The sequence below is a fragment of the Bos indicus genome, chromosome 14 (genome assembly GCF_029378745.1).
Source record: "Bos indicus isolate NIAB-ARS_2022 breed Sahiwal x Tharparkar chromosome 14, NIAB-ARS_B.indTharparkar_mat_pri_1.0, whole genome shotgun sequence".
In the NCBI taxonomy this organism is placed as follows: Eukaryota; Metazoa; Chordata; class Mammalia; order Artiodactyla; family Bovidae; genus Bos; species Bos indicus.
In genome coordinates this window covers 24888840-25033018 of record NC_091773.1, presented here as the reverse complement: position 1 = coordinate 25033018, position 144179 = coordinate 24888840, and the positions used below count along the sequence as shown (strand labels likewise).

The 144179-nt window shown below is 41.5% G+C and overlaps 2 protein-coding genes, 1 long non-coding RNA gene and 1 other non-coding gene across 4 annotated transcripts; 3 read left to right on the top strand and 1 right to left on the bottom strand.

Moving 5' to 3' along the window:
- The first annotated feature begins 21227 nt into the window (after nucleotides 1-21227).
- CYP7A1 (cytochrome P450 family 7 subfamily A member 1) lies at nucleotides 21228-32378 on the top strand. Its single transcript, XM_019974116.2, has 6 exons — nucleotides 21228-21409; nucleotides 23563-23803; nucleotides 24996-25573; nucleotides 27667-27797; nucleotides 29202-29377; nucleotides 30192-32378. The coding sequence occupies exons 1-6, from the start codon at nucleotides 21333-21335 to the stop codon at nucleotides 30489-30491; spliced, it is 1503 nt and encodes a 500-aa protein (XP_019829675.1). The 5' UTR covers nucleotides 21228-21332; the 3' UTR covers nucleotides 30492-32378.
- On the top strand, nucleotides 24398-24470 carry TRNAG-CCC (transfer RNA glycine (anticodon CCC)). The gene has a single exon. It is a non-coding gene; the product is annotated as a tRNA-Gly (tRNA).
- A 39677-nt stretch (nucleotides 32379-72055) lies between the features above and the next one.
- On the bottom strand, nucleotides 72056-102807 carry UBXN2B (UBX domain protein 2B). Its single transcript, XM_070802562.1, has 8 exons — nucleotides 102692-102807; nucleotides 94632-94735; nucleotides 87133-87283; nucleotides 86271-86354; nucleotides 84816-84925; nucleotides 82358-82495; nucleotides 77377-77538; nucleotides 72056-76255 (listed from the first exon to the last, which is right to left on the bottom strand). The coding sequence occupies exons 1-8, from the start codon at nucleotides 102773-102775 to the stop codon at nucleotides 76093-76095; spliced, it is 996 nt and encodes a 331-aa protein (XP_070658663.1). The 5' UTR covers nucleotides 102776-102807; the 3' UTR covers nucleotides 72056-76092.
- Nucleotides 102808-102937: 130 nt separating this feature from the next.
- Nucleotides 102938-143108, top strand: LOC139186895 (uncharacterized). Its single transcript, XR_011570575.1, has 3 exons — nucleotides 102938-103763; nucleotides 112767-112914; nucleotides 137741-143108. It is a non-coding gene; the product is annotated as an uncharacterized lncRNA (long non-coding RNA).
- Nucleotides 143109-144179: the final 1071 nt, after the last annotated feature.

The window sequence follows — 144179 nt, the reverse complement described above, 5'->3', positions numbered from 1 at the left end:
AAGTAGACTAAGATAAGGAATAGTTAGAAACCACTTCACGAGCTAAGGTTTTCTGGTGATCTGCCAAGTCACAGTACTGCCTTCATTTGGGAAAAAGGTAGAATACATGAAGTGTCACTGAGGAGAGCAGTGCGTGTGTTAGTTGCTGCTCAGCCGTGTCTGACTCTTTGTGACCCCGTAGACTGTAGCCCACCAGGCTCCTCCGTCCATAGAATTCTCCAGGCAAGAATACTGGAGCCGGTAGTCATTCCCTTCTCCAGGGGATCTTCCTGACCCAGGAATCGAACCCAGGTCTACCACATCGCAGGCAGATTATTTACCATCTGAATTCCACACAATCTGAGACTATTTCCTTATGAGTTGTGTTGCTGAGTCATTATAGCATGTTCTAAGTCATGAAAATTCACACTTGCTTGATGATTCGGACCACATCTGTTAGAAACTTGAAGAAATCTGTCTTCTAGTAGGGCTTCCCAGGTGGCACCAGTGATAAAGAACCTGCCTGCCAGGGCAGAAGACTAAAGAGACATGGGTTCGATTCCTGGGTCGGGAAGATCCCCTGGAGGACGGCATGGCAACCCTCTCCAGTATTGTTGCCTGGAGAATCCCATGGGCAGAGAAGCCTGGCAGACTATAGTCCATGGGGTCGCAAAGAGTCGAACATGACTTCTAGTACTCCTGTAGAAAAAGTGAAAAGTTATGCAGTTAAACATTATCACTGTCAATTATCTCTGGATGCAATGACCAGATTGTTACACAAATTCAGTCTGTGATGATCTCTCTCCTGTCTGTGTCTCTCCTAATTTAGGAAGAAACAGAACAGGCTCTATCTTGAAAGCAGGGCTCCATTTTGGGCTGGACTGTGGACTTTGAGCTATATGCCCAGTATCTATGGAAACGACACACCAGCTGGAAAACCAGGCCCCCGGAAGGAAGAGTCCCAGGGCTCGTACCTAGACTCTCTGTTGCGTAAAATAATACCCTAATTATCTGTATAACTGCATAGAATCATACATTCTATTATGCTTATTGGGGTATGACCACAGGCCTAATGATAATTCTCCACTGTTAACTAATTAGGCTTAAGGCATGTGAATCACAGGTTAACTTTGATTGTATCTTTCTTTTTCCTTTGTTCAGACCAGTTTCACAGAATTTGGGGAAGCGGGTTTGTGCACGTACACTTAGGGTATATAATGTTTTCACAAAAACTGGTCAGGGTTCTTGGCTAAGAGGAGACTCTGCCTTGGGCCCTCTGGTGTAATAAACTGCAGTCCACTCTCTGCATCGTCCTTCTGAGTGAGTTTGTTTCCCGGAATGTGTGGCTACAACACTAAGACATAAAAAGGGAAGTTCCTTCATTGTACACAGCTCTGAAGTAATGTTGGAGAAGTCTAAATAAAAGATGGTTGAGAAATCACGGCAGAGAACATTCAATTACGTAATGATCCTAAGTAAAAAATAAATGGGACTGTCTTGAAAAACATTCATCTGAGGCCTCCCTCTTGGCATTCTGATTCTCATTACTTTATGGGAAAAAAAGTAACTTGAGTACTATTAAAGAAAAAGGATGCTTCTGCAATCTTGGGTTAGCAACTTAAATATAGCTTTAAAATGGTATGCAAGTGAAAATATAGCCTTAAAAACAGATATTAGAAAGATTGAAAATAAACTAGGCATACAATTCAGGAAGATAGGCAAAGTATATCAAATAGCCACCACCCCCAAAGAGAAGGAATCAATAAATACAAAAGCTGAAATGAAATCAGAAACAAAAAACTGATTTTGTTAGGGGAAGCACACTGAAACCTCCCACCCTAGCCAGGCACCATAGTAACCATTCACATGAGTTGTTTTATGACAGGAGATCCTGATAAGGAATACGGAACTAATAAGCCACCACCAACCGGAAGAGTTTGGGAAAGGTTGAAAGGAGACACCACGTGTCCATCCACTTCCCAGAATCCCTCTTGCTAGCATTCATTTTGGCTGAGCGATGCATGTGCCACCAGGAAAGACTCTGAATTAGAATGATTGGCCAAAGACCACCCGGAAACTAATCCTATCACCATAAAACCCGAGACTGCGAGCCGTGCAGCAGAGCAGTTCTCCTGGGTTCCCTTACCCTGCTGCTCTCCAGCCGGGTGCCCTTTCCCAATAAAATCTCTTGCTTTGTCAGCGGATGTGTCTCCTCGGACAATTCATTTCCGAGTGTTAGACAAGAGCCCAGTTTCGGGCCCTGGAAGGGGTCCCCCTTCCTGCAACAATTTGACCAATTATCATCAAAAGTTTGTTAGTTGAATAAAATAGATAAATCTGATCTAGAATTAAGATACATTTAAACAACAGTAGAAACAGGAAAGATATATAAGTACTGGGCACAGAGACTTTTAAAGTTATAAAAAAAATTACCCAGAGAAATGTATTTAACTGGCTTATTGATAAACTCTAAATTTATTAGGACTGATGGACTTGCCTGGTGGCTCAGACAGTAAAGAATCTGCCTGCAATGTGGGAGACCTGGGTTTGATCCCTGGGTTGGGAAGATCCCCTGGAGGAGGGCATGGCAACCCACTCCAGTATTCTTGCCTAGAGAATCCCCTTGGACAGAGGAGCCTGGTGGGGTTCAGTCCATGGGTTTGCAAAGCACTGAGCGACTAAGCACACATATTAGGAATGATAGTTTAAAATAGCTGATTTTTTGTTCCTGAATAGCGGACATCTGCCAGCAGATCCACAGTTCCTCTCTTAGTTGTAGATTTCACTTTGACGTTTTTGTGTGCAATTTAAGCCTCTCCCCTTCCACCTGAAAATGTCTGACCTAAGAGTTGACTCATTGGAAAAGACTCTGATGCAGGGAGGGATTGGGGCAGGAGGAGAAGGGGACGACAGAGGATGAGATGGCTGGATGGCATCACTGACTCGATGGACGTGAGTCTGAGTGAACTCCGGGAGTTGGTGATGGACAGGGAGGCCTGGTGTCCTGCAATTCATGGGGTCGCAAAGAGTCGGACACGACTGAGCGACTGAACTGAACTGAAGCTTGGAAAATTGCAGTGGAAAAGAGGGGTGGGGTGGCAGTCTTCTCTCTCCTCCCTGACCCCACCCCCCTCACTGGATGTCTGTTGCTAGTTCAGCCCCCACCCAACCCCTGACCAGGCAGGGTGAGTTGGGTGGACTTTATAGACTGGAATGGTGGTTATCTGGCCTCCTGACTTCCTGAAGTCCATTTCCATGCCTCCACACCCCACAGGCCCCCCAGAGCACGAAATGGCAACCAACTCTAGTATTCTTGCCTGGAGAATCCCAAGGACAGAGGAGGCTGGCGGGCTACAGTACAGGGGGTTGCAAAGAGTTGGACACAACTGAGTGACTTTCACTTTACTTCTGATGATGTGCTTTGTCTAATCTTGGAGCCCCTGTTCCTAGGGGATCTCCTACCAGGAAGCCCCTATTTGTAACCCACCTTCAGCTCCTGTTTCTGAAGTCTCAACCCACTTGTACCCTTCCTCTGGAGTTTCTCTCCTCCAGGTCATCCTTCTGGGCGTGTCCTTGTCAAGGTGACTTAGCCGGAGACTTTCTTTGCCCAATGCTGGAGGTGTAGGCTGCTTCCTGTGAGGCTCTCTTCTCTGTCAGCCCCCTGGCTCCAGCAAGTCTCTTAGCTGTGTCCACCAAATGCCAGGGGGCACATGAAGGCTCCTGGAGCAGTTCTTTGAAACCCTCTTGTTTAGTTTGAGGTGAGGGGAAAAAACCCCTCATTCTTCCATTATCTGGGGAGCAAAAATAAATATCAGAGAAACTGTACTGCTGATTTCTTAAAGAATTTCTTCATTTTCACTAAAACCCCTAAAATACTAGACAAAATAAAAAATTTTTTAAATGTCCAACTACGCAATTTTTTGTTAGTCCTTTCTCCTGGGATGCAGCTTTCTGAGGGTCAATTACTAACATACATGTAATTGGATGCCCAGAAAAAGACAGTAAAAAAATGGTCCTGGGTATATATGCCTTGGTTGCATGCTCCAGTTTGCAGAGAGAAATTCTGGTTCCTCCTCACCATTCTAATTTTCCATTTTCTGCCTCAGTCACAAATTCAAGCAGAGTCAGCTCTTAACCAGAAATGTCCAAACCTTCCTACTGAAGCCCAATCCGCAGTACAGATGTTCTCTTCTCTCACGGTGAGTTTTTAGTTCCTGCTATCTAACATGGATGAATTTAAATCTCATCATAAATATATTCTACAAAAAGGAAAAAAAAAATCAACCATCTTCAAGAAATAAAGCGTTCAAAAGATCCAGACTCAGAGATGACCAAGATGTTGGCGCTGATAGGGAATTTAAAATAACCATGAAAGAAATGTCAACCGATCTAGAGGCATTAAAAGGACAGCGCATTAACAGATGGGGAATTTCACTAGAAAAAGGGAACTTTCATAGGAAAGACGGAAACCATAAAACAGTCAAGTGGAGATGCCAGAAACAAACATGAGATCAGAGATGAAGAATTTCTTCAATAAGCTTATGGGCAGCCTGAAAACTAGAGAAGAAGGAAAGCAATGGACTTGAAAATAAGTCAGTAGGGATCATACAAACATAAAGACAAAAAAAAAAAATAAGGAACAACTATGGGTTAACAATAAAATGTTCTTGTTATTGTAAAGTTATTGTCAACTATGGGTTAACAACAAAAAGTCCCTTGAATTGCAAGGAAATCAAACCAGTCAATCCTAAAGGAAATCAACCCTGAATATTTATTGGAAGGACTGATGCTGAAGCTCCAGTACTTTGGCCTCCTGGTGCGAGGAGCCAACTCATTAGAAAAGAATCTGATGCTGGGAAAGATTGAAGGCAGGAGGAGAAGGGGACAACAGAAGACAAGATGGTTGGATGCCATCACCGACTCGATGGACATGAATTTGAGCAAGCTCCGGGAGATAGTGAAGCATGGGGAAGCCTGGTGTGCTGCAGTCCATGGAGTCAAAAAGAGTTGGATAGGACTGAAGTGACTTAGCATGCACGCATAGAAGAGTAGTGACTATCTTCAGTGGAATCTTTCCACAGCCCTACAAATACATATAGGCCAACAGTGACGTCACCCACAACACAACCAGGGCAGCACGGAGCCTCCCTCTCCTCTCAGGAGAGAAAGCTCTCCCTCCTCGTCTCTTCTCCCTTTTCCACCTTCCAGGGCTGCATCACTGACTCAATGGACATGAGTTTGAGCAAGCTCTGGGAGACGGTGAAGGACAGGGAAGCCTGGTGTGCTGCAGTCCATGGGGTTGGAAAGAGTCAGACTGAGCAACTGAACAACAGATGGGTTAACAAGCTAACATACATGTAATTGGAATCCCAGAGAAAGAGTGAGAGAGGGCAGAAGACTACTTGAAGATATAACAGCCAAGAATTTTCCAAAAATCAGTGAAATAACACAAGCCATAAAGTCAAGGAAGGAAAAAACCCCTAAAAACATCAAACTGCTGAGAACCAAAGTTTCAAAGCAAAAACTTGAAGATAGAGGGGAAAGTACATTACACAGAGATCCAGGACCACAGGCTGATCATCGTGAGTGACTGGCAGGCTGACCCACTGCTGGATTTTGCATCTCTGTCCACAGGCTACAGAGACAGAGAAGCTCATGAGGACTAGTCCTGGCGTCTCTGGGTTTGGAGCTTCTCCAGAGTCCTGCACCTTCGTGGTCTTACCACCTTGTTTTTGAGAATACCAGTGCCTTGGCTTACAACAACAGAATAGAGGATCTCCAAGCCTAGGTTTTGCAGGCTCCAAAATGTGGGGTGTGAGACTGGGCTCTCTTTCTGTAAGTTGGGTTTATGTGGTGCTTTCTATAATTCTAGTTCAGTTCAGTTCAGTTCAGTCACTCAGTTGTGTCCAACTCTTTGCGACCCCATGAATCGCAGCATGCCAGGCCTCCCTATCCATCACCAACTCCCGGAGTTCACTCAGACTCACGTCCATCGAGTCAGTGATGCCATCCAGCCATCTCATCCTCTGTCGTCCCCTTCTCCTCCTGCCCCCAATCCCTCCCAGCATCAGAGTCTTTTCCAGTGAGTCAACTCTTCGCATGAGGTGGCCAAAGTACTGGAGTTTCAGCTTCAGCATCATTCCTTCTAAAGAAATCCCAGGGCTGATCTCCTTCAGAATGGACTGGTTGGATCTCCTTGCAGTCCAAGGGACTCTCAAGAGTCTTCTCCAACACCACAGTTCAAAAGCATCAATTCTTTGGTGCTCAGCCTTCTTCACAGTCCAACTCTCACATCCATACATGACCACAGGAAAAACCATAGCCTTGACTAGATGGACCTTTGTTGGCAAAGTGATGTCTCTGCTTTTCAATATGCTATCTAGGTTGGTCATAACATTCCTTCCAAGGAGTAAGCGTCTTTCAATTTCATGGCTGCAGTCACCATCTGCAGTGATTTTGGAGCCCAGAAAAATAAAGTCTGACACTGTTTCCACTGTTTCCCCATCTATTTCCCATGAAGTGATGGGACCGGATGCCATGATCTTCGTTTTCTGAATGTTGAGCTTTAAGCCAACTTTTTCACTCTCCTCTTTCACTTTCAAGAGGCTTTTGAGTTCCTCTTCACTTTCTGACTCAAGGGTGGTATCATCTGCATATCTGAGGTTATTGATATTTCTCCCAGCAATCTTGATTCCAGCTTGTGCTTCTTCCAGCCCAGCGTTTTTCATGATGTACTCTGCATATAAGTTAAATAAGCAGGGTGACAATATACAGCCTTGACGAACTCCTTTTCCTATTTGGAACCAGTCTGTTGTTCCGTGTCTAGTTCTAACTGTTGCTTCCTGACCTGAATACAGATTTCTCAAGAGGCAGGTCAGGTGGTCTGGTATTCCCATCTCTTTCAGTATTTTCCACAGTTTATTGTGATCCACACAGTCAAAGGCTTTGGCATAGTCAATAAAGCAGAAATAGATGTTTTTCTGGAACTCTCTTGCTTTTTCCATGATCCAGCAGATGTTGGCAATTTGATCTCTGGTTCCTCTGCCTTTTCTAAAACCAGCTTGAACATCAGGAAGTTCACGGTTCATGTATTGCTGAAGCCTGGCTTGGAGAATTTGGAGCATTACTTTACTAGCGTGTGAGATGAGTGCAATTGTGCGGTAGTTTGAGCATTCTTTGGCATTGCCTTTCTTTGGGATTGGAATGAAAACTGACCTTTTCCAGTCCTGTGGCCACTGCTGAGTTTTCCAAATTTGCTGGCATATTGAGTGCAGCACTTTCACAGCATCATCTTTCAGGATTTGAAATAGCTCAACTGGAATTCCATCACCTCCACTAGCTTTGTTTGTAGTGACGCTTCCTAAGGCCCACTTGACTTCACATTCCAGGATGTCTGGCTCTAGGTCAGTGATCACAGCATCGTGATTATCTGGGTCATGAAGATCTTTTTTGTACAGTTCTGTGTATTCTTGCCATCTCTTCTTAATATCTTCTGCTTCTGTTAGGTCCATACCATTTCTGTCCTTTATTAAGCCCATCTTTGCATGAAATGTTCCTTTGGTATCTCTGATTTTCTTGAAGAGATCCATAGTCTTTCCCATTCTGTTGTTTCCCTCTATTTCCTTGCATTGATCGCTGAGGAAGGCTTTCTTATCTCTTCTTGCTATTCTAGTTCAGAGTTGTCTCAGGTGAGTGTTGCTTCTGGTTTCCTTAACTACAGAGGAAGTGTCAGTGCACACAGCTCTCCACTAGAGGGCAATATAAGCATTAGGTTTTTAAAACATGAGGCCACAGATTTCCAGCACAAGCATACATTACTGAAAAAATAAATGAACTCCTAAATAACACAAATTTAATTTTTCATATTACCTTTTGGTTTGTGCTATGGTTGTAACATGTCTAACATTTCTTAAAAATACACATTAATAGAGGAAAAATCAAGCACATGTAAGGTAAATGGTATTGCTAGGATGATAAAAGGGTTAATCCATCTAGCAAAAACAGTTGTAAGTATAAATCCACCTACAAGTTACAAAATACATGAATCAAAACTGGCAGAATCTGAGAGAGAAACAGGCGATTCAACAATTATAGAGCCTTTGATACCTAATTTTCAGTAATAGAACAGTGAGATAGGAGGCCAACAAGAATAGAAGACTTGAACAGCAGTGTACGCAAACTAGACTTGATAGATGTACAGAGGGCAGGCCACACAGCAGCAACAGAATACACAGTGCCCTCAAGTACGTGTGCAACATTCTCTAGGACAGATATACGTTAGGCCAGAAAATAAGTCTTAATAAGTTAGAAGTAGATTCCCCCCACTCCTCCCAGGGAAAGCAATTGGAGTTCTTCCCCTGTGGACTGCAACTCCAAAATATCTGTGGAGCCCAGGAGGCTGTGCCCTGGCCAGCTAAAAGATGAGACCACACATTTCTCATTCTGAAAATCAAGGAAAACTTCCTGACTAGAAAACTCCTTGGAGGTCAGAAGTGGAGTGGTGCTAAGTCTACCCACAGGCCTCTTCATAGGAATATATCTTCGCTGAGAGACTGCACGCATACAAGGCAGGATCCTGAGATGTTTGAAATAAGGACTCAGAACCAGGCAAATAAAAATGGTTGGCCCAAGGAAACCCAGACAGATGCCCCGTAAAACTGACTGACACCACCACGAGGGCAGACTCTCTCTCTGAGCCCACCCGTGTGTCTACCCACATGTCCTCTTTCTCCTTCTAATGAACACTTCTTTTGTTTCACTGCTTTCTGTCTTTGTGGGAATTCTTTTCTTCAAAGCCAAAAGGTCAGGGCCTTGTCACTGATCACTGGTCTAGTGGTGAGGATTTGGTGCTCTCACCTCCTCTACTCAACTTTAATCTCTGGCTGGGAACTGAAACCTTCAGCTTCAGGCAGCAGTGGGCTGAATTCACCTGAGATCGTAACCGCTCAACATCCAACTGGAAGCTACATACAGAGCAGCTGGGCAAGAAAAAGAAAGGAAAGACATACACATTTGAACAGAAAACTCTCTCTTTTCAAAAGACATAATCTTGTATATATTTCCCTGGAGACTCAGTGGTAAAAAACTTGCCTGTAATGTAGAAGAAGCAGGTTTGATCCCTGGGTCAGGAAGATCAACTGGAGAAGTAAATGGCAACCCATTCCAGTATTCTTGCCTAGGAAATCCCATGGACAGAGGAGTCTGGCAGTCTATAACCCATGGGGTTGCAAAAGAGTTGGACATGACTTATCAACTAAAATAACAATACTCTTGTATACACTGAAAAGCCTAAAGAATCCATGAAAAAATCTCTGAGTGCTAATAAACAAGTTCAGAAAATGTGAAACCAACACTGCTAAATCAGCTTATTTCTATATATTAACAATGAACAATTTATAAATGAAATTGAGAAAAAAATTCCTTGTAAATTACATCAATAAGAATAAAATAACTTCAGTTCAGTCACTCAGTTGTGTCTGACTCTTTGGACCCCATGGACTGCAGCACGCCAGGCCTCCCTGTCCGTCACCAACTCCTGGAGTTTACTCAAACTCATGTTTATTGACTCGGTGATGCCATCCAACCATCTCATCCTCTGTCGTCCCCTTCTCCTCCTCCCTTCAATCTTTCCCAGCATCAGGGTCTTTTCCAATGAGTTAGTTCTTTGCATCAGGTGGCCACATCAGCTTGGAGTTTCAGCTTCAACATCAGTCCTTCCAATGAATATTCGGGACTGATTTCCTTTAGGATTGACTGGTTGGATCTCCTTGCAGTCCAAGGGACTCTCCAGAATCTCCTCCAACACCACAGTTCAAAAGCATCAATTCTTTGGCACTCAACTTTCTTTATGGTGCAACTCTCACATCCATACATGACTACTGGAAAAACCGTAGCTTTGACTAGATGGACATTTGTCGGCAAAGTAATGTCTCTACTTTTTAATATGCTATCTAGGCTGGTCATAGCTTTTCTTCCAAGGAGCAAGTGTCTTTTAATTTCATGGCTGCAGTCACTATATCCAGTGATTTTGGAGCCCCCCAAATAAAGTCTGCCACTGTTTCCATTGTTTCCCCATCTATTTGCCAGGAAGTGATGGGACCGGATGCCATGATCTTCGTTATTTGAATATTGAGTTTTAAGCCAGCTTTTTCACTCTCCTCTTTCACTTTCAACAAGAGGCTCTTTAGTTCCTCTGCACTTTCTGCCATAAGGGTGGTGTCATTTGCGTATCTGAGGTTATTGATATTTCTCCCAGAAATCTTGATTCCAGCTTGTGCTTCATCCAGCCTGGCATTTCGCATGATGTACTCTTAGGAATAAATTTAACAAAAGAGGACAAGAATTGTAAACTGAAAGCTGCAAAACATCATTGAAAGAAATTCAAAGATGGAAATAAATGGGAAGATAACCCATTTAATGGGTCAGAAGACTTAATTTTGGTAAGATAACAATACTTTCCAACTTGACAGAGTGAATGCATTCCCTATCAAAATCCCAGCTTTTTTTTTTTTTTAAAGAAATTTACAACTTCATTCTAAAATTCATATACAAATTTAAAAGACACAGAATATCCAAAACATCTTTAAAAAGAACAAAGTGGAAGGACTCAACACTTCCTGATTTCAAAACTGAGTACAAGCCTACAGTAATAAAAATTGTGCTTGGGACTTCCCCAGTGGTCCAATGACCGAGACTCAGTGCTCCCAATGCAGGAGTATGATCCCTGGTCAGGGAACTAGATCCCGCATGCTGCAACTAAAGATCCCGCATGCTACATGAAGACCCAGCATAGTTAACTAACCACCTAAAAGACTTCGATCCTGGCATAGGGATAGACCTACGTATAGGCTCATGCTCAGTCATGTCCGACTCTTTTCAGCCCCATGGGCTGTAACCCACCAGGCTCCTCTGTCCATGGGATTGCCTAGGCAAGAATACTGGAGTGGGTAGCTGTTCCCTTCTCCAAGGGAGCTTCCCAACCCAGGGATAGAACCCTTGTCTTTTGTGCTCCTGCATTGGCAGGTGGATTCTTTACCATTTGCTCCACCGAGGAAGCCCAGGGATAGACCTACTGATGAAGGAAAAAAGGAGTTCAGAAATAAACACTTAACTGTATGGTCAATTGGATTTCAAAAAGGAAGCCAAGAGATTCACTTCCCCAAATGGTGGAGGACAACTGAATATCAACATACAAAAGAGTGAAGTTGGATCCCCAGTTCAGTTGCTCAGTCGTGCCCAACTCTTTGCGACCCCATGGACTGCAGCATGCCACACTTCCTCAACCTCATAGTAAGTGTTAAGTAAGTGTTAGTCGCTCAGTCGTGCCCAACTCTTTGTGACCCCATGGACTGCAGCCCACCAGGTTCCTCTGTCCATGAGATTTTCCCCAACCTCATACCGTATTGAAAAAATAACACAGAATGGATCAAATACTGTCTTGCTGTATCTTACTGGTTCGCTCAACTCAGGGTAGGCAAGGCATGAGCTAGAAAGTGGATAAAAAGAAGCTGAAAGATGATGGGAGGAGCCGTATGAACTTCAGACTTGTTTATTCTCTAATGGCTGGTACGGCGGCCACAGCAGCAGACATGCTGTGTATTCTCATGGTTGATCCAGTGGATACAGCCATAACGCAGCCTCAAGGGCTTTTCAGGTGGAGCTTATATATGCTGACAGAACAAAAGTGGCCCACGGCCAAGCGGGTACATTGTGACCAGCATGTGCAGTGCTCTCAGTGATCTCAGCTGTTGCACAATCATATATTTACAAACTGCGGGGTGAGAGGCTGCAGCACGAGAGAGAGTGACCACTGCCAACTTGGCTGATTTGCTCTTTCCCTACAAGTGCCTATGTATAAGAGCTAAAACCGTATAACTCTTAGGAGAAAACAGAGCCTTAAGTCTTCACGACCTTGGATTTGGCAATGCTTCTTAGATATGACACCCAAAGTGACCAATAAAAAGACAGGTACAACTTCCCTGGTGGTCCAGTCGCTAAGATTCCGCACTCCCAGCGCAGGTGTCTGGGTTCAAACCCTGGTCAGGAAACTAGATCCCACGTGCTGCACCTAAGACCCAGAAGAGCCAAATAAATATTTTTTTAAAAGATAGGTAAATGGGACTTCAACAAAATTAAACACCTTTGTTCACCCAAAGATATTATCAAGAAAGTGAAAAGACAACCAGCAGAATGGGAGGAAATATTTGAAAATCATGTCTGATAAGGGTATGGCATCCAGAATATGAAAAGAACTCTCAAAAGTAAACAAGAAAAAGATGAATACTGAGTTAAAAAAATGAGCAAACGGTTTGAGTAAACATGTTCCAAAGATTTACAAAGGGCCAATAATCACATAAAAACATTTTTACTCATTAGGGAAATGCAAATCGAACCCAGAATGAGGTATTATTTCACACCAACCAGGAGGGCTGTACTTAAAAACATGGAGACAAAAGTAACAGTTGACAAGGACACAAAGAAATCGGAACCCTCTTACCTTGCTGGTGGGAATGTACAGTGGTGCAGCCACTTCGGAAAATAGTTTGTCGGAAAAAGTTAAAAACACACTATTACCGAACCAGGTTTGTTTGCCTGGCTCGCAGCAAGCCAAATGCTGAGACGCTGAGGTTTGCCCTCAGAGAAAGCACTTACTCACAAGACAGCCATGCAGGAAACCTCAGTCCCACCTGCCCAGAGGGGAGGGGCTTGGGCTAATTATGGAATAAGCCTTGGGGTGGGGGGTCTGGAGCGTGGGGAAAGGTGACTGAGGATAAGAAAAAGGTGAAGTCATTCTGGTTGTGCAGGTACAACTGAGCTGCTTGCTTCTCTGTGGGATGCTCTGATGTTTTGGGCCATCTCAGGTCACAAAGTCATGATCAGACATTTGAGCCTGTGCAGTTGGAGGGTCTGTGGTCCCAACCAGGGTTTTACAGGCTTCAGCTCAAATTGGATACACGTTCCTGAAAAACAACTCCCACAAGCCTCTTGTTTAGGCTACCGTGAACCTTCGGTTCAGTTCAGTTGCTCAGTCGTGTCTGACTCTTTATGACCCCATGGACTGCAGCACACCAAGCCTCCCTGTCTATCACCAACTTCTGGAGTTTACTCAAAGTCATGTCCATCGAGTTGGTGATGCCATCCCACCATCTCATCCTCTGTTGTCCCCTTCTCCTCCCGTCTTCAATCTTTCCCAGCATCAGGGTCTTTTCCAAGGAGTCAGTTCTTCACATCAGGTGGCCAAAGTATTGGAGTTTCAGCTTTAGAATCAGTCCTTCCAATGAATATTCAGGACTAATTTCTTTTAGGATGGACTGGTTGGATCTCCTTGCAGTCCAAGGGACTCTCAAGAGTCTCCTCCAACACCACAGTTCAAAAGCATCAATTCTTTGGCGCTCAGCTTTGTTTATAGTCCAACTCACACATCCACACATGACCACTGGAAAAACCATAGCTTTGACTAGACGGACCTTTGTTTGCAAAGTAATGTCTCTGCTTTTTAATATGCTGTCTAGGTTGGTCATAACTTTTCTCCCAAGGAGCAATCGTCTTTTAATTTCATGGCTGCAGTCACCATATCCAGTGATTTTGGAGCCCCCCCCAAATAAAGTCTGCCACTGTTTCCATTGTTTCCCCATCTATTTGCCATGACGTGATGGGACCGGATGCCATGATCTTCGTTATTTGAATGTTGAGTTTTAAGCCAACTTTTTCACTCTCCTCTTTTACTTTCATCAAGAGGCTCTTTAGTTCCTTCTCGCTTTCTGCCATAAGGGTGGTGTCATCTGTATATCTGAGGTTATTGATATTTCTCCCAGCAATCTTGATTCCAGCTTGTGCTTCATCCAGCCCAGAATTTCTCATGATGTACTTTGCATATAAGTTAAATAAGCAGGGTAACAATATTCAGCCTTGGTATACTCCTTTCCCAATTTGGAACCAGTCTGTTGTTCCATGTCCAGTTCTAACTGTTACTTCCTGACCTGCATACAGATTTCTCAGGAGGCAGGTCAGGTGGTCTGGTATTCCCATCTCTTGAAGAATTTTCCACAGTTGGTTGTGATCTACACAGTCAAAGGCTTTGGCATAATCAATAAAGCAGATGTTTTTCTGGAATTCTCTTGCCTTTTCAATGATCCAACAAATGTTGGCAATTTGATCTCTGGTTCATCTGCCTTTTCTAAATCCAGCTTGAACATCAGGAAGTTCACGGTTCATGTACTGCTGAAGACTGGCTTGAAGAATTTTGAGCATTACTTTGCTAGCGTGTGAGATAAGTGCAATTGTGAGATAGTTTGAACATTCTTTGGCATTGCCTTTCTTTGGGATTGGAATGAAAAGTGACCTTTTCCAGTCCTGTGGCCACTGCTGAATTTTCAGTTTGCTGGCATATTGAGTGCAGCACTTTCACAGCATCTTTAAGGGCTTGAAATAGCTCAACTGGAATTCCATTACCTCTACTAGCTTTGTTAGTAGTGATGCTTCCTAAGGCCCACTTGACTTCGCATTCCAGGATGTCTGGCTCTAGGTGAGTGATCACACCATTGTGATTGTCTGGGTCATGGAGATAGTTCTGTGTATTCTTGCCACCTCTTCTTAATATCTTCTGCTTATGTTAGGTCCATCCCATTTCTGTCCTTTATTGAGCCCATCTTTGCATGAAATGTTCCCTTGGTATCTCTAATTTTCTTGAAGAAATCTGTAGTCTTTCCCATTCTATTGTTTTCTCCATTTCTTTGCACTGATCACTGAGGGAGGCTTTCTTATCTCTTCTTGCTATTCTTTGGAACTCTGCATTCAAATGGGTATATCTTTCTTTCTCTTTTGCCTTTCATTTCTCTTCTTTTCACAGCTATTTGTAAGGCCTCCTAAGACAACCATTTTGCCTTTTTGCACTTCTTCTTGGGGATGGTCTTGATCCCTGCCTCCTGTACAATGTCATGAACCTCTGTCCATAGTTCTTCAGGCACTCTATCAGATCTAATCCCTTGAATCTATTTCTCACTTCCATTGTATAATTGTAAGGGTTTTGATTTAGGTCATACCTGAGTGTTCTAGTTTTTTTCCCTACTTTCTTCAATTTAAGTTGAATTTGGCAATAAGGAATTGGCAATCTGAGCCACAGTCAGCTCCTGGTCTTGGTTTTGCTGACTGTATAGAGCTTGTCCATCTTTGGCTGCAAAGAGTATAATCAATTTTATTTCAGTATTGACCATCTGGTGATGTCCATGTGTAGTCTTCTCTTGTGTTGTTGGAAGAGGGTGTTTGTTATGACCAGTGTGTTCTCTTGGCAACCTTGAACCTTGAACCATGAACCACGAACCTTGGTAGACAAATCAAGCTTGATCAGTGAAGGCAGGTGTCAGGACAATTAAATCAAACTTGATGTGAAGTTTATTATTTCTTTAGCAAGTTACAGTTTAACTGATCTAACTGATGAGTACCCTCACGTTCAATAGAGTCACCATATGATCCAGCGAATCCACTCTTAGCTCCGTGTTGTTGTTCAGTCGCTAAGTCATCTCTGACTCTTTGTGACCCCAAGTGCTGCCAGGCTTTCCTGTTCTTCACCATCTCCCAGAGTTTGCTCAAACTCACATCCACTGAGTCGGTGATACCATCCAACCATCTCATCCTCTGTCATCCCCTGCTCCTCCTGCCCTCCATCTTCCCCAGGGTCTTTTCCAGTGAGTCAGCTCTTCCCATCAGGTGGCCAAAGAACTGGAGCCTCAGCTTCAGCATCAGTCCTTCCAATGAATATTCAGGGTTGATTTCCCTTAGGATTGACTTATCTCCTTGCAGCCCAAGGGACTCTCAAGAATCTTCTCCAACACCACAGTTTGAAAGCATCAATTCTTCAGTGCTCAGCCTCATATAGGACCTTTAAAACCTATGTTCACACAAAAAGTTGGATATGAATGTTTGTAGCAGCACAGTTCATAACAAGTAGGAAAAGGCTCTGCCCTCCTTACCTTCCTCCCTTTCTCTCTCTCTCTGTCTCATCCCCCTGCCTGCTTTCTCCTTTCTCTCTCTACCCAAGTTCCCTTACTCTCTGGGGAGCTTGGTTGGGCCCAGCGGGTCCAAGGGACCATGGTTCTCACTTCTTACCTCTGTCCAGTTGAGCTTCATGGATAAGCTTCAGAGGCTCAGCTTAAGGTGAAACTGAAAAGCAAAGCCAGCAACTTCTCTAATTCTAGCCCTTGGGCCTGTCTTTCCCTTGGGCAACAGGAGTTCCCCTGTTACATGGCCTGGCAGGGGCTGCGCTGGGACTGGAACCAGGACATTACAGCATGAAGCCACCCATAAATGAGGCAACTGTGTCTGATTCCATGTACTAGTGTTGATTACATGAGCAAGCATGCGAGGATCTTGGCACAACATGTTGATGCATTGCCTGACCTTTTCTGATCATACACACGATGCTTTCTTTATCAGAAACCAAATAGTGGGTTTGTTCTTCTGTCAATTGCCTGTGTCCCCTTGAGCCTGCCTGTCTTACCTATCTCTGTATCTCCATCACCTAAAAAGTGCTTTACATCTGTGGCGGATTCATTTCGATATTTGGCAAAACTAATACAATATTGTAAAGTTTAAAAATAAAATAAAATTTAAAAAAAATAAATAAAATAAAATTCTTTACATTGATTACATGTTCAAGAAATAATGTTTTATATTTATCAATTTAAATAAAATAAATAGCAAAATTAAAAAAAAAAAGAAAGTGCTTTACAGCAAGTGGGTGCTAAGTTAACGTGAATGAATGAAATGTTTGTTAAATCATCTATCTAGCTTAACAGGGCCTTCTATACACTTGGTGCTCAGAACATGTTTGATGAATCAACTTTACATTTGAATGTGCAGGTGGAGTGCTTATTCTTCCTTAATCTGGAGTCAGGCACCCATAGGTTCTGAGCTATAAACGAGGAATGTGTGTGCTCAGTCACTCAGTTGTGTCTGACTCTTTGTGACCCTATGAACTGTAGCCCACCAGGCTCCTTTACCCATGGAATTTTCCAGGCTTCTTGCCAGTATTCTTTACTGGAGTGAGTTGTCATTTCCTACTCCACAGGATCTTCCCAACCCAGGATCAAACCCTAGTCTCTTGCACCCCCTACAGTGGCAGGTGAATTCTTTACCACTAGCGCCACCTGGGAAGCCCGTAAAAGAGGAAGGCTTAAATTCAATTCAGAAAATCTGAGGTTGCATCCTGGATTTGCCACTTCCCTGGTGGCTCATATTGTAAAGAATCTGCCTACAATGCAGGAGACCCAGGTTCTATCCCTGGGTTGGGAAGATTTCCTGGAGGTGGAAATGGGTACTCACTCTAGTATTCTTGCCTGAAGAATTCCATGGACAGAGAAGCCTGTCAGGCTACAGTCCATGGGGTCACAAAGAGTTTGACATGACTGAGCATGCAAGCTCACACACATACACACATGTTCCACCACTGAATTAGTTTTGGTTGTGAATTCAGGAAAACAACTGGTTTGACTCAATTGTTTAACCATATTGACAGCTTATTTTATTTTGAACAATCACACATATGTAAAGTATGTTTACAGCGTTTCTCAATAGAAGGAACCAGTTATGCCATCAGGTTACATAAGCAGATAGCTTGAGCAGTTCTCTCTACTTTCTCTTCCTCTAGTTTGAGTTCCCAAGTTTTGTATGTCCCTGTTCATGGGATGGGGTGTTGGATTCGGGCTCTGTGTTCTCTGAGGCTCAGAACAAGCTCTTCCTCTGAACATCAGCGTGGACCCTTCACTACCCTATAAATACAGAGGAAATTGATAGACTACAGAGGGATTAAAGTGTTTATATAAGCTCGGTTCATGCCAGGCCTTCTGGCAGCTCAAACATCCTCCTTTCTGCATCAGAGCACTTACTTTTTGTCTTGTTGCTGTGGAAACCCCATAGGTCAGAGCCCATGCCAGACACACATGCTCAGCATGTATGTATGTGTTTGTAATAAAAATTCACAGTTTGAAACATAGTAGAGAATAAAAAAGCAAGTAAATGACTTTCCAGTTCAGCTGGCATTTGCCTATTTCCTGATACTCTGATCACTGCACTAGCCACACTGAGATGCCATGGCATCCAAGCCTGAAACGGTGTGCTTGACTCCTCAGGAGACCTTGCAGGTATTTACCTGCAACCCATGAAGAGTTGTGATGACATAAGGAGCATCTCAGTCCCCACTCGGCAGATTAGAGGCAGCATGTTAGGGGTGTGATGGGTCCTTGTGCGGACAGGACGGTAGAGAGAAGTGACATCCTAGAAGGAAGATGTAAACCACAAAGAAAAGTATGAACATGGACATCTGTGTCTCTGCTTTTCCTCAGCCCACTGAAGAAAAGGGTGTGTGTGTGTCCTGGGCTTTTTTTTTCTAGAAGAGGGACAGTGAGAGAAGAAGTAGGAAGAATAGATGAGGCTAAAGGGAATCCAGGTTATATCTGAAAGGAGTTTCGTGGTGTGCTGAGAGGGGATGGGGAAGACAAGGCTTAAGAACATTTTCTTGGAGTTGTGAATGTACTTCTCCTTTAGCATTTTGAAAACATTCTAATTTTGACAAAATTAAAAATGCACCGGAAACTTCAGATAATTTCTAGAGGCCCCAAGTACCATTTTTTCCACATTTGTCATTTGTTTGCTTGAGAGGTTAAACTGGTTAACCCAAGGGTTAAACTGGTTGGCTCTTAGGTTGTGTTTACTCTGATTGTGACATTCTGTTGTGACAGCCCAGTTAATGTAAAGGTTTCACCTTTGATGAGTCATATAGAAAACAGACACAGGAATTCAAAAAGGCACACCAGTCTAAATGTATTTAATGGGTGCAATGCCCTAGAAATATCTAAATGGACTGAAAAGTCTATGTACTGCTACGGAATGGTGGATATTCATGACTATGATCACAAATCCCCCATGAGAAAATATTTGTAGTTTCTGTTTAAGGAGGCAAAAAAGCATGAAATGAATCTATGGATTCTGTAGCCAAGAACTGGAGACCAAGTACCCACCAGTAGAGAATCAGTTAACTAAATAATAGTACATTTAGTCAATGGAAGACTATACACACAGAAAAAAAATGAAGAGATCTTACAGATACAAATGTAATACATACAGATGTGTGTTGTCATGGGAAACATTCACGATATTCATTTTTTTGTGCTATATAGTCTTTAATGGAATCCCACCTTTGCATGTGTGTCTATGTGTGACTCACCAACTATCTCCTCCTTGTCGAGTCCAGCGGTCCTTTCTCTGTCCTCTTCCTTGACCTTAGAGTAGCGTGTGATGCACTCATCTTTCTTCAAGGGCATCTTCCTCTTCCTGTGACACTGTATTCTCTCAGTTTTATTCCTGCTGTTTCTTCCCCATCTCCTCTTTGTCACTCTCTGACTGATCTCAAGAAATGGGCTGCTCTGGGGTCTGGTGTTGGATTCTATTCTTTTCTTGGGCTTAATTGTCTCCCTGGACTTCCTGTGGCTCAGATGATAAAGAATCTGCCTGCAATGCAGGGGACCTGGGTTTGATCCCTGGGTCAGGAAGATCCCCTGGAGGAGGGAATGGCAGCCCACTCCAGTATTGTTACCTGGAAAATTCCACGGACGGGGGAACCTGGCAGGCTACAGTCCATGGGGTTGCAAAGAGTCTGACATGACTGAGCGACTCACAACTTTCAATTTCACATTGTCTCCCAAGGTGATATGATATAGTTTCTGGGCTCTAAACATCATTCAAACACTGATGACTTGTGATTCCTATTTCCACCTTTGACTCTTCTCCCTTGTTTCAAACTCAAGTTCAATTGTTAACCTGACAACACAGCAGTCTGTGTAGCTGAAGACACTGTTCTGATCTGCCGCCCTCCAAAATCTCTTTCCCTTCTCTCAAGTGTCCTGTATGTGACTGAGCTCTTGCCTGTCTTTTGTCTTACATGTTAACCAAGCTTCCCCTCATTCACTCTGCTCCAATGTATCCTACATCCTTTCTGGTTCTTAGATAGACCAACCTCATCCTTAACTCAGGACTTCTGCATTTGCTCTTTCTTCTTGAATTTCTCGTCCTTGTAGTTTTGTCTTGGCTAATCCCTTGATCTCAGAGGAGCAAGTCACCACGCCTACAGTTGCTCTCATGCCCTGATAGCTCTCTGCACTTTGCCTTATTTTATGACTTATATTTTATTATCTGTCTCTCGACGAAAATAGTGCCTTCATTAAAGCAGGGAATCAGGTCTTATTAATACCTGTAGTCAGAATACCTTTAAAGAGTTCTTGGTACAGAATAGACGTTCAATCACTACGTAAGTGTGCAAAGAAATAAAGTTTGGGAGGATATACACACCAAACAGCTAACAGTTCTGAGTGGGGAGATGTGGCAGAGGTAGATTATGAGTTGACTTTCCCTTTCTACTAAGATATGTTTCAGTTAGTCTTGAATTATTTGAAATTAAGCTATACTCCTTTAACAATCAGAAAAATTAATAAACTTATTTTCAATTAGAAAAAAGTGGTTGATAAAGTTTTGATGCTTTAAGATAAACTGTGTTGTGGGGAACTTGCCTGGCGGTCTAGTGGTTAAGACTTCACCTTCCAGTACAGGGGGTGTGGGTTCAATCCCTGGTCAGGGAGATAAGATCCTACATGCCAAAAAGCTAGAACATAAAACAGAAGGAATATTGTCATAAATTTAATAAAGACTTAAAACACTAGACTGTGTTTAGCTGGAGGATAAATTTTTGTGGGAAACTTTCTCTCTTGAGGGTGATAGGTAAGTAACATGTTACTATATATAGTAAAATCTCTCTGCTTTTGTAAAAGCACTGAAACGTGAAGCAGCAGAAACATTTCACTCAGTTCTCTTTCCTTTGAACTTTACAGCTCTCTCTCTTGTAAATCATTTAAATTGATTTCTTTTTAAAGGTAACAAGATCAAATCATTAGCTTAATGATAACTTGTACTTACTTTTCTTTGCCTTATTATATTTTACATCTCTATTTGATATGTTCATCTTGAACAGGTTTATTTGTTCTTTTCATAAGAGTCCTAAATTTGTAATACTGGCTGTCATTCCCAGGTCTGAATGTTAAGTCAACATATGTTTGAGTGACCTTCAACTTACCAAGTATGGCAGGCCTCTGATTGTTTTGGAACCTCTTCTGATACTTGTGGACTTAGTTCAAGGCCAGTTATTTTATTTTATTTTTTTACCTAATAGGGATGGTTAATTGTTTGCTTTGATCACTCAAGTGAAGCATCTTACCATGTATAAAAAGTCTAGCTGGAGTCTGTTGTTACATCCTTACCTTTCTCATCACAGACGCTTCTCCTCAGAGGTTTCACATTAGATTTGCAAAATGATGAGCCTCTCTTTGATTTGGGGGATTGTTATAGCAGTGTGTTGTTGTTTATACCTACTTGGAATGAGAAGAAGGTAAGTTTTATCTTTAAATTGCATTTTTGTTCATTCATTTAAAGTTATTTAACTTTCATTGTTATACCATAGAGTTGGTTTTCTGTACTTACAAATGCTGGCATTTTCTTACTTAATATTTTTAAATTAAAAAAAATTTTAAGTATCTTTTTTATTATATCTCACAAGAGATATAATGGCAATGTTTCCTTTTTAGCATTGAAATATATTAGTCTTAATGTAAAAATGGACAAACTTGTTAAACATCACTGACAGAAACTTTGTAAGATCTGTGTGTGTGCGTATGTCTGTGTGTCCACGTGTGCATATAAAGTGTGGGGTAGTAAGGACAGATGTGGTCAGTGGGATCCACAGTTCTATCTCGTAGATTAAATAGATGCTCTGACTAAATAAATGTTCTCTTTTTAGCTAGTTCTTGTGCACTGTATACACTCAGGCTGAGCTGGACAAGAGCATAGAGCCTGCAGTGATCATCCTGTTATTCTTTTTTTTTTTAAGCTTTATTTTATGTATTCATTCAGTTTTAGCTTCACTTGGACTTTGTTGCTGCAAGGGCTTTCCCTAGTTGTGGTGAGCGGGGGCTACTCTTTGCTGTAGTGCTCAGGCTTCTCACTGCAGTGCTTCCTCTTGTCGTGGAGCACGGGCTCTAGGTGCTCAAACTTCGCGGGCTTCAGGAGTTGGGATGTGTGGACTCGGTGGTTGTGACTCGCTGGCGCCAGACCACAGGCTCAGTAGTTGTGGCACATGGACTTAGTTGCTCCTCGGTAGGTCAGATCTTCCCAGACCAGGGATCAAACCCATGTCCCCTTAACATCAGGGTTAAGAATCTATTATTATTACTAATGATAATCAATCATGGTGAATTGGGAAACTGCTAAACACATGAGACATCACTTATTTGTGTGCATCATTTACAATTGGTTGAAGAAATACAATAAAGTCAGATATATCCACCATAATTATTTAACTTCTGATTGGTTCAAAGAGCATTTGGGGGAGGGCATATAAATATTCTCAACTATGTCAGTCTCCAAAACAGAATTACCCACTGCATATCTTCAGCTATGTAGGTTGCTATGGGTTGTCCACCTTTTAACAGGTTTTTTTTTTTTTTTCCTTTTCAGTATTTTAATTCAGGCTTAGTAATTTCTATTTTTAATTAAACTGCTTACCTGCAAACTACAAAAATAAAAATCATTATTTTATGCTATGTTATTCTACAAAGAGGGAGAGTGGTTTCTGTTGGAAAATAAATGTTTATTTTATTAAATGAAAACATTTAAAATAGCATGAACATTAAATTATAATGCTAGATTATAAGAAAGAGCATTAAATTATAATCAATAACCATGTCAATACCTATCTTATTCAATTTCATTCTATAATGTGCTAATTTCTCAGATTCCCCTCTTCAACTATCATTACAGAATAATGTTTAAACTATGAAGATTTTTAAAACTTCAATTCTGCAATCCTTTCTGTCATTCAGTATGCTACCTTTAGAGAAGACAATAAAATAAAACATTTTGAGATACTCAGGCAAACAATGCCTAGAAACAAATATAAACACTACAATGTAATTTCATTTCTACACTGAGAGCAAAAATCTTATTGGCCTTGGTTGATCCTTTTATCCTCATGATTGGGAAGAATGAGCAGCATATATTAGACATTTAGTAAGGGCTTCTCGGGTGGCGCAGGGGTAAAGGATCCCCCTGCCAATGCAGGAGATGCAAGAAATGCGGGTTTGATTCCCTGGGTCAGGAAGATCCCCTGGAGATGGAAACGGCAACCCACTCTAGTATTCTTGCCTGGGAAACTTCATGGACAGAGGAGCCTGGCGGACTACAGTCCATGGAGTTGCAAAACAGTTGGACATGATTGAGCATACTGTACAGAAACACACGTGTGCACACATACATATACGTGTTTGCTGAATGGATGCATGGATGGATGGATTTATCTATCATTTTTACCAACATATCATGTTACTAAGTTAAGATGACTCATTATTTTAGTAAAGGAGCAGGGCCCCATCAACCAAAAAAAATCAATAAACTATAGAGTTTGAAATTTGACATCAGTGGTAGTAAACTTAAAATAAACAAAGAACTATGTACAGTTTTCCATATTTACCATCTTGTTTCTTACAGGCAGATGGGCGAACCCCCTCTGGAGAATGGGCTGATTCCGTATCTGGGTTGTGCTCTGCAATTTGGTGCCAATCCTCTCGAGTTCCTCAGGGCGAATCAAAGGAAACATGGTCACGTTTTCACCTGCAGACTGATGGGAAACTATGTCCACTTCATCACAAATCCCTTGTCATATCATAAAGTACTGTGCCATGGAAAATACTTTGATTGGAAAAAATTTCACTTTACTGCTTCTGCAAAGGTAACCAGATTTGCATTTACATAACATTAGACTTGCTTATTTTCTACCTTGTCTATGTCAATCTATTTAACCATTCTGATGTACTTCAATTGAAAGACAGAGATGTTGAAGAGAGCTACACTTACATGAAGATTCTTAGAAACACAATAAACCAAATTGGACATAATCTCTTGGTACTAACCATTTAAAAAGTTGAAATAGGTATAGATTTGTCATTTTCTAACCAGTTTACGAGGGTGAAATAAAAACTAAATGTTTTACTGGAGTAGACGGTACTGTATAAGACAGATTAAAAACTCACTCATGTCAATAATTTTTACACACCACCCAAAGTGCACGTGGGAACTTAACGTTCAATAGTTGTTTTACCACACTCATGCCACACAATTGTTTAATTTTGTTAAGGAATTGTCCATATATTTTGGCATCACTTTAAAAGGCTCTTCTACAGAGAAAAATGAATCAATATTAACTGAGTTTCTGCAAAGAAATATTAGACCTGGTCTCTGCTCCTAAGTAACTTAAAATCTGGTTAAGATATATCTACAAAGAATATGAAAGAGAACCAGTGATAAAAAAAAAATTCTTCAAACTTCCCTGGTGGTCCAGTGGCTAAGACTCTGCACTCCCAATGCAGAGGGCCTGGGTTTGATCCCTAGTCAGGGAACTAGATCACAGATACCTCAACTAAGAGTTCCCAAGTACCCTAATTAAGACCCAGTGCAGCCAAATAAATAAATAAACATTTTAAAGAAATACTCTTGATTAATGCCAAATTAACATGCAAATAAATGTAGAAGCATAGAAAAATAAGAAAGAGAACAGCAGAGTGGTACAAGGAAGGAAGTTTCACTGATAATCTGGGACTTAAAGTTGGCCTTGAAGGACGTGATTTGGCCATTTATTTGAAGAGTTATTTCAAATATAACTGCTATGAAATTGCAGGTGGGAAGGCTGGTTCCCCCTCCTCCCCTTTTTTAACAAGTAGAGAATCATGAAGAATCACGCTGTTTACTATTCCTGCTGCTAAGTCACTTCAGTTGTGTGACCCAATGGACCACAGCCTGCCAGGCTCCTCCGTCCAGGGGATTCTCCAGACAAGAGTACTGGAGTGGGTTGCCATGCCCTCCTCATTTACTAGTCCCGGGTCAGGCTTAATTTCTTTTTCTCCCCACATTTTATTGCCCATCAGGCATTTGGACACAGAAGCATTGACCCGAGCGATGGAAACACCACTGATACCATAAGCAAAACTATCATCAAGACCCTGCAGGGTGACGCCTTGAGCTCCCTCACGGAAGCCATGATGGGAAACCTCCAGCTTGTCCTGAGACCCCAGGGGCCACCACAGCCCCCCACACCCACCTGGGTGACCGAGGGGATGTACTCCTTCTGCTACCGGGTCATGTTTGAAGCTGGCTACTTGACGCTCTTTGGCCGCGATCTCGCAGGGCAAGATGCCCAAAAGGCGCTCATTCTAAACAGCCTGGACAACTTCAAGCAATTTGACAAAATCTTTCCCGCCCTGGTGGCTGGCTTCCCCATCCACGTGTTCAAGACAGGACACTACGCCCGGGAGAAGCTGACGGAGGGCTTGAGACTCCAGAAGTTCAGAGAAAGAGACCACATCTCAGAGCTGGTCAGATTTTTGAATGACACATTCGCCACTTTGGACGACACAGAGAGAGCCAAGTCACTCCTCGCAGTCCTTTGGGCATCGCAAGCAAACACCATTCCAGCCACTTTCTGGAGCTTGTTTCAGATGATTAGGTAATTAGCAGATTATCCATTAATTTCTTTATTTTAGTTGAAAGCAGAAATTCAACCATTGTAACTCAAAGAAAAACTCATGGTACCTTCTCATGCTGTCAATCATGAATGTGGCATTTACCCTCGTAAATGTTCAACATTTACATCGGCTCATCTGATCCTCTAAAAAGAGCTGTGACCGGTAAATGCATCTTATAGAAGCAGAGACTGATCATCCTGGGGAAAGGAACGTACTGGTACAGGGTCAATGAGGCTGTCTGCACCCAGAGCCCTTCTCCTTAAGGCCAGGTTGTTCTTCATGACGCCTCTTTAAGTGCATGAATTTGGTCTTTATAATCATAAAAATATCCTTATATGATTGCTGATGAACTGTCAGCAAAAAGGACAGTGCGTGCATGCTTGCTAAGTCACTTCAGCCTGCCTACATTAGCTGTTTTTTCACTCAGTGGTTGCTGTAATACTATTTGACCAACTCTAATACCTATGAATCAATCATAATATACTGTTATTGATGGAATTTAGCTAGATTTTGCCTTTTAAATTCAGCTCAGTTCAGTTGCTCAGTCGTGTCCGACTCTGCAACCCCATGAATCGCAGCACGCCAGGCCTCCCTGTCCATCACCAACTCCCGGAGTTCACTCAGACTCATGTCCATCGAGTCAGTGATGCCATCCAGCCGTCTCATCCTCTGTTGTCCCCTTCTCCTCCTGCCCCCAATCCCTCCCAGCATCAGAGTCTTTTCCAATGAATCAACTCTTCGCATGAGGTGGCCAAAGTACTGGAGTTTCAGCTTTAGCATCATTCCTTCTAAAGAAATCCCAGGGCCAATCTCCTTCAGAATGGACTGGTTAGATCTCCTTGCAGTCCAAGGGACTCTCAAGAGCCTTCTCCAACACCACAGTTCAAAAGCATCAATTCTTCGGCGCTCAGCTTTCTTCACAGTCCAACTCTCACATCCGTACATGACCACTGGAAAAGCCATAGCCTTGCCTTTTAAACACTGTATATAAAAAAAAAACTTGGATGCAACATAAACTTTGCATAACGTGATTTCTTTCCCAAAGGTTAGTCTTTTGGGAATTTGACATTCAAACGTTTTATTGAATTATTCCAGTTAAACTGGATGTTGCACAGACACAAAATTACTCTTCAATTGGATTGGGAATGCCAAAGTTCTGTTGAGGGCTTCTAATTTTATGTCTTTAAAATATATATATTTTTTAATTTCAGATAAAAAACTCATCTGTCTCAAAGATTAAATGTCTTCTAAAATGTTTACTTCGGAAAGCTCTGTCTGGAGTAAATTCACATATTAACAGCAAGGTTACAACAGCAGTTTTATATCCTATAAGCAATAGTAGTGATTTCCTGACAGTCATGCAGAAACATCAATCAGATGTTTCTGAGACTGTGATCCTGGTCCATGGACACCTCACCACGTGCTGAGGATCCAGTGAGTGTCAGTGTCCTAACATTCATTTCACAGGTCCAAGTGTCAGAGGAATACATTATCATACAAGTGGAAAAGCTGCTTCATGTGGAATCATAGGGATTTTAAGAGTGAATTTAAATTTCCTTTGGCAGTTTAGCTAGTACTTTAGAATCGTTATCTTGGAGGCAACTTTCTCTCTCACTTGCCATGTAATGACTACTTTGACCACTTAATCCTCACTAGAATCACTTATTTAAAAGTCTAGCCAAAGTTTTACTTTTATGTAGCGAGACCCTTTCATCAGTTCTTGCTGATATCCAAGGACTTAAAAAACTATAGGGATTTCCTTGGTGGTTCAGGGCTAAGACTCCATACTCCCAGTGCAGGGGCCCAGATTCGATCCCTGGTCAGGGACTAAGAGTTCACAAGCCGCAACTAAGAGTTCACACGCTCCAACTAAGGCCTGGAGTAACTAGAAAAATACTTTAAAAGCACAACTATAAAACAGAGTAAAAAATAAATGGGAATGTCCCTGTATCACCTTCTCTGTATCTTGACCTGTATCTGATTAAAAGAAGGGGGAAATGCCTATTTGCAGACTTTTTGGTAGAGAAAAAACTTATGCTCTGTACATCTTTTCTTTTCTCTTAACTTTTCATAGAAACCCGGAGGCAATGAAAGCGGCCACTGAAGAAGTAAATAAAACACTAGAGAATGCTGGTCAAAAAGTTAGCTTTGAAGACAGTCCTATTCATTTGAATCAGACACAGCTGGACAACATGCCCGTGCTAGGTGTGCTTGTGTGTGTGTTCCGTGTTATTTTCTGTGTCCTCCTACCCGCGATCGTCAGCTCACATCACACACTTACTTGTTGCAGGCGTTATGTCCCATCTGACCCTCCAGCAACCCTATGCCTGGAGACTAGTACTGTTTCTATATAACAAGTGAGCAGACGGGCATTTACAGGTTACGTCACAGCCTGGGATGGGATGGAGGAACCAGTGACAGCCTGACATGGAGCTCTTGACCCTATACTCTCAAGCTCTTCTCTGCACTTCCTCCCTTGTTACTGCTTTTACCACTCTTCTTATAGTTAGTACATTATTCGTGTGCATGAAATCAAAGGGGAAAAGGTATCACCATGAAACCACAATTAGCTGCATGGGTTGGGAAATGGGGTGGACGGTTATTTCATTGAAAAATGTTTGATTCTCTGGATTTTATAGAAATACAGAAGTACTATGTTTTTAAGTAAGAAAAAAGTTTTCTCTTGCTTTTGTTACGTTTCTTTAGAGGAAAGAAACCAGTGTATGCTTTCGGGGCAGTGTGTCTTAGCGGAAGGGACAGGGAGGCAAGAAGCACGGGCCCCGTGGGAGGACTCTGACTTGCTGTGGAGACCTCGGACATGTCATTTCACTTTGGGGACCTTATTTTCTCATTTGTGAAATCAAGTGCTAACGTGCTATGATTTTATGCACAATTGTGTGATGAGCACTTAAAGCACGACAATTAAAAGGACAGAAACTGGAAGGTCTCATCATATATTTCAGCTATTCTCAGCATGTTCTTTGTGTCCCTTTATGTCCCTACGAGAATGCAGGGTGTACTCACATAACCCCAGGCAGTGTAATGATAAGTACAGGTTCTTATAAACACCGAATCCCAGGGATGGAAGAGCCTGGTAAGCTGCTGTCTATGGGGTCACACAGTTGGACACGGCTGAAGTGACTTAGCAGCAGAAACAGCAACATAGACACCAAAGTGAAGCTGCATCTTGAACAAATATTTCCATAAAAAAGTGTTAGTATATTAAATATCAAAAGTGATAAACTTTGAATAATTCACATAAAAGTTATTTACTGATTTTTTGTAATTATTAGATGTCTAGTATCATGTAGAAATAAGATTGTTTTTCTCTAAAATTATGAAAGTCTAGTTCTCATTGATGATCAAGATTATATCAAGAGATTATAACTCAGATTATTGGATTAAAAATACATTAGGCACAACTAAACCATTGATCACAGCACATAAAAAAGTTTGAGAAATTTGGATCTGGCCAGCTTCCCCTAGTCTGTTTAGGTTTGTGTTACTGGCTGCTAGGGGTATATCAGACTCTAGATTACATGGCCTTATAAATACTTTGTTCTTTCTTCTTCTTTTTCTCTCCTCCTTTATTCCTCTTAAAATCTTTAGACAGTATCATCAAGGAGTCTCTGAGACTTTCCAGTGCTTCCCTCAACATCCGTACTGCTAAAGAGGACTTCACTTTGCACCTCCAGGACGGTTCCTATAATATCCGCAAAGATGACATCATAGCTCTTTATCCACAGTTAATGCATTTAGATCCAGAAATCTACCCAGACCCGTTGGTAAGTGACTGTTCATCAAAGTTCAGTGTCCGGGTGATGTGTACTCAGACTGAAATAAAGAGGAAATTTACCACTGCAGAATTCATTTGATCATTGAAACCACAGGGATTGTCTCTTTTATTAATGTCAAATATTCATATTATATTTTGGAGAATTTGGATGATGGCTGAAATTTTAATTTTTATTCTTGGTATTTGACATCATATCTCTACTAGAGGCTTCCCTGGTGGCTCAGCAGTAGAGAATCCACCTGCCAATGCAGGAGACACAGGTTCAGTCCCTGGGTCAGGAGGATCCCCTGGAGGAGGAAATGGCAAACCACTCCAGTATTCATGCCTGGGAAATCCCATGGACAGAGGAGCCTTTTGGGCTACTACCCATGGTGTTCCAGAAGAGTGAGACATGACTTAGCGACTAAATATCAACAACAACAATCTCTAATAGATTATATCTGCAGTTGCAATAATAAAGCTGCCTCCTTCCTTCCTTAAAAAGTGCCTCTTCCCAAGTCTAGGAAATTAGAGGCTAATATACTGACTCCTCTAATTTCTGATGTAAATCCTTCTTTCTCGTTCTGCCTAAGGGAGGGAGGAACTAGTCACCCAGGTAGGATGGTAGGTATAAAGCTCTCCCATTCCCCTCAATTCTCTTTAAATTCCTATTTCTTATTACTTTCTGATTCAAGGTAGGGTATGTGCTATGTTACTCATATATTGGATTAAAAAAGAAAATAACCCTTTGGAACTTCCAGGTTTAGAAAAAGATTCTTTTTAAACTAGCTTATGCATTTGTTTCCTTTGTATCTTTATTGCAGACTTTTAAATATGATCGCTATCTTGATGAAAATGGGAAGACAAAGACCACCTTCTACAGTAATGGACTCAAGTTAAAATATTACTACATGCCCTTTGGGTCAGGAGTCACTATATGTCCTGGAAGATTATTCGCTGTCCAGGAAATCAAGCAGTTTTTGATCCTGATGCTTTCCTATTTCGAACTGGAGCTTGTGGAGAGCTGTGTCAAATGTCCACCTTTGGACCAATCCCGGGCAGGCTTGGGCATTTTACCACCATTATATGATACTGAGTTTAGATATAAATTCAAGCATTCGTGAACATATGCTTGGAGGCCCCCTGGTGCTGTTACAAGGCTGCGGGCACCATCACTCACCGGTGCCCTGTGGGCAGACGTGTTTAGTGGCAGTACGACGGTGCAGCAGGTTCCCTTCTGCCCAGCAGTGCTTGCTTGTGAATCTTAACGTTTTGGTGATGGTTTCCAGATGCTGTTTCAGACTCTGCAAGTGAAAAAAAAAAGAAACTAGTTTCTAGAAGCCCAATAATTTGTTTTCATTTGAATAAGTCTGTGAGTGTTCACATTGCCAGGAACTGAACTTTATTATTTTCAGAGGAAAAAGTCTTTTTTTTTTGCTTGTTTTTTCCCAGAGTATTTGGCAAAAGTTCTTCTTTTTTTGTTTTCCTAAGGAAACTGTTTTATTTTTATATAAACCTCCCACGGTTATACAAAAGGTACACATTCACGTTTTAGTGAAAATGCATGACTTTCTGATCAGATATGGGGCTCTTTGGGCATAGATGTATATTACAGAGGATATTTTAAAGGATTATATCATGCCTTTTAATAAAAATTTTTTTCAGCTTTCCTTATATCTAGTATTTATAGCTTTTAAAATGACTGTCTTGATGTCTTGAGAACATTAAAGATGGTCTTACTATATTCTCTTTATATTTAATTTATTTTTGCTGGAAACTCTAATATCTGTGTCAGGTTTCAATCATTTTACCTACACTTTTATTAGATTTCATATTAATTGGAAGATTTTTTTTCCAGAAAAGGCAGGTTTTTTTCTGATGTTATTAACATGCATCCATGAAAACAATGTAGCTCTCATGTGATGTATTTTAAAATTAAAATTGGATGATAATGACCATCTGAATGTTTTGGATATGAAACTGCAAAGAATTCATTAAATTGGCATTGTGTTTTATTTGAAAACTTTTTATCTTTAAACAAGTTGTAATCAAAGGAAATATAGTTTAGGCTATAGGACAGTGTTCAGCTACTGTGTACAACAGTGCTTTAGTGAAATATTTTAAGTACTGGAGTTATGAACTGTAATACTTTACTGATATTTCTCTATGTATATATTGTAAATTATATTTAACTTTTTCCTTGCACTACAAATACTAAGATATATTGTAATATTTGCTAATGTTGAAATGATTCACTTTTCAGAAATAAAAGTGTGAATTTTTGTTTTAAATTTTTAAGTATTCCAAATGTTTAAAGCGATCACCTACTAAGTTACAACAATTTTGCTCATTTTGCATCTCATAGAAAAATCAAAATAATTATTCACTCAAAAATCTCCTCCATACTTTATAAAATTCATTAAAGATTTTAAATCTATTTATTTAATTCATTAGTAATTGAATTTATTAATAATATAACCATGGGATTATCTCCCATGTAAGTTATTTTTCATATCAAGAAAATTAAACTCATTTACATGTGCCCCAAGATTAACAAAATCCCCTTTTACAAAAAATTTGTTTTAGACTAAATTTCTAATATGGTTCCCTAATATATTTCATACAGACACATCCTGGAGATATAATGGGTTTGGCTCCAGTTCAGTTCAGTCGCTCAGTTGTGTCCGACTCTTTGCGACCCCATGAATCTCAGCACGCCAGGCCTCCCTGTCCATCACCAACTCCCGGAGTTCACTCAGACTCACGTCCATCGAGTCAGTGATGCCATCCAGCCATCTCATCCTCTGTCATCCCCTTCTTCTCTTGCCCCCAATCCCTCCCAGCATCAGTCTTTTCCAATGAGTCAACTCTTCGCATGAGGTTGCCAAAGTACTGGAGTTTCAGCTTTAGCATCATTCCTTCCAAAGAACACCCAGGACCGATCTCCTTTAGAATGGACTGGTTGGATCTCCTTTGGTTCCAGACCAACCCAATAAAGCAAGTCACAAGAATTTTTTGGTTTCTGAGTGTATATAAAAGTTATGTTTTTACAGTATATTTTAGTCTATTAAATGTGCAATAGTATTATACCTGAACAAACAATGTACATACCTTAATTTAAAATACTTAATTGCTAAAAAGTGCTAATCATTACCTGATGGTTTGAACTTCTTTCAGAATTGGAGTGAGTCCTCTCAAACCCTGCCACTGCTTTAGCAACTAAGTTTACGTATCCTCAGTTCTTTGTTGTCACTTCAGCTACTTTCATGGCATCTCCCCCAGGAGTAGATTCCATCTCCAGATACCACTTATCAGAAGAACTCATCATATGTTAAAGTTTTATCCTGAGGAAGCAGCAACTCACTCACACCTCCAGACCCCATTTCTAGTTCCCCCCACTATTTCCACCATATCTGCAGTTATTTCCTCCACTGAAGTCTTGAACTTCTCAAAGTTATCTATCAAGGTTTGGAAACAACTTTCTCCAAACTCCTGTTGATATTTTTGACCTCTTCTCATGAAATATGAATGTTCTTAATGGCATCTTGAGTAATGAATCCTTTCCCTAAGATTTTCAAATCACTTTACCTGGCTCTAGCAGAGGAATCACTGTCTATGGCAATATATACTTCTTATGAAATACATATTTCTTAAAGAATAACACTTGAAAGTCAAAATTACTCCTTGATCCATGGGCTGCAAAAAAGATGTGTTAGCAGGCACGGGAAGAGTAATTAACCTAATAGTTCATCTCCAGCAGAGCTCTTGGGTGACCAGGGGCATTGTCAAAGAGCAGTAATATTTTGAAAGAGATCTTTTTGTCAGCATGGTAGGTCTCAACAGTGGGCTTAGGATAGTCAGTAAACCATGTTGTAAACATACGTGCTGTCATCCAGGCTTTTCTGTCCCATCTATGGAGCTCAGTCAGAGTATGTTGAGCATAATTCTTACGTGCCCTGGGATTTTCAAAATGGTAAAGGAGCATTGGCTTCAACTTAAAGTCACCAGCTGCATTAGCCCCTGATGAGACAGTCAGGCTGTCCTTCAAAGTTTTGAAGTCATGCATTGACTTCTCCCCTCTAACCAGGAAACCCTGAGATGGCATCCTCTTCCAACACAAGGCTGTTTCTTCTACACTGAAAACCTGTTGCTTAGTGTAGCCACCTTTATGATTATCATGATTAGCTAGATCTTCTGGGTAACTTGCTGCAGTTTCTACATCAGCACTTGCTGCTTCATTTTGCACTTCGATGCTATGCAGACAACTTCTTTCCTTAAATCTCATGAACCAACCTCTGCTGCCTTCAAACTTTTCTTCTGTAGCTTCCACACCTCTCTCAGCCTTTACAGAACTGAATACAGTTAGGACCTTGCTCTGGATTAGGCTCTGATTAAGGGAATGTTGTGGCTGGTTTGACCTTCTATCCAGGCCGCTAAAACCTTCTCCATATCAGCAATAAGGCTGTTTCACTCTCTTATTGTTCCTGTGTTCACTGGAACAGCACTTTTCGTTCCTTCAGGAACTTCCCCTTTGCATTTACATCTTGACTAACTGGGATAAATCTGTATGCAGGTCAGGAAGCAACAGTTAGAACTGGACATGGAACAACAGACTGGTTTCAAATAGGAAAAGGAGTACATCAGGGCTTTATATTGTCACCCTGCTTATTTAACTTCTATGCAGAGTACATCACGAGAAACGCTGGGCTGGAAGAAGCACAAGCTAGAATCAAGATTGCTGGGAGAAATATCAATAACTTCAGATATGCAGATGATACCACCCTTATGGCAGAAAGTGAAGACGAACTAAAGAGCCTCTTGATGAAAGTGAAAGAGAGTGAAAAAGTTGGCTTAAAGCTCAACATTCAGAAAACTGAGATCATGGCATCTGGTCCCATCACTTCATGGCAAATAGATGGGGAAACAGTGGATATAGTGACAGACTTTATTTTTGGGGGCTCCAAAATCACTGCAGATGGTGACTGCAGCCATTAAATTAAAAGACGTTTATTTCTTGGAAGAAAATTTATGACCAACCTATACAGCATACTAAAAAGCAGAGACATTACTTTGCCAACAAAGGTCCATCTAGTCAAAGCTATGGTTTTTCTAGTAGTCATGTATGAATGTGAGAGTTGGACTATAAAGAAAGTTGAGTGCCAAAGAATTGATGCTTTTGAACTGTGGTGTTGGAGGAGACTCTGGAGAGTCCCTTGGACTGCAAGGAGATCCAACCAGTCAATCCTAAAGGAAATCAGTCCCGAATATTCATTGGAAGGACTGATGTTGAAGGTGAAACTCCAGCTGATGGGGCCACCTGATGCAAAAAACTAACTCATTGGAAAAGACCCTGATGCTGGGAAAGGTTGAAGGCAGGAGGAGATGGGGACGACAGAGGATGAGATGGTTGGATGGCATCACCGACTCAATAAACATGAGTTTGAGTAAACTCCAGGAGTTGGTGATGGACAGGGAGGCCTGGCATGCTGCAGTCCATGGGGTTCAAAGAGTCGTACACGACTGAGTGACTGAACTGAACTGAACTGAACTGGTATGAGTCCTAGCTTTCAGTCTGTCTCAGCTTGGACATGCCTTCCTCACCAAACATCATCATTTCTAGCTTTTGATTTATGAGAGACATGGGACTCTTCCTTTCACTTGAACACTTAGAGGCCATTGTAGGGTTATTAATTGTCCTAATTTCAATTCTGTGGTGTCTCAGGAGATAGGGAGGCCTGGGGAGAGGGAGGGAGACAGGAGAACAGCCAGCAGATGGAGCAATTAGAACGCACACAGCATTGATTAAGTTCATTCTCTTACTTGAACATGGTTCAGATGGTTACAATAGTAACATCCAAGATCACGGATCACACCATAGCAAATATAATAATAATGAAAATATTTAAAATATTTCAAGACTTACCGAAATGTGACACAGAGACCAGAGTAACAAATGCTGTTGGAAAATGGGGCTAACACACTTGCTTGATGCAGGGTTGTCACAAACCTTGTTAAAAAAAAAAAAACAAAAAACAACAGCATCTGTGGAGCAGAATAAAGGGAAGTGCAATAGAATGAGGCATGCCTGTCTCTTGCTGAATGTGTCCACACATCTTTCCACATCTTTATTCTTGTATAATAGGGGTTGCCAGTCCATAGCACTGTGGGCCAAAGGTGTCCTGTTTGTGTACAGATTGAAACCTGAGTGGTTTTTACGTTTTTTATTGGTTGGACAAAATCAAGAGAATAATATTTCATGACATATGGAAATTACACAAAGCTCAGATTTCCATGTCCATAAGTAAACTTTTTTTTAAATTTATTTTTGGCTACGCTGGGTCTTTGTTGCTACACAGGGTTTTTCTCTAGTTGCAGCGAGCAGGGACTACTCTCTAGTTGCAGCGCTCAGGCTTCCCGTGGTGGCTTTTCTTGTTACAGCGCATGTGCTCTAGGGCATGCAGACATCAATAGTTGCAGCTCGCAGGCTCTGTAGCGCGGGCTCAGCAGTTCTGGTGCACGGGCTTAGTTGCTCTGCAGCATGGAATCTTTGAGGACAATGGATCGAACCCATGCTCCCTCCACTGGCAGGCAAATTCTTAACCACTGGACCACCAGGGAAGGCCCCAAAGTGAAGTTTTATTGCCTCTTTATTAGTGCTCTTGTCTAGGTCTGCTCTTATAACGCAATCACAAAGCTGTGTAGTTGCAACAGAGACCACGTGGTTGCAGAACCAACAAGATTTACTATCTGGGCCTTTATGGAAAATGTTTGCCAACTCCTGCTGTAGAGTAATCCCAAAGGTTGTTTTGTTCTATAATTTTTATTAAACTTCTGAAAAGTGTACTAGTATATGAGATTTTTGTTTTTTCATTTAAAAAAAGAAAGTATGTGAGAGGGCTACATTAAAGCAAAAACAAGGTATAATTTTCTTGTAAATGATCTTATTTTAGAACTTTATTAAAGGCTAAATTTTCCCATTTAGTCAAGACATTTTTATTATGACTCTAACCATGACCCCATACAGTATTGCAATGTTAAACTATGTCCCACCCTTCCACACAGGAAGGCCTTCCCTCAACTCACTAGCAGCTTGGACTTGTTAACTGTGGAATCTCACGTTGCTCTCAGGATTAGTTTGAGTCATTTTTGCAGTTAGGATCAAAGCCTTGGTCTCATTAATAGAAGATGAAATGCCAACACCATAGTCACCAGCCCCCTTCTCCATCTGCCTGGGCTGACACCAAGTCCGAGGCTCAAACCTAGAAAGTGACACCAAGACAGGGACACTGATGTTTCAAAGAGAACTGCAGATTCAACGTCACTTGTCTAAGCTCTCGTTTTAGTCAGAAACTGACATCTGGTGAAGGAGAAGTGATTTTGTGAAGAAGCCTGCTCAGCAAGTTATAGGGGCAGGTTTGGGCCTGAAACCTCCTGTTTGCCAGCAAATACCACATCCATGAAATTAACCTGTATACATTTAATATTAAAGATTTCATGCTATGCATGCTAAGTCACTTCAGTCATGTCTGACTCTTTGTGACCCTATGGAACGTAGCCCACTAGGCTCCTCTGTCCATGGGATTCTCCAGGCAAGAATAGTGGAGTGGGTTTCCATTCCTTTCTCCAGGATATCTTCCCCACCCAAGGATCAAACCTGCATCTCTTACATCTCTTACACTGGCAGCACTTCACCCGTGCCACCTGGAAAGCCTAATATTAAGGAACCCACCCTCTAAATCAAACTAAGAGGGACCACGGAGTCAGAGACCCCAGAGTCAGAGACCATGGGGTCAGTGACTTTTATAGGTCAGCTCAGGGGTCAGCCTATCATTTCACACTTAGGTTCTTACTCTGTACTAGGATATCTCCTATCTTTTCCTCCTGAATGGACAGCAGGCCTGTCATGTTCCTGCCCTGACTTCACACAGAACCCAATTCTCCAAACTGACATAGTTGATGTCTGTGTTGACAGTCTAACCATTCTTGTTGATGCTTATTTAACTCAATCTCTCTGTTGTTATTGTTACTGTTCAGTTGCTAAGTTATGTCTGACTCTGTGACTCCATGGACTGCAGCACACCAGGCTTCCCTGTTCTTCCCTATCTCCCAGAATTTGCTCAAACTCATGTCCATGGAGTCAGTGAAACTATCTAACCATCTCATCCTCTGCTGCCCTCTTCTTCTTTTGCCCTCAATCTTTCCCAGGGACTTTTCCAATGAGTTTACTCTGCATCAGGTGGCCAAAGTATTGGAGCTTCAGCTTCAACAACAATCCTTTCAATGAATACTCAGGGTTGATTTTCTTTAGGATGGACTGGTTTGATCTCCTTGCAGTCCAAGGGATTCTCAAGAGTCTTCTCTAACATCACAGTTCAAAAGGATCAATTCTCCAGCACTCATCCTTCTTTATGGTCAAACTCTCACATCTGTACATGACTACTGGAAAAAGCATAGCTTTGACTGTACGGACCTTTGTCAGCAAAGTGATGTCTCTGATTTTTAATGTGATGTCTTGGTTTGTCATAGCTTTCCTTCCAAGGAGCAAGCAGCTTCTAATTTCATGGTTGCAGTCACTGTCTGCAATGATTTCGGAGCCCAGGAAAATAAAACCTGTTGTTTCCACTTTTCCCCATCTATTTGCCATGAAGTGATGGGATTGGATGCCATGATTTTAGTTTTCTGAATGCTGAGTTTTAAGCCAACTTTTTCACTCTCCTTTTTCACCTTCCTCAAGAAGCTCTTTAGTTCCTCCTGTCTTTCTGTCCTTAGAGTGGAGATTATCAATCTCTCCATAGTTAGTAATAAAACCAGGAAAGTGAAAGTGAAAGTCAGTCTGTCGTGTCTGACTCTTTGCGACCCCATGGACTCAGTCGATGGAATTCTCCAGGCCAGAATACTGGAGTGGGTAGCCTTTCCCTTCTCTAGGGGATCTTCCCAACCCAGTGATTGAACCCAGGTCTCCCACATTGCAGGTGGATTCTTTACCAGCTGAGCCACACCATAGCAATATCCTAACTTTCTCCTTTTGCTTTGTAAACCAACAGAGGTTCCTAGAGGTTCTGACACTCCCAAGATCATTGCCACAGTTAAGTGATGGCAGAGCTGTAACTAGATTTGGTCTCTCCTTTCCCCAAATTGGACTTCCCTGGTGGCTCAGATGGTAAAATGTCTGTCTACAATGCGGGAGACCTGGGTTTGATCCCTGGGTTGGGAAGTTCCCTGGAGAAGGAAATGGCAACCCACTCCAGTACTCTTGCCTAGAAAATCCCATGGACGGAGGAGCCTGGTGTCCATGGGGTTGCAAAGAGTCGGACATGACTGAGCGACTTCACTTTTCCCTTTTCCCCAAGTTGGGCAAATTCAAAATGACTGTCAGTAGCTCAAAGTGGTAATCTGGTAAATAAGCTCACATAGCACTCAATTATCATTGTACCATTGTTTTCTAATAAACAGTTTCTATAGTTCAAAATATATATATATATATGGACATCTATACAGGGAACAATTTTTCTCCAGAGATTTTCTTCGCCTGTGGGGAGAATGTGGTTAGGGAGGAGGTGCAGGGAGCTTAGTGATGGTGTCCCCTAGAGTATTCAGTGCTCAGGTAACATGGCCTGTTGTCAAGGGCTGTCCTTGGGGCAAGGGACCAGGGTATGCCCCGAGGAGTGAGTGCAGGTGTCCCTGAGAGCACTCTGGCCACAGAGACTTGACTATCAAGCAGAGTCAGCAGTTTCTCAGAAACCTGGCCATAAGGGCCTTTGCTTCATCACTTTTGGGGAGTGATTCCAGGAATGCCAGCCCCACATGAAGAGCAGTTCTCTATTGTACTCAGGTCTACAGTTCAGGGAAGCATCTAGCTGGCACCTTGTGCTTGGTAGAAGCACCCACATTTGAAAACAGTGACGAAGGGAAGGAATGACTTTTGTGAGGAGGCAGAGTGCACCCTGAGGTCTCTGTTTTTCTGAGCCCAGGCACCAAAAAGTTGCAAACGATTTACTTGGCTGCTTTGTGGGCAGACCTTTCTGCTTCTCTCTATTGATCTTCCATCTACTGAAATATTGGGAAAGAGTTACACACAGATCTGAGAACACAGCTGTCGCATACTCAGGTCCATGCTGCGTGATAAGGCAGGTTTGTTCTCTGCCAAAATCAGGTGGATGGTGTCGGAGGCAGAAGTGGAGCAGAGGCCGGCAGGAATCACACAGAACTTCACGGGCTCCTATTCAGTCATTAGTTTACCGAATACCCCATGTTTATACTCTGTTTTGTTACTCAGTGAAGTTGCAGAAATGTGCGGCCTGCTGAGCAGCTGGGCCTATTTTTGGTTTTAATCAGGCCTTTGCTCATGGCCTGGTGAGGGAACCCACTCATTGTACAGTTTTCTAGACTGGAGGATGAAGCTATAATGCCAGTCACCTCTTAGATGACTGTTCTTATTATAATTAGGTCAAGCTGATTGTTTCATCATGATAAAAGGGTACTGCCAAAAAAAAAAAAAGTCAAGATTTATACTTCTTTCATTCAACTATGTTTAGACAGTCCCAATGTATAAGGAGTGGGCTTCCCTGGTGGCAGACAGTTAAGAATCTGCCTGCAATGCGGGAGACCTGGGTTCGACTCCTGGGCTGGGAAGATCCCCTGGCGCAGTGCATGGCAACCCACTCCAGTATTCTTGCCTGGGGAATCCCCATGGACAGAGGAGCCTGGTGGGCTACATTCCATGGGGTCGTGAAGAGTCAGACACGCCTGAGTGACTAAGCACAATACAGCACAATGTGTAAGGAGTATGTTCCAAAGATTCACTTGTGACTAGAAGGTTTGGAACTCTGAGCCTATTTTATGGAAGAAACTGTGTTAGAAGAGGGACTTAAATTTCCAGAGAAATGCAAAAAACTAATTTAGTCTGTCACATCCTGCCGGTCATTCTGTTCAGAATGATTCTTCAATGCAAGGAAAAAGAGGAGAAAATGCTCAAATCAAGTAAGAAATAGTATTAATTTCCCTGAAAACAGAGGTCTCAAAAAGAGGACTGGAGATGGGACACGATGTCTCTAAAGGGGTTACCTGGGTACTTCTATAGCAGGTGGTCAACATCATGGCGTCTCCAGATTATGGACAATCACTTTGTAGCTGAGGGAAACAAGAAGCAGAAGGTTACTTATCTTACTGTGAAGCTTAACCATTTTCTTTTCTTTCTGCTTAGCTGTGTCAGTAATGGTGGGGAGGTGGGGGACACAGCTAACAGGACATGAGGAAGAATGTGAGAAAATGGGGTGGACCAGGCTGGGTGGCTTCAACAGTTCTGGAGGCTGGACATCCAAGATCCAGGCATAGGCAGGTCTGGCTCCCCTCAGGCCTCTCCTTGGCCTGCAGACCTCACGGTCTTTTCTCTGTGCAGTCACATCCCTGCTATCTCCTCCTCTTCTTACAAGGAACCAGTGGTGTTGGATTAGGTCCCCCTCCACCTCTTACGGCCTCATTTGACCTTAATCACATCTTTAAAGTCTGTCTTTCCAAATACAGTCGCAATCTGAGGTGCTGGGGGTTAGGGCCTCCATGTATGAATTTTGGGAGGACAGGGTTCAGCTCATATGAGCAGAGAAAGGAGAGGAAGCAAGAAGAAAGTCAGGGAGGCAGTAGTGCTGCCCATGGTCAAAGGGATGGGGCAGGGCCCACAGAGCTGTGCTGGGACAGACAGAGCAGGCTCTGTCACAAGGGGTGGGGGAGGGTGGGGGAGTGAACATGAGGGCTGGGCTCCTGGGTCAGCCTCAACCACCGTTTTTTCTGTGTGTGTTTGTGTGTATATGGGTATGTATGGGGCAGTTGACTAAGAAGCCTTGAGTCTCATCACCTTGAATTTTACTTTTGCCTTCGGGGACCTAAATGCCAGTGCCATCACACATGGCCTCCATCAAGGGCACTCTTATCCCATGTTTAAGGTCTTGAATGGGAGGCTGGCTGAGATGACTGTGCAGCTCCTAAGGAGGATCCCCTTCCCATCTCCTGTTTCAGATACGCAGATAGCCAAGAAGCCCCCACCCTGTGCTGGAAGATCTTCACTGTGTCTCACGGGAGTTTCAGGATGTCCTCAGGGCATCTGGGAACCGCTGTCTGCATCCCACTCTTCTCCAAGCTGAATGGGACTGGTTCCTTGCACTTATCTAGCTCTGCCCCAGCCTGGTTCCTAAATTCTCCAGGCAAGAATACTGGAGTGGGTAGCCATTCCCCTCTTCAGGGGATCTTCCAGACCTAGAGATCAAACCCAGGTCTCCTGCATTGCAGGCAGATTCTTTACTGTCTGGGCCACCAGGGAGGCCCCGTTTTAGCTCAAGAAGGGAGCTGCTCTGAACTGATCAGAAAGGTGGATAATTGCAGATAATGACATGGGCTCATCAGTTTCTGTTCATCATCCTCTTAACCATCAACTCCTGCCTCTTGCACAGTTAGGCTGGGGCCACTCGTCTGGTTCTGGCTAACAGGACAAGGCCCCAGCACTGTGGACACTCCCAACCTGGCCTTGAAAAACCCCCTCCAAGATCTGCAGCTGCTCTCACCTCTGCCATGGTGACCTCAGGTGATGGTGAGAGATGAGCACACGATGGGGAGAAGCCACCTGGAAGCTGTGTCAGTGAGAAGGAAATCGGCATCGTGATCAATTACTGGAATGCTAGCACCTCCCAGCCTTTCTGACACCAAGGCTGCCTCACTGTTTCCTTGTTTCTTCCCTTGTTTACTTCCCTTAAGATCTTCTTCGGTATTTACTTTCACAGACATTTTGTGTTTGAAATTCCAGCCCATCGTATGTGCTGTAACTCACTTCTCACAATTCCCCCCACAGCTTGCTTTCCAAAGCCTCGAACAACTTGTGAGGCAGCAGATCCGAGGTTCACTTCCCAGATCTCAGCCCGCTCTCCTGTGTGCATCTAGCATCAGAATCAGTCAGACCGGTGGCGGCTCGGCTGAGCGGCTGACCCCTGAGGGTCACAATGAGCCAAGTATTTGCCAAAACTGCTCTCCGGAAGGCACTGATGAGCCGCTGTGATACGGGTGGGGTGGAACCATTGAGGAGGGGCACATTCCAGAACTGGCTGGCACCTGCTCTGTTGCTTTCCAGGGAAAGGAACTCAGAATCCTGAAACCCGGCTGATCTGTTCAGGATGAAGAAGGAGAGGCTGAGAATCCCTTTCTCCCACTTGGAGCTTAGGGCTTTGATGGGAACATGGATTTGGTCTGATCCTGATCCTTGTTTGGGCTTTCTTGGTGGCTCAGATGGTAAAGAATCTGCCTGCAGTGCAGGAGACCTGGGTTCTCTCCATGGGTTGGGAAGATCCCCTGGAGGAGGGCATGGCAACCCACTCCAACATTCCTGCTTGGAGAATCCCAAGGACAGAGGAGTCTGGTGGGCTAAAGTCCAAGGGGTTACAAAGAGTCAGACACGACTGAGCAACTGATACACACAGATCATTGTTACTGTGTGATCAACTTACCACTCATTCACCTCAACCCAAGGGTCAGAAACAAAGCATAAACATCTATGCATGCGGAAGCCTCTCCCCACTCAGGTTCTACTGGGTAGGCAGGTGATGGCAGGACTACAGGGACCACAGAGCAAGCCTCAGCCTCACCTGTACCTTGTATTACCTGCAGGCAGTGGGTCCCTTAGGAGCTAGCAGATAACACATACTACAACTACCCGGAGCCTACAGCATTCATGTAACTGCAACTGTCGAGTCCTAGACCAGGGTTTCGGTGCAAGACCTTCAACCAAGGCCGCAGATGCAGAGCCCTACACCAAGGTCATCTCAGAAATGACTGAGTCCCATAGCGACTGTTGCCATAAGCCCCCCTGATCTAAATCAAGAAGCAACCTGACCCCATATTAGGTAAAAATACCCACCCTAACCAGTCACCTCATGCCACCCTTCCAGCAGGAATTTTGGTTTGAGGCTATAAAAATTGGCTGATAATCCATTAAAGGGGATCAGCTCTCCCTGTCAGGAGGTTGGCCCACTATGCTTGCAATGCCCTCAATACCTTTGCTTTTTGTTCCTAATAGACTCACTTCTTTCTGAAATACTCTGTGTCTGGAAATTCCTTTCCAAACTGTGCTCAGACCACAGCAAGAATGACCCCCACTGAACTTCTGGACGAACCCAGTGTTATTCGAGTCTCAGGCCTGAAAACAAGGCAAAGAGAAAGTACAGAGTGAGGTGTGTCTTTGGTGGCCCCTTGCTCACCTCATGGCGTCCATCTTTCATGCATGAGAGAATGAAGAGCTGTTGGGGTCAGGAATGGTGATTTATAGGAAGGAAAAGATTCAGTTCCTGCCTGCAAGGAGTTTAGTCCAATCATGTCAGAAGCCCTAGTGGGTCTAATTCCAACACCCACAAACCTAAAGGTGGATTTTTTTAAATGACATGACCCCTTTAAATTTGGAAAACTAAACTATGTAAAGTTTAAAAATGAAATAAAATTTTAAAAAAAATCACCAAAATATAAAATGTTTACTTATAAGTAAAAAAAAAAAAAAAATTTTGGAAAACTCAGCAGTGGCCACAGGACTGAAAAAGGTCAGTTTTCATTCCAATCCCAAAGAAAGGAAATGCCAAAGAATGCACTCATCTCACACGCTAGTAAAGTAATGCTCAAAATTCTCCAAGCCAGGCTTCAGCAATACGTGAAACGTGAAATTCCAGATGTTCAAGCTGGTTTTAGAAAAGGCAGAGGAACCAGAGATCAAATTGCCAACATCTGCTGGATCATGGAAAAAGCAAGAGAGTTCCAGAAAAACATCTCTTTCTGCTTTATTGACTATGCCAAAGCCTTTGACTGTGTGGATCACAATAAACTGTGGAAAATTCTGAAAGAGATGGGAGTACCAGACCACCTGACCTGCCTCTTGAAATATCTGTAGGCAGGTCAGGAAGCAACAGTTAGAACTGGACATGAACAACAGACTGGTTCCAAATAGGAAAAGGAGTACGTCAAGGCTGTATATTATCACCCAGGGTATTTAACTTATATGCAGAGTACATCATGAGAAACGCTGGGCTGGAAGAAGCACAAGCTGGAATCAAGATATGCAGATGACAGCACCCTTATGGCAGAAAGTGAAGAAGAACTAAAGTACCTCTTGATGAAAGTGAAAGAGGACAGTGAAAAAGTTGGCTTAAAGCTCAACATTCAGAAAACTAAGATCATGGCATCTGGTCCCATCACTTCCTGGCAAATAGATGGGGTAACAGTGGAAACAGTGAGAGATTTTATTTTGGGGGGCTCCAAAATCACTGCAGATGGTGATTGCAGCCATGAAGTTAAAAGACGCTTACTCCCTTGGAAGGAAAGTTATGACCAACCTAGACAGCATATTAAAAAAAAGACATTATTTTGCCGACAAAGGTCTGTCTAGTCAAAGCTATGGATTTTCCAGTAGTCATGTATGGACATGAGGGTTGGACTATAAAGAAAGCTGAGCACCGAAGAATTGATGCTTTTGAACTGTGGTATTGGAGAAGACTCTTGAGAGTCCCTTGGACTGCAAGGTGATCCAACCAGTACATCCTAAAGGAGATCAGTCCTGGGTGTTCATTGGAAGGACTGATGTTGAAGCTGAAGCTCCAATACTTTGGCCACCTGGTGCGAAGAGCTGATTCATTTGAAAAGACCCTGATGCTGGGAAAGATTGAGGGCAGGAGGAGAAAGGGATGACAGAGGATGAGATGGTTGGATGGCATCACCGACTCAATGGACATGAGTTTGGGTGGGCTGTGGGTGTTGGTGTTGGACAGGCAAGCTTGGCGTGCTGCAGCTCATGGGGTCACAAAAAGTCAGACATGACTGAGCTACTGAACTGAACTGAACTGAACTGATCCTTTTTTTTCCAGGGTGGGTAGGTATTTAAAGTGTCACCTCTACTTGCAGAACGAACAGACTCCATTCTAGGCGAGAGGACCTGCAGGTACAGATGGGCGAGACTGTTCTAGAAGCATGCTGTCAGGCCTGGAAACAAACCCTCTTTGGCACTGGCCCAGTCTTAGGGACAAGATGGCTGCTTCTTCTGTCTGCTCACTTACAAAACACCAAGGGTTGTTTTCTGGGAAGCTGTTTGCTTTATTCATCATAATTCTTGTGTCCTTAACAATACTTGTATGATGTATAAATCCTGCAAAACAACTCCGGGGCTCAGTGCTCCAAACTGAGAACTCTCCCTGGCTCTCTTCCAGTGCTGTCTCATTGTGTTTGAAATTTTGGCAAGGGACCCGAGGTCAGTAGTTGTTTGCAAAGTACTTGCTTTGGTTACCTCTGGTGAAATGATGTAAACATTGCTGTATCTTTGGTAAATCAGGTATCCTTTAACTCTAAAGTCATTTAAGGGCAGTGGCAGGGCTGATGGGTAAATGTAGAAAACCCTACTCTTGCCCAAATATGGCCTGGTTGAAACGAACATACACACACACTCATACATGTACACACACACTCACACATGTACACAACACATATGCAATTAACTAATGCTTTGCATCCATATAAAATATGGCTAGGAAAAAATATTTTTAAATAATGAAATATCTTGAAATGAGATGGTAAACTGAAAATGATGCAAGGCAAGGAACTCTGAGAAGAAAGACTAACAATAAACAGACTAAGTGCTTCCTTGGCACTCAGAGATATACTTTTAAGACGACTTAAACTTAACAAATTTACAAAACCAGGTTTCCCTGGTATCTCAGACAGTAAAGAATCTGCCTAAAATGCACCAGACTTGTGTTCAATCCCTGGGTTAGGAAGATACCCTGCAGAAGAGAATAGCAACCCACTCCAGTATTCTTGCCTAGGAAATCCCATAGACAGAGGGGCCTGGCAGGTTACAGTTCATGGGGGTCACAAAGAGTTGGACACAAATGAGAAATTAACACTTTCACTAATACTTTCTTTCAAATTTACAAATACCATTGTGACATATAATTCCTCCATAAAACATACCTTCCACAAAGAATTAAGCTAGGACGGTGATGCTGGTTTGATGATCCGGTGTCTACTCGTGAGGTGAGTGCCTCACTCCTGTACATAAATATCAGCTGGCAAAACCGCAAGTTACTAAATGATATAAGGTCTTACCCGATGGCTCAGATGGTAAAGAATCTGCCTTCAGTGCAGGAGACACAGCTTTGATCCCTGGGTCAGGAAGATCCCCTGGAAAAGGGAATGGGGGAAACAATGGAACCAGTGATAGACTTTATTTTCTTGGGCTCCAAAATCACTGAGGATGGTGACTGCAGCCATGAAATTAAAGGATGCTTGCTCCTTGAAAGAAAAGCTATGACAAACCTAGACAGCATATGAAAAAGCAGAGACATTATTTTGCTGACAAAGGTTCATATAGTCAACGCTATGGTTTTTCCAATAGTCATGTATGGTTGGACGATAAAGAAGGTTGAGTGCTGAAGAACTGATGCTTTCGAGCTGTGGTGTTGGAGAAGACTCTTGAGAGTCCCGTGGATTGCAAGGAGATCAAACCAGTCCATCCTAAAGGAAATCAACCCCGAATATTCATTGGAAGGACTGATGTTGAAGGTCCAATTCTTTGGCCACCTGATGCGAAGAACTTATTCATTGGAAAAGACCCTGCTTCTAGGAAAGATTGAGGGCAGGAGGAGAAGGGGGCAACAGAGGACGAGATGGTTGGATGGCATCACTGACTCAATGGACTCAAGTTTGAGCAAACTCCAGGTGATTGTGAAGGACCAGGAAGCCTGGTGTGCTGCAGTTACAAAGAGTTAGACACACCTGAGCAACTGAACAGCAACAACTAAATGATATGGACCTTCCTGAATGTTCCAAACTGTGAAAAGTGAAGATGAAAGTGTTAGTCGCTCTGTTGTGTCTGACACTGCTTCTCCATGGACTGTAGCCCACCAGGCTCCTCTGTCTATGGAATTACTTTAAAAAGGGGACTATAAAGCAGCAGCCCCATAGAGACGTTATGAGGAATACATGAGTGCCTAAAACACTGCCTGGCGCTCAGGAAGCCTTACAGAAGTTCTAGTTATAATTACAGAGGTTTGCTTACTGCCCTTGGTTTCAGAATGTTCTGGGGAGTAAAAATGAGAACTTGCTGTATTAGTTTACATAGTAGGCAATACATTTAAGTGCATGAAATGTATTGGGATGAGGGATGAGATGGGACTGAGGGAAAGATAATATAGTTCAATGTCAAGAATGACAGAGAATAGACCTCCTTGTCGTGGGAAGGGCCTCATATGAAAGGCAGGGCTGGACTGGAGAAGCCAACATCTCATGGTGGAAAGTCCTAGAATACAGAACCCGAAGAGCGGCATCTTTGAGCTGCTTCTGATGGTTCCTTTTAGCTCTATTCTTGGAGAAATGAAGAGATGGGGGAACCTCTTGAGTTTGCCCTGCAGAAAAGATATACTTGAGAACTGTCCATTTGAGCTCAAGATTACAGGATTTCAATTAAACTAAATTCAAAGTAAACATATCTATGCCAGTTGCTTCTGACCTTTGAGCAAGGCTATGCCTCCCCACCAGGCCTGAAAAATGCCACTGCCAGTGTAGAAAATGCAAAGGGCACTCAGGAGGCACCTGCCAGGCTGGAGGGGGCAGGGAGATGGCAGGTCAGAGGCCAGGCTTCAGCCCCTGTGAGGGTCACACATAAGGTGCAGGGGCCATTTCCCAAAACACGTCTTCTTCAGGTCATGGCAGGGTGAGAATTCTAGATTTTTATGATCCTTCTCCATCCCCCAATCCATCAAGAGAAAGGAACCCCGTGGACTGACAGTAGCCTGTCAGGCTCCTCTGTCCATGGGATTTTCAAGGCAAGAATATTGGAGTGAGTTACCATTTCCTGCTCTGGGGATCTTCCTGACCCAGGGATTGAACCCACATCTCCTGCATTGGCAGGCAGATTCTTTACCAGTGGGCCACCTGGGGAGCCCACATTTAACTAAGAGGGATGTAAATGAAAATGGATCATGAGTGGCTTCTAGATACCCTGACCTTGCTCCAGAAGGTCAAGTAAGTTTGTATCAATCTTAAAAACATCTAGAATCATCAATAGATTAAACAAAGTGTGGTAAGTGAACCCAGTGGGATGTTAGTAAGGTTTGTTTTCAATATATATATATTTTTTGATGTGGACCATTTTTAAAGTATTTACTGAATTTGTTACAATATTGCTTCTGTTTTATGTTTTGGTTTTTTGGTCATGAGGCAGGTGTGGTCTTAGCTCCCTGACCAGAGATCACACTTGTTCCCTCTGTGTTGAAAGGTGAAATCTAAACCACTGGAGCAGCAGGAAATCCCCCTATTCAGTCTTGAAAAGGAAGGAACTCTGACATCTGCTACAGCACATGTGCATCCTAAGGACACTGCTAAGTGCATGAGCCTGTCACAAAAAGACAAATACTGTATGATCCCACTTACATGGGGGACTTGGGGTTCCCAGGTGGAGCTAGTGGTAAAGAACCTGTCTGCCAATGCAGGAGACATAAGAGACATGGGTTTGATCCCTGGGTCAGGAAGATCCCCTGAAGAAGGAAATGGAAACCCACTCCAGTATTCTTGCCTGGAGAATCCCATGGACAGAGGAGACAGGTGGGCTATAGTCCATGGGGTCGCAAAGAGTTGGACAGACTGAAGCAACCTAGCACGCACACACATGAGGTACTCAGAGTAGTCAAATCTGTAGGGACAGAAAGGAGACTGGCGGTTGCCAGGGGCTCGGGACAGGAGGTTGGGAAATTGTTGTTTAAGGAGTACAGAATTTCAGTTTTGTCACATGAAGAGTGCTGGAGATTGACGGCACAACAATGCGAATGTCCTTAATACCACTGACCTGTGCACATAAAAATGGGTAGGATGGTCAAGTTTTTATGTATTTGCCACCACCACAACAAAAAAAATCAACTGGTAAAATGAATGCTATGGAACCTTGTTGTTAGAAAACAAATCTAATTATTGATAAGTTAGATGTTACACTAGATGACCTTTCACCCCACTGCTTAAAAATTTGAGGCTAGCTATTATCCTCTATTTTTCTCCCATTCATGGTACACATGGAAAATCATTCTATTTTGACATATGGGGGTGGGCTTCCCAGGTGTCACAGTGGTAAAGAATCCACCTGCCAATGCAAGATACTCCCGTTCAATCCCCTGGTCAGGAAGATCCCCTGGAGAAGGAAATGGCAACCCATTCCAGTATTCCTGCCTCAAAAGTCCCATGGACAGAGGAGCCTGGGGGCGGCTACAGTCAATGGGGCCTCAGGGTCAGACATAACAGGGTGAGTGAGCACAGTACACATGAGGGTAACTGGAAGGGCCTGCTTGGAGCTGAGGGTGGTCTGGGGCTTCCCAGGGTCCCAGAGCCCAAGCAGCTCCCCAGGTGCTGGCCCTCTCTGCCCTCCAGTTGCCCTTTCACACACACATACTGGGCAGCCCATACCCCTGGGTCTGTTCACAGGATTGTTACCTCGGTCAGTGGCTTGATTCCAAAGCTGACAAAGCATGTGGCGTAACCTGCAGTCTGAAAAGATGGAGAAGTTCTGCTTGCGTTGTTGTTTTATAGCTGACTTTTACCTGCAAAGCCTTGAACACCACATGATGTGTACCTCATAGCAGTGACTAGCTGCTATTAGTGGGTCCTCAGATGTTAGTGGAGACTAGACTGAAAATAAGAACAAGTGTTAGTTGTTTACTAAAGTAGATAAAGCACAACTATCAGGCCCTGAGACATTATTTTTAGGGTTCACTATTACTTTTGGATATAAATATAAATATTAGTTGATTTCAGAAAAATTATTTCTTCTCCCTATCCAACCAGCCACAAATTCTATTGAAATAACTTATTCTAACCTGGAGTAGTATTTTCTGAAGCTTTAATAACAAGGAAAATGGGTGCTCCAAGTAGGGCATTGGCATTGTGCTAGACACCATTACATATTACATTACATTTATGTGTGTGCTCAGTCCTTCAGTCGTGTCCGACTCTTTCCTACCCCATGGACTGTAGCCCCCCAGGCTCCTCTGCCTGTGGGATTTTCCAGGCAAGAACACTGGAGTAGGTTGACATTTCCTCCTCCACGGGATCTTCCTGGACCAGGGATCGAACCTGTATCCCCTGTGTGTACAGCATTGCAGGCGGGCTGTTTACCACTTAATTCCAAAACAAACAAAGAAAAAGTCCTCTGTATCTCAGGCCAAATGTTGCCTCTGTCACTCTTAGAATCCATCTTGGCTTTATGAAGTGACACTTTAGGTAAAAATGTTTGAGATGGTTTTTCTGGAAAGTGACATTGTGGCAGACTAATGGTGATAATTGGTCTTTGGGAAGTTGGGTTGATTCTCCCTCCCTTTGGCCTGCGTGGACTCTGGGGTTTGTTTGATTAGAAGTGATACTCATTATAGAAGGCTTGGTTTGAAGAAGCTTTGCTCACATTGAAATCTTGCTTTTTGCATACAGTAAATTAAGTCTATCTGTGAGCTTGGACAATTTTGTCTAATTCAAAACTAAAACCAAAAGAAAAATTAAGATATTTCTGAAAAATCTAGGCAAATAGGGCAATTAGCACAGATGGAGTTAATCTGAGCTAAATATGAAACAGTTCATGCACAGAAAGTTCAAATAATACTTAACTGAGGGCATAAATGATTAATACCTTACATTTATATTTTATTTCTTTCCATTCTGGTCATAGTCCTCAAGAAATCTCCAAAGCATTTGAAAGTTGAAAGAATCTTCAAAGACCTGATCAACACTGATTTCCTGTTTAGGGAGAAATAAGTAGGCTTCTAAGTCCACTTGTGGTTATTATAATCAAATGATAAGAGGAGTTTTGGGGGATGACTATTAGATTATGATAGTAACCAAGAGGGTGACTTTATTTTTCATCAAATTCCAAATCATTTAAAAAGTACAGGCTCCTTAAGATGTAAACAGATTTTAGCAAAATGAAAAGGAATAATCCCTACTTCATAGATAGTAGTGAGCAAAGCAAGGCGACCTTAAGTAAACAGATGGTAGATGCACTATAATTTATTATGTTGTATAACATTTTACAGGATTGGGTAGTTTGTCTAAGGTCTCTTAGTGGCGAATAAAGATGCTAAATGGTGAATAAAGACTAGGATTCAGGTTGTAGTCATAAAACTGTAGACCACACAACTCCTATGGAAACACACAGGAGACATGTACATTTGAGAAATACACCACATCAAACATGTAATCCAGTGAGCTCATTGCCACACATTAACCTACAGAACTTAACTGGGAAGCTGATTGCAACATCTGAAATCATGGGGGATACAGTTTCTGTTGGCTGCTTAGCTGAAGTGCAGAGAAAGCAAGAACTTTCTCCATGTGCCAGCCTCCAGTTCACATCCAGTTCATCTTATATGGGACACATACTAGGTTCCGCTGCTGCTGAGTTGCTTCAGTCGTGTCCAACTCTGTGTGACCCTGTGGACTGCAGCCTACCAGGCTTCTCCGTCCATGGGATTCTCCAGGCAAGAACACTGGAGTGGGTTGCCATTTCCTTCTCCAGGTTCTATAGGTGTTTAAAAAACACCTATCTCAAATAAAACAGGAGGATCCAAAGTTATTTCTATTGGGATTGTGGTCATTGATTTAATATTATTTTATTCTCTTTGTCTTGGTTCACTTTGATATGGCACACTTTTCAAAGCCTACAAACAATAGGCTGACACAAAGAGGTAAACTCCTAACTATACCTATGAAGGACAAAGAAATCTCAGTAGAGGTGAAGTGTGCACTTGTGTGTATGTTAGAAAGTTCAGAGATGGCAAGAACTGGCCCCAAAGAATCATAAAACCTCCAAAATCAACAGGAGCCACAAGAGGTTACAGACAGAACCCACTCAACTCTGAACCCAATAGCCAAGATCAAGGCCATTTACTGATAAGAGGAGACCTTGAACAGTATTTATTAAGTCCCGCCCCCCCGCCCCCCCCCCCCGCCATTTTTTAAAGCACTACAACATTTGGGAACACCAAAACCAAACTGCATTTGCATGTAGCCTTGACCCTGTGTGTGCTCCTCTTCTTATGTTTATGCTGAGGGAGTCCTCTATTCTTAGGTCTATGAACTCTAGGTAAATGCTGTTAAAAATTAACTGAGATACTATGACCACACTTTTATGATCATCCAAATCATTATGTAATGATGGGCAGCATGTTTTTCATGACCTCTAAGGAAGGCAAATCTGACTGAATTAACTGTCCACCAATTTCCAGTGAGGGCTTCCACAGGTCCAGCTGAGGGGTTAAGTTTAGGATTAGAGACAAAAAAGAGGTGATTTGCTCCACTTACTAGAGAGAGAATTTGGAGTTCCAGGGAGCACTGACCTCCAAACAGGGAGCACAGAACTGGCCTGATGGCCTGAACCAGAAAGTGTGACATGGAGCAAGGTGGCCAAAGAAAAACCTCTAGGGATGGACGGGGCAAAGAGCTTTGAAAATAGTTGTTGAACGTTCGACTGAGGTTGTTTGTGTGGCTGTAAGATTTCATTCTTCTTTCCCTGCAGTCTCCTTTTACTGGTGCTGGCTGAGGCAGAAAGAAGACCTTGTGTGGGGAGTTTTGTTTTTGCTGAGCTTTGATTTTCTGGGAGGCTTGGGTGGGTGAGGAAATCACTGTCTAATCTGACATCTGTGTCAATGAAGTATGGAACAGAAACCTCAAGCGTGGGGCAGTGGGGTGTCTGTTCATCAATCCAACCAGTTAAATGAAAGTAAGACTCTTCAGAGTCCCTTGGACTGCAAGTAGATCAAACTAGTCAATACTAAAGGAAATCAACCCTGAATATTCACTGGAAGGACTGATGCTGAAGCTGAAGCTCCAATACTTTGTCCACCTGATGCAAAGAGCTGACTCATGGGAAAAGACCCTGATGCTGGAAAAGATTGCGGGCAGGAGGAGAAGGGGACGACAGAGGATGAGATGGTTGGAAGGCATCACTGACTCAATGAACACGAGTTCGTGCAAACTCTGTTTGTGAAGATAATGAAGAGACAAGGAAGCCTGGTGTGCTGTTCATGGGGGTACCAGAGAGTTGGACACAACTTAGAGACTGAAGAGCAATGACAAATTATCTTGACACAACTTTTAATTTTCTCACCCTTGGGAGACATTATCAGCTTATATTTAAATTTATAGATGAATACACAAGAGCTCAGAGTCACTTTTCTCAGGACACTTAGGGATTAAACTGAGTCATTTTTCCAGGGCCATGTATGCATGCTCAGTGTCAGACTCTTTGTGGCCCCATGGACTGAAGCCTGCCAGGCTCCTCTGTCCATGGAATTTTCCAAGCAAGAATACTAGCCACTTAGGGGTTAAACTGAGATCTGGTTCCACAGTGATGTTTATTCCACCAGGCTCATGCAGCTGACATGGACCCCCAGAACTGCCGTAAAGCATACTTACTCATAGTAGGGGCAGGGAGAACCTCTGCTGACTTACAGTCTAAAAAGCTTGGTTTGCCATGTATTAGTGACTCTATGTGGAGAAGGCAGTGGCACCCCACTCCAGTACTCTTGCCTGGAAAATCCCATGGATGGAGGAGCCTGGTGGGCTGTAGTCCATGGGGTCGCTGGGCGTCGAACACGACTGAGCGACTTCCCTTTCACTTTTAACTTTCATGCATTGGGGAAGGAAATGGCAACCCACTCCAGTGTTCTTGCCTGGAGAGTCCCAGGGACGGGGGAGCCTGGTGGGCTTCTGTCTATGGGGTCGCACAGAGTCGGACACGACTGAAGTGACTTAGCAGTAGCAGCAGTGACTCTATGTATCAGATCCCTAAGGAAATAGGTAGGAGATTTAAAAGGAACAAATGACCTTTGCTCTGTTGTCATTTTCATTTTATCTGTCAACAAGAGTCAGTCTTCTTGGGGGAACTGCCTCCAGAAAATAGAATGCTTCTGGTTCTTGTAGTAGAGATTGTAGGAACTGGAAAGTAAATGTGATGAAAACATGGAAAAGAATTCATTATGTGCAAATAAGGGACAAGCAGGTTGTGATCAAGGGCTTCCCAGGTGGCTCAGTGGTAAAGAATCCACTTGCAATGCAGGAGATGGGGGTTTGATCCCTGGGTCAGGAAGATCCCCTAGAGAAGGAAATGGCAACCCACTCTTAGTGGCCTGGAGAATCCCATGGGCAGAGGAGCCTGATGGGATACAGCCCATGGGGTTGCAGAGTTGGACATGACTGAGTGACTAAACAACAACAACAAGGTTGCGATTGTCACACGAATGTATGTTCCTCGGTTCTTTGTCTCGTCACAACAAAGATTTGGAGCGACGGACATTAAGGCCCTCGGCGTGTCACAGCTCTCGGGTCTTGGACAAACTGTGCTACAGCTCTTAGGCAAATCAGTGTTACAGCTCTATTTTATTTAGAAGATAGCAGGAGAATCCAAGACTTGAAGAGAAGAGAGTTGGAGGAGTGCATGGGGAGGGAGAAAGAGAAAGAGAAAGAGAGAGAGAGAAAGAGAAAGAGAGAGAGCGCGCATGCACCCGGGGGAGAGAGAGTCCGAGAGAAAGCACTTTGGCTCCTCCTTTTATATGTTTTTCCTCCACCTGGGCCTGCCCTATGCAAATTGGGATTAGCCAGGAGTGCTGTTTGTTCTGCCTGAAGTCTTCACTCTGGTCCTTGGACATTCCTTGTCTTTTAGCCACCGCCATTTTGGACTCCTTTTCCCTATTCTACCTACCTAACACGATCAAATGAGAGAGTTCAGTAAGTTACTGGAAAACTAAGAAAGCCAGTTGAATGCAAATTGTTACAGGTGAGACCAGAACGCTAAGCACGGGCAGCTGAAGAACATGAGCACTGTGATCACATGGAAAGGGGATTTTGGGTTTAGAAAGAGGAGGTTAAAGGAGACCTTACCATGGCTGTTTCTGACAACTGGGGGTGACAAAGTCAAAGCTGGAATTGGAGAACTGGAGGGTGGACACAGAAGCAACTCAGGGGTCAGCAGAGTACGTCAGGGGCAAAGTGGGCTCAGACTCCATGGAGGAGTGAGACACAGGAGGTATGGAGATAGCAGAGGTGTGGGGACATCGAAGAGAAAGTGGCCTCCCTTTTATCTCTTTGATGAGAGAGCAAGAGAGAGGCAAAGAGGGGGAGAGTGGGAGGAAAGGGAGGAAGGAAGCAAAGAGAGGAAGAATGGAAAGAAAGAAGGATGGATGGATTATCTTAGGAAATAAACAGCTGAAGGAGGTTATGAATTGTCAATAATAAAATGATACTAACCTAAGAGTCACAAAGTGACCAAGTGGCAGGGGCTTTGAATATTTTAGTGACAAAAAAAGCTAAGAGAAGTGGATAATTATGTAATCCAAGTACTCAATGGCACAGAGAGAGAGATAACAAGGGATAATTTCACACTGAGTGTTCCTAGTACAGAGAAAATGAAAGAATAATGAGTGAAAATGATGAAACCAAGTGAAAGCTAAAAATAGCAAGGAACAATGAAGAGATTTTTTAAAAATGTAAAATAGAAAAAAAAATAGGTTGAGCTTTGGGAAGGAGGTGGCATAGTAGCTCATTGTTAGTTGGTAAGTTGTGTCCACTGCTTTGTGACCCCATGGACTGCAGCATGCCAGGCTCCTCGTCCTTCACTATCTCCTGGAGTCTGCTCAAATTCATGTTAAATGGTGCATGATCCCACATAACTCCCATTACCCATCAAAGGTAGGTATGAGAGAGTCATTTCCTAGGCAGGTTGATAAGGAGTCTAGGGGTTCCCAAGGAGAGAGGGGTCTGGAATTCTCAAGGAGGAAGAAAGGACAAACCTTTTTCTTTCTCCACATTCCTTAGGATTATGTAACAATAAAAATGTATCCTGCCTAAGTACAGTCTCTGGATTAAACCTTCTGTTATCTTAAAATGTAAATTATGGGAGTAGACCTGGTCTTTACAAGGATGTATCCTGCCTGAGGACAGTGTTATCTTAAAATGTAAATTATGGGAGTAGGTCTGATGAGGTCTTTACAACCTCCAGACATTCTTTGGGTTATATAACCTCATTGTTAACACTAGCAAGCGGGTACTCTTCTGCCCCCTTCTGATGCCTATGTCAGAAGCTTTCTCTATCTCCTTTATACTTTAATAAAACTTTATTATACAAAAGCTCTGAGCGATCAAGCCTCGTCTCTGGCCCCGGATTGAATTCTTCTCCTCCGGGGGCCAAGAATCCCGGTGTCTTCACGTGATTCAACAACAACCTTTCAGGTATAGCATACAAGGTAACCAAGGCATGGAGTCCGAATGCCTTGGCCAGCAGGTTAGTGCTGAGGTCAGGGGTCATATGCAGGCCTATCTCCAAACCTGAACTTCACCACCTTTAGCTTTTTTGTATTAATGAGCATGAACACTTTTGGACGACTTCAGCACACATTAAATATGTATTTTTTTACATAGCTAAAAACATGATCTCATATACAAAATTATCATTTCAACATACCCTGTCCATATTTCACAAGTTGCCCTCAAAATATGATAGGTCTGGTCTATCCAAATCAGGATCCAGTCTGAGCTACACCAGCCTAGCTGTATTCCTTTCTTGTCTTATAATCTAGAAGAGTCTTTTTTTTTTTTTTGTCCTGTAAAATGTTTCATCTGGGCTCGTCTGATTACTTCTCTGTGGTAGGCTTTAACTTCTATGTACTTCCTGTAGACCAAAAGTTAACATCTGAAGGCTTGACAGATTCAAGGTAAATTTTTCAGTTGAGAATACACACCAGGAGATGTGCAGGCCACAGACAGTCTACCAGGGGATGCACAGTACCTGGCTATCCACCATGACAGGTGCCAAGTCTGGCCACTGAATTAGTGTACAGATTGCTGTATTCTTTTTAAATTTTCATTATTATTATTTTAAATCTTATTTTATTTATTTGACTGTGCTGGGTCTTTGTTACCGGGCTTTACTGAGTTGGAGCAAGCAGGAGTCACTCTTCATTGCGGTGCATGAGCTTCTCACTGTGGTGGCTTCTCTTGTTACAGAGCACGGGCTCTTGCCACATGGGCTTGGCAGCTGTGGTGCATGGGCTGAGTTGCCTCATGGCACGTGGCATCTTCCCAGACCAGGGATCGAACCAGTGTCCCTTGCATTGGCAGGCAGATTCTCAGCCACTGGACCACCAGGGAAGTCCTGACCTTATTCTTCATATTGTATGATTTTAGCCTCACTCCTTTTTCTCTGTTGTACAGTTAAGATCTCCTCCTTTGATGAATGTAATCTTTTTTGATGTTACTCGGGCAAGGCACATACAAAATTCACTTCGCCATCCACCTATCATCTAATAATTTTAATACCAATTGATAATCCTTGTCTGAGCCAGTGGTTTCACAGGGGACTGCGCAACGATGACTTCACTTTTCCATTTATCACCATCGACCTCTATTAGCTGGTATTCCTTTTTAGGTACAGCTTTCACTATCAACTAGGGCTACTGGTTTTGAGATATAATGGTCTTCCTGGAAATGCAGAATAAATGCGTAAAGTTTTCAAAGGAAGGAGTTGGTTTAATGGCTACATCAAACGGTGACAAAGGGATTTTAGTGACTCATTTGGTAACTGCAAAAAACTTACGGGTTTTCATGAACTCAGTGTTTTTCAGTTAACTATATGATCTTAACAATTTGGCTCAAATGGGGCCAAATTAGGCTGGAGAAAACTACAGCAACCTGGCTTTTGTGCCGTTTTGACAGGATGCCGTCGGTCTTTTAAAGCTTCTTCACTTTTTGCTCATCTTGTACTTCCCTTTGCCTCAACTGGAGGCAGCTGTTTCTTCAAGTGGCTCTGGAATAGTATGAGAGATCAAAATTTGGGCTAGAAATGGTGAGCAGTTTTGCCCCTCCTAACTAAACTGTAATCCTAGGGCAAATCTTTTCTAACTTGACCTTTTTCTTATCATAAATTTTTTCACATCATTATTTATAATTCTGCCACTCATGTCTCTGCTAGCGGCCTTGTGTTTTGTAAAGGGGCATGCACAGTTTCGTAAGTGGGAAAAATCAAAATAGAATTCACCATTGTAAGAGCTGGTGACTGCAGATAGAAAAGAATAAAGAACTGAAATTTGAGTAATCAGAATTTAGCTACAGAAAACAGGAAGGGCAATGGCATGGGTTACAAAACAACAACAAGAAAAAGAGTTAAGAAGGTTTATGGCAGTGCATTACAACAGAGAATGTCTTGGTGGGAGAGTTGAGACCCTTCAGTTCAGTTCAGTTGCTCAGTCTCCGACTCTTTGCAACCCCATGCACTGCAGCATGCCAGGCTTCCCCGTCCATCACCAACTCCCAGAGCTTACTCAGACTCATGGCAATAGAGTTAGTAATACCATCCAACCATCTTATCCTCCTTCGACCCCTTCTCCTCCTGCCTTTAATCTTTCCCAGCATCAGGGTCTTTTTCAAATGAGTCAGTTCTTCGCATCAGGTGGCCAAAGTATTGGAGGTTCAGCTTTAGCATCAGTCCTTTCAATGAATATTCAGGACTGATTTCTTTTAGGATTGACTGGTTTGATCTCCTTGCAATCCTTGGGACTCTCAAGAGTCTTCTCCAACACCACAGTTCAAAAGCATCAGTTCTTCGGCGCTCAGTTTTCTTTATAGTCCAACTCTTACATCCATATGTGACCACTGGAAGAACCATAGCTTTGACTAGATGGACCTTTGTCGGCAAAGTAATGTCTCTGCTTTTTAATATGCTGTCTAGGTTGGTCAAAAACTTTCTTCCAAGAAGCAAGCATCTTTTAATTTCATGGCTGCAGTCACCATCTGCAGTGACTTGGGAGCCCAAATAAAATGAAGCCTCTCACTGTTTCCATTGTTTCCCAATCTATTTGCCATGAAGTGATGTAACTGGATGCCATGATCTTAGTTTTTTGAATGTTGAGACCTTTAGTGGGGTATTTTAAATACTTTCCAGGGAGAAGAGTCGGTGGGCAAGACGCCAGTAATGGACATCTAGGTCATGTTGATTATATTCTTTGTAGCCAAAGATGGAGAAGCTGTATACAGTCAACAAAAACAAGACTGGGAGCTGACTGTGGCTCAGATCATGAACTCCTTATTGCCAAATTCAGACTTAAATTGAAGAAAGTAGGGAAAACCACTAGACCATTCAGGTATGACCTAAATCAAATCCCTTATGATTATACAGTGGAAGTGAGAAATAGATTTAAGGGACTAGATCTGATAGATAGAGTGCCTGATGAGCTATGGACGGAGGTTCACGACATTGTACAGGAGACAGGGAGCAAGACCATCCCCATGGAAAAGAAATGCAAAAAAGCAAAATGGCTGTCTGGGGAGGCCTTACAAATAGCTGTGAAAAGAAGAGAAGTGAAAAGCAAAGGAGAAAAGGAAAGATATAAACATCTGAATGCAGAGTTCCAAAGAACAGCAAGGAGAGATAAGAACGCCTTCCTCAGCGATCAATGCAAAGAAATAGAGGAAAACAACAGAACGGGAAAGACTAGAGATCTCTTCAAGAAAATTAGAGATACCAAGGGAACATTTCATGCAAAGATGGGCTCAGTAAAGGACAGAAATGGGATGGACCAAACAGAAGCAGAAGATAACAAGAAGAGGTGGCAAGAATACACAGAAGAACTGTACAAAAAAGATCTTCACGACCCAGACAATCACGATGGTGTGATCACTGACCTACAGCCAGACATCCTGGAATGTGAAGTCAAGTGGGCCTTAGAAAGCATCACTATGAACAAAGCTAGTGGAGGTGATGGAATTCCAGTTGAGCTATTCCAAATCCTAAAAGATGATGCTGTGAAAGTGCTGCACTCAATATGCCAGCAAATTTGGAAAACTCAGCAGTGGCCCCAGGACTGGAAAAGGTCAGTTTTCATTCCAATCCCAAAGAAAGGCAATGCCAAAGAATGCTCAAACTACCGCACAATTGCACTCATCTCACACGCTAGTAAAGTAATGCTCAAAATTCTCCAAGCCAGGCTTCAGCAATATGTGAACTGTGAACTTCCTGATGTTCAAGCTGGTTTTAGAAAAGGCAGAGGAACCAGAGATCAAATTGCCAACATCTGCTGGATCATGGAAAAAGCAAGAGAGTTCCAGAAAAACATCTATTTCTGCTTTATTGACTATGCCAAAGCCTTTGACTGTGTGGATCACAATAAACTGTGGGAAATTCTGAAAGAGATGGGAATACCAGACCACTTGACCTGCCTCTTGAGAAACCTATATGCAGGTCAGGAAGCAACAGTTAGAACTGGACATGGAAAAACAGACTGGTTCCAAACAGGAAAAGGAGTTTGTCAAGGCTGTATATTGTCATCCTGCTTATTTAACTTATATGCAGAGTACATCATGAGAAACGCTGGACTGGAAGAAACACAAGCTGGAATCAAGATTGCTGGGAGAAATATCAATAACCTCAGATAGGCAGATGACACCACCCTTATGGCAGAAAGTGAAGAGGAACTAAAAAGCCTCTTGATGGAAGTGAAAGTGGAGAGTGAAAAAGTTGGCTTAAAGCTCAACATTAAGAAAACGAAGATCACGGCATCTGGTCCCATCACTTCATGGCAAACAGATGGGGAAACAGTGAAAACAGTGTCAGACTTTATTTTTCTGGGCTCCAAAATCACTGCAGATGGTGATTGCAGCCATGAAATTAAAAGACGCTTACTCCTTGGAAGGAAAGGTATGACCAACCTAGATAGCATATTCAAAAGCAGAGACATTACTTTGCCAACAAAGGTCTGTCTAGTCAAGGCTATGGTTTTTCCTGTGGTCATGTATGGATGTGAGAGTTGGACTGTGAAGAAGGCTGAGCGCCGAAGAATTGATGCTTTTGAACTGTGGTGTTGGAGAAGACTCTTGAGAGTCCCTTGGACTGCAAGGAGATCCAACCAGTCCATTTTGAAGGAGATCAGCCCTGGGATTTCTTTGGAAGGAATGATGCTAAAGCTGAGACTCCAGTACTTTGGTCACCTCATGCGAAGAGTTGACTCATTGGAAAAGACTCTGATGCTGGGAGGGATTGGGGGCAGGAGGAGAAGGGGATGACAGAGGATGAGATGGCTGGATGGCATCACTGACTTGATGGACGTGAGTCTGAGTGAACTCCAGGAGTTGGTGATGGATAGGGAGGCCTGGCGTGCTGCGATTCATGGAGTTGCAAAGAGTCGGACACGACTGAGTGACTGAACTGAACTGAACTGAACTGAGGTCATGTTTAATGGGCAATATCGCACTGAAAAGCCCCAAGGCCCAATACATTTTGATACTAGCAGCATTTTTATGATTTAACATTGTTACATCTTTAAAAACACTAATTATCTCTAGCCAAGTATTCCTGATCTATGGGGCTTCCCTGGTGGCTCAGATGGTAAAGAATCTGCCCATAATATGGGAGACCCAGGTTCGATCCCTGCATCAGGAGATCCACTGGAGAAGGGAATGGCAACCCACTCTAATGTTCCTGAAAAATTCTATGGACAGAGGACCCCGGTGGGCTATAGTCCACGGGGTCTCAAAGAGTTGGACACGACTGAGCGTCTAGCACACATTCCTCATCTATAACGTGAAAGTCAGAAAAAAGCAGTACTAAATGATATTGATGCTTGGGTAATTCCTAGTTCTTAAAAAACTTTCATCCTCTCTTTATTAAAAAGTCAAATCACTGTGTTATACACCTGAAACTAGTATCTGTTGTAAGTCAACTATACTTCAATAAATAAACCAAGAACCAACCAGCCAAGGCAAAGATAACAATGATTCTTTCCCAGGGCCCGCACGCCCCCTGGTGAAGATAATAGTAAGTAACCAGATTCCCACACAGATGTCCTAATGTTACCTTGGCAAAGGTAACTAGGAGATTTTACTATCAGCAAGTAAAGATTAACAGGGCCTGCGGCCTTAGATATTTATGCCAGATGATGACATATGAAAACATTTTTTTCTTCACTCACTGTTTGACCCCTCGTGGCTTCTCTCTCTCTGTATGTACACAGAGGAAGAAATGTCGGGCTTCCTTCTCTGACATCCAGGGCTGCTAATTTTAAGACTGGAGTCAGCTGGTGAAAGAAGTTAAAACTGGAATCAACAAGAGAATTTTTGATACTGTTGAATGCTGTCAAACATTGATACCTACTGTAGCAAACATTGTGTCTTTGCCCCATGTTCTAATACACTAGCTTTTTCAAAGGCTGCATCAAGAACTTTGCAGAGTTCTAGATTTAGTCATCTTTTTGGCTCTTTCAAGATAGTCTGGCTTATAGTTGTATAAGAATACTAGATTCTTGTATTAGATCAATGTAAAAAAGAATTTGATATTTGTATCTACAGTTTAAAACACAACATAATATTTTTCTAGAAATAGTGTCAGACCCTTTTAAATTGCCTGTTTTTTCTGTTACATTATTTTTTAATTTATTTATTTTAACTGGAGGCTAATTACTTTACAATACTGTAGTGGTTTTGCCATACATTGACATCAATCAGCCATGGGTGTATGTGTTCCCCATCCTGAACACCTCTCCTACCTCCCTCCCCATCCCATCCTTCTGGGTCATCCCAGTGCACCAGCCCTGAGCACCCTGTCTCATGCATCAAACCTGGACTGGCGATCTGTTTCTTGATGTAATAATACTGCTGGCAAGATGGCAAACATTGAGGAAAATAAAGCACTGAACTTCATTAGAATACTTCACACAAGAAATTAAATGGAATCAAAATTACCAAATTGTCATAAATTAACATTTCACCTGAGGATGTTTCTGGTGGTAAAACTAAATATGAGTTATCATGTTAGCTGAATATTCTTTAGAATATTACTTCATATGCTGAGGATTAAGTGCTAAGTACTTGCACTTTTGCATACACTGAAATACAATTATTTAGGTAAAATCTTTGCCTTGATTGGACAACCATCCATTTAAAAGTAGAGTTAGGGGTCCTATTTGTTAAGTATGAAACAATAGGCTTGTCATAAAATATAAAAATCTCTAGAAATGTAAACACTGCTTGTGATTTTACTTTCACTAATAGATTAAGGGAGATCTTCTTTTAAAAAATAACTTAGAGGAAGAAAATTAGTTTGTGAACCGCCCAGTGGTCCTTTGCACCTGGGAAGATGAAACCAAATGAATTACGTGCCACATACTCACCAAGGCATGGCTGTGACTTGAAATCAAATATAGCCTTTTTGATGTTTTCATTACATCTGAAACCAAAGGATTAATATGCCTATGGATACTGTTGTGTTAAAAGTAATTTCTTATTGCTAACACTGCACACAAAGAACCCACTTGCCTTACCATTATAAGCTTTAGTGCCATTTCTCATGTCAAATATACTTAAGATTTTATATTTAGGTTAAAAAAGGAGAAACTTAGGCAAATTAAGCACTTGTTGAGCATTTCAACTTACGCAAAAGGCTTCTATTTAGGAATATTAAGAGACTTTTATAACATCATTTCTTTCTGAGAAATAGTTTCAAGAACATTGAAACTCATACATGTTTGCAGAGATCACCCTTGTCTGTTTATAAAGGTAATTTGGAAATCTGTAACTCTGGGTCATTTCTGCCTCCTTTGCTTGCATGGAAGATTGGGTAATGGGGTTAATTTGGAGAACAAGCACGATGTATAATGACTAGTGAGTTTTCTTTGTAAGTTCAGCCAAAATGAGAGCGTAGCCAAAGTCAACAGCTCCTCAAACCAGGTTGATTTCAAAGGCACAAGTGATGTGTGGCTAAGGCCTCTGGAGTCATCTGATTTTTGGCAGCTTCTCAGTTAATTCGAGTGTTGCCACATATTTTAGCCCACTCCTAATTTATTGTGATTAAATTTCATTACAACAACTTTCATGTTTTGGGGGTATCAGTATTAAAGTAACACATGAGGATGGGGTATTACATCAAAAATAAAATGTCAATGGCTAAATATTTTAAATAAATTATGTGATGTTAGTAAAATAAATAGCTATTATAAGGCTAGCAACATTTTAATTCTGATATGAAGAGTGACCAGTAAGCAAACAGAACTGAGCCTGCTGAGGGAGTCCCACCAAGTGTTTATAGAACAGTGTTTTTCCTTATCTCAAGACTTCTAGAATGACAGCCTGCTACTTAGATTCAGACAACCCCAGGTACCTCACCTCCTGCAGGATTCTCAGAAGTGAATTCTTCAGCCCAGTTCGACCTTAGGGAACCGCCCGGGCCACTCGCTCACAGGTATAGGTGCTCCCACTCTGGTATGAGCGGAGTCAAGGTATGAGTCAAGGCCACCATTTCAGAAAACGGCAACCCACTCCAGTATTCTTGCCTGGAGAAGAATCCCATGGACAGAGGAGTCTGGCAGGCTACAGTCCATGATATCACAGAATTGGACATGACAAAGCAACTAACACTTTTTTCTTCCTTTAAACCCAAACAAAATGTACAAATTTTTTCTATCACCAGTATTGACTCTATTGGCACTATTAGGACTTTCTCCTTTTTAAAACATTAATGCATGCTTTTCCCATGTTCAGAGAGTTCCATTCTTAGTTCACTTATTACTTATGAACCACCTCCTGTGTGACTCCTACATTTAAGTTACTGCTCTAGGTTTTAAGGACACAGCAGTAGATAAAAAAACCCCTGCTGCTCACAAACTCACATTCTGAGAATCCAGGGTGATAAAGTTAAGTCATTTAGGGAGACCCATGAAATGGAGGCCGTCTCAGGGATAGCCAATGTCACAAATCTAAACCTCAACCAGCTTGCTTTTATGGGAAACACTTGAGAAGGAATCTTGACGTACACCAACCACAATCAATTCAGCTTCAATGAGCTCACCTCACCCTAGAAAATGGGATCTGCCAGCCTTGTAAGGAAGCCCCCAGCTCCTAACCAGTCAGGCCCTGCTTCTGGGTGGCATCTCTTACTAAACTCTGTAAATTTTCACTTGCCCCCAATTCCCCCTCACTGCTTGTGGGGCCCTATAGTCCCCAACATGGATCTTTTTCTCTTGGATAAAAGACATCACACTCATCACTAAGTTGTTTTGGTTTTATTTGATGAGGGAACGAACAGGAAAGACTGTCTGAATCTTAGGAGTTGGGGGTAAAAATTAAATAAATGGACAAAAATCACTGGTATTGGCTTCCCAGGTGGTACATTAGTAAAGAATCCACCTGCCAATGCAGGAGGCACAAAAGCCTCACGTTTGATCCCTGGGTCGGGAAGATCCCCTGGAGGAGACGGCAACCCACTTCAGTATTCTTGCCTGGAGAATCTAATGGATAGAAGAGACTGGTGATCTACAGTCCATGGAGTCGCAAAGAGTTGGATTTTACTGAGCATGAGCATGCCCAATGCTAACAGTAGCAGGGTAGTGGGAGTGAGAGAGACAAGGGGATGATTTTAGGTTGAAGCTGAAGTGGGGGTGTGGGGCTCTCTGGAGAAAAATCATATTTAAGCTGAAGTCTGAGTCCACATAGTCAAACCTATGGTTTTTCCAGTAGTCATGTATGGATGTGAGGGTTGGATCATAAGGAAGGCTGAAGGCCAAAGAATTGATGTCTTTGAACTGTGGTGCTGGTGAAGACTCTTGGGAGTCCCCTGGATTGCAAGGAGATCAAAGCAGTCAATCCTAAAGGGAATCAACACTGAATATTCATTGAAAAGCCTGATGCTGAAGCTGAAGCTCCTGTACTTTGGCCACCTGATGGGAAGTGTTGACTCACTGGAAAACATCCCGATGCTGGGAAAGATCGAGGGAAAAAGGAGGAGGGGGTGGCAGATGATGAGATGGTTAGATAGCATGAATTTAATTTAATGCCTCAATGGACATCAGATCAGATCAGATCAGATCAGTCGCTCAATCGTGTCCGACTCTTTGCGACCCCATGAATCGCAGCACGCCAGGCCTCCCTGTCCATCACCAACTCCCGGAGTTCACTCAGACTCACGTCCATCGAGTCAGTGATGCCATCCAGCCATCTCATCCTCTGTCATCCCCTTCTCCTCCTGCCCCCAATCCCTCCCAGCATCAGAGTCTTTTCCAGTGAGTCAACTCTTCCCATGAGGTGGCCAAAGTACTGGAGTTGCAGCTTTAGCATCATTCCTTCTAAAGAAATCCCAGGGCTGATCTCCTTCAGAATGGACTGGTTGGATCTCCTTGCAGTCCAAGGGACTCTCAAGAGTCTTCTCCAACACCACAGTTCAAAAGCATCAATTCTTCAGCGCTCAGCCTTCTTCACAGTCCAACTCTCACATCCATACATGACCACAGGAAAAACCATAGCCTTGACTAGACAGACCTTTGTTGGCAAAGTAATGTCTCTAATTTTGAATATGCTATCTAGGTTGGTCATACCTTTCCTTCCAAGGAGTAAGCGTCTTTTAATTTCATGGCTGCAGTCACCATCTGCAGTGATTTTGGAGCCCCCCAAAATAGTCTGACACTGTTTCCACTGTTTCCCCATCTATTTCCCATGAAGTGATGGGACCAGATGCCATGGTCTTCATTTTCTGAATGTTGAGCTTTAAGCCAACTTTTTCACTCTCCACTTTCACTTTCATCAAGAGGCTTTTGAGTTCCTCTTCACTTTCTGCCGTAAGGGTGGTGTCATCTGCATAGCTGAGGTTGTTGATATTTCTCCCGGCAATCTTGATTCCAGCTTGTGTTTCTTCCAGTCCAGCGTTTCTCATGATGTACTCTGCATATAAGTTAAATAAGCAGGGTGACAATATACAGCCTTGACGAACTCCTTTTCCTATTTGGAACCAGTCTGTTGTTCCATGTCCAGTTCTAACTGTTGCTTCCTGACCTGCATACAGATTTCTCGAGAGGCAGATCAGGTGGTCTGGTATTCCCATATCTTGAAGAATTTTCCAGTTTATTGTGATCCACACAGTCAAAGGCTTTGGCATAGTCAATAAAGCAGAAAGAGATGTTTTTCTGGAACTCTCTTGCTTTTTCGATGAGCCAGCGGATGTTGGCAATTTGATCTCTGGTTCCTCTGCCTTTTCTAAAACCAGCTTGAACATCAGGAAGTTCACAGTTCACATATTGCTGAAGCCTGGCTTGGAGAATTTTGAGCATTACTTTACTAGCATGTGAGATGACTGCAATTGTGCGGTAGTTTGAGCATTCTTTGGCATTGCCTTTCTTTGGGATTGGAATGAAAACTGACCTTTTCCCGTCCTGGGGCCACTGCTGAGTTTTCCAAATTTGCTGGCATATTGAGTGCAGCACTTTCACAGCATCATCTTTCAGGATTTGGAATAGCTCAACTGGAATTCCATCATCTCCACTAGCTTTGTTGGTAGTGATGCTTTCTAAGGCCCACTTGACTTCACATTCCAGGATGTCTGGCTGTAGGTCAGTGATCACACCATTGTGATTATCTGGGTCGTGAAGATCTTTTTTGTACAGTTCTTCTGTGTATTCTTGCCATCTCTTCTTAATATCTTCTGCTTCTGTTAGGTCCATACCATTTCTGTCCTTTATTGAGCCCATCTTTGCATGAAATGTTCCTTTGGTATCTCTGATTTTCTTGAAGAGATCTCTAGTCTTTCCCATTCTGTTGTTTTCCTCTACTTCTTTGCATTGATCGCTGAAGAAGGCTTTCTTATCTCTTCTTGCTATTCTTTGGAACTCTGCATTCAGATGTTTATATCTTTCCTTTTCTCCTTTGCTTTTTGCTTCTTTTCTTTTCACAGCTATTTGTAAGGCCTCCCCAGACAGCCATTTTGCTTTTTTGCATTTCTTTTCCATGGGAATGGTCTTGATCCCTATCTCCTGTACAATGTCACGAACCTCATTCCATAGTTCATCAGGTACTATGTCTATCAGATCTAGGCCCTTAAATCTATTTCTCACTTCCACTGTATAATCATAAGGGATTTGATTTAGGTCATACCTGAATGGTCTAGTGGTTTTCCCTACTTTCTTCAATTTAAGCCTGAATTTGGCAATAAGGAGTTCATGGTCTGAGCCACAGTCAGCTCCTGGTCTTGTTTTTGCTGACTGTACAGAGCTTCTCCATCTTTGGCTGCAAAGAATATAATCAATCTGATTTCGGTGTTGACCATCTGGTGATGTCCATGTATAGAGTCTTCTCTTGTGTTGTTGGAAGAGGGTGTTTGTTATGACCAGTGCATTTTCTTGGCAAAACTCTATGTCTTTGCCCTGCTTCATTCCGTATTCCAATGGACATGAATTTAAGCAAACTTCAGGAGATAGTGGAGGACAGGGGAGCCTGGCATGCTGCACTCTATGAGGTTGCAGAGTTGGACATGAGTTAGTGACCAAGGAAGAAGAACTGAATGACACTGTAACATAGCGACATGACAGACCGTAAGTGGCATTCTGCCTTCCAAGTACAGAATTCGGCTCTGAGTGAGCCCTCAATAAGTGTTAAACCCAAGTAGTTATCTCCAACATATGCAGCCTTATCGCCAGTGACTCACCACGTGCTTCACATTAAAGAATATAAAGTCAGGGACTTCCCTGGTGGCCCAGTGGCTAAGACTCTGTGCTCCCAAAGCATGGGGCCTGGGTTCGATCCCTGGTCAGGGAACTTGATGTCATATGCTGCAACTAAGACCCAATGCAGTCAAATAAATAAAATTTTTAAAAAAGACTATAAAATCAGATTAGTTTGAGTAGTCACAGGACACCAATGGACACAATACTTCAAACAGTAACATTTACGGATTTACTGACATTATCAACATTTATGATAAGTTTTCAAAGGAAAAAAAACCTCTCAGCCTTGGGGTTTTTATCATGTATTTACAACATACCAACATAAAACTTTCATTTGCATATAATTTCACTACATGAATAAAAGTGACCACTTCACCTCAGGGAATGTTAAATCTGACATTCATAGGAAGGTGCACATTTCTTTCTAAAAGATGTTACTTCACCCTGCTCCCTCCTGGGTTCAAAAGCCCAGACTCAGTTAAAAATTCCAGGCTGGGGGCAGGACTCCCACTTGGATTTAACTATGTTCATGCTTTCACTTCCAAGCCTACTGATGTTGTGAATATTTGTAGCATTCATAGTTGCTACTTCCTAATCAACATAGACTCTGATAGGAAACTAAAGCATACTTCCTACCATTCTTGATCCTATGATTAAAAATGACAAAATCTGTTAACAATATAAGACACTAGCCTTTCCCACAGATGAAAAAATGAAAAACAAAGCAGGAAACACATTAAATACACAAACTACCATGTAGGAACTTTTATAATTAACATTGAAAGGTGCCCTGTGTGGACAAAGAAATTACAAACCAAAAAGCAGACACGAAGGCATAAAGTCAAAGGACATTCACTCATTTTAAGAACTCTTATCCCCAACGTTCAATTAAGGAAAGTCACTGTTGTAGATACTATGTTGACATCTACACAAATAAAGAGCAGGGCTGAGCAAATTTACACCCAAGGAAGGAACAGGCAGAAAAGAATTTCTGGAGGAAAAAAACCCAGCTGCTCCACATCTTTCATCTCATGGGCCTCTTTTATTGTTGCCTAACACACACACATACCTTCACTCAAGAGAAGTGCCAACTAAAAATTGTCGCTGGCTACCTGGCTTTACAAGGATAAAGTCAGTGGCCACTGCAGCCACTGACCTTCAACAGCCACCGAAAGGAGTTAGGGTAGAGATCAGGAGTGAGGCAACCGCAGTCCAGGAAAAACCGGCAGAAAGGCCTTCGGATAATTATTTTCAAAATAACATTTTAGGAGCCCAAAGGCTTGCATCTCTTCCTATCTGGAAAAGCACTAAAATCATAAACAGTGACACCTGCCCATGACTAGCAGCAAGCCTCTGCCAAAACGCATGCTTGACTGTACGTAACCCCCTAAAACCATGCATACACTGACCTTAAGCCCCTCGACTAAAACCATATACAGACCTTAACCCCCTTCACCAAAATCACATATACAATGACCTTACATATACACCATATAGGAAGTGGTAACCCACTCCAGTAATTTTGCTTGGAGAATCCCGATGGGCTCCTCTGTCCATGGGGTTGCAAGTCAGACACGATAGCACATGCACAAGAGACATCACACCACATATACACCAAAATTGCATATACACATTCCTCAGAGCTGAGGTGCTGCCTCCCAGCTATAGTCATTTTGCCCTCAGTATGCAACTCTCACGTTGTGTTTTTTTTTTCAGTTGACAGAAGTCAATTAAAACCTATCACATTGCTGACTGTGATGTCTCTTGTGTGTGTGCTGTCATGTCTGACTTGCAACCCCATGGACAGTAGCCCATCAGGCTCCTCTGTCCATGGGATTCTCCAAGCAAAATTACTGAATTGGGTTACCACTTCCTCCTCCAGGGGTTCTTCCAGACCCAGGGATTGAACCCGCATCTCCTGAGTCTTCTGCATTGCAGGCAGATTCTTTACCTACTGAGCCATCAGGGAAGCCCCTGTGATGTCTCTAAGTCCATGCTAATAAGTTGGTAATTATTTCCAAAGAAAGCAAGAAATGCTGTGATCCACGCTTACTTCCATCTTTCCTGTAGCTTTCCTCTGAGTGGCCTAAGTCATCTGAAACCACCTAGGCAGGACTCAGGAAATTTTAAGGTTGTATAGCTCTTCAGAATGACTCTGAAGGTCTCTGCTACACATTTTGTGAAAACACAAAATTCAAATGAATACATTTCAAAAATCTTGTGGGTTTTACTCAACAATTCACGAATGGGCACCATCTAATCTAGCAAACAGAAAGGAGCTCCTAGAAGCTGTTGAAACTGAGGCATTTTATAGGCAGAAGAGGGAGGGAACAGGAAGCTAACACTAGGCAAAAAAGTTATGGCAAGGTCACTTTCTTGAGGGGCCAGCAGGATTTATCAGACAGATGGCCCGTTTAGTGTTGATCAGATTATCGAAAGACAAGATTTAAGATTCCATTTCTGGGAGGGCCTCTGCTGTAATTAAGTCAAGTCAACATTTGGTGACAGGGGCCTTAGATTTAGGGGTTCCATTATGGACTATACTCTTGTATTTAACAATATAGAAATATTTGTCTAGAAGAAAATAAACCATCAAGTTCAAACTTCCTAAAAAAAGCCATCCTCCCTTTTCTTCAGAGACTTAAATCACAGCTATAAATTCTAAAGAGGCCCAATTGTTAAGTATTAAACTAAGTAAATTATAGCTAGTTGTTAGTTATGGGCTACATGAGTAATTTATACGTGCTGTACACACACACACACACGCAACAGGGCTCCTTTTACATAATGTTTACTTGGAGTTAAAAGATACTTTAAAATTAGAGGATTACAGAAAACGTTTCTTAGCCTTTATGACAACATTGGACACATTTACTTCCATCACTAGCCAGGGACAAAAACTCTTAAGGGGAAATCCTGAGGCACTTTATCAACAACACATATCATGACAAGGTTTTCAGAGGTCCACTGTGGCGAAAGTGGAGAAAAATCTGCCGTTTCTTTTGGTGGAATGAAAACTGAATCAGTGATGGGACACAGAGATAACACTGCTACAACTCAGATCCTCCTGCGCATCAAAAAGATGCATGTGGGAAACGTTACTGACATTTAAAATACTCCATTAAGTCACCTGAATAAAACTGTACATCAAGGAAATTATGAAAAGGCTTCTCAATGACTTCCAGTGAAAACATTCTTTATTGGTAAGCACACACTTAAAACTTTCTTGATTACACACATCATGCAAAACTGACGTCACACACGGTTGTTTATTGTAACAATCTCTTCTAATGGAATTATAAATTTTAAAAAGTTACAGTGACTGCAATAGTAAAAAGAATTCAGGAGAACTCTGAAGGAAGCAAACACTTTGTAGAACACTTGTAAAAGTAATGTTCATCCCTCTGGCTGTTTAATTCTCCCTCCCAACAAGAATCTATTTTGGAAAACTATTATATACAAGAACGGCAGTCATTCACGTATGTGCATCCTCAGGCACTCCACCTGACTAAAAAGAAACTACAAGAATAAAACTTCAAATAATTTTACAGGTTCTCTCCATTTTGTTAATCTAAAACAGGGCAATGCCCTTATTTAAAATGTTCACCTGTTGCAGGAGATTATTTCCATACAGATATGACTCTGCTCCTTGGAAGCGTAGCTTACAACCGGTAACCCTTCTGTGCGGAGACTGACGGACTGAACTGTCACGTCTGCATTCTCCAGGTTGTTTCCAACCAGTGGGAAGGAACAGAGCTTCCCATTCTGAGAAGTCTTAGGAATACGCTGCTTCTTTTATGACACCGAGCACGAGTTTTCTCTGCGGTGGTGAGGCCAACACTGGCAGGTGAGTGGGTCTGGGAGCCCTCCCACTGTCCGCCTCACATAGGCAAATTCAGCTCCTTGAAGTGAAGCCCTCAGTGAAACGTGACACCCAAAGCTCCTACTGGCACATTCAGGTCAACTGGCAGAGTGGAGTTTTCCAGAGACCAAGAAGTGGGTGCTGCTGTTAACAAACACACAGAAATGCAGGAGTGGCCTTGGAACTGGGCAGTGGGAAGAGGGTGGAAATATTCAAAGGACTGTGGCAGAGAGCCAAAGGAGCAGGGCCATGGCTGGGAAAGGCAGCGAGGGCTCCAAGGAGGTAAGGGGTGTGTCAGAGAACAGCTATGTGGCTGCGAGGACAGGGTTACTGGAAAAAAGGACCTTTTAAAAAGTTCAGGAGGAAATGAGGCCTGTGCTGCGGGAAAAGTGAAGGAAGAGAGATTCCAGTGAATCAGTGGCAGGAAGCTTAGCATTGTGACTGCAGCTGTGTGGAAAGAAAGAAGCATGAGAGAAACTCAAGACTCTCAGCTGAAGAGATTTCTAAGTGGTGTGGCAGGGGCAGCCTGCTTTCTTCTTACTGATTATAGTCTAATGTGAGAAAAAATAGATAAGTTGAGGGAAGGACTGTTAAAAAAAAAAAAGGAAACAGGACTTGATGACCTGGAAATCCTTAGCGAATAGCAAAGACATTAAAATTGAAAGATTTACTTTTAGGCAGCTGAAGCTGAAACTCCAGTACTTTGGCCACCTCATGCAAAGAGTTGACTCACCGGAAAAGACCCTAATGCTGGGACGCATTGGGGGTGGGAGAAGGGGACGACAGAGGATGAGATGGCTGGATGGCATCACTGACTCGATGGACATGAGTCTGAGTGAACTCTGGGAGTTGGTGATGGACAGGGAGACCTGGCGTGCTGCGATTCATGGGGTCGCAAAGAGTCAGACACGACTGAGCGACTGAACTGAACTGAGGCCTGCTCCAGGGGAAGAGATGAGACTGTGGCCTACGACCTGCTGCTTATACCTGAGAAAGACAGAGAAGGTCACAGACAGCCGGAAACAGCTGGGTTACCTAGGAAAGCTCTGGAAGGAGCCTGTGGTTTAATGGAGTGAATCTCTGTAACATACACAGAAGATCCACACATGTCTCAAGAATGTTACATTAGCAGATATTGCTTTCTTAAAGGGGACAGAGACATGAAATGAAAAAAGATGGCTCAGCCTCCTACAATTACAGACATTACAAGCTGACAGAACTACTTGGCTGCAAATACCTGCTACCTTTCATGAAAAAGGGAAAAAAAAAAAAAGAGGTCTCTGAGAGAAAGTCACACACCTACAAAGACTGCGGAGTCACAGAAGGCTGTTTCCAGCCTTCAAGCCGAGTGTGTCTGGCTGAACTTATAAAGTGCTTGGCACTGGCAGCTCCCGTTTCCACCCCATTTTCTTTTTAAAACAGGAATGTCTAGAACGGTTATTTTATGCCTGTTGCCATTATATAACTGGTTTCTCTAGGTTCACAGATGGAGAGAAATTGTGTCCCAGGAACCACTCATACCAGATGTTCACTCATACTTGGTTTACATGATTTAAATGAGATTCGGGACATCTGAGTTCATGAGATCCAGGTAAAACTTTGCACTTTTAAGCTGGTGCTGCAGTGGGCTGAAGCTCTTGAGCACCTTTCAGGGTGGAATGTGGATCTTCGGGACAGGAGTGGACTGCAGTAGACAGAAAGGCCTCCCAAAAGGTTCATGTTCTAATCCCCAAGCCAATGAATTTGTCAGTCTATGTGGTAGAAGAGATTCTGCAGATGGGGTTAAGTCACACATCTGAGGCGAGGAGATTATCCTCGAGTATCCAAGTGAAGCAAATGTAATTGCCAGGGCCCTTAGAAGAAAGGAGAATCAAAGGTGGAGGCAAAGGCTGTAAGGATAGAAGCCAAGATGAGGGGCTTGGCCATACTGAAGGGATGGATGCCAGCTGAAGAGGCAAGAGATGAGCCCTGGTGCACTGGAAGGAACCTGTGATCCATCACCGTTCACAATCAAAGGGACCTCAAGGATCCAGTTACTATGGACCTTATGTGGGGAGAGCATCCAGGATCACCTGGTAGACCCAATAAACAGAGAATCTTTCCCGGCTGTTTTCCAAGAGATGTGATGACAGAGGAGTCAGAGGGATACAGCGTTGCTAGTTTTGGAGACGAAGAGAGGGGGCCACAGGCCCAGGCATGCAGGTGGCCGCTTGAAGCTGGTAAGGCAAGGACACACATCTCCCCGAGACCTCCCAAGAGGAACGGTGCCCTGCTGACACCTGACTGTAGCCCAGTGAGGCCCACGTGAGACCCAGAGAAGTACAAGAAACCTAGGCTATTGTAAGCCACCATGTCTGTAGTGATTTGTTACAGCAGCAATAAAAGACAAGCCAGGAGAGGTGACCAGAGATGAAATGGTGTTGGGAAGAAGAATAAGCTTTTCTCTCACTCCTGCTGCACCTTCCCTCACTCAGCGAACATCTGGCTCCAGCAGAAACGCAGACATTTACGCTGGTGACTCTTCAGGTTCTGTCTCTTTGATGGAATTCATTCTTTCGTTTCTGCCCTCATTTGGTTTTGCAGTACAATACACTCTGGGTTTAACACTTACAACAGTGTTTAGTATACATGGTGGGTCCCCCAGAAACACTTGCTGAATGAATAAATGGGGGTGATCAAGACAGGCGCAGCCAGGGACTGTAGTTACTCTCCTTTAAAGTGCAGTTGAACACACTCCTCCTCAAGAACTGCTGACCTTTATGTCTTTGTTTCTGGTTTATGAAGGTCATAAAACACAAGGCGAAACTGTATTTTCTGACATGAGTAAAACAGCTAAATCAGCAAGTAGAAAGGAATTATTTATCTTAATAGGAGAAATAACTATCATACAATCCAAGTATTTAAATATCAGAATACATACACAGTTCCCAGTATACATTACAGAAAAAATTTCAAGGTGTTTGATCAGAAGATTTCTTAATGGCTGCTGATCAATGCAGCATCAAGAAACTTTAGTGCAAATTTTACCAAATGCATTTGTCAAAAATGGCATTTTGTTCATTTTCTCTGCAAACAAGTGCTGTTACATTAACTCTGAGCATGTATCAAATTGGTTTGCCTGAATATTTAAAAGCTATCAATGGAAGCCAGCCCTTTTGGCTAAAACTTCAAACATATGTTACCTTAAGATCTACTCCTAGTCCAAATTTGTCTATCCTAAAGCTGGAAGATTGAAGAATTAAACCAAAATTTATCTGTATAAATAATAAAAATAATTTTTTACACTCTTAAGTATTTTCCTCACTAGTATGGCACATTACCATTCCTACATGCTACTGCATAGGTAGGACAGTATCATTTTAGCTGCTGCAGTATCACAGTGTTAAGAATATCTGCTTCTTGTAGTGTCAGGCTTTCATCTGTTAGCACTTTGTTTGGAAACGAAGTCACGAGAATAAAGTCAAGAGTTGCAAATTCAGGACGAGACTGAATGATAAAGTCCCGGACATCCAGGATCCTGAAGAAGTAAGATGAAAATAATTTGTGATATGAAAGTTTTATTGTCATTTAGGTTTTTTAGCTAAAATTAGATAATAATTAAATCACACAGTTCTAATCCTTTAAATGTGTTATAACCTTCTTTAATTTCAATGGATGGATTTATCTTGGCTTTCAGGTAAAACATGAGGATTAACTCTGGAGCGTACCTAACAGTTACTTTCACTGTAAATAGACACAATCTCCAGGTGAATTGTTCCATCAAAGAAACATCAACAATGCTACTACACTGAACTACAAGGGCTGACTTTTTCATAGTATAAAACATCTTAGTAGCACATGATCCAGAAAAAGGTACCTCAGATGAGCCTATGTCAATGTGAGTCTGTACCTACGAAAAGTGTTTAAAAAAAATTACTTTCATATAGACACAGTAACTCAACTAAGATCATAAATGTTATCTCTTAGTGGGACACAGTGAACAATAAAAACAATATCTTATTAGCATAACAAATGAATGCTAAAATGACATTTAAAACTGTTAATTTGAAATACTTGATAACAGCACAATTAAACTTTATTTACACTACAAATCTCTATGTAGATTATTAATCCTACAGGGTTAGGGCTTCCCTGATAGCTCAGTTGGTAAAGAATCCGCCTGCAATACAGGAGACCTGGATTAAACACCTGGGTTGGCAAGATCCCCTGGAGAAGGGAAAGGCTATCCACTCCAGCATTCTGGCCTGGAGAAGTCCATGGACTTCTGTATGGTCAATGGGTTGCAAAGAATAGGACACAACTGTGACTTTCACTTTCAATCAGGGTTATCATAAATTTTTAAAGGAGTAAAGTTCAAATAAGGTTTTACTAAAGTAAATCAAATCTGATTCAACTTTTCCTGGTTTTAGCATCAGCGCAAAATGATAGCTTTTAACAGTTTTCTTTATTTCTAAGTGGTATCTGCATTTGCATTAGTATTTGGACAGTTTACAGAGGATGTTTAAGTACTAAGTATTTGACTTCTTATTTCAAGTTTTTCTGTCAAAAACTTACTTCAAAAGTAAACCTAAGCAATTTCATCTTTTTCCTGACTCAAGATGCACCCAGATTTACAAAGATAAGTCACCCTGAGCTTACCTGTGAGTACTGTTGAATCTCTGTATCAAACGGCTCCCGTCTGCTAATCTGATCTGGATTTTGGTGGTTGGCATGGAATCGTCAATAAGAACCACTGCATTGAACAGTGACTTCTCCTCCTCTTCTGGGGAGGAAGGTGTACTGACTATTTCAGGTGTGAGGCTAAGAAAGAAGAATTAAAGAATCAGAACGTAAATATAAACACGTAAGACGCATGACACACTGCAGACAGTAGAAGCACCACTCGGACCTACAGCTGACTCTCCACTCGTCCTGCCATCACGTCTGCACCAGCGAGAACACAGCTTCCTTTGGGATAGCCTATTTTTCTTGAAAACTCTTTTATTAAAATTATTCTGGGTCCTACGATTCTGATTTAGTTTATCCAACTTTCTTCCTCCTTCATCCCTTTGAAATTTCATGAGACTGTTGGGCACAATGGTCTTCAGTCAGAAACCTGAGCAACTTGGAGTTTATGTCCAAGACTGACCATGAGCACAGACAGATTTCAGATCCCAGCTTTGTCAATTTGTGTGAACTCAAGTATGTAAATTAATCTCTTTGAATCCCAGTTCTATCATTTATAAAATGGAAATAATAATGTTATGAAAGTCTGTTATAGTAATATAGTGATTGAAACAGTGTTTCAAGAGGTATCAGTTATATTTGTACATATCATCAATACTAAGCTATTAATTTAAACTTAGTTGATACCACTTTAAAAATCTGATTCAAGTAGTTACTGTTTTACAGAAAAGAAGTAATGAGAAATTTAATATATGGTAATGACAGTGATAAACAAACAGACTCTGTATGATTTCAATACCTTTAGACTATAAAATTTTTGCATCTTGTTTTATACCCCTGGATATGTTCCAGTGTCTCCTAGTTTACAGTCTATGGGGAACCTGAATAAAATTTGTATCCTACTGTTACATGAAAACTGTATAAATCTTAATTACTTTGAGTTGGTTCATAGTGCTTTGCAGGTCTACTATATAATTCTCCTTCTCTGTATAGTCTATTAATTTTTGAGAGTTAGTATCAAAACTCTTAACTAAAGATCTTACTTTATCGACTTAATATACGGTGATGAGTGTGTAATGAACCTTGTGTGACATGATCTCTTTCCAGTGGACCGTGGTTACTAGTGACCATAGTGCCTTCTAATGCTAGCAGGATGACCCGTAACTGTAAGCTGCGAGTGAACGTCAAAAACAGAGTGCTCTTTGGTTAAGCAATTAAATACAAGCCTATTATACAGAGTGAAGTAAGCCAGAAGGAAAAACATAAATACAGTATACTAACGCATATATATGGAATTTAGAAAGATGGTAACAATAACCCTGTGTACGAGACAGCAAAAGAGACACCGATGTATAGAACAGTCTTATGGACTCTGTGGGAGAGGGAGAGGGTGGGAAGATTTGGGAGAATGGCACTGAAACATGTAAAATATCATGTAAGAAACGAGTTGCCAGTCCAGGTTCGATGCACGATACTGGATGCTTGGGGCTAGTGCACTGGGACGACCCAGAGGGATGGTATGGGGAGGGGGGAGGGAGGAGGGTTCAGGATGGGGAACACATGTATACCTGTGGCGGATTCATTTTGATATTTGGCAAAACTAATACAATTATGTGAAGTTTAAAAATAAAATTAGAAAATAAATAAATAAAACAAATACAGCCAAGTTCTTTAAACACATCACATCTTAGTTTTATCTCAGTTATCTTTTAAGGGATCTTTTGACAATCTTGATGTTTATTCTTTCAAATATTGAGACTTAGATGGGTCCCTATCTTACTTTTGAAAAAAAAAAAAAAAATCTGTTAGGATAGAGGCCCCATGAGCATTTGTGCTTTATTCTAGTACAAACTGAGCTCATTATGGCTCTTATTCCCACCCAAAAGCTTTCTCAACCTATACAGCCAAGTGGGAAAAGTAATTGGCACTTCTTGCTATGCTTTGCCTTTCCTTAGCTACCTCCTGACACATATTACAGAACCAATTTCAGAATGTATATGAAAAAGACATAGAAAAGGAGAACATGATGATCTGCAGTCACTGCTCAGGTAGTATTAAGGAATTTCCTGTCAAGCTTGTAATTCAGGGTTGAAAGAGCTGTACCACCAAGGTGGGTCACTGTGCCGACAGGAGGATGGGAGGCAATGAACCAAGGGGCCTCTTCCCTCTCCCTCCGTGTCCCTATTCCCAGGTCTCCACGCTGTCATCACCACCAGCAGCACATTCAAGTTCTGGAGTAAGGGAGGCGCCATGGCTAACAGCATGGATCCAGGAGCCTGACTCCAGGGCTGATTTTGCCACTTGTCAGACATGTGACTGGCGGCAAGTCCTTTCACTTCTCTGTGCCCAAGTTCCCTCAGTTGTAAAACAGAGACAACAGCTGCACTATTGCAAAGATTAAATTAATTAGATCTGTAAGCACGTCAGTGCTTCTATATAGTTGGCTATTAATGTTTTAACTACTGTCCTAACAACCACCAGGGGAGGAAAAGTTACCCATCACCCCACTGGCACATGGGGTTCTGGGGTCCTCTCCATGACGTCAAGTTGCCTCACACTGCTCTTTCTGTGCTTTAATGCTTTCTGTTTTAAAAAAAATTGGGGCCAGCTAAGCTACTTCTCAAAACACGAAAATCAAGTGCAGGGTGGGAACTCTAAGAAGAAAAGCTTTCATGCATTTCTTTGTATGATGTGTGTGTCTGTCAAAGTGAAATTACATGGAATAACAATGAAAGACAGGTATAACGAACTGACACTGAATTCTTCCCTATGCTGAGAAACGAAAGGGGAAGACAGAACCACTGTGCACAAGGCAGCTGAGAAGAACTTGGAAAGGAAGGAGTCACATGAACAGGAATACAGGGCACCCAAGAGAGCATGGTGGTGACACAGCCAATTCAACGTACCACCTGCAGTGACGTGTGGAAAACGGAGGTTCACGTTTACCAGCACACATTATGTTTACAAAGAATCCAGTCATGGCTACTATAAAGGAGTCCATCATATATCATGCCACACTCATTGGTTTCTAAATTGTGCTCAGCGAAGTCCTGGGTTTCACTGTCTGGAGATATCTAAGACAATCCCCTCTTTCTGCAATGAGAATTCTATATGTGTTTCCATAACCTGAAGAAAGAGTTTGGCTGCTTAAAATATATTGAAAATAACCAACTTAAGGACATTGCTTTGGCTGTAAGAGCTTAGCAATTACTTACAGCAGAGAGATGCTTACAGCTATGATCTAAGATATTTACTGTTTTATCTAATCAATAATTTCCCCCTCTGAACCCACATAATCATAATCAGAAATAGGCAGGATGGCAACTGGTAAAAAGCATGCACTCTGCAGGCAGAGTGCCTGGTTTGAACCTGACACTCTAACCACTTCCTAGCTTAACTACTCTGGAAGAACTACTGCACCTGCTAATGGAGTGGTGACAGGCGCTATGGCAAGAAGCTGCTGTGAAGATGAAGTGGGTTCATGTCTACAAAGGTACTGACAGAGTCAGGGATATGCAAATTAACTGCTGTCTAAGTAATGCTCAAAATTCTCCAAGCCAGGCTTCAGCAATACATGAACCGTGAACTTCCAGATGTTCAAGCTGGTTTTAGAAAAGGCAGAGGAACCAGAGATCAAATTGCCAACATCCGCTGGATCATTGAAAAAGCAAGAGAGTTCCAGAAAAACATCTCTTTCTGCTTTACTGACTATGCCAAAGCCTTTGACTGTGTGGATCACAATAAACTGTGGAAAATTCTTCAAGAGATGGGAATACCAAACCACCTGATTTGCCCCTTGCGAAATCTATATGCAGGTCAGGAAGCAACAGTTAGAAGTGGACATGGAACAACAGACTGGTTCCAAATAGGAAAAGGAGTACGTCAAGGCTGTATGTTGTCACCCTGCTTATTTAACTTATATGCAGAGTACATCATGAGAAACGCTGGACTGGAAGAAGCATAAGCTGGAATCAAGATTGCTGGGAGAAATATCAATAACATCAGATATGCAGATGATACCACCCTTATGGCAGAAAGTGAAGAGGAACTCAAAAGCCTCTTGATGAAAGTGAAAGTGGAGAGTGAAAAAGTTGGCTTAAAGCTCAACATTCAGAAAACGAAGATCATGGCATCTGGTCCCATCACTTCATGGGAAAAAGATGGGGGAACAGTGGAAACAGCGTCAGACTTTACATTTTGGGGCTCCAAAATCACTGCAGATAGTGATTGCAGCCATGAAATTAAAAGATGCTTACTCCTTGGAAGGAAAGTTATGACAAACCTAGACAGCTTATTAAAAAGCAGAGATATTACTTTCCCAACAAAAGTCTGTCTAGTCAAGGCTATGGTTTTTCCAGTGGTCAGGTATGGATGTGAGAGTTGGACTGTGAAGAAGGCTGAGTGCCGAAGAACTGATGCTTTTGAACTGTGGTGCTGGAGAAGACTCTGGAGATTCCTTGGACTGCAAGGAGATCCAACCAGTCCATCCTAAAGGAGATCAGTCCTGGGTGTTCTTTGGAAGGACTGATGCTGAAGCTGAAGCTCCAATACTTTGGCCACCTCATGCGACGAGTTAACTCACTGGAAAAGACCCTGATGCTGGGAGGGATCGGGGGCAGGAGGAGAAGGGGATGACAGAGGATAAGATGGCTGGATGGCATCACTGACTCGATGGACATGAGTTTGAGTGAACTCCGGGAGTTGGTGATGGACAGGGAGGCCTGGTGTGCTGCGATTCATGGGGTTGCAAAGAGTCAGACACGACTGAGTGACTGAACTGAACTGAAGTATAACATTATCTACTAACACTATCATCAAAATTGCACATCTGATTCCATCAGCGAGGTCTTCACAATTTGTATCTTAGTTTTTACTCTCTAGGTTATTTTGCTCTCATTCTCAAAGAAAATTCATGTTGAACAAAGACAAGTATTTTCTCATTTTAGGATTTTACCTTCCAAGTTTCTGTCCTTCTCCACTAAAAGCCTTGAACCTCAACCTAGGCTTTACGTATTCTTGATCCTGATGGTCCTCCATGTCCAAATTCAAGTGTCCTCCATGAACCAGTCGCTGAAGCTCCAGGGGAATCTCTCTTAAAAAAAGAAAACCCACTATGAGATAAGACCGCACATCTGTCAGAATGGTGTTCATCAAATAGAGCACAAATAACAAATGTTGGCAAGGATGTAGAGAAAAGAGAACCTGTATCCTGTTGGTGGAGGTGCTTCTGACAGTTAAGAGCGCTGAACTGTGGGATGGCATTTATAGCTTAGTCAGCATTAGAAAATCCCCCTGAGGACCTAACAGGTAGTGTGGTATTTTTTTCTGAACACCCTGGCGGAAGGCTGGAAGTTTGACGGGGGTGGTTTTGATTATCGTCTGATTCATGTGTGCCACCCTCCTGCAGGCAACTGTTGTTTTTTTTTGTATCGTATTAATATGCTTTGAACTTTTCAGAAACTCACCTGCCACATAAACCAAAGATTGTACTTTGTTTTGTCTGGAACTTAATCAAGTCTCTGACTGCAATACCACGTATAGTAAGGAAGCTGCTAACTTCACATACCTCACTACCCCATTATTCTGATTTCTGTTTGTCATATCTGCATGATAAGTGCTAGACTGCACACAGGTGTGCAGTCTGTGTGTATGTGTGCTCAGTTCCCCAGTTGTGTCCAACTCTTTGAAACCCCAAAGACTGTAGCTCACCTGGCTCCTCTGTCCAAGGGATTTTGCAGGCAAGAATACTAGAGTTAGTTGCCATTTCCTCCTCCAGGGGATCTTCCCAACCCAGGGATCTAACCCGAGTCTCCTGCATTGGCAGGTGGATTCTTCACCACTGAGCTCCCCAGGAACCAAGCTATCTACTTTGTTATATTTTGGTTATGTTATATATTGAAATATGTGTAATTGCATAATAAATTACCTTCCTTTACTTCTTCACCATATTTAAGATAAATGTTACATGAAACTTTTAGACATAATAGGCATAGACTGATTATATTATCTGTAAACACTTCCTTGAGGATAGTAAAGATGGTGTTACAAAATATGTCATAAAGCAGGGGGCAATGATTATACAGCTGACAACCACTATCTGACCATCAATCATTTTTTTCAAGGTGCCATTTCTAAAATGGTTCTGATCATAATTTGAACTTGAGGATACAGTGTGGCTCAAATGAAAACACTCCCTTGGTATTCCAAGACTGAACGTTAGCCTACAAAGTTCATGGAGTATTTTCATTTAGTAATAAATTAGTTTGGATCTTTACGGAGAGCACACTCATCATCAACATGGTCTTTCCTTCTCCCATCCTGAAGTAAATGTTATTTCAATCGTCCTGTTGATCTTCACCAGGCAGAAGCCCACTCCCCCTGGCCCCCGCAGCTCCCAGTCTGCTTAGTGACTCTGCAAGCTCCCAAGCCCATGGCCCTGACCTCAGCTCTTGACCTTGCATTTACCACCAGCACACACTGCCTGCCGGGACAGCCTCCCACCTTTCTCAATGACTTCCTTCCCAATTACAGCATGTCTTACGAAACCTTCTTCAGTATTCTGACATTATCTGGGAGAATTCAACTTCAAAATCCAAGCAAATTAATGTCCTAAAATGCCTTTCCTTCAGAGTTCCACCTCCACTCCCCTCCTACCACTCTGCTAGGAAAAATTTCACTGCCTGGAAAAGCCCCACTTTCAACTCCTGGATGGAGAGTAGCCTCCTGTTCTGGGCCCTTCACTGCTACTCACATTTCCCAGCTCATAACCAGCCTGATGTCTTTCTTTCACTGTATTCCTACTTAGGGATGATCACTTATCAGCTAGTGAAAATAAATAGCTCTTGTAATTGTAGCAAAATCACTCAAGTCCTTGTCCTTCAGCCACAAGGGCTGGTGAGTTACAACGTTCTTTAGATGGGTCAGGGCACTGTAAATCTGGTTTCAAAAATTTTAACTTCGAACTAACCTTCTGAATTCTTCTGCCAGCAGTAATGCCATTTAAAAAGATTTCTAATATAAGCGGCTTTCAGGCATACATGCAGTGAGTCACCCTGTCAACAGTAAGCAGGACAGTGGCTTAGCAGATGGGCAGACACCTACTGATCAATTCACAAATTTATGACACTACGATGCTGCTTCTCAGAACTGGGACCATAGCTTCATGAGATTTTAAAAGAAACCAATATCTACTGCTCCCCCCACCAAGTTAAGAACCAGTGACTTATAGATAGCAATGTGTCCTTTATATACTTAAAATACCCTTCCCCCCAGAAGCTGTTTACAGAATATATTCCAGTATTTCACTCTTAAAAACCAGTGGAGCACTTCTGACTGGTGGTCTGTTTAAAAAAACAAACAAACAAAAAACCTCCACCCTCAGTAATAGACAAAATCTAAGTAACATATCTTACCCTCTCTTAACAGACTCCAGAAACTGGGCATTTGTTGGGTCACTGTAAGGTCTCAATTCTCCATCATCCAAGCTGAAACCGTTGCTCCACAGTTTAAGCAAAATTTGAACCTTTCGCACATAGAAAAAAGAAATACAAGAATGCGTCTGCATTAAACAATTTTAATTTTCAAACACGTTATTTACCACTTACTTACAGTATGAAGTACACACTTCCCTGGTGGTCCAGGGGTTAAGAATCTGCCTGCCAATGCCAAGGAAATGGGTTTGATCCCTGGTTGGGGAGCTAAGATCCCATGTACTGTGGGGCAATTAAGTCCATGTGCTACAACTACCGAGTCCAAGCTCTAAAGCCCGTACTCCACAACAAGAGAACCCACCACAAGGAGAAGCCTGCACACCGCAACTAGAGAGTAGCCCCCATTCGCTTCAACTATAGAAAGGCCGTGCAGCAATGAAGACCCAGTGCAGCCAAAAATAAATTAAAAAGAAAAAAAAAAAACAAAAAACCCAACAAAAATTTAAAAAAATATACAAAGCTTTTTGTACCATCCTTTACTTTATTCAGGTCAAATAAGGACATAAATGGAACCATGTGAGCTTCCTTAGATTTGTATTTGGCTTAACAAACTGACAATGGCTAAAATATCAAAGGTGCCACTGTGGGAGCCTGGCCTTGAAGTACAATTATTTCTAGTTCACTGAGAAGATCCAAGTCATGAGAGAAGCCACTGCTACCCCACAGCCACTCTTCCCCTTCATCTACACTCATATTCTTCTCTGCTTCATGCCAGAGAGCACGATGGAATCTCCAGCGACCCTCCTAAGTTAAACTATTCATCACATTGAAAACGAGACGGTTAACTCCAAAATTTCAAAAAGAAAAAAACAAAGACTGACTTTAGGCATCTCTACGTTTGTGCGTACGTGTTGTGTCCAACTCTTTCTGACCATGTGGACTGTAGCCTGCCAGGTTCCCCTGTCCATGGGATTCTCCAGGCAACAACACTGGAGTGGACTGCCATTTCCTTCTCCAGGGGATCTTCCTAATCTAGGGATCGAACCCATGTCTCTTGTGCCTCCTGTATTGGCAGGTGATTGTTTATGACTTGGGTCACCTGGGAAGCCCTACGTTTCCATGTATATAACTCAGCTAATTCTACACCATGATGGTATGCCATTTATAATAATTATTATAACATTTATGTAACTCATTTTGACAGTGAATGATACATTCTTTCACAAACGGTTATATATCTTTAAGTGCAAGGCACAGCTGAGATACAAAAAAGGCACAGCTGAGAAACACAACATTTGAATCTGAAAACTTACACATTAGTTTTTTTAATCAATACTTCAAAAAATAACAGAAGAGAATTTCAGTTTTTAATTTTATAAAAACCGGAGTAACTAGGGGCAAAAATCAACAATTTCTCATTTTCATTACTGTACCTACATCTTGCAACTGATTTTCTCCATAGATGTATTCAGACTGCTTACAAAAGGAATTACCCAATCTGTATCCTCCACCTGTAAAAGACTAAAAAAAAAACAGCAAGTGGGTTAAAAATTCAGTCTTATTAAAGCAAAATGTATGATAATGTATGATATATATTTTAAAACTAGATCAATTAGCCACACTGGTATATACTTTCCAGGAAATTTTTACATTAAAATAAAGGTCTTATGTTACAGAAATGTATACTCTAGTATATCATTTTCTTCCCATAAAAACATGAGTGACTCAGAAACTGAAATAACTTATGCCAATCTTAAATTATGAAATACATTCATACACTGAAATAATATTTTTAATTAGGAACAGACTTTTAAAACTCACCATTAATATTTTATAACAAGTCTTATAATAAAATTATAATTCTTGAATCATATTTGACAAAGCATTAAGAGCTTCATAGAGAAAGGAAGAATTTAATAAATTGAGTATAAATAACCCTGAAGAAAAGCTCCATACTTATTTTATAAGCAGCTTTGATTCAACTGTGATGAATCAACTGAACTGCACTTTTTATTTTGTTTCACTAATCACAAGCTCTTCTATTTTTCAGGTGAGGCAGCTTATGAAGTAAAAAACCATTCCTTTTAATTATTATTCATATCATATGTGGGTTTTTAATCATCACACTCATAGAAATGTTAAGAAACTGCTTTAATTTTTGATTAATAGAAAGTTATAGACTTTGAAAAATAACGGAAATATCTGAAAAAGAAATACACAGAGAAATAGTGTTTGCAAATAATATAAAAATCTATAGCAGATCAAGTATACTGATAGCATATAAAACTTCAGCCCTTACCTTAGATTTGTCATCACCCGAGGCTCTTGTGGCTTCATTCAGAGGGACGGCTCCATGCTGTCTCGCCTCTCTGAAAAGTTCATTCACAATTTTCCCAGTTGAAGGTTGAACTATATGTAATCCACTGCATTCATGCTCACTTGAATAGAACCTTTAAACATTGTAAAGTTCATGAATAAAAACAGATTGTAAGCATAAACTACTTTAAAGCAAAAGACTACATAGTCTTAGGAAATGACTTTTATTTAAAAAGAGCCATTTCTATGGCTTTTGTGAAAGTACTTAATTTTAAAATCGGGATCAAGAAATTAAGAAGTAAAGAGTTCATTTATCTACTTTCTCATGGAGTCTGAGGAAACGCTGGTAGCAGGCTCAGCATGCCACCTGAGAACTAGCTTGCTTCTTCCTCCCTCCCGCTCTGTGACTGCTGATCTATCGGTGTGATCCTGGGAAAACACTGCTGACAGCCAGAAGCTAAGTCGCCTCCCCAGAGGAATCCACATTTCATAGGACTTGGTTAGTGAAAAGCCCTCCAGATTGAGACGATATGAACATCTAAATCCACAGGCCTACACATCGAGTTTATTCCTCAGAGAGCTCTGACTGAAAAATTAACCTCCCCCCATGTTAAAGGTTGTAATCTCCCTGTGTTAAAGGGCTTCCTTGGTGGCTCAGAAGATAAAGAATCTGCTTGCAATGCAGGAAGCCTGGGTTAAATCCCTGAAGAAGGGAATGGCAACCCACTCCAGTATTCTTGCCTGGAGAACCCCATGGACAGAAAAGCCTGGTGAGCTACAGTCCATGGGGTCACAAAGAGTCAGACATGACTGAATGACTAACACTTTCACACTTTTTCACTATGTTAAAGGTAAATAATTCAGACCACAATTTTCTCAATGTGTTAACTATGCACTGAATCATTTCTCCTCTCTTTTCTATTTCCTCATAAAAGCTTCCTTCACATAAATTAGTACACTATTTTATCTTTCAAGATTTTTTCCAGTCAAGAATGTCAGAAAATATAACCAATGAAATATAAACATGGAGACTTTCAGAATAAGATGAAAACCAAAGCTCATTTCCTGAACTACACATACCCTCCAGTCCAGTTTCCAATCTACAATGAACTGACTCAGAAAATGAAACAGACGGGGAAAATTCTATCAGCACTGAAGATCAGGGATAGAGTCACCTTCAAGGCTTTCTCCAAATGAGTACATGGAGAACGAAACAGGAAAGGGAAAGGAAGCTCTGCTCTCAACTCACTGTCCATGGAGGAAAGATCCAAGAGGAGAACAGTGGACACCAGCAGAACCCCACTAACAAGGCTGGTTCACAGCTGGGGGCGGCTGGGTGGACTCCAAGCTCCTAGTGCCCTGGGGAGGCACCTGAGGTCCAAGTTTAGCCAGAAGAGGAGCCAACCGAAGCCCTCCTGCCAAGCTGATCCTCGGAGGGCCCCATGCAACAAACCAAGGCCAGGCACTGCCATGGCTGGGTTTAAGACTAGGGTCAGTGCAAGAAGCCAGTAGTCATGTAGGGATGTGAGAGCTGTAAAGAACGCTGAGTGCCAAAGAATTGATACTTTCAAACTATGGTGCTGGAGAAGACTCTTGAGAGTTCCCTGGACAGCATGGAAATCAAACCAGTCAACCCTAAAGGAAACCAACCCTGAATACTCATTGGAAAGACTGATGCTGAAGCTCAAATACTATGGCCACCTGATGTGAACAGCTGACACATTGGAAAATGCTGGGAAAGACTGAAGGCAGGAGAAGTGGGTGACAAAGGATGAGACGGTTGGATGGCATCACTGACTCAATGGACATGAGTTTGAACAATCTCCGGTAGATGGTGAAGGTCAGGGGGGCCTGGCGTGCTGCAGCTGATGGGGTTGCAAAGAGTCGGACACGGCAACTGAACAACAGGGCAAGAAAGAGCCTGACAGCTGATGCCTTAAATGGCAGTATGAGAAGGGAAGGGGAAGGGAGGGAAGGGGGAAGGAGGGAAGGGGAGGGAGTGGGGAGCTTCTGCTGCAGGCTCTCCCTAATCTCTTGAGCTTAGGCTCCCTCCTGGGTCCCTAATCTCAAGAGCTGAGTTACAAGGCTCCTTCTTCTCAGTCTCGGTGAGAAAGACCTTACAGGAAAAACCGGGCACAGGAAAAGATTTACTAACTTCTTTACGGTCTCTGAATTTTTATCACCAGTATAAGAAATCTCTGCCTGCCTTGAGGTCTATTTTCTTCCAGAAATTTTATTGTTTCCCTTTTATATTTAGATCCACAATCCACCTTTCACCTCTTTCATAAGTATTCCTATATACTTACTTCTCTCTTGCTCTATTTCAACTCATCTGATCATCATTTGTCCCTGTCCAGAGATAACAACTTCCTCTGTAGAGATGACTCTCAAATACAGGTTTTAGAGCCTCTTACTTATGGTCCAGTGCTGAACTGAAAAGCACCTACTTGAATCCAGTTCATCTCTTCCCATGAATGATCACATTTTCCTCAGGTACTAGATTAAGAACTTTTCAGAGTTCTCTCCCATTCTCTTACTCTCTTTTCCATGTCACCACATTTCTATTCCACATCATCATGTTTCTACAATAAATTCTTTTAAAAGTATCCACACCAATGTCACCCTTTCTCCTCCATTCCACTGACACCACGCTAATCCTAATCCTAAATTTTACCAGCATACTCTTTGGATAACTACAGTTGTTCTTTTCTTGATGTCTTCTTATTTTGTTTTCCTCATTACTCTTTATTTTATATGGTACTGCCAGTCCTCTTTTTCTAAAGGTATTATAATAATAACTAACATTTATCAAGTGCTCATTTAATCCTCATAAAAATGGCATTAACTCCACTGTACAAATAAGAAATACTGAAGTTTAGGGAATTAAAAGACTTGTCCACTGCCAAAATCTTATTAGAACAGAGAGGAGAAAAACAACTGAGGTGTGTCTATAACTAGAAACAAAGTTTTTATCACTATAATTTTTATTGTAAAATTTACAGTAAAACCATACACTGGCTTTCCCCTTTCCACATAAGCACAGCTTTCCTTGGCCTTCCAGGCTGGCTGTGCTGTGGCTGCATCCAGGACTGGACATGTAATTTGTAGGCCCAGCACCAAAATGAAAGTGGGAGTCTCCTTGTTCAAAATGTGTTAAGAATTTCAAGACAGTAAGAGCAAAGTTTTCCAGCAAATGAAAACCGGAAAAGGTCAGTTTTCATTCCAATCCCAAAGAAAGGCAATGCCAAAGAATGTTCAAATTACCACACAATTGCACTCATCTCACATGCTAGCAAAGCAATGCTCAAAATTCTCCAAGCGAGGCTTCAACAGTATGTGAACCAAGAACTTCCAGATCTTCAAGCTGGATTTAGAAAAGGCAGAGGAACCAGAGATCAAACAGCCAAATCCAATGGATCACAGAAGAAGCAAGAGAATTTCAGAAAAACATCTACTTCTGCTTCACTGACTACACTAAAGCCTTTAACTGTGTGGATCACAACAAACTGTGGAAAATCCTTAAAGAGATGGGAACACCAGATCACCCTACCTGCCTCCTGAGAAATCTGTATGCGAGTCAAGAAACAACAGCTAAAACCAGACGTGGAACAATGGACTGGTTCCAAATTGAGAAAGGAGTACATCAGGGTTGTATATTGTCACCTTGCTTATTTAACTTATATGCAGTGTACATCAAGCAAAATGTACTTGGGCTGGATAAAGCACAAGCTGGAATCAAGATTGCCGGGAGAAACATCAATAACCTCAGATATGAGATGACACCACTCTTATGGCAGAAAGCAAAGAAGAACTAAAGAGTCTCTTGATGAAAGTGAAAGAGGAGCGTGAAAAATCTGGCTTAAAACTTAACATTCAAAAAACTAAGATCATGGCATCTGCTCCCATCACTTCATGGCAAATAGATGGGGCAACAGTGAAAACAGTGACAGACTTTAATTTCTTGTGCTCCAAAATCACTGCGGATGGTGACTGCAGCCATGAAATTAAAAGACGCTTGGCTCCTTGGAAGAAAAGCTATGACCAACCTAGACAGCATATTTAAAAAGCAGACATTACTTTACCAACAAAGGTCCATATGTCAAAGCTGTGGTTTTTCCAGTAGTCTCGTATGGATGTGAGAGTTGGACCATAAAGAAAGCTGAACGCCAAAGAATCAATGCTTTTGAACTGTGGTGTTGGAGAAGACTCTTGAGAGTCTCTTGGACGGTGGTGAGATCAAACCAGTCAATCCTAAAGGACATCAGTCCTGAATATTCATTGCTGAAGTTGAAACTCCAATAATTTGGCCACCTGATGCAAAGAACTGACTCACTGGAAAAGACCCTGATGCTGGGAGAGACTGAAGGCAGGAGAAGGGGATGACAGAGGATAAGATGGTTGGATGGCATCACTGACTCGATGGACATGAGTTTGAACAAGCTCTGGGAGTTGGTGATGGATAGGGAAGCCTGGCGTGCTGCAGTACATGGAGTTGCAAAGAGTTGGACACGACTGAGTGACTGAACTGAAGAGCAAAGCATTAAAGCAAGCTCGAGGCCCTTCCCAGTGAGGTTCTCTGGGTGCGCACAGAGGCCCCACATGATTGAAGTAGGCCCTGGTAGCACCCAGTCTGTCCATCCTCACCTGCCATGAGGCTACCCAAGTTCTGCTGCTCCTCTTCAGCTCCCTCCTGTCATTTTTATTACTTTTTTCTTCTAGGCCTATTCTGTCCCTTGTCTTCTAGTTATCTTTAAAGGCCCAGCCAGATACCCACACTGTGCCAGATATTGTGGACACTTGTCTCACTAAATCTGCAAAACCATACTAGGATCTAATGACTTGTAGGGAACATTTTTTTAAGTTCTTATATTTTTGAAGAAGAAGAGTTACATTTTTAAAGTCCTATTTGTGACAGAGAACCTTTTGTGGATGAATATGTAAAAGCAGGTGTCAGGCTGTCTTCTGTGAACTTTTCTGTAGATCCTGTCCCTCCTTTTCTTTAAAACAGATCAAGTTATGTGTAGACTACTGAAACTTCACATGATGGTCACACTGAAAATATACTGGCTTAAAACAACAATGAACAGATGAATGTTTTGATATTTAAAGTTGTTCAAGAAGGTGGACCATGAAGTAAGGTGGACCATTTCTGTACCAGACAAAAGCAGCAGACATGCAATGAAATCAGGCAGATGTCACTGCCAAATGTGAAGCCAACAGAACCACATACTTTCTATTCAAAAATATCACACTTAGCAAAAAGAAAAGATGGTCAATAATTTGGTTTGCAATTGTATTTTAAGCGGATCAAACAGCATAAGCCTCAATATATTTAATGCAGCTCCTCCTTTTGGACAAGTAATTCTAGAAATCATATCTGAGGCACTAAGTCCTTAAAAATTGCATTATCAAATTGTAAACATTAATGGCAACACTGTGTCAGCATAAAAGAAAAGAGAAAACAATTCACTGAAATATTTTAAGGATTATATTTGAATCCTTAAGGAAAATATTAATGTACTAATTTTAAGAAGTCAAATATTTTGATTTTTTATACCAGCAAATCAAGTCATTCAAAAACTGGTTCAAATTGGGGAAGAATAGTCAAATAACTTATGAGTAAAACTTTGGTACATTAATATTTTAAGCACTTTCAAAGTTTCGGAGACTGAACAAATTAAGGAAGCAGCTAAAATATATATATGTCTGTGTATATATAATACATATGTATATATGTATTATATATATGTGTATAATACATATACATTATATAAATGCCTATATAATACATTTATATTATACAAATGTCTGTGTATATATATACATACACATTATATAAATATCTGTGTATAATATATATTATACATATATATACACACATACATATATAATACATGTATTACACATATATCTGTGTGTATATATATATATCAGATAAACTTAAGTGAAAGGGAAGGATATTCAGACTGTGCCAAGATGACCAATCTGCAGACAATAAAGGAAAGACTGTACCTCCTGGTGGAGTGATGGTGGCGGTCAGCACCCTAACCGAGTGAACAGGGCACCAAGAGTGGGGGAACCCGAAACCATAAGGCTCCTGGTGTAACATAATACACAGCAGAAAATGTCAATAAGTAGTACTCTTGACAAGCATGTTTAACAAGAAACTCTTGACAAGCATTTAACGAGAATCTAAATGTGAGGAAACAGTGACCTTGAATGTGGGACATTTTATAAGACATCTGGGCCCAGCTCTTCAATGTCAACGTAATAAGCTTTAAACAGATGAGTTAAAAGCAGACAATGGAAAGATGGGAAGAATGCTCTGGATTCAGATTTAAAACCGGCATCATCAGTGAAATGTATCCTAAATCCTCAAAACCTCTAAGAGTATCTGATTATGGACTATGTAGTAAATGACATGCAGTCAGAGCTCACTTTCTAAGGTGTGAGACATTATCAAGGAGTGTTTGCGTCTTACTGGGTGTGGACTGCAGCCTCTAGGGATGAAGTGCTATCACGGCTGCAATTTACTTTCAGGTGGTTGAGTAACAGAGAGTGTGTGCACCAATGAACTGCTACAGTATATAAACAACTGGTGAATATTGGAGCAGACACAGTATATGTTCATTATCCTAATCTTTTGATTATCTATGTATTTGAAAAATTGTAAAATAAAAAGTTGGGGTGAAAATTATAAATTATAAGTGTTATTCTTTCCATTCAGGAAAGATAGGTCATTTTATCTCCCCTACAGGAAGAAGGAAGGCAGAATAGTAACAAAAAAAGTAATTTCCACTGAATTTTTCAACTTCTGGAGAAATAAAAGACTTTCTGAGAATGAGATGTAATGGGGAAATTCAAGCTTCTCCCTAGTAATGAGATTTGTGTACTAAAAAGACATTAATGAACATATACATGGAAATAAGAAAACTCATGACAATAAAATATACCTGGTTTCCATCTCTTAAATCTTCACTGTTGGTTCTTTTTATAGTTCAGGGGTTTTAACAACAGCAAATACTATCTATCACTATTAGATGTAGCATCATCCAATGGAAGGAAAGACAGAGTCCTAAAGTCACAGATTCTTAAATGGAGAACAAAACACACAGAGGGGTTCCATGGATGGACTTTAAGAAACACGCAAACCTTTAAAAATGAATGACAAAGCTGGATGTAAATGTTCTAGGGGAAAGACGGTGTAGCTTTTATCAGATCCTCAATGAGTCCTATGACTCAAAATAGAACCACAGTGCCCAAGAAAAATACTACTCAGTATACTATGCTTTGTGAGGTCTATCAAAACATTAAGTATTTAAGATAATTTCCCCCAAATTTTCTTCTTGCTTTCTATTATAGTTTCAGAAATAGTATCTAAAAATATTTAAGAAATTATAGTTAAAAAATTCCCAAGGCCATTTAAAATAATGTGGGATTAGTGAACTAAAAAGGGATACAAGTTTGAAAAACAAAACTTACCTTTGAGGTGCTGTCTGTGGGCTTTTAAAGGCTGTAGCTTTAGGTCTATCAGATTTGGAAGCTTTGCATTTCACTTCATCTTCATATAATTCTGCCAAGGCCAACTACAGAATAACAGATTTGTTATAAAGTATAAAAACATTAGAAATAAACTCTCTGTACAAAAAGTTAGGAATAGAAAATTAACTTGTAATTGAGTAGTCAAGATTTTTAATTAAAAATGAAGGCTGCTATTTCAGAAGAGGACTCCCTTCCAAAATAAAACCAGTGTAGCTCTCACTAAAATGTCACACATAGTAGCATAAATTAAAGTTACAATAATAGCTTAATTACTTTCAATGAACTATTCAACAGCTTCAAAAATGATTTGTTAACAGATTAGTTTCAAAGTTGGAACTATAATTCTTTTAAAAATACTTGAAGATGTTTTACACTTATGTCAGCTTGCTCTCATTAGATCCCATAAAAATATTTCATTTAGTTCTTCACGTTTTCAAAATCTGAGTACATAAAACAATTTCAAAATTATTCTATTTATAAGTTTACCAGACATAAAAACTTCTAAAGTTTAGGAAAATAAGCTTCTAAAAAATAAAAGACAATGAAAAATATATATATAGTTTATATAACTGTTAGAAAGCAGTATTACCAAATTATGCTTTATAAATATATGGCTGGATATCTCTTTCAAAATGAAGTCAACAAAGCATACTTTTTGAAACTGCAATTTTAAGAAATTATCAAAATATTTCATTATTATATAAGCTATATTGTTTCCACTTTTGACATCCTTGGACAACTCAAGTCAGACTTTCCTTCATGGCCCTTGTGGCTATTCAATTAAAACTGGCATGACCCTAATCTTTGGAAAATTAAAAAAACCAAGAAACACTCTGCTGCAAAACTCAGATGAAGTACTCCTAGAAAACGAGAAATATGAAACAATCTCCAGGGATTCTGTCCTCAGTAGGAAAAGAAAAATAGGGAACTGGGCCAAAGCTAATTTTCTGAAGAGTCTATTAATCAACCTTTAAAATATGCAAGAAACAAGAAAACAAAACTGAAAGGCTTTATTTTTCCCACCTAACTTTTGACCGCCACTGCTTACACATATGTCAACTTTCATGTTTCTATCATGTTAATTTTGCAAGAAACCTTAATTATAAAAGTGCAGTGTAGCCTAAAAGAATCTTATTAAACTCCTAACTTAGGTTCTTACTGTGTGAGCTTAAGCAAATTATTTAACTTCTCTGAGCTTTTTAGTTCCCTCATCTTCTAATGTCTACAATAAAGGGATTACATAATGTATGTGAAGCACAAGGCAAATGCTCCATTACCAGAAGGTAGTATTAAAACCTCCTCAACAATGATTTTTATCACTGTTTCATTTTCCCCAAGATTTTTCTTGCTCCAGTATTATCTATATATCTTCTATGATCTTTTCCTACCTTATCTTCTCCAAAAGGGAGAAACAAACAAATCACCCTCACCATGCACAAAAAAATAAATGAGAGAGATGGACAGAGACAGACACTCTAATTACCTGGACCCAAGGTTTTAAGAAATTTTTACCTTCAAAAATTTTCTTCAAAACCATATTCCTTTATGGATTTCCTCATGAGATGATAATATTGCTCTATGAATTATTTTTATGCTATTCCTCCATCAATGGAAATGGTACCTGTATGTCAAAGGCCCATTATAGCCATCCTTTATGAAGCCTTTTCTAGTTTTCTTAAGTGATGTAAATCCTTATAGCATATGGCATTCTATTATTGACACATATTAAATATTACATTCTCATCACTTGTGTACTTTTCTTACTATTTCATCCCCCCTACTATAATTTATAAATTTCTGCCTCTTGAGAAATTTGTATGCAGGTCAGGAAGCAACAGTTAAAACTGGACATGGAACAACAGACTGGTTCCAAATAGGAAAAGGAGTACGTCAAGGCTGTATATTGTCACCCTGCTTATTTAACTTCTATGCAGAGTACATCATGAGAAACGCTGGACTGGAAGAAACACAAGCTGGAATCAAGATTGCCGGGAGAAATATCAATAAACTCAGCTATGCAGATGACACCACCCTTATGGCAGAAAGTGAGGAGGAACTAAAAAGCCTCTTGATGAAAGTGAAAGCAGAGAGTGAAAAAGTTGGCTTAAAGCTCAACATTCAGAAAACGAAGATCATGGCATCTGGTCCCATCACATCATGGGAAATAGATGGGCAAACAGTGGAAACAGTGTCAGACTTTATTTTTTTGGGCTCCAAAATCACTGCAGATGGTGACTGCAGCCATGAAATTGAAAGACGCTTACTCCTTGGAAGGAAAGTTATGACCAACCTAGATAGCACATTCAAAAGCAGAGACATTACTTTGCCAACAAAGGTCTGTCTAGTCAAGGCTATGGTTTTTCCTGTGGTCATGTATGGATATGAGAGTTGGACTGTGAAGAAGGCTGAGCGCCGAAGAATTGATGCTTTTGAACTGTGGTGTTGGAGAAGACTCTTGAGAGTCCCTTGGACTGCAAGGAGATCCAACCAGTCCATTCTGAAGGAGATCAGCCCTGGGATTTCTTTGGAAGGAATGATGCTAAAGCTGAAACTCCAGTACTTTGGCCACCTCACGCGAAGAGTTGACTCATTGGAAAAGACTCTGATGCTGGGAGGGATTGGGGGCAGGAGGAGCAGGGGACGACAGAGGATGAGATGGCTGGATGGCATCACTGACTCGATGGACGTGAGTCTGGGTGAACTCCGGGAGTTGGTGATGGACAGGGAGGCCTGGCGTGCTGCGATTCATGGGGTCGCAAAGAGTAGGACATGACTGAACGACTGAATTGACTGACTGAATGACTTTAATTTAGGCTTCCCAAATTGTTTCTAATGCAGAACTGGACAGGCACCCAGAAAATTCTTATTAAATTATGTAGACTACAACACAACAGGAATCATAGAGAGATATGGGTAGATAACTTATGCTATAGATTTAAAAACTGAGATATTGGGTTGGCCAAAAGTTTGTTTGGGTTTTTTTTTTCATAAGCTGTTATGGAAAAATCTGAATGAACTTTTTGGCAAACTCAAAATTTCCTATAGTTTTGTACCTTGTTTTTTGCTTGAAGAAGATGTGAACAAACCTTGACAATCAAATAATCTTCTACAAAATAAATGAATAATGCAAACAATGCCTCTGATTCCATGAAATGTGGAACATATATTAATAAAATAGGAATATAGAGAAAATTACATCAGACCAGGGGGTCCAACTAGCTGAAAGGTTCTAGTTATTATTGGCACATCATTAACTTAGAAGAAAATGAATGATATTTAAAGGGAATTAATGCCAGGATCCATGATGTCCCTATAGCATCATATGGCATAAATTCATTAGCTAATTAGTATTATTTAACATAGCAAATGACACCATATCTGAAGAGATAATAAACTGAGGTACTGGTTAAAACCAGTAGAAAATGACAGAAAAATCTCAAATAAAGAGATAAAAATACATGCATTGTGAAATAATTATGGACTGTGAATTATCAGGACAGATTTCCATGAGCTAAACAACTAAATTATGTGATATTTCAATCACACAGAGAGAATAAAATATGTAAGCACTGATAATTTTTTCTCTAGAACTGGAAATGTGATGAATGTGTGAAAAGAACCTGAAACTGTGGGTAAGAATATCAACAACACAGCAAAAGACTGAAAGTACTGGAACTCCCAGTCTTAGACAACTGCCAGAAGGTATAATGTTATTGTTTAGTCGCTCAGTCCTGTTCTTTGTGACCTGGTGGACCTTAGCCTGCAAGGCTCCTCTGTCTATGGGATTTTCCAGGCAAGAATACTGGAGTAGGTTGCCATGCCCTCCTCCAGGGGATCTTCCCAATCCAGGCACTGAACCAGCATCTCCTGCACTGGCGGGAGGATTCTTTACCCCTGAGCCACCTGGGAAGCCCAGAAGGTACAATACAGACTTAAATCTAGAAGAGCAACATCAGCATCACCTGGGGGCCCTTTAAAACTGCAGGTGCTCAAGCCCTGCCCTGGACCAAGAGAGTCAGAAACTCAGGGTGGGGTTCAGGAACCTGTGCTTGAGCAAACCTTTCAGGTGACTCTGATGCACGTTAAAACTGAGAACCAAGGATAAGGGACACTGACACCAAGAGGATGAAGGTCCCAGATAGTCCTACTCTTTCCTCACTGACAGAACTCTCTTCTCTGCCCCATCCAAAGCCTATTCCAAACCCTGGTAAGTACTTAAGTTAGCCCCAATTTTTCCCCAACTCCAACCTATATGGAAATAAAGAAATAAAAACAGAAATCTTTTTCTTTTGATATCATTCTGAGGAGACCTGGAACAGAGTGTACCTAATCTGTTAACTCCACGTGTGTGGATAGAGGGAAGGGCATGACAAGAGACAAAGGGCTCTGAAGACGTTCAGAACTACTAATGAACACTGAGGTTTGGGGTGAGTACTGTCACTTTGTCATTACTTTGACAACAAAGATCTGAATAGTCAAAGCTATGGTTTTTCCAGTCGTCATGTATGGATGTGAGAGTTGGACCATAAAGAAGGCTGAGCACCAAAGAACTGATGCTTTTGAACTGTGGTGTTGGAGAAGACTCTTGAGAGTCCCCTGGACTGCAAGGAGATCAAACCAGTCAATCCTAAAGGAAATCAACCCTGAATACTCATTGGAAGGACTGATGCTGAAGCTGAAATTCCAATACTTTGACCACCTGATGCAAAGAGCTGACTCATTGGAAAATACTCTGATGCTGGGAAAGATGGAAGGCAGGAGGAGAATGGGACAATAGAGGTTGAGATGGTTGGATGGCACCACCAACTCAATGCACATGAGCTTGAGCAAGCTCCAGGAGTTGGTGAAGGACAGGGAAGCCAGGCATGCTGTGGTCCACGGGGTCACAAAGAGCTGGACACACTAAGTGACTGAACAACAAGTGCCACTTAACAGGGGCTTCCCAGGTGGTGCAGAGGAGAAGACCCCACCTGCCAGTGCAGGAGACAGAAGAGATGCGGGTTAGATCTCTGGGTAGGGAAGATCCCCTGCAGTAGGAAATGGCAACCCACTCCAGTATTCTTGCCTGGAGAATCCCATGGACAGAGAAGCCTGGCAGGCTGCAGTCTATGGGGTCACAAAGAGTTGGACACGACTGAGTACCTACATACTGTCACCAGCACTCCTGTCCCAAGCTTCCCCCTTAAATGTTCCCAATTCCGGAGGAGGAAGGGAGATAAAATCTACTCTCATTGTGGGACCCATGGGAAACTTCTGCTTTTAGAGAGTCAGAGGCTCACTGTGCTGGGAGGCTTTTGGGGGACGACCATCCATCTTTCCTGGTGTGGTAAATGAGGAAATCTCTCCTAATTTAGAGGCTGACAAACCCCACACTGCACGGCAGCTGACAAATAGGCACGGAGCGATACTTCTGCTTGTTCCAATTAGTAACACATCACCCTTCTCTCCTCAATAATACTGTGAAAGACTCTTAGAGCAAGTTGCCAGGAAATTAAGAAGTATCTACTGAAAACTGAACTAACTGGGTAATGCTTAAAATAACACAGCTAGATTAAACAATAAAAAGATAATCCAAAAATATTCACTATCCAAGAAACCAGCTGGGGAGAAGAACATTATCCAATTCTTTTAAACCTTTGATACGCACTCTATTACTTCATATGTCATTACTTTGGTTCTTTTCTTCCGGGGTTTCTTTGCAAATTCTTCACATTCTTATTAAATTCTAAAATAAACATTATCAATACTTAATGTATTTGAAATGCCAAATCACATTCATAAAAAAATCAGTAATCTACCTACCGAAAAGTAGATAGGAGACTGGAAAAAAAAAAGTTTATTTTCTAATTGATGGTGGAAAGGAAGGCATTCTCAAAATTAGCGACATCTACAACATTTCCAACAATTAATCATATCAATCCAGTGGACTCAGTCTAAATTTGACAAGTATCAGGTGATCATTAACCAAGCTATTCTCATTTTTCACATAAGAAGAAATAGATTTAAATTAGAGAAAGGCTATTAGGTCACATAGTTTTAACTTAGTAGCATTAGATGGACTAACCAGTGAAAGTTACAGTATTTTCTCCTTTAAGGGAAAAAGAGCCAAATATTTAGTAAGCAAGTCTGAGCCAGGGTAATACTGAAGAGGCACTTTACAGACATTCCTTTATTTCATCCTTGACACCTGTGATCAACATAACCCTGAATTTATGAATAAAGACACAGGATCAGAGAAGTTAGGACATTTCTCCTATACTCACGTGACTACTAAGCAGCAAGGTCAAGGAGCAAGCTGAAGCTGTTCTGACTAGAAACACCATTTTTCCCCCAAGGGCACATGCTGCGTCTTAGTGATGCTGGCCTTCAATAGACAAGATGAGGTAGATGAAACCCTCCTACTTCTGGATTCTGTTTACTACTACTAAATTGAGTCATAAATACTGCAAATGTTTTATCAATACATTGAGTTCATTTCCTAAGCTGACACTGATCACTCCATTCTCCAAATTCATCACTGTATGCACTGCTTATCTTGGCACTCAATCATCCTCCATCTTAAAAATGTTGTGTTAAATTCATGTGTATCTTATTTAGGCAAACAATGGGTAGAAATGCCTTTCACACTTCTAGGCCCTTCCAGTGTCCCAGCACCAACTGTGGATTTGATGTACTATTTATCTCTGCATTCCCAGAGCTTAGTAGTATGTTACAGGGCAGGTGGTCAATATACATTCGTTTAAAGAAGCAGAATGAAGGTGTGACAATAAAGAATTATAATAGACCTTTTCTACTAAGCCTGGTAGATGGAGGGACATTCATGTTTAATTATAGTCCCTATAGGCGTTTGGGGTTTCCCAGGTGGCTCAGTGGTAAAGAATCCACTTGCCAATGAAGGAGATGGTGGTTCGATCCCTGGGTAGGGAAGATCCCCTGGAGAAGGAAATGGCAATCCATTCCAGTATTCTTGCCTGGAGAATCCCATGGACAGAGGAGCCTGGCGGGCTACAGTCCATGGGGTCGCAAACCGCGACTGAGGAGACACACATCTTCACTGTTTCAATTTTATCAATCATCTTACAAAGGGACAGTTAAAAAAAACACCCTAAAATGAGTAGCGTGAAGCACCTGGCAGAGGGCGCTGGTATTGAGGCAATTAATGTCAATGTCCTGTAACATTACAAAGTTTTACATCCCCGTTTCTTACGTGCAATGTTTTCTACCCTATAGCAGTAACGACTAGGGTGCGAGACGTAGGATGAAATACTTATTTAGGTCACTGTGAAAGGAGATCAGCCCTGGGATTTCTTTGGAAGGAATGATGCTAAGGCTGAAACTCCAGTACTTTGGCCACCTCATGCGAAGAGTTGACTCACTGAAAAAGGCCCTGATGCTGGGAAGGATTGGGGGCAAGAGGAGAAGGGGACGACAGAGGATGAGATGGCTGGATGGCATCACTGACTCGATGGACGTGAGTCTGAGTGAACTCCGGGAGTTGGTGATGGACAGGGAGGCCTGGCGTGCTGCGATTCATGGGGTCGCAAAGAGTAGGACACGACTGAGCGACTGAACTGAACTGAAAGGGAAAAGCTCTCTGATTAAAAAGGAACCATTTTTACATTTAAATAAGCCAGAAACAGCATCCGAGAGAAACAAGACCAAACCGGCTTCCTTGTGACTCGACTTCCCCACGGCCACCTCAGAGTTTCCTTCTGCAGAAGTCTGACCGGAGCGTCAACCAGTGAAGCATTCAACTGACCCCTCAAAGAAGCCATTCGGAATCAACAGCTGCTTCTTAAAAGGCAAGAGGGGTGGAGGGGAAACGCCGCCGGGACACCTGAGAGCGCGGGGCGCCGACACTCGTTTCTCCCGACGCCCCTGTCCGGCGTGCCGCCCGGGGGAGACCCACGGAGTCCGAGTTCGGTCCCCGGGCGGGTCTGAGAAGCTCGGCCGCGACCGGAACGGCCCCACACATTCCCCCGCCGCACCGCCCGCCGCACCTGCAAGTCCCGCGCGCTCGGGGGCCGCGGCCCCGCCGCCCTCGGCTCCTCCTCGCCCGCCTCTCCGCCGCCGCCCTCCGCCATCTTTCACCGCTCCCGGCACCGCCGCCGACGCGCCTCCCGCGACTTCCGGGGCCGGTTGCCTGGCAACGGCGGGGCGGAGCGGTCCCAGTGCGCCTCCGCCTCCCCCGCCCCTCTCCCCCCCTCCCCGCGCGCCCCTCTTCCGGCGCCCGCCCACCTGTCCGGTCCCGCTCCTTTCCTTAAAGGAAGTTGGCTCAGAGTTTCCTTTCCGAGAAGGGCAGCACGGACTTGGGGATTTCTTTACCCCATGGTGACCATGTCTTCTGGAGAGTTCATCTGATGGAAAGTGCCACCTTACTTTTCCCATCTCGGTCACATTCTCTCGTTTCCCTGCCAAGGATTGGGTGGTGCGTCGACCCCGAAGCGTGAAGTGTTGTTGAGAAAAGAACCCCGTAAACTCTCTGTGATTAGAGCTGCTGCTGCTAAGTCGCTTCAGTCGTGTCCGACTCTGTGCGAGCCCAGAGACGGCAGCCCACCAGGCTCCCCCGTCCCTGGGATTCTCCAGGCAAGAACCCTGGAGTGGGTTGCCATTTCCTTCTCCAATGCATGAAAGTGAAAAGAGAAAGTGAAGTTGCTCAGTCGTCTTCGACTCTTAGCGACCCCATGGACTGCAGCCCACCAGGCTCCTCCGTCCATGGGATTCTCCGGGCAAGAGTACTGGAGTGGGGTGCCGTTGCCTTCTCCAGCGATTAGAGCTAGATACTCCTAAATTCTCTTTATTCACCTGAGACTTGTTCAGACTCCTGTCTTATCCCAGGTTTTTTCTATGACTCCGGACGCAAAGGTAAAAAGAAAGTAGTCCTGGTCATTATAAACCTCACAGTCTAGCGGAGGAAAAGAGATATAAACAGCGTAAATGCCATTTGCAGTAAAACTTTGCAGGAAATGTTCGGAGTGGAAGATGGGTGTGAAGGGAAATATTCTGCTGGCATCTGCTGCGTGCACCGTGCTAGGTGCGTTCTTTGTGTTCTCTTGTCTGCTGCTCTTGGAGGTGAGTATTGTTATTCCGTGTTATACCCAAGGAAAACTGATGACTAGTAACCACTAAATTCACTCTGTTGTGAATGGCGGTAGCGGATACTAAGCCTTGCATTTGCTGGTTATCCCAATGTTCTTTTTAGTACAGTATTTGTTGTTCAGCTGCTCTGTCGTGTCGCACTCTGCAACCCCATGGACTGCAGTACGCCAGGCTTCCCTGTGCTTGACAGTCTCCAGGAGTTTGCTCAAACTCATGTCCGTTGAGTCCATGATGCCATCCAACCATCTCGTCCAACATCTTGTCCAATTAGTACAACCATCTTTTTCAATTAGTACAACATTCTGCCCTAGAAATCCCTGGATCTTCCTTATATCCCATAAAGCCAATGGCATTTTGCCCCAGTCTTGAAGGATAAGTGCTCCTGATAAACTTTGAACCTAAAAGGACCACAGCGAAAGGCATGGGTTTGAAATACCATGTTAATGCTGGTAACCACATGGCTGAACCTTAGGAGAAATGATAAAAGATGGTTGGGGTTGGAGCGTGTGATTGCCATCTAGCCTGGAGATGCAGGACAGGTACTGAGGGGTCTTGCCTTAGTGAAGACATCAAATATTATGCCCTGGGCCAATGATTCTCAAGGCTCGTGCACAAAGACCTCCCCTCCCATTCCCAATGCAGGAACTCAGATTTAATTAGTATGGGATTCCAGTCAGGCATATTTTTTAAGATGCTCCCCATGTGGACTTTGTTTCTGGCCATGACAGTGTTCCTGATACTGGATTTGCCTTCCCCTCCCAACAATGAAAACACTAGACAAAATATATGAGACGATTATTTCCAGACACCGAACTACAGGCAGTACAGATCTGTGCTGTGCCAGAGAAGGGAAACGAGCGAGATGAGCGATGTTTGTCCTGGCTTTGTGCCTGGAACTCTCCTACAGTGCTGGTGAAATAGAAAATGGTGCAGCTACTTTGGAAAATAGTTTCTTCTAAACTTAAGTATTCATTGTCTTAAGACCCAGCATTGACCCTCCCAAGTATTGACCCAAGAGGAATGAAAATATGTGTTGACGAAAATATTTGTACCTAAATGTTCATAGAAGCTTTATTCATGATAGCTCCAAACTGCAAACTATCCAAATGTCCATCAACAAATGAATGAATAACATTTTGAGAAATTTCATAGCACAGACTACTACTCAACAATAAAAAGGAAGAAATTACTGATTAACACACCATGACTGAATCTCAAAGCCATGATCTTGAGTAAAAGAAGTCAGATGCAAAAAAGTAAATATTGTCTGATTCAATGTGTGTGAGATTCTAGAGCAGGCAAAACTTATCTTTACTGAAGGAAAACTGGCAGTAAATTGCTTGGGGTCAGTTCTTTGGGAAATGATAAACTTGGGGAATTTGACCGACAAAGGATATGTGGGAACTATTTGAGGTGATGAAAATGTTTTATATCTTTATTGGTAGTGATAGTTACATATATGTGTGAGTATTTGTCAAAAACATATTGAACTATATACTTAAAATGAGTGTACCTTATTATATGTAAATCATACATTTACACAATTGGTTGAACCCCCCCCACCCCAGATAATTCTGTTGCACAGCCATGGTTGAGAACCACTGGTCTTAGGCAATTGGGAGCCATTAAGTGATTTGTGATTTAAAAAGATAACAGAAGCCTCAGTGTGTAAGATGAATAAGAATCATGAAATTAGCAGGTTATTACAACAGTGAGGGATGAGCAAGATTAAAGAACATTTTTTTTTTTTTGGCTGTGTAGCTCATGTGATCTCAGTTCCCTGATCAGGGATCGAACCTGGGCCCAAGGCAGTGAGGGGACTTCCAAGATTAAAGTTTTATCAGTGGCAGTGAGTAAAAAGAGAAGCAATAATTGGTAGAGATTTTAGGACCTGAGCCAACTGGGGCTGGAGTCTTTCATGAGAAATATAGGAAAGAAGGAGGGGTAAAGAATGACACTCAGGGTTTTGGCTAGGTGATTTGGCACATAGTGCCTCCTACAAATCTTTGAGTTGAGAAGGAGAGGCAGACTTCAAAAGAAAGAAACAAGTTTGTTCTGGACACGTTGTGGCTTTGTTTTGCTTTGTTTTCTCCCAGTTTTATTGAGGTATGACTGACACCTGGTGCTGTGTAACTTTAAGGGGTATAGCATAATGATCTGACTTACATACATCATGGAATGTTTACCCCAGTAGGTTTAGTGAACATCTATCAGATTGCATAGATATAAAATAAAATAGGAAAGGTCACTTTGGAGATCATCAGCTTAAAATCATCCCATCTAATTTATATAATAGGTAGGTGTATGTAAACCTCATGGGACCTAAAATTTGTAATAGATACACACACACCCACACACACAAAGAAGAAGGACTCCAAACATCACACTAAACATAGTCATAAAACCACAAGGGAAGAGAGTATTATGGACATTTTGAACGTGAAATTTTTGTGGGACACAGGGAAATACTTCATGGAGCAACTGCAAATGTGGGTCTAGATACTAGGAGGCGAGGAGAGGATTCTGAAGATAGGGAATTGGTGTTGACTGCCCGTGAGTGATAACAGGGTAGGTGAGGCTTTTGGAAAAGTGTGAGATGTGATAAAATTCGAGGAACAAGAATACTCGGAAAAAAACAAACCTGAAAGTCTCAGCGGGTAAAAGGAGAATATTCAGAGGAGACGCTGAAAGTAGTCAGAGAGGAAGGACGAAGACAAGAGGCTGGACAGACCAGTGAGAAGGCAATTTCGAGGAGACTAACAGTGCCATTTCCTACAGATAATCAAGGTTAGGATTGGAGCAGTTCCCTGGTGGGCTAGTGGTCAGGATTTGGTGCTTTCACTGGCTTGGCCCGGGTTCAATCCTGGATCGGGTAATTAAGATACCATGAGTCTCGCAGTAAGGCAAAAAAAAAAAAAAGAGAATTGGAATGTGTCCACTGGATTAAGAGAAGAGGTTGCAGTACCAGGGTCACTATGAATTTCTTAGAGAGGAAAACCCACATTTTAGCAGTTTGAGATTGACAGCTGGGACAGTGAAGCTGTGTTTTCGAGATACTTAAAGTCAGGGATGTGCAGGAGGTGGCTTATCCTGGTTCAGGAGAGCCTATGGTTAATTTTTCAGGAATTTTAAAAGCAGTTGTTAAACACAGCCAGTATTAAAAATTAAGGGCAAAGAGGGAGGGATAAATCAGGAGTATGGGAACTAACAGATACTGTAGCCTGCCAGGCTCATCTGTCCATGGGATTTCTCAGACAACAATACTGGAGTGGGTTGCCATTCCCTTTCCCAGGAAATCTTCCGATCCAGGGATTGAACCTGCTTCTCTTGTGTCTCCTGCATTGGCAGATGGATTCTTTACCACTAGCACCACGTGGGAAGCTCACAGAAGCTTCAGATACACACTGCCATATATAAAGTAAATAAACAACAGGAATTTTACAATATAGCATAGGGAACCCCATATTCAATATCTTGTAATAACCTCTGGAAAAGACTAGAAAAAAGATACATAAATGTATATATGTATAACTGAATTACTTTGCTGTACACCTGAAACTAACACAACCTTGTAAATCAACTATGCTTCAATTAAAAAAGTAAAAGAAAAGTAAATTACAAAAACTTACAATGAAATCATATTAAAAAGCAATGTAATCAATACTCAAGAGATTATTTCAAAATTATTTAAATACACTTTATTATTATCCATACATCTGTTGTATTTACATGATGAAATACCATATAATGGTCTGCTGTGGTGGCAGCATGTTGGTAGCTTGAAACTCACCAAGGTGGGAGTATTTACATCTCAGAAGTTGACAAATGCTGCACATCAGACATTGATTTATTGTTTTGTTCATTGTTTAAGAATATAGTGGAGAAAATGTTTACAAGGCAGTTAAGACTTAAATTGTGCTGTGTCTGTAACTGTGAATAGCACAGCTAGCTAGCTAAGTCGATTCAGTCGTGTCCGACTCTGTGCGACCCTGTAGACGGCAACCCACCAGGCTCCTGAGTCCGTGGGATTCTCCAGGCAAGAGTACTGGAGCGGGTTGCCATTGCCTTCTCCAATGCATTAAAGTGAAAAGTGAAAGTGAAGTCGCTCAGTTGTGCCCGACTCTTATCGACCCCACGGACTGCACCGTGGGATTCTCCAGGCAAGAGTACTGGAGTGGGTTGCCACTGCCTTCTCCAGTGAATAGCACAGGGGATTAAAAAAAGAGAGACATTCTTTCAGTATGTGACCAGCTCGTTTGGGCTACTTTCTGGCCTTCTGCTCAGTTTCTTGAACTTTTCCTTAGGTCCCCACAGCTAAGGTGCAGGTGAGGGATTGCAGAGGAGTTTTGCAGATGACTTGGGGTTCCCTTTCTTTGGCAACCTCTTTGCTAGGATTGGGCTTCCTAGGGGCTCAGACAGTAAAGAATCCACCCACAAAGCAGGGGACCTGTGTTTGATTTCTGGGTTGAGAAGATCCACTGGAGAAGGGACCCCATGGTCAGAGGAGCCTGGCGGGCTACAGTTCACGGGGTCGCAAAGAGATGGACACAACTGAGCAACTAATACTTGCTAGGTTTCCTCCTCTTAATTTCCAGCCCTGAATTCCGACCACTGATAATAACTCCCGATTGCATCATTGCCTCCCCTCTGCTTTTTCTAGTTGATGTGTGTAAGCGATGCTTGAACAACGTGGGGGCATAGTCTGCATAGTCAAAAATGTGCTATAACATTACAGTCAGCTGTCTGTATCGGTGGTTCTGGATCTGAGCATCAACCCATAGATCATGTAGTTAACTGTAGTATGTATTTATTGAAAAAAATTCACCTCTAAGTTCAGTCCTGTGCAGGTCAAGCCCATGTTGTTCAAGGGTCAGCTGTATTCTCTTTATCTACCAGCTGTTTCTTTTTCTCCCCAGTGGCTCCTTTTAAAGACAATCATTAGATCTACCTATAGAAGTGACAACCTTTTATTTTATTGTAATCTTGAGTATTAGATAATCTAACTCCTTAGGACCATGTGTGAGATAAAATGGGAAATAAAATTGAAATGGGAATTCTAAATGTACAATTAGTGTATGTGTACACGCCAGTCAGGAAAGGTGATATTCTGGTAACAAATAGTCCACAGATCTCCGTGGTGCTTATAGACCATGGGGTGAGGATGAGTCAATGGCGACAGTCTCTGTCTCATATTAGCCTCACTTAGAGACCCCAACTGACGTCACCACCTCCATTCTCTGGAACAATCTCTGCTGTCACACAGTGGGGAGAAAATTCAGCAAATCATGCTCAGATCTTAAAGCTGTTGCCTATATCAGGCACTTCATGTTCCCACCCATATGTCCTTGGCCAAAATGAATCCAGCGCTCCCGCCTGACTGTCCAGGACTTGAGCGACTGCAGTCCCACCATGTGGTCTGAGGAGGAAGCTGCAGATGGGACATCAGGGGTGACCATTTCAGTGTGATTCACAGGTTAAGAGCAGGGAGCATTCAAGTCTTTCCTGCACTGGTTCCAAATCACTGGTCCTGGAGTAAACAGTCCCTTGCATCTTGTTCTGAAATTGTGACAGAGATACTGTACAGTGGACTAGGAGCTGTAACTAAGAAAATGTAGTGTTGTAATAATCACTACACGATGCCCAGAAAGCTGCTCTTTTAATATCTGAAGCTACCGAGGTTTTCCCTCTGTCATCGCAGTTAGAAAAGTTAGAATTGTTCTCAGATAGTGGCTTCAGAATTATGTGAGGCTTCCCAGGTGGCGCAGTGGTCAAGAATCCGCCCACCAATGCAGGAGACGCAAGAGATTTGGGTTGGATCCTTGGGTCAAGAATATCACCTGGAGGAGGAAAGGCAACCCACTGCAGTATTCTTGCCTGGAGAATTCCATGGACTGAGGAGCCTGGTGGGCTATAGTCCATGGACTTGCAAAGACATAACTGAGCAACTAAACATGCACGCATGACACAAGGACTTCCCTGCAGGTCCACTGCAGGGGGCGTGGGCCCCTGGTCAGGGAACTAAGATCCTGCATGTTGCACAGTGCAACCAAAATAATAGAAAAGAATTATGAGGACATGGCATCACTCTTACACACGAGCTCTGCTCTCCACAGGCATTTCCCTCTTCATGCTTCCTTCCTGGTTCTCAACTGTGTCATGTGTAACTGTTTGTGTTTGTTAGTGAAGTTTTCAGACAAGAAAGCATCCCCAGGAAGAGCAAGGAGAAGAATAAAGGAAGAGTAAAAGGCACTGGAACTGCAGCAGGGAAGTTCTGTTCATCCGTGCCTGAAAATGGGGCATCTGAGTAAATGCACAGAATTTAGCAGCTCTGTGGAGGCCAGCCAGGGAGTGTTCAATAAAGGACCAGATTCCGGTATGACCTGATGACACTGGACAGCAGGACTGGAGGGATTGATTTTAGCTGCGGTGAAAGACCAGGCGCAGGCCTGAGACCTTGGCCTTGTTTGGGGGTAGTTGCCACTCGTGCTGATGGGCGGTCCTGGTTGCTCCGTTGGCCAGTTCCCCGTGTGCCCTCAGGAGGCTGCACAGGCGCGGAGATGCTGATACCTCTGAGGTTGTAGGAAGCACCACAAGGTCTGTGGTGCCCTGGCCTGGCCCCTCAGCAAGCAGCATCCACGTCATCACTTCCATGCTCACCTGGCTGGGAGGTGCTGGCCTATAGCTCTGCTTTGGTCTCTTTTCAACCACGTGCTGTAGTGTTGACTCAGAGGTGTCCGGCTTTACAAGTTGACACATCGCTCCAGTGAAGGACCACGGTGCCTCTCCTGGTAACACTGGCTTCTGCATTCAGCTGTCCCTTCAGACTCTGCATCTGTGTTCAGAGGTGTCCAGCTTTACGAGTTGACACATCGCTCCAGTGAAGGGCCATGGTGCCTCTCCTGGTAACACTGGGCTTCTGCATTCAGCTGTCCCTTCAGACTCTGCGTCTGTGTCTCGAAGCCCTCTGCCCACCTCACCACCCCCCGCCCCCCAGATCACCCAAGTCACAGAATTCAGCTTCTTTACAGTTTTCCACAAGAGACTGACAGATTCCTCTATGCTGAAGATTTGAAGGATCTGGGGAAGGACTTAGCATCTTAGGTTGTTCAAAGTGAACTCTATTTAGCGCGTATTTTCTGTGGCCTCTGTTCTTCCATGCTACCCTCTCCCAAGGATGAGGGTGAAACTTCTCTGTTCCCAATTACCAAAGGCAAATTCCCCATCCTTAATCAATCAGGACAAACATTGAAAAATAAAAAAATCAATTACTGCTGATCAGTCCTTTACGGTTTTAGCTGCCACTCTGAGCTGTTATCAAGCTGGGAACATCTTTTAAATCTATTTATTTATTTTTTGGCCCAGCCGAGCAACATGTGGGATTTTACTTCCTCAACCAGGGATCAAACCCATGTCCCTTAAATTGGAAGGGAAAGTCTCAGGCCACCCCTTTTAAACAAGTTCCCTGACAAGAATTCTGGTGAAGACAATAAGCTAAGTAAGACTCATGCATTTTTAGATCATTCAGAGGTCATTTGAGATAACTTCCTGATTGTTCTTGGCTTTGTGAGATGTTTCTTTCCTGTGAATGAAGTGCTCCTGCATTTAAAAACAAAATAAACAACAAAAATACCCCAAACAACAATAAAAAAAAGCATGTGTAATGTGAAAAATGTCCATCAGAGGGAGCACCAGCCCACAGATTTCAGCTCTAAATTGAGATTTCTGACTCCAGCTTCCTCTCCATCTTTGTTGAACAAAAGAAGGTGAAATTCTCAGGAATGCAGTGTTACATACAACACACACTGAAAGAGGATTAAACATATATTTGTGGTTATTTTTTATGTAGAATGTAAAATTGAATTTAGTAAAAGAAAAGGAGAACTGCTGATGTGAAATTTGCAACAGTTGTTTCTAAAGGAGGTGATGCAAGAGTGCAGCGTGGGGAGCAGGGGTGGGGTAGGCCTCTGGCTGGTGCTGTGGCCCCACATTTAGTCTTCATGTAGATTATCAGCACTGTTACTACTACTTCTACTACAACTACTCTAGTTTTGGACAGAGGAGTTTATTTACCTGCTAAACCATCCAGATGGAAACAGGAGCAAGGCAGACATGCGTGGACCAGTTTAGGTCTAGATATTCACCAGATTGGACTATTTTTAAACATTTAACATGCAACTTTTTATCGCAAGAACAAAACAATCTATGAAAACTGACTTCCAGAATTTTCCAAATTATTTTTCAACACATAATTTCCCCCTACATTTCTGTATCAATTTCGAGGGAGACAAGATGGTAAAGAGTCTGCCTGCAATGCAGGAGACCTGGGTTTGATCCCTGGGTTGGGAAGATCTCCTGGAGAAGGGAATGGCTACCCACTCCAGTATTCTTGTCTGGAGAATTCCATGGACAGAGGAGCCTGGTGGGCTACAGTCCATGGCCTCACAAAAAGTCAAACACAACTGAGTGACTAACACTTTGACTTCACTTTCAAATTCACCCCAAATACCAAAACTTTACTTTATAACCTAGTTATATAAGAGTGCCTAAACTGATACTGTTCTCTAAGCCCAGGTTCATATCTTCCATTTAAAATCTGTAAGTATCTTTATTTTTTGGATCTTTTTTGATGTGGACCATTTCAAAAGTCTTCATTGAATTTGTTATAATATTACTTCTGTTGTTTTATGTTTTGGTTTTTTGGCTACGAGGCATGCCAGTTCTTAGCTCCCCAACCAGGGATCAAACCTATACCCCTTGCATTTGAAAGTGAAGTCTTAACCACTGGACTGCCAGGGAAGTTCCATAAAATATATAAGTATCTTTAAATGAAATTGTCTTTGTTAAAGGTCTTCTGGAGAAAAAATTATGAGTTAAGCACCTATAACTCCATCTTCATTTCTGCTATAATGTAGCAGTTTATCATCTAACCTGAAAGTGTCTATCAGGTGGGAGAGACTGAGTTTCTTATTTTCTCAGAATACCTGACTGCAGCTCATGATGTACCAGCATCTCCGCTTCTTCATGAATTACTCCTCGCTGGGGAAGATTCTCACACAAATATTGGAGACCGCAGCCTGGCCCAGTTTCAAGTCACTGAGATTCTCATGCACTGATACTCTTGAAGGTATTTTTCAAATATGTCCATTCTTAAAATGCACTGTGTTTAACATGTTCTTGAAATTCATGCTTTTCTCTGTTGAAGATACTGATTTCTCTGAAAAGGCCTGATTGTTTTCTTCCCTCTTGAGTCTAAGACGTTTTACCCAACTGTAGCTGGAATGAAGGGCTGACCTTGTTTTCCTCGGTGATCCTGACGGTGTTCACTCACACGGTGTTTTCTCTTTTCCCTGTTTACTTATTTATTATTTATGCATGTTACTGGAGTATAGTTGATTTCTAATGTTGTGGCAGCGTGTCTTCTGAACTCCTGGTGTGGTGCCGGTGGATCCCCTTGGGGTGTGCGGTGCTGAGTCACAACTAGGTCCCATAGACCTTCCATCATGGTTTGCAGTCTTGATTCACCTCAAGGAAAGGGAGCTTCCTGCTCCACAGCCCCAGCCCATGGGGAGTCCAGCTCTCTCTCATCCAGGCTGCCGCTCTGCATCCCATTACCCCCAGAGCGCAGAGAGCTGGTAGCAGCCTGACCAGGCGCCATCCCACCCCAATGGGGGCGCTGACTGGGCATCCATGTACATCCACGCCCAGGGTTGTCATGACAAGTTTCTGCAAATGGAGTGGCTTACAGTAACAGAATATATTCTCATCACTCTGGAGGCCGGAAGTCTGACATCAGTGTCCCCAGGGTGGTTCCTTCCATTGGTCCTGATGGAGAATGCACTCCCTGCCTCTCTCCCAGCATCCTGCAGGGCTCTCGGTCGGTCTAGGCTTGTAGATGCTATTACTTCAGTCCCTGCCACTGAACTCGCATCACCTTCTTCTCCGGGTCCCAGAGTCTCTCCTCTTCTGTCTCTTCTGAGGATATTCTCACTGGATTTCAGGACCACCCTAATCCAGGATGATTTGAACCTCATGTTAACTACATCTGCAAAGACCCTTATTCCTAATAATGTCATATTCTGGGGTTCTGGGTGGATGTGAATTTTGGGGGGACATTATTCACCCAGTATACCACATGCACAATAATTCTGTCTGCTTGGGGCTGAAATGCCCACTAAGGGGTATCCAGATCACTTTGAGGATCCTTGCTTTAACAAGGCACATATCTTTTTGCAAATTCAAGATTTAGGTGGTGAAATACTTGTTATAGAAATGTTTTATCATTGGAAATCCATTCATGTCACCAAAGAAATTTTTTCATCAAACTTATCAGTGAAAGAAAAGACATTAAAATTGAAAATAGACTTTCATTTACGTTAAAATTTTTGTACAGTTGTAAAGTAATAAAATTTTTTTGTTGTATATTAGTACTCTTGCCTGGGAAATCCCATGGACGGAGGAGCCTGGTAGGCTACAGTCCATGGGGTCACTAAAAGTCAGACACGACTGAGCGACTTCACTTCCACTTTTCACTTTCATGCCTTGGAGAAGGAAATGGCAACCCACTCCAGTGTTCTTGCCTGGAGAAACCCAGGGACGGGAAGCCTGGTGGGCTGCCGTCTATGGGGTTGCACAGAGTCGGACACGACTGAAGCGACTTAGCAGCAGCAGCAGGGCAAGTAAGTTTTTCATCAATGGTGGTCATCAAGAAGTAGCTTTAGTCATTTTTAAAGGTCTTGATCAAGGATTGCATGTAGACATTTCAAGTATAAAGTCATATTTTAAACAATTATATTAGAAAAAACTTAGAAATACATCAAATATTCAAAAATGATATTTGAAGCTTAAATTTAGTATTTAAAAGTGTTCCAGATACTATATGGATTTTATAATAATTTTGTAATGTAAAAAAATCATGATTTTTTAAAATCAGGTTCCACATAGATGCTTCTAAATCCTCTCTAGTTTTTCTCAGAGTATAGGACAGTGTTTTTGCTATGTGAGTCAGAACTGGAAAAAGATGTAACATATCACCTTAAGAACTTTCTATGCATAAGCAAATGCATGTATTTATTAATGTTCAGTTCAGTCGCTCAGTCGTGTCCAACTCTTTGCGACCCCATGAATTGCAGCATGCATACACATATACACACATTTATCACATATATTTATAAAATTATATTTATGTAAAACCATACATTAATGTTTTTTAAATTGTAAGCAATTATAAAAGTCTATATGTTTATGCAAGTGGATTGATAGTACACATAAAATGCAAAAACTGGCCCCTTTTCTTTAAACAGAAAGTTTAGTTATCTTTTCTTATAAGTATGCTTAGAACTCTGTTATTTTGAAAAACGACTGTGCAGCGTTCTATATGGTATGGCTGTCGTCAATGCCCTACATTTTGTCAGTCTCCTGTTAATAATATTTAAGTTGTCTCTAAATTTATTTCACTTTTGCTATCACCATTAATGCTTCAGTAATTATTTGTGTAGAAATCTCAGTAGAATAAATTCCTAGGAGTGGAGTTGTGGCATCAAAGTCTATGTGACTTAAATTTTTTATGGATACAGGAGTCCCCCTTACAGTCCTGTAACACAGCAGATGTGTTGCAAGACCTTCTGAAACTACAGGTAGTACAGATCCCTGGATATACTGTGTTTTTTCCTATGCATACACACTGATGATAAAGTTTAGTTTATAAATTAGGCACAGTAAGGGATTAACAAAAGTAATAATAAGTAGGGCTTTCCAAGTGTGCTAGTGGTAAAGAACCCGCCTGCCAATGCAGGAGACAGAGACTAGGGCTCGATCCCTGTGTCGAGAAGATCCCCTGGAGAAGGGCGTGGCAACCCACTCCAGTATTCTTGCCTGGGAAACCCTGTGGGCAGAGGAGCCTTGCAGCCTGCAGTCCCTAGGGTCACAAAGAGCTGGACACAACTGAAGTGAATTAGCACTTAGCACAACAGTAAGTAGAACAATTTTAACAGTATATTGTAATAAAAATTATGTGAATGTGGTTTCTCTCAAAATATCTTGTACTGTACTCATCCTTCTTCTTGAGGTGATATGAGATTGTAAAATGCCTGCAGGGTGAGATGACATGGGTAACGTGGGCATTGTGACAAAGAGTTGGACCACTGCTGACCTTCTGATAATGATACATCAAGAGGATCATCTGCTTGGGTTGATCCTGGATCACTGACCTGTGGTGATGCCAGTGGTTGGATGTCAGGTGTAGACAGTGTTGATCCCTGGGTCTCCTGGGTGGGACTGAGCATGAGATTTCATCATGTTGCTCAAAACAGTTTTCACTTTAAAACTCATAAATTGTTTATTTCTGGAATTTTCCATTTAGTAATTTTGGACTGCAGTTGAACTGGAAAGAGAAGGCACAGTTGGGGGCAGGGGCGGGGGTTGGTCGTACTCTGAAATAACCAGCAAACTTTGGCACCAATTTATTCTCTCACAGTTAAGAGGGAGCTGGTTTTACCACCCTGTTTCCAGCAGCCTTTTAAATTGTTGATCCGAGAGATGAAAAGTGCTATCTCCTTTCTTTCTTTAATTATAGTTGAGAAAATAAAAGGGAGAAATGAGAAATGAGATTGCTCATATAGATAATTCAGTCAACAGTCACCTGTTGGAGATAACATAAGATTGTCACAGAGATTTAGCTCTTAATTGTTCTATGAGTCAGTAAGAAATGGGGCGTGGGGGGAATTATAAATACATTTCATAGGAAAACTAACTTTGTTTTCACTTAAGGGGTGTTTTAGCCATTATTGTAATGGACGCTGACAATGAGCATGGTGTCTGTCACTGCATGGCCAAGTAACGACTCAGATCATGGAACTAGGAGACCTGGAGAATTGTTATATATATGTATGTAAATTTGACCTCACATCATCTTTTGTATAATTAGTAGTGTTATTGCGGCAAATCATTGAACTGTGTGTCTATTTCCTCATGAGTGTAATGTACAGGGTTAGGACCTCAACACCTTAAAAAATGTGAATTTAGAAACGTCTAAATTCAGTAAATATCATTATTGATGAGGATTTCCAAGATGAGAAATTGTTCCTACCTTAACTCTCCAGTAGGTGGTGATATTATAACATTCAAAATAGTGCAGGAGTCAATATTTCAGATTTAGAAATATTCTTTGCCATTGTAGTAAAATTTTAATGTTATATACAAAGAGTGCATTTTTAAATTTATTATTTTGCATTTAATATATTCACTTTAGTTGTTTAGTTGTGTCCGACTCTTTTGCAACCCCATGGACTGTAGCTCTGTCAGGCTCCTCTATCCATGGGATTTCCCAGGCAAGAATACTGGAGTGGGTTGCTGTTTCCTTCTCCAGGGGACCTTCTTGACCCAGGGATTGAGCCCAAGTCTCTTGCATTGCAGGCAGATTCTTTACCACTGAGCCACCTGGGAAGCCCAATATATTCACTTATGATTGTTCTTTTAATGTCTATGAAATCAGACTCCAAATCTAATTACCACAGACATGATTTCCAATCTGTTGTAGTTTCTTTAATTCAGTTAATTTTATAAATAGTTTCAGTTTTAATTAATCAGTTTGTTTAATTGGAAGACTAAGAGTGGATACAGATTGAACTTTGTTTATCCTGTATAAACTAAACTGTAGTACTAAAACTGTAAAATTCTGTATAAGAAGTTATTTGAAGGAGAGCCTTGAATAAGGTCCTTGGATATCTTTTTAGAAAGTCATCTTTTAGTGACTGTATAATATACAGAAAACCAAGGACATTGAAAGTTCACGGAAATTGCAAGATTTCAATTTTAAGTTGTATAATTTTCAAAAAATAAATTTCATATATGCAGTAATGGCAGAAAATAAAATGTCATGTAATAAAACAGCAAGAAAAGCTTTGCATAAATGTGTAGTCATTTATCTTTTAACATATGACGTATATTAAAGAACTATAATAAAGTCTTATTAGGAAAAATAAAGGAAGACACTCATAATTTCAGAGACTAAAAATAGTAAACATGAAAATACCATTTAAGGTAAACATAGACTAAATGTAAATATTTATTAAGAGCCTGTTTGGAATATTTTATACAACTTGACAAGTTAGTAGTGAAAATCTTTCAGAAAAATCTTCAAGCAAGTGCATAAAATCATTTTTTAAAGATCATAATAATAAGACTTCATAAAATAGATGGGGAAACAATGTTTTCTTGGGCTCCAAAATCACTGTAAATGGTGACTGCAGCCATGAAATTAAAAGACGCTTACTCCTTGGAAGAAAAGCTATGACCAACCTGGTGGTGGTGGTTTAGTTGCTAAGTTGTGTCTGACTCTTGTGATCCCATGGACTATAGCCTGCCAGGCTCCTCTGTTCATGGGATTCTCCAAGCAAGAATACTGGAGTGGGTTGCCATTTCCTTCTCCAATGACCAACCTAGACAGCAAATTAAAAAGCAGAGACATTACTTTGTCGACAAAGGTCCATCTAGTCAAAGCTATAGTTTTTCCAGTAGAGTTGGACCATAAAGAAAGCTAAGTACCAAAGAATGGATGCTTTTGAATTGTGGTGTTGGAGAAGACTCTTGAGAGTCCGTTGGACTGCAAGCGGATCAAACCAGTAAATCCTAAAGGAAGTCAGTCCTGAATATTCACTGGAAGGACCGATGCTGAGGCTGAAACGTCAATACTTTGGCCACCTGATGCGAAGAGTTGACTCATTGGGAAAGACCCTGATGCTGGGAAAGATTGAAGGCAGGAGGAGAAGGGGATGACAGAGGACAAGATGGATGAGATGGTCGATGGACATGAGTTTGAACAAACTTCGGGAGTTGGTAATGGACAGGGAAGCGTGGCGTGCTGAAATCCATAGTGTTGCAGAGTTGGACATGACTAAAGTGACTTAGTAGGCATGCACGCACAGCTCCTTATATCGTATAAAAATATCTGTCTTAATACAAGACACTTCTACAAAAATTGACCCTGATGAATGCCACTGATGAATGCTGCTGCTACTGCTGCTGCTAAGTCGCTTCAGTCATGTCCGACTCTGTGTGACCCCATAGACAGCAGCCTACCAGACTCCTCCATCCCTGGGATTCTCCAGGCAAGAACACTGGAGTGGGTTGCCATTTCCTTCTCCAGTGCATGAAAATGAAAAGTGAAAGTGAAGTTGCTCAGTCATGTCCGACTCCTAGCGACCCCATGGACTGCAGCCCGCCAGGCTCCTCCGTCCATGGGATTTTCCAGGCAAGAGTACTGATGGATAACCAACACTAATTCTTAATATGTAGGTTAGAAGACTTAGAGTCATTTTGTGCTACTTGGGAAAGCAACCTTTGAAACTTTGCTTTGTCTTAAAAAAAAAAGAGAGAGAGAGAGACTTGGGTTAAGAATAAGGAATCAGAGAATAAATTGTTGCATGATGTTTCTTTAGCAAGACATAATCTTACTGTAAAATTTTTAAGTAGGTGAGACAATGCTCTTAGTTGATTTAGGTGATTATTATCTGAAATAAAGGTTAGAAAGGCTGTAAATTTAGGTTTTCTTTTTTTAAAGAATTAATAAATCCTAGCTATCAAAACCCTTCCTATTTGAACAAGGGAACCTAATAGACTTGGATAAGTGTATTTAAATTCTCATAATCTGGAACTAAATAGATAAAGATAATAAGGGATACTTACATACTATTACAGATTTGGGAAAAATTGAAAGGAGAAAGGAGTCTAAGAAAACCAAAGTCTAATTTTGTTAAGTGCAGAGAGGTGCGTGCAGGCACGAAAGTGATCCTCTGTCCTGAACACAAAGTTGGGCCACTTCTCCTAACCTGCTTTGAGGGTCATTTGGTTGCGAGTGAGTTCAGCCTTTCAAGTCAGCCTGAGAAAACCTCCTGTGTGATCCTCACCTGCTTTCTCCACCCACTGGCCAAGTGCAGAGGAAGTAACTGGCCAAGGGCGCTATGACCTAGGGGATGCTGGAGCCATAGTTGGAAGGAGGCTGGTCATTTAGCTGATGCTTACCTGGAAAATTTGTGTTCAACTTTGCACAAATGAAATATGAACTTTTTTGTGAAGTTTTGGATTCGTTTTACAACAATGAGTGCTCCTTATTCTAATACATGTTACTGAATTTTTATTTCTGTCAGATAACAGTTTTTAGTTGAAATTAATGTATGATTGATATTTTACATGTTACTTTCTTCACTTAAGAAATTTCCATGAACTTGCCTTCATATGTGAAGAATGTTGACATACTAGTGGATGTGACAGAATTCCAGCTGAACTATTTAAAATCCTAAAAGATGATGCTGTTAAGGTGCTGCACTCAATATGCCAGCAAACTTGGAAAACTCAACAGTGGCCACAGGACTAGTAAAAAGTCAGTTTTCATGCCAATCCCAAAGAAGGGCAATGCCAAAGAATGTTCAAACTACCATACAGTTGCACTCATTTCACATGCAGGCAAGGTTATGCTCAAAATCCTTCAAGCCAGGCTTCAGCAGTATGTGAAATGAGAACTTGCATATGTACAAGCTGGGTTTTGAAGAGGCTGTGCAACCACAGGTCTAATTGCCAACATTTGTTGGATCATGGAGAAAGCAAGGGAGTTCCAGAAAAACATCTACTTCTGCTTCTTTGACTATGCTAAAGCCTTTGACTATGTGGATCATAACAAACTGGAAAATTCTTAAAAGAGTTAGGAGTACCAGACCACCTGAATGTGAGTCAACAAGCAGTAGAACCCGGGTGTGGAACAACGGACTGGTTCACAATTGGGAGAGGAGTACAACAAAGCTGTATATTGTCACCCTGCTTATTTAACTTCTGTGCAGAGTACATCATGTGAAATGCCAGGCTGGATGAATTACAAGCTGAAATCAAGATTGCCTGGAGAAGTACCAATAATCTCACATATGAAGATGATACCACTCTAATGGCAGAAAGTAAAGAGGAACTAAAGAGCCTTTTGATGAAGGTGAAAGAGGAGAGTGAAAAAGCTGGCTTGAAACTCAACATTAAAAAAATCTAAAATCATGGCATCTGGTCTCATCACTATAGAAGGGGAAGAAGTGAAGCAGTAACCGATTATATTTTCTTGAGCTCCAAAATCACTGTGGATGGTGAATGTGGCCATGAAATTATAAGATGCTTGGTCCTTGGTAAAAGGCTATGACAAACCTAGACAGTGTATTAAAAGGCAGAGACATCATTTTGCCAACAAAGATCTGTGTAGTCAAAGCTATGGTTTTTCCAGTAGTCATGTACAGATGTGAGAGTTGGACCATAAAAAGGGTTGAGTGCTAAAGAATTGTTACTTTCGAGTTCTGGTGCCAGAGAAGACTCTTGAGAGTCCCTTGGATGGCAAGGAGGTCAAACCAGTCAATAAATCCCAAAGGAAATCAACCCTGAATATATATTGGAAGGTCTATTGCTGAATCTGGAGCTCCAATACTTTGGCCACCTGATGTGAAGAGCTGACTCATTGGCAAAGACCCTGAGGCTGGGAAAGATTGAAGACAAAAGGAGAAGGCGGTGGCAGAGGATGAGATGGTTAGATCGCATCACCAACTCAGTGGACATGAATTTGAATGAACTCTGGGAGATAGTGGAGGACAGATGAGCCTAGCATGCTGCAATCTATGGGGTTGCAAAGAGTTGGATACGACTTTGTGACTGAACAACAGCAGTAACAACACTTTCGTATGTAAAGAAGGTTGACATGCTAACCATCTTTAACACCATATTCCTATTTCATATTGGTAATATTTTCTTGTATTACTTTTCAAACTCAACTGTTTGTCATTAAGTTTCCAATTTTTTACCATAAGTTATGCTTCTCAGTACTTCTATACCAATTATTTTGGGGCTTTACTCAAAATGAGTAATGTGGTCAAATAAATGAATGGTTGATAAGGATAAATGTGGTCAGTGGCTATCACACACTCTGTGAATTCCTAAAAATTACTGCATTGTGCAAAACTGTGTGATAAAAAATACGACCCACTAAAGAAAAAAAAAGTTGACCTTGACTAAAATGAAAACTTCTACTCTGTGAAAAATGCTGTTTAAAGAACAAAAAGATAAGTCAGATTTTGCAAAAATATATAAAGAGTTCTTAAAGCTCAACAATAAGAAGCAACCCAGTTTAAAAAATGGGCAAAAGGTGTGAACAGACACCTCGTCAAAGAAAATACACAGATGGCAAATGAGTGTATGAGAAGATGCTCACCATCATATATTATTAGAGGATTGGAATTAAAACAGGCTACAGCTACGTATCAATTAGATGCCTAAAATCAAAAACACTGATTGCACCCAATGTGGGCAAGGGTGTGGAGCAACACGAACTCTCCTTTACTTCTTATGGGGAAGCAAAGTGTTATAGCCACTTTGGAAGACAGTCTGGCCATTTCTTACAAAACTAAACGTGCTCTTATCATGTGACCCAGCAGTCGTGTGCCTTGGGTTGAAAACTTAATTGCACTCAAATGAATTGAAAACTTATGTCCATGCACAAGAAAACCTGCACACACTCAACAGGGAGGGGATTTATATACACATATAGGTGATGCAGGCTTCCCTGGTAGCTCAGCTGGTACAGAATGCGCCTGCAATGCAGACGACCCTGGTTCAATTCCTGGGTCAGGAAGATCCCTTGGAGAAAGGCATGGCAACCCACTCCAGTATTCCTGCCTAGAGAATCCTCATGGACAGAGGAGCCTGAAGGGCTACAGTCCATGGAGTAGTGAAGAATCAGACACAACTGAGCAACGAAGCACAGAACAGCACAGCATAGGTGATTCCTGCTGCTGTACAGCAGAAACTAATACAACATTGTAAAGTAATTATACTCCAACTAAAAAATTTTAAATTAAAAATTTAAAAACCTGCACACAAATGTTTATAGCAGGTTTTCTTGTAACTACCCTAACTTGAAAGCTGTCAAGATGTCCTTCAGTAAGTGATTGGAGTCAAACTGTGGTACATTCATGCCATGGAATATCATTCAGCAATAAAATGAAATGAGCTCTCAAGCCACAGAAATACATGGAGAATCCTATATGCTAAGCGAAAGTATACAGTCTGAAAAAGCCACACACTGTGTGAATCCAACTGTGTAGCTTTCTGTAAATGGCAAAGCTCTGGAGACAGTAAAGGGATTAGTGGTTGCTAAGGGCTCAAGGGGAGGCCAGGATGAATCAGTGGAGAACAGGGGATTTTTGGAGCAATGAAACTATTCTGAATGACACTGTGATGGTGAATACATGTCATTATACATTTGTCAGAACCCAGAGAATGTACAACACACAGAGTGAACTGTAGACCTCTGTTAATAGTAACAATAATGTACCAGTGCTAGCTCATCAGATGTAATGAGGTACCACGCTTAATGCAAGGTGCTAGTAATAGGGCTGCTGTGTGTTTGGGAACTCCATGCTTTTTGCTCAGTTTTTCTGTAAATGTAAAATTGCTCTAAAAAATAAAGTGAATTCAATTAAAAAAAATGAGCAAACAAAACAGCAAATAAATACAACAGGGCAAAAATGGGATTAGGGGCACGATACTAAAATATTTTATGAATGACATACATGGATTTAATAGCTAATAATTTTGAAATAATATTAAAAGCAAATTCCAGGCATTGTTTTACCTCTCCTGTGTGTCTGACCCCATGGACAATAGCCTGCCAGGCTTCTCTGTCCATGGAATTTCCTAGGCAACAATACTGCAGTGAGTTGCCATTTCCTTCTCTAGGGGATCTTCCCTACCCAGGGATCGAACCCATGTCTCTTGCATCTCCTGCATTGGCAGGCAGATTCTTTACCACTGAGCCACCTGGGAATCCCCATATGAGTACTCTATTAATATTTATTGTATTTTAATATTTTGCATTTATTATATTTTAAAAATCTGGGTAATAGTGTTATAGATCATGGAAATACTGTTTTTATAGCTTCAGATCAGATCAGTCACTCAGTCGTGTCCTACTCTTTGCGACCCCATGAATCGCAGCACGCCAGGCCTCCCTGTCCATCACCAACTCCCGGAGTTCACTCAGACTCATGTCCATCGAGTCAGTGATAGCTTACTGTAGGAAAAAATAATGCTGTTATTTATAAAAGAATAAAACACAAACTACTAGTGATTAACCAGAGAAAAAGAAATAATATTTTAAAAATCTTTTTGTTAAAAGCAAAATATGCAAAATACTAAAATTGTCAATGTTGGTGTTACAAACAGCTGGACTTATTTATTGCTGCTCATCTCCATGACTAATGTATATTCATAATTAGAGATGTGGATGGGTGTGGCTTGTACACCTGCTGCATAGAGGTAGTTGGTAGATAACTGATGAGAGTGTGTGTTTTGTGTTTTCCTACCAAATTTAGCGGCCTTCCCTGGTGGCTCTGTGGTAAAGAATCTGCCTGCCAAGGCAGGAGATGCAGGTTCAATCCCTGGGTCGGGAAGATACCCTGGAGAAAGAAATATCAACCCACTTCAGTATTCTTGCCTGGGAAATCCTGTGGAGAGAGGAGCCTGATGGGTTACAGTTTGTGGGGTTGCAAAGAGTCAAACCTGACTCCCTGACTAAAGAAAAATTACCACTCAGTTTATCTGATGCAGTATTTCTGGTGTTTCCTGCAGACATAAGGAAATCTCGATTATGCTCAGATTGTTCACAAGTTAAATAACTAATTGTGCTAGAAAAAATGTGATTTTCAAAGCCAGCGTTCAACCAAAGGAGCTGTAGTATTAGAAGGCTTATAGAAAACAGCATTCTTCTGTTCTACCCTGTCCATTCTCTTAACTCTGGCCTCCAGATCCGTGACTTTACACACTTGTTGTCTCTTTCTTTAGGTAATTGGTCCATTTAATTTATTTTTTAAAGTGCTTAAATTGCTATTTCTTCAGTAGTAAATTTTAAGATTTTTTGATGTAGGTTTCTCTGGTGGCTCAGCGGTTAAGAATCCGCCTGCAATGCAGGAGATGTGGGTTTGATTCTTGGATCAGGAAGATCCCCTGGAGGAGGAAATGGCAACCCACTCCAGTATTCTTGCCTGGGAAATCCCATGGACAGAGGGGCCTGGCGGGCTTCAGTCCATGGGGTCGCAAAGGGGTGGACGTGATTTAGCGACTAAACAACAACAACAACAACAATTTTTAAAGTTTTAAGGAATTTGTTACAATATTGCTTCTGTTTTATGTTCTGATTTTTTTGGCTGTGATGTGTGTGGGATCTTAGCTCTGTGAGGAAGGATCACACCCAAACCCCCTGCATTGGAAGGTGAAGTCTTAGCCACCGAGCATCCAGGGAAGTCCCTCGTAGCAAATGTTACTACTGCACACACACAGCCTTTTCCCACCTCTCACAGCCGCCTCCACATTCACCAGTGGTCATGTGGTAGACACTCCATGTTATTGTGACTTGGTAAATATTGTCTGACATTAAGTCAAGTGGTTTACTGTGAATATCTGTCTTTTCCCATAAAATTTTTGTCTTTTAACTTTGACTCTTGTTATTTGTATTTATTGTGCTTGGTTTTACAGCTGTGTCCGTGGTAACTGAAATTTATTTGATTTGTGTTTCTTTCCTGCCTCCAAGAAAATGACATTATTTGTATGAGTTCTCTCTATATATTCAGAATGTTAAAGTTTTATTAGTTATGTTGTCAGTTTGGGAATTTCATTGCTTTCTTTTTAAAACATTTATCTGTGTCATTTTACACGTGTATCTTTCTATTTTTTCTGACACAGTTTTAATGTTTGTTTTACACTTTAACTCATTTAGAATTTATTATGGTATATGATGTGACATTTGGATCTAATTTATTCTTTCTTTGTACCGACATCCGGTACTCCAGACATTTCATTGCCAGTAATTTTCCCCTCATTGGCCTTGCTTTATTTGTTCATTTTTAGAATTATGTCCAGTTAATTGGTCATGTCATTTGTCCTCTCAAAGCCTGTACGATTGTCGTAGAATTGGTGGTTTGTCAATAATATCTATCCTGGGATTCTCTTTCTACTCAGTTGAACTTTATTTCCTGGAGTACTGTTTTCGTGCTGGTGACTCTATTTCCCCAGTATCCCCATTATTTAGCAGTTGGATCTCCCCCGTTTTCCTCGCTCTGCCACCATCTGCCGAGTCATCAGCTGGCAGTCGAGTTGGTTGTGCTTACAGTTCTCCCCCCTCATCTGGAGTTTGACTTTCTATAGTTTCAGTTGCACATGGCCAACCACAATCCAGAAATATTAAATGGAAAATTCCAGATATAAACAATTCATAAGCTTGAAATTGCATTCCGTCCTGAGTAGCATGATGAAATTTCGTGCCACCATGGTCCTGCGTCATCCCTTTGTTGGGTGTCTCCTGCCCGCTGTCGGGGTTATCAGATCGATGGTCGAAGTACCTCAGGGCTTGTGTTCTAGTGACCCTGATTTTACTTAATAATGGCCACACAGTGCAAGAGCAGTGAGGCTGGAGGTTCAAATATGACAAAGAGATGCTGTGAAGTACTTCCTTTGAGTGAAAAGGTGAAAGTTCTCAACTTATAAGGAAAGAAAAAGATCGTACACTGAGATGGCTAAGATCTACGATAAGAATAGATCTTCTATCCGTGAAATCGTGAAGAAGGAGAAAGGAATTTGTGCTGGTTTTGCTGTTGTGCCTCCTGCTGCAGAAGTTACGGCCACAGTGTGGAGGAACGCTTGGTTAAGATGGAAGAAGCATTCAATTAGTATGATGAGATTATTTTTCTGTTTTACTATGAGGTAACTTTAATGGCAGTAAACATTTAAGAAGCAAATAATATGCATACAAGATATAAAATAAATGTAAAAAAATAGAAATAGTGAATTGTAGGGTTAAATTTTTTCATATATGTATGTGTGAGTGTGTGTATGTGTGTGTGTGTGTATGTATGTGTGTGTGTGTTAAATTGCTTCAGTTGTGGCTGACTCTTTGTGACCCTATGGACTGTTGCCTTGCAGACTCCTCTGCTCATGGGATTCTTCAGGCAAGAATATTGGAGTTGGTTGCCATGCCCTTCTCCAGGCGATCTTCCCGACCCAGGGATCGAACCCACATCTCTTATGTCTCCTGCATTGGCAGGCAGGTTCTTTACCACTAGCGTCACCTGGGAAGCCCATTAGAAAGCTGTAGTTTCTTTCATTATGTTCACATACACACAACTTTTTTGTTTTCTCATCAGGGATCTTTGCCGACACATCAGATTTTGTGACTCCCAGCTTGCCAGATCAGGTGTGACACAGTATTGCTCACTTCTACCTAGAAGACGGTCTCAGAGGGTCTTGCACAGCATGTGTCAGCTTTACAGCTCTCTTATCTTTCTCTGTCTTGCAGAATTGTACTTTTAGGGATGTTTTTCTTCTCATAGCGAGACACACAGGAAGTTCAAAAATACATCTATAAATGTACTTCTCAGAAAGTGTTTTGGCATGCAGGATCACTGATTGGAAGCAAGCTCTCTCCTGACTGCAAGAATATCCTGATTAGATGGCGTTATTTCCTTTGTGGCTTAAATAACCATATATTAATCTGAATTTGAAATCCTGGGTTTCAAGCTCTTTTTAAGTTGTTAGAAATTGCCAACCACTAGCTCAGTAACAGGGGTAAAGTGAAATTCATTGTTTGGTTTTTGAGGTTGCAGCATAAATGAAACTTCAGGAACAAAAGATAAATTTGGCTTTTGTTGCACCGACTGACGGAAACTGCTCAGTCCAGTGATAGCAGCAAAATACACAGTTAAGATGATAAACCAAGGTTATGATTGAACAAGTAACTTCACAACAGAGGAAAACTTTACAGGGTCACTGCACAGCCCCATAAGCATTCAGGGTAGGGTTATATTTCTAGGGAGTTTCTAGTCACTGTTATTTAAAGATGAAGATCTGTTTGCTTTAAAAAAAATCTATTTAATTATTCAGCAAGGTTTTTGACATTCTGAAAGAACTTACCACAATGTCACAAAGAAATAGATTCTTCCAAGACCATAGTTGGAGGGTGACTTTACAAAATGATCCCACTTTCTTAAAATGCCCCTTCCTCTCCATCCTCCAACAATGGACCAATCCCTTCATGCTTTCTCTTGCTAAGCTCTCATTGGCACCAGTGGAAAGCTTGCACGAAAGAAGCAAAAGGTCTGGACTTTGTTGAAATGGAGTCACTTTGTACATATGTAAAAACTACATCAATTTATTTTGTGAAGCCGAAATGACTGTTTAGGAGCCAGAAGAGGTAGGAGTAGTGGAAAGCAGCATTTTGGTGCTCACACGTGAATCAGCATATGTCTGCATGATGTTGTTGTTCAGTCATGTCTGACTCTTTGTGATCCGATGGATGGCAGCACTCCAGGCTTCCCTGTCCTTTATCTCCTGGAGCTTGCTCAAACTCATGTCTGTTGTGTCAATGATGCCATCTATCACCTCATCCTCTGCTGCTTCCTTCTGCTCTCGGTCTTTCCCAGCATCAGGGTCTTTCCCCACCATCAGCTCTTTGCATCAGATGGCCAAAGTATTGGAGCTTCAGCTTCAGCATCAGTCCTTCCAATGAATATTCAGGACTGATTTCCTTTAGGATTGACTGGTTTGATCTCCTTGCTGTCAAGGGACCCTCAAGAGTCTTCTCCAACACCACAGTTCAAAAGCATCAATTCTTTGGCGCTCAGCCTTCTTTATGGTCCAACTCTCACATCTGTACATGACTACTGAAAAAACCATAGCTTTGACTAGATGGACCTTTGTTGGCAAGTTGATGTCTCTGCTTTCTAATGCACTGTCTAGGTTAGTCACAGCTTTTCTTCAGAAACATTAAAATGTTTATTCAGATGCATTCAGAATGAAGGAATATGATAATTCAGCTGACTGGGATGGTTTAGCAGCAGTCAGGCATACAATTTCATCATTTTTTGATAATAGATATATGGTTTATAAAATAGTATAGTAGTTTTTAATGTATCTGGAGGTATAGTAACCACCATTTGAAATAAATATCTGTGATTGTTAAATGTATTGTATGTACACAGGATTTGTGAATGACATGAAGGTATTTAACAGAGCCCTAAGAACCTGACTGGAGAAGGCAATGGCACCCCACTCCAGTACTCTTGCCTGGAAAATCCCATGGGCGGAGGAGCCTGGTGGGCTGCAATCCGTGGGGTTGCAGAGTCGGACACGACTGAGTGACTTCACTTTCATTTTTCACTTTCATGCATTGGAGAAGGAAATGGCAACCCACTCCAGTGTTCTTGCCTGGAGAATCCCAGGGACAGGGGAGCCTGGTGGGCTGCTGTCTATGGGGTCGCACAGAGTCGGACACGACTGAAGTGACTTAGCAGCAAGAACCTGACATTCTTAACGATTTGGAACATAGGCTGCAATGCAAAAGTAAGGAAACATGCCTCTGACTGGCAAAATCCCTGGTGCTTTGTCATAAGATATGTGCCTTTTGCAGTAAAATTGCATGTAAAGTACAGGAGAAGGTGTGGAACATCAGGGTCCAAAGTCTTGATAATAAATGACGGCGGCCCAGCAGCTGGGGCCACTTAAGACAAGGCAAACCATCCTCTGTGTTGCAATGGCCCTAGGAGCTCTCAAAAGCATAAACATGTTTAGTGAAGTGCATTTGTTTCCTGTTTGCTAGTTTGGTGGAACACAGTACAATAACCAGTATTTTTAATGTTGGAATCATCAAGAAAGTGCACGAACTTTTTTTTTTCTCAATATGCTCAGACATGAAAGAGTCAGACATATTCTTTTTTTTTTTCTTTCAGACATATTCTTTAAAGTCTTGGCTTCATGTGGAACACTCTCTGAAAATGCCAGGGAAATGAAACATTGATTTATTTAAAAGAGAATTTATACATTTTCTATGCTGTCCTAAGTCCTTCTGAGAAGTAGACGTTTTCTAAACAAGCGATGCTACATTTTTTGAAGCTTCTGCTTTTTTTCCAAATAATTTTCATCTTGTGTGCATGAGTGCACAGCCACTCAGTTATGTTTGGACTCTTTGTGACCCCATTGACTATAGCCCACCAGTCACCTCTGTCCATGGGATTTCCCAGGCAAAAATCCTGGAGTGGGCTGCATTTCCTTTTCCAGGGGATCTTCCCATTAATTCTAGGTCTCTGACCCCCATTACATGTGACCTTGGGCAGTGTAATTAACTTTTTTTGATAATTTCCTGATTATGCACACACACACATGCCTACACATGCACACACACAAACACACCCACCCATTTCATAGAACTGTGAAAATTAGATACTGTGTCTGAACATTTTGTGTATATTGGTTTTGAATGTTTGCTTATCTGATTTATGTATGATATAGCCAAGAAAGGAGGGTTTCTGTGGCTGGTTCCACATTACATGTCTGGTGGGTGCTGAGTCCAGGTTGGATGCTGGGTGACCTAAATCTGTTCCACAGGTTTCTGCTGCCCTGGGACTTCTAACTTTTTCAGTTTCATGATTTTCAAGCTTTCTGAAGTCATTAAATCTGTTTTATGGATGTTGTTGCTGTTTAGTCACTAAGATGTGTTCGGCTCTTTGTGACCCCACAGACTGTAGCCTGCCAGGCTCTTTTGTCCATGGGATTTCCCAGGCAAGAATACTGTAATGGGTTGCTGTTTCCTTCTCTAAGGGATCTTCCTGACTCAGGGATCATACCCATGTCTCCAGCATTGACATGTGGATTCTCTACCACTGAGCCACCAGGGAAGCCTGTTTTATAGATGACCAATGTGTAAAACAGGTAAAACCAGGCTTGCTATGCTGAAAGTTTTGAGGAGCTGAAACCCTTAACCCCCACTTTCTTGTCCTAATAACACCAGGCCTCTGCAGAAGGGCTAAAAGGTCTGGTTTGGTGTGTGCTTTCTCTTAGTTATAGTAGATATCAATACATATTCTTTTTTTTTTTTTTTTATAGTTTTTTCCTAGTTTTCTTCTAGTTTTATTGAGAAGTAATTGACATACATTACTGTATATGTTTCAGGTATACAGCATAATGGCTTAATTGACATATATTGTGAAATGATTACAATAGGTTTAGTTAACATTCATCATTTTTGTATAGATACAATAAAAAGAAAAGAAAAAAATTTTTTCCTGTGATGAGAACTCTTAGGCTCTCCTCTTTTAACAGCTTTATATATACCATACAACAGTGTTAATGCTGTATATTACATCCTTAGAACTTAGTTGTGTTATATCTGGAAGTTTGTCCCTTTTGAACACTTTATCCAATTCCTTTTCTCCCCACTGATCTCTTTTTCTATGCGTTTGGTATGGTTTCTCATTTGTTTTTTTGTTTTGTATTTGTTTTAGATTTCATGATGAGATTTTTAGGTGAGAGTATACAGTATTTGTCTTTTTCTGTCTGAATTTACTTCACTAACACCTTCAAGGTCCATACATGTTGTTGCAAATGCATATTCTTAAGAACTCATCTGCAGGTTAGGGTTGATGGATAAAGATAAGTTTTTTCAAAATTGAAGTAAGTTTGATCAGTTAGAAAACTGAAACTAGAAAACTAGACACAGAGAATCTCATTATATGTGTTTTCTCTGTACATTTATATCAGCACATCTTATTTGTCATTTAAACACTTCTTTTCTAATGCTAGGTTCCTGCTAGTTATGACAAATTGTGTCCACTTTAGTAATATTTTAATTTTTAAAATTTTTTAAACACATTTATTTTGCTCTCCTAGGTCTTCGTTGCAGCATGTGGGATCTTTAGTTGTGCATATAAACTCTTAGTTGCAGCATGTGGAATCTAGTTCCCACACCAGGGATCAAACCTGGGCTCTCTGCATTATAGAGAGTCTTAACCACTGACCACCAGGAAAGTCCCCACATTAGAAATGTTTTAGATAGCATTTGAAACTCCAGAGGTTGCCAACATCCATTGGATCATCGAAAAAGCAAGAGAGTTCCAGAAAAACATCTATTTCTGCTTTATTGACTACGCCAAAGCCTTTGACTGTGTGGATCACAACAAAATTTGGAAAATTCTTCAAGAGATGGGAATACCAAACCACCTTACCTGCCTTCTGAGAAATCTGTATGCAGGTCAAGAAGCAACAGTTAGATCCGGACATGGATCAATGGACTGTTTCCAAATTGAGAAAGGAGGTACATCAAGGCTGTATATTGACATCTTGCTTATTTAACCTGTATGCGGTGTACATCATGCAAAATGCTAGGCTGGATGAAGCACAAGCTGGAATCAAGATTGCCAGGAGAAATATCAATAATCTCAGATATGCAGATGATACCACCCTTATGCAGAAAGCAAAGAGAAACTAAAGAGCCTCTTGATGAAAGTGAGAGAGGAAAGTGAAAAAGTAAGCTGGCTTAAAACTCAGTATTCAAAAAACTAAGATCATGGCATGCAGTCCCATCACTTCATGGCAAATAGATCGGGAAACAATGGAAACAGTGACAGACAATTTTCTTGGGCTCCAAAATCACTGCAGATGGTGACCACAGATATGAAATTAAAGGACACTTGCTTCTTGGAAGAAAAGCTATGACCAAGCTAGACAGCAAATTAAAAAGCAGAGGCATTACTTTGCTGACAACGTTCTGTGTAGTCAAAGCTGTGTTTTTCCAGTAGTCATGTATGAATGTGAGAGTTGGACCATAAAGAATACTGAGCAGTGAAGAACTGATGCTTTTGAATTGTGGTGTTGGAGAAGACTCTTGAGAGTCCCTTGGACTGCAAGGAGATCAAACCTGTCAGTCCTAAAGGAAATCAGTCCTGAATACTCATTGGAAGGACTGATGCTGAAGCTGAAACTCCAATATTTTGACTGCTTGATGTGAAGAACTGACTCATTGGGAAAGATCCTGATGCTGGGAAAGATTGAAGGTGGGAGGAGCAGGGGATGACAGACAATGAGATGAATGGTATCACCGACTTGATGGACGAGTTTGAGCGAACTCCGGGAGTTGGTGATGGACAGGGAAGTCTGGCGTGCTGCAGTCCACGGGGTCGCAAAGAGTCCGACATGATTGAGTGACTGAATTGACCGAACTGACTGACTAAAACTCCAAAGGAGTATCTATAGTTGCTGACAGGATGGAAGATTTATTTAATCTCCATTATATGTCACTGCCATGTCTTCTGAACAAAATTGTAGCATTTTTATGCAGTTGAAAGTGCACTTGCTGCTGCACAGAAGCCATTCCTTGATACACTGTTACCATGCATTATCACATACACTCCATCCTTTCAGAGAGATGCTGTTTGTGTTTGAAGCCACTGGGAACTGGAAGTCTTCAAAGAAAGTTACACACATTCAGGGTGGACCAGCTGTGCATAAAGATCTAATCATGATGTTCTCTGAGTTGAAGCCTTGTGCCCAAATGACAGGAGAAAGCAGACAGCATTATGAGAATACAGTATTGCCATCCCAGTCTGCCACTGCTCTTTATTCTTTTACATCTTGTCTTTCAAGTCTTTCTTTTGTTAAATAATCTTAAACCTTACTGGGGATTAGTATATTATGTTAACTGACGGCTGTATATTCTAATATAGGAAAAAACAAACAACTCTCCTCCCACCCTCCTAGCCAATACTAGGTCATTTTAGAAGACACAAGATGGAAATTACTCACACAATACCCTATTTTCAATTTACTTTTGCACTTTTGGAAAGCCCTGAGAATTCATGTTTTATGCATTTGTTCATAAAACATTCACTGAGTGCCAAGTATCTACAGAACTAAGCTGAGAGGTTTAGAGACATACTTAGTTTGAGTCTTTGATAAGTAGGAGGGAATACACACAATTAAAATACTTGCAATTGATGGCAGCTGTGGCTGGTGCGGTGACAGAGGACTTTGCAACCTCAGCAGAGCCTTGGGAGGGAGAGTTTCAGGGAGCCTTGAGAGTTTTGGGGAGAAGCTGATAGGTGAATAGTGTTGTTAAATGTGAGAAGCACTTTGTCACAACCAAGGCCATGGTCAAGAATTCAAGGCTGGGAAGGCAGGTAGATGTATTGAGGCCTTTGTAGTTCTCTGGGAACAGCAGAGACTTGAAGGGTTGAGGACATATGTTTGGTGAATAGAAGATAGTGAGCACCATGGGGTTATGCAGTCAGGATCTTGATGTACTTCTGACCATTAAAAAAAATTAGCTATTTTCACCTTCACGGAAGTGAAAACACTGCCAAAACAGTGGTCATGGCAGATAATGCTAAGTGTCAGCACAAGTGAGATTTACTCTGGGAGGGGTTTGTTGTCATTCAGTTGCTGAAGTTGTGTCTGACTCTTTGCGACCCCATGGACTCCAGCCCACCAGGCTTCCCTGTCCCTCACTGTCCCCTGGAGTTTGCCCAAGTTGCTGTCCACTGAACTGGTGATGCCATGCAACCATCTCATCCTCTGTCCCTGCTTCTCCTCCTGCCCTCCATCTTTCCCAGCATCAGGGTTTTTTCCAGTGAGTCAGCTGTTTGCATCAACTGGCCAAAGTGTTGGAGCTTCAGCTTCAGCATCCGTCCTTCCAATAAATATTCAGGGCTGATTTCCTCTAGGATTGATTGGTTTCATCTCCTTTCTGTCCAAGGGACTCTCAAGAGTCTTCTCCAGAACCACAGTTCTGGTTACCACTCTGGGGGTTTAGATAACTGCAGATTCAGTGTGATGATGATTAGTTAGTCAAAAATAAGAGGTAATTTTACCCAAAGTTTCCTGTGTGAGATGATTCTAGACAGCAATAGAGGGACTATTTCTGCTGTGGTCTGCCCTGTAAGATCACATCTTTTTTTAATTTTTTCTTTTATTTTTTACTATTTTAGATTTATTATAGATTAATTTAGGAAAATTATTTCATACTTCCAGGCTGGTCAGAATTTGATTAATTGCCCAATACAATTTCACTTCTTTTGGGAAAATAAAGTGATGCTGCTCTTTACTTAGGATGAAGAAAAACATACTGGTAACTTGATCCTAATGTGGGACCATTCTTAAAGTCTTTATTGAATTTGTTACAGTATTGTTTCTCTTTTATGTTTTTTTTTGGTTTTTGGCCATGAGGCATGTGGAATCTTAGCTCCCTAAATAGGGATCAAACCTGTACCCCCTGCCTTGGAAGGCAAAGCCTTAACCGCTGGACCCCCAGGAGGGTTCCGTAAGATCACCCTTGTGTGTTACATTGCATCCAGTTCTGATCATTACACTTGAAGAAGGATTTCAGCAATGGGATCATGTTTTTCTTTTTTTAATTTTATTTTTTGAAAAATACCAACTAAATGGGTTATTAAAAGTCTGAAAACCATGAAACTTTGGAAAGCCCTGAATAGTTAACCAGAATCTCTGGAACGGAGCCCCAGCATGTGTAATTTTTAAGAAGACTCTGTTGATTTTAATTTGGAGGCAGGGTTGGAAAAACTAGAAGAGATAAACTGTGTTTCATTTCTCAATTTCAGTTATTTGTTTTTGTTCAGTTGCTCAGTTGTGTCCAACTCTTTGCAACCCCATGGACTGCAGCATGCCAGGCTTCCCTGTCCTTCACCATCTCCCGGGGTTTTCTCAGATTCATGTCCATGGAGTCGGTGATGCCATCCAACCAGCTGGTAGCCATAATAAAATAACCAAATTAGTGTATTTTGTAAGAAAAGCATCACACTAGCTTATAAATAATATACATTTAGTAGCTTCTCATCCTCACATGATGGGGGAAAGGACATGTGTTGATATAGACATTTGTTCCCAGATGTCAAGATCCCCAGAAGTTGAGCCTCACTGGCAGTGAGCTCTGTACAGAGATTGGATTGTGTTTCTACCACCAGGCTCCTCTTTCTGCTTTGGAAAGCGTGGAATAGTTTAAGGAGTTTGGCTATTTTATTTGTGAAATTACACTTGGAAAATTTTGCCTATTTTCTATCAGGAAGCAAGAAAACTTCAAACCTTTTCCTCCATCATGTCTCTTCAAGTGCCCCCCACCCCCACCCCGAGCTTGTCTGTCCACTGTCGGATCTTTGGTTCCAATGTAAAGTCAACAGTGTAATAAGTCCCATTAAAATAAATGACTATTGATCGCTTCCCATGATGTCATCTTCTAACTCTGCTAGAATAAAGTGCTTTTATTCTTGTTCTGTTTGATCTTTTCCTTATATTTGAAAAAAAAATTGACAAAACAAACAGAAAGTCTTTTTTTTTTTTTTTTTTCAGAAAGTCTTTTGAAGTTTTGAAAGAAGGCTTGGAGAAAAGAATCCTACTAGGAGAAACCCACCCAGACATTGATAGAACTCATTCATTTCTCAGAAGTTTGTTGAGCAACAAGTACATGCCAAGCTGAGTCTCTGTCCCAGTGGTAACCGGGCCATAAGCCCCTACCTGTCCAGAGGGTAATGCACTAGAAGTTAGCCTGTATAGCCATATTTTACCATCAAGTCCCTTTGTCTGTCTATGAGTGCACCAGAGTCCCAGTCCTGAGAGGAGAAGTGAGTCACTATTGACTCCTCTTTCAAGGAAGCTGGAACACCAGGGATTCCAGAAAACTGAAAAGGCTCAAGAGAAAAATAGTAATGTATATTCTAAATATGTCACTCACAAGCAGTTTCAAGATAGTGTCAGGAAATATTACATATTAGTAATGTAACCACAGGAAACGGGTCTAAGTGAGGGGTGAGCTGTGGGACCAGGCACTAAGGTGTGGCCTTAAGGTGTAGGAACAGGGTGGGAGCAAGGCCCCCAGTGGCTGAGTCCTCCGGAGACGAGAAGAACCCTGGGGCAGCCTCCGCTCCTCTCAAGAAGGCTGGGGCTGGGCACTGACTTGTTTCAGGACCTGCCTAGGACTGACTCGCCCTCTAGAGCAGGAAGGAAGACCTTCTTCCTGTTCGGGGAAAATCCATGACAAGCATATTTGGATTTTGAAATCCGCCAGTCCTCTCCAAGTTGTCCCTACTCCAGTCACGATCTTATTTCTCTTTTTAATTGTTTTTAGTACCTGTATGATTTTCACGATCTTGTGTTGTGAGCTTCTCACATCCCTGTAGTTGATAATTATTTGCTCTGAAGTACCTTAACTATATATTCACCACTTTCCCATACCCCTCACTTCAAGTTCTGTTTCTAGGGATCACCCTCCATAAATGAAACAGAACATTTCTATTATAGCATTCTTCAAAAATTATTATTGTTATTATTTAGGTTCAGTGGTAAATGATGTCTGCTTTGCCATATAGAGTATGGTTAAATCTATATTACACCAAATAGGATGTTTGGCTATTTTTTATTATAGAATAAATGAGTTTTCTTCTCTCTGATCTCAAATGGAAACTTCTGGGATGAAGTGGAAAATTATATCCAGTAGTTTAAGAGTTTGGGGATAAATAGAATAAACTGTCTTTTCATATAAAAAGATGATCCACAATCAAAATAGCATATTCTTTGCTATTTACAGAGCAGCAGGGGAAGGTCTATACTGGTCAGTCCACTGTTTTTGCCAAACTTGTCTTCTTTTATTATATTCTGGCAAAATGGTTGACTATCCTTTGGTGATGCCATGGGTGTACACTCTCCCAGAAGATTCTTAATCACCACACAACTAAAATGTAGTATTTTCTGACACTATCTAGGAGTGCTTATGAGTGACGTATTTAGAATGCACATTACTGTTTTTCTCTTGAACCTTTTCAGTTTTCTGGAATCCCTGGTGTTCTTTCTCGGAAGGTGAGTCAATAGTGACTCGCTTCTCCTCTCAGGAAAGGAACTCTGATGTATTCATAAGTAAATAAAAGGATTTGATGGTAGAATATAGCTATATAAGCTAACATCAAGTGCATTACCTATTAATGTTTGACCTGGTAATAAATATGTAATCTAGGTACAGAGAGCACCTGTCTCACATTGCAGCCCATCTACCCGTGAGGCTGAATTTCTAATCTATCAGTGTGCTCTGATCTTTCCTGTCTCTCTTCTTCCAGATTGGACCAGCCCTGTGAGGTAGTCAAGCTGGGGCAAGGACCTGGAGTCTGATCACTGACCACTTCCGAGTGTACACTTTGCTCTCGTGGCAGCCACAGGTATATTCACAGCTGAGACAGTGGGTGTCCTCCAGCTGTGTAACTTCTAGAAGCCTGAGTTGTTAGCACTACTCTCCTTCTAGGTTTGCTCAGCCTCTCATGAAACCCTGCGGTTGTTCCTGTTCCCAGTGGGCATCGTGTCTTGAGTCAAGTGCCACCTCCAGCTTGTCATTAGATAGCTGCCTTATCAGTATCACCTTCTGTTTGTCCTACAGCTGGTGAAGACCAGGGAATTTCCTTTAGATTTTCTTTTTTAATCAGCAAAGGGAATGTGGAGAACCTGATCTAACTCCATAATAATTGCCCTTAATCACTGCCAGAATTTACTTCTGCTTCCACAGGACTCAGCTGATGCTATTGCTTTCACTCAAATTGCTGTTAACTTCTTCCCTCTTTCAAGGGAAACCATCGGTTAGAATGTCTTGATCTTTGATTTGTAACTTTTAAATCCTTTACTGATTGGACAAGGCTTTTGTTTGTAAAAGAGTCACCACTTAAAATATAGAGTTACCATTTATAAATATAACCTAGACAGCGTATTAAAAAGCAGACACATCACTTTGCCGACAAAGGTCTGTATAGTCAAAGCTGTGATTTTTCCAGTAGTTGTTTATGGATGTGAGAGTTGGACCATAAAGAAGGCTGAGCATGGAAGAATTGATGCTTTTGAACTGTGGTGTTGGAAAAGACTCTTGAGAATCCCTTGGACTGCAAGGAGATCAAACCAGTCAATCCTAAAGGAAATCAGTCCTGAATATTCGCTGGAAGGCCTGATGCTGAAGCTGAAGCTCCAATACTTTGTCTACCTGATTGTGAAGAGACGACTCATTGGAAAAGACCCTGATGCTCGGAAGGATTGAGGGCAAGAGGAGAAGCAGGCAGCAGAAGATGAGATGATTGGATGGCAGCATGGACACAGTGGACATGAGTTTGAGCAAACTCTGGGAGATAAAGGACAGGGAAGCCTGGCGTGCTGCAGTCCATGGGGTCGCAAAGAGTCAGACATGACTTAACAACTAATCAACAACAACAAGAGGGCGCAGCTACATTTAAAAGAGTCTAAGTGTACACATTTCTCTACAGTTGTATCATCACAATTTCTCTACAAGTCTCTCTCAATGCCTGAACCTCCTTTTTAGCTCACTGTAAAGTCTTTTCTGTTAAATATCATCTTCTCTTTGTTCTGGGCCCTTAAACTATATATACATCCTTCATCCTGCCCTGTAGCTCCAGAGTAAGATACCGTCATCTTCCTTTTTAAGGCTAGTCTATCTCACTGTCAACTGGATCCCACACCTAAATTATTTATGCATCAATTATTTACCAAGAGCCTACGATGGGCGAGGCATCTGTTAGAGAGCTGAGGACTGACATGCACAGGCAGGTGGGTTCCTGTCCTCATGGAGCGCCTGGCCTTGCTTATCTCCCCATGATAACAGTTCCATCTCCAGCATTTCCATTTCTACCTTTTTAGCTCCTTCTCCTCTCCTTTAAATCTTTCCCTGATGCCCCATTAGCTAATCCCCAGTTCCCTCTTCTTTTTCTTCCTATCTGCTCACTCATTTCCCCTTCTGTGATTTTCAGAAACTTACTGGATTCAGCGTTAGATATTTTTTGATGAAGCTCACCTGATCATGAGAATCAAGAGAGGAACTTGTTACAGTGTTTGTTTCTGAGTCCGTCTTTGGAAGTTTTTGGTAGAAGATGGCTGAGGTCAGGGAATCTGTAATTTCACGTAGTTATGTAATGACTCCTAACATCAGGCCAGTTGGGTAGCGCTGGGCTACATGACTTGCAACTCTGATATTTCCCCATCCAGCCCCTTTACCTTCTGTGGGCACACCTTACATCACACTGCCCCAAACCTTGCTGTCCTCTCCTTTCCTTTCTCTTCCAGAGAGACCACTTAAGAGACCACCCACTTATTAAGGCCCCTGCTTCGTGATCCAATCTCTGGTCTGTATCTAGAGTCTGAATCTTTTTCATCTTATTCCTTAGACTTCTGCTTTTTCATCTGCCTGGGGGAGAGAGATACGGCAAATTTAGTACAGAAAAAACTGCTAAAACCAAACCAACAAAAAAATCCAGCAACAACAGTTCCCTTTCACACACACAAATCAGAACCCAGACCTAATACAATATACTGCCAAAATGCTCATATTCAACAAAATATTATGCCGAGTCATGCAGAGAAGCAGGAAAATATAACCCACACTGAGGGAAGAAAGCCAACATTATAAATTATCTCTGAGTAACCCCAGATGTTGTATTTAGCAGACCAAGATGTCAAAGCAGCTATTATAAATAAGTTCAAAGAACTAAAGGAAACCATATTTAAAGAATTAAAGGAAAATATGACATTGACTCAACAAATAGAAAATAGCAATAAAAATAGAAACTTTAGAAAAGAAACACATGGAAATTCTAGAATTAAAAGATATCAATTGAAGCGAAAAATGCACTAAATATATTCAACAACAAAATTAAAATGGCAGGAGAAAGGATCATCAGTCTTCTGATACGCTAATCAAATTTATCCAATTTAAATAACACAGAGAGAAAAAGGCCTAAGAGAAATGAACAAATTTTCAGTGATATGCAGGACAACATCCAGTTTACTAAAATATGTGTAATGGGAGTCTCAGAGGGAGGGGAGAAAGAGACAGAGAAAATACTTGAAGAAATAATGGCCAAAACATCCCAAATTTGGTGACAAATAGCCAAGGGGTCAACAAATAGTAGGAACAGAAGTGAACTTCCTTAACTTGATAGAGGGCATCTATAAAAACTCTGTAACTAACATTACATTTCATCATGAAATTACTGTTTTTCTCTGAGGATCAAGACCCAAGACATTGATATCAACTATTGGCATTGTTATTCAATAGTTTTGGAGGCTTTAGGACATGTAGTAATGAAAAAGAAAGGAAGAACAGCAGGAGAAAAGAAGAGAGAAGAGAAAGAAAAGAGGGAGGGGGAAAGATGGAAGGAAAGAGGAAAGAAAGGGACGAGAAGGAGGGGAGGAGAGGTTGGAAAGAAGGGCACCTAGATTTGAAAGGACTCTTTTCATTTTTAAATTTCAGATGAAACTATCTTGTATGTAGAGAATCCTAAGGAGCAACAAAGACAGGAAAAACTAATAAATGAGTATAGCAAGTTTGTAAGATGCAAGATTAATATTCCAAAATCAGATTATGAAATACTAGCAGAGAACATGGCAAACATGAAATAAACCAATTTCATTCAGAAAAGCATCAAAAGGAATAAGTATTTAAGGATTAAACAATAAAAAGAATATGACCTTCAGAGTGGAAGCTAAAAAATATTACTGAGAGAAATTTTAAAAGAGGTAAATAAATAAAACAATATCCCATGTTTATGGACTGGAAGAGAGAGTTAAGATTTCAATTCTCCTCAAATTGTAGATTCAACAGAATCTCCATCAAAAATGCCAGGAGACCTTTTTTGTAGAAATTGATAAGATGATCCTAAAATTTACATGGAAATGCAAAGGAACTAGAATTATGAAAACAATTTTAAAGGATAAGAGCAAAGTCAGAGCAGTTACACTGCTAAATTTTAAAACTTCCTATAAAGACACAGTAATCAAGAGTTAAATTTGCATAAAGATAAATATGTAAATCAACAAGGCAGAATTCAGAGTTCTTAAACAATTACACTAATAGTTAATTATTTATAATTAAAAATTTTTGCTTTGAGATAATTCTAGATTCACATGTGGTTGTAGTGAGTAATACAGGAAGATGCTGGGCGGCCTTTACTCAGTTTTCCCCAAAGGTGACATCGTATGGGAACTCAGCAGAATGTCACAGCTAGGATACTGGCATTGAGACCGTCAATATGCACAGCACATCCATCACCACAAGGGTCCCTCTTTTTGCCCTTTTATAGCTACACCCGCCTGTCTTCTCTCCATTCTTGACCTCTGGCAATGACTAATCTGTTCTTCATTTGTATGATTTTGTCTTTTCAAGAATGCTATATACATACATTGTATAAATGATACGTGAAGTCATATACAGGGGACATTTTGGAATTGGATTTTTTCACTCAGCATAATTCTGTGGAGGTTCATCAAAGTTGCTGAGTGCATCAAGAGTTTTTCCTTTGTATTGCTGAGTAGTATTCAATGGAATGAATGTACCAACAATTTGTTCAGCCAGTCACCTGTTGAAGGACACTTTGGTCGTTTGCATTTTTTGGTTATTACAAACAGGTTTGCTAAGAACAATTGTGTACAGGTTTTTTGAGTGAACATATGTTTTCATTTCTTTGGGATGAATGCCCAAGTGAAATTGGTGGGTTTATGATCGTTACATGTTTAATTTTTTAAGAAACCAGTGAACTTTTCCAGAGTAGCTGTACCATTTTACAGACCCAACGGCAAAGTACAAATGATCCAATTTCTTGTCATCCTTTCCAGTGTGATGTCATCCTTTTTTTATGTAGCCATTCTGAAAGTATGTAGTGATATCTCATTGTTTTGGTTTCCATTTCTTTAGTAGCTCTTCTAATATACATTGTTTTAATTACTATAGCCTGTATATTGTCTTAATAATGAATAGTTTTATTCCTTCCGTTTCATTCTCTTTTTTTATTTTCAAGTTTGTTTTAGCCATTCTAGGACTGGTCCACTGATTTTTGAGAAATATGCAAAGACATTTCAATGAGTTAAATATAGCATTTTCAGCAACCTAATCTGGGACAATTAGATACATATATATATGCAGAAAAAATGAACTTAGAATTTGGTCATCGTATGCAAAAATTAACTCAAAATGAAATCCAGGTCTAAATGGAAGACCCAAGACAAAGAAACTTCCAGACAAAGTATAAGAGAAAATTGGTGTGGCTCTGGGTTAGACAAAGATGTCCAGCTTATGGTATGAAAGGCACAATTCGTAAGTAAGAAAATAGATTTCGGACTTCAACAACAGTAAAGACATTTGCTCTTTAAAAAGCCCCATGAATACAGTAAGGAAAATATACACAATACTATTGTAATAACTTGCATGGTGACAGATGATACCTCGACTTATTGTGATGATCATTTTGAAATGTATGGAAATGTTGAACTACTATGTTATGTACCTGGAACTAACGTAGTGTTGTAGGTCAGTTATACTTCAGTAAGAGTTTTTAAAAGCAAGAATAAAGGGTTCATGAAGAAAATGAAAAGATAAGCCTCAGATGGGGAGAAAATATTTGCCTATCATATTTTGGATAAATGTTGTTGTTCAGTTGCTAACTTGTGTCTGACTCTTTGCCACTTCATGGGCTGCAGCTCACCAGGTCCTCTGTCCTCCACTATCTCCCAGAGTTTGCTCAAATTCATGTCCATTGAGGGGGTGATGCTGTCTAACCATCTCATCCTCTGATTTTCAGATAAAGGATTTGTATCCAGATATATATAAAAGTATATTCATGCTCACCATTTCAAAAATAGAACCTAATTTTAAAAAGGGAAAAAATATGTGAATAGATACTTTGCAACAGAAGATAGGAATGGCGGAAAAGCACAGGAGGAGATGCTCACTGTCATCATTAGGGAAGATGCACTTTTAAAGCCCAGTGTGATGCTACCACATACCCATACACAGAGCTATAATAAAAAAGACCAACAAGGCCAACGACTGATGAAAATGTGAACACATAGAACTTTTGTACATTGTTGATGGGCATGGAAAATTGTAGAACCACGCTGGAAAACCATTTGGCATATTCCTCAAAAATTAAACATAAATTTATGACACAATCCAACAATTGATTCCCTTTCTAGGTGTCTACTGAACAGAACTAAAAACTGATGTCCACATAAAAACTTGTGCCAGTGTTCCTAATAGCATTATTCGTAATAGCCTCAAGCTGGAAACAATCCAGATATCTGTCAACTAGTCACTCACTAGATAACCAAAATGTAGTATCTTCTTCCAGTGGAAGATTAGTTACGAATAAGATGGAAAGAGCTACTTACCCATGCTGTGACATGAATGAATGTCAAAAACATTATACCCGGTAAAAGAATCCAAACACAGAAGACTATTCAGTGTTGATCTCATTTTTATGAATTTCCCAGAGGAGATAGAGAATATAGAGAAAGCACATCAGTGGTTGCATGGGACTGAGGGGGTGGGAGTGGAGATTATAAATGAGAAGGAGGGAAGTTTTTAGTGCAGCAGAAATGTTCTAAAATTGGGCTGTGGTGACGGTTGCACAGCTCTTCATATTTACTAAAAATAATTGAATTATACACTTAACAATAAATGAACTTTGTGGTATGTAAATTATTTCCCCAATGAAGCTGTGAAATTCTAATAAT

Bases quoted from the DNA above. Each gene is read 5' to 3' on its own strand.
- CYP7A1 (XM_019974116.2), top strand. From the start codon at position 21,333: ATGATGAGCCTCTCTTTGATTTGGGGGATTGTTATAGCAGTGTGTTGT. The intron at 27,798-29,201 runs GTGTGCTTGTGT...TAAAATCTTTAG, and splicing joins GGACAACATGCCCGTGCTAG to ACAGTATCATCAAGGAGTCT. The intron at 29,378-30,191 runs GTAAGTGACTGT...TCTTTATTGCAG, and splicing joins AAATCTACCCAGACCCGTTG to ACTTTTAAATATGATCGCTA.
- UBXN2B (XM_070802562.1), bottom strand. From the start codon at position 102,775: ATGGCGGAGGGCGGCGGCGGAGAGGCGGGCGAGGAGGAGCCGAGGGCG. The intron at 86,355-87,132 runs GTAAGGGCTGAA...TTTTTTTTTTAG, and splicing joins CGGGTGATGACAAATCTAAG to TCTTTTACAGGTGGAGGATA. The intron at 76,256-77,376 runs GTAAGCTCAGGG...TTACTTCTTCAG, and splicing joins AGATTCAACAGTACTCACAG to GATCCTGGATGTCCGGGACT.